Genomic DNA, 131,315 nt, shown 5'->3' on the forward strand with positions numbered 1-131,315 from the left:
TAAATATCTTTCATTAGATTTATTCCTGGGTATTTGGGTTTTTTATGCTATTTTAAGTGGCATTTAACATTTTTTATATTCTACTTGTTTGTTGCTAGTATATAGAAACACTACTGAAATTTATATGACTTTATAGTCAGCCATCTTGCTAAGTTCTCTTATGATTTCTAATATTTTGTGGATTCTTTCAGAATTTCTATGATCACAATCTTGTCATCTATGAATAGAGATTATTTAACATCTTTCTGTGCAATCATTATAAAATTATTTATTTTCCAAGCCGTCTGTCAGTGGGTAGGATGTCTGCTCTAGTTTGAGTATAGGTAGTGAAAATGGACTTCCTGTCTTCTTTATAACATCAGTGGAAAATTTTCATTATTGAATACCTTTATTGAAATGTTCATATGTATTTTTCTTTAACATGTTAATGTGAATTACATTCATTGATATTCAAATGTTCTAAAAATAGCCAATGTGCATATGAAAAAAAATCTACATCAATATCAAGAACATTAAAATCACAATTCAGTACTAAATATCCCTACCAGAATGGTTAAAATTAGAAGGAATACTGCCCTGGCTTGTGTGGCTCAGTGGATTGAGTGCCAGCTTGTGAACCAAAGGGATGCTGGTTCGATTCCCAGTCAGGGCACATGCCTGCTTTGTGGTCCAGGCCCCCAGTCAGGGGCATGTGAGAGGCAACCACTATTGATGTTTATCTCCCTTTGCCCCTCCATTCCCCTCTAAAAATACATAAGTATTTTAAAAACTAAAAGAAATTCTAATATCGAGCATTGGTAAGGACATGGAACACTATATATTGCTATAGGGGATATAATTTGGTAAAACTACTCTAGAAAACTTTTGATACCATCAACTAACACTAGTTAAGCATCTACACTATTACCTAATAATTCTACTACTGGGTATATACTCAAGAGAAAAGAGTACTTATGTTCCTGTACAAGACTGTAGATTGAAGCATTATTAACATACCAAAAACTGGAAGTAACCCATGTTCTCCTCATAGCACAAAAATACTAAAAAGCAACGATTGAGAATGAACTACCATACCAGTACATAGTAGAAGAGTGGCTGGGTGCCTGATGCACCTAGGTGTCTTATCGTGAACCTTTTGGCAGTTGGGCCTCAATAGGGCATGCAGGAGGACACCACCCAGACAGTTTACAATGCCCTCAGTGGGCTCTAGGTCCTGTTTTCCTGCCTCAGAGCATTGGCAGAGGCAGATATTTTTACTGGTTGGGAAAGAATGCCCCTTTGTTTTCAGGGATTCACTTATAAATGAGGAGTTTGCTCAAGCCTCTGGGCAGTCTGTGAACTTCTAGTCAAGATGGTGACATAGGTAAATGCAATACCTGCCTCCTCCCACAACCACATGAAAATTACAACTAAACTACAAAACAACCATCATTCACACCTTCCTGAATCTGGTTGAATGGAAGTCCTACAACTAGGGGATTAAAGATGAATCCACATTGAGAGTGGTTAGGAAGGGTGGAGTTGTGGAACAGGCTGGTCTCACACCCCCACCCCATGTGGTGGATAAGAATTTACAGGGATATCTTGGTTGCAGAGGTTCTCTCTAAGGAGCAAGGGGTCCCAACCCTATATCAGGGTCCCCAGCCCAGGGTTCCACTGCCAAGAAAAGAGGTCACCATAACTTCTGACTATAAAATTCAGCAGGGATCAGGCTCAGAGAGATAGAAGGCATGAAGAGCCCCAGGAAATTCCTCTTTAAGGGTCTACACACAGACTTACTAGGACTCACCTCCTTGATGCCTTTCAAGCTGGGGCAGCAGCTTGAAAGTCATCAGAGACAGAGGAGGGAATGAATTGTCTGGCATCAGAGTGAAAGGTACGGGAAAACATCTTCCAGACAGATGTGCCGGCCATTGTTCCATTGATGAGCCCTTCTCCCACAGATCTGGCAGGAGGTGCCATATATGAGACTCCATTTACCTGGCTCACACTGTTTGCCCATCCCTGGTGATTACCTGAGGACCCACACCACCCAACTTTCAGGTTCACCCAAGTGGTTTCCAGTGGACTTTCCATACAAGTGGCCTTTCTTGGCTCATGCTTCAGACTTTCATAGAATCTCTCAAACAAGCACTATGTGACTTCACTGGGCCACATACCTCTTGTTTAAGGACCTCAGGCCCAGCAGCAGAAGCAGCTGGCCTATATTCACAGATTGCTCTCACCTGGGTACCTCCAAGCAGCGCACAAGTAACAGTGGTCAAAGTTCGTGGTCAGTGGTCACTGCCAGCCCTTGCAGCTGATCGGCCTGCGGTAAACCCCTCCCACTGATGTACCAACAGCAATGAAGACTCAACTACAAGGGGGTGGGTGTACATACTCATACAGGGGGTGCACCTTGAGTGCCTAGCTTGGGTGATCAAGGGGACTGGGCCACTGGACCCTAGAGAACACCTATATTAGGGAGGCTGCCAAAATGAGGAGACAAAGAAATAGGTCCAAAATCAAAGAACAAAACAAAACTCTAGAAAAAAAAATAAACAAAATGGAGACAACTCCAGAAAGAACTAAACAAAATGGAGACAAGCACTCTACTAGATGCAGAGTTCAAATCACTGGTTATAAGGTTGCTCAGTGAACTTAGGGGAAGAATAAATGAACTTAGTGAGAACTTCAACAAAGCAACAGGAAACATAAAAACAGGTAGAAACCATGAAAAAGAAACAGAAGTCAAGAATACATCAGCTGAAATGAAGAATACATTACAATGAATCAACAGTGGAGTAGATGAAGTTGAAGATCAAATCAGAGATTTGGAAGGTAAGGAAGCAGAAACACCCAATCATAACAGCAAAATAAAAGAATTTTTAATAATGAGGATCGTGTAAAGAGCCCCTGGGAGAACTTCAAGCATACCAACATTTGCATCATGGTGGTGCTGAAAGGATAAGAGAGCAAGAAATTGAAACCTATCGAAAAAATAATGATAAAAAACTTCCCTAATTTTGTGAAGGGAACAAATACACAAGTACAGAAAGTACAGAGTTCCAAACAAGATGAGCCCAAGAGGTTCACACCAGGGCATATCAACTTTAAAACACAAAAGATGAAAAACAGAGAATCTTTTTTTTAATTAAAATCAAGGCTTTACTTTTTTAAGTATATTTTATTGATTATGCTAGTACAGTTGTCACATTTTTCTCCCCTTTATTCCCCTCTGACCTGCCACCCCCCTTCCCACCAGCAATTCCCCCCCATCTCTCCCCCCCCAACCCACTTAGTTCATGTCCATGGGTCGTACATATAAGTTCTTTGGCTTCTCCATTCCCTATACTATTCTTAACCTCCCCCTATCTATTTTGTGCCTACCATTTATGATTCTTATTCCCTGTATCTTTTCCCCCATTCTCCTCACTTCCCCTGCCTGCTGATAATCCTCCATGTGATCTCCATTTCTGTGATTCTGTTCCTGTTCTAGTTGTTTGCTTAGTTTGCTTTTTGTTTTTGTTTTCGGTTAATTTGTTGATAATTGTGAGTTTTTTGTCATTTTACTATTCAATTTTGATCTTCTTTTCTTAGACAAGTCCCTTTAACATTTCATATAATAAGGGCATGGTGATGGTGAACTCCTTTAACTTTACCTTATGTGGGAGGCACTTTACCTACCCTTCCATTCTAAATGATAGCTTTGCTGGATAGAGTAATCTTGGATGTAGGTCCTTGCCTTTCACGACTTGGAATACTTCTTTCCATCCCTTTCTTGCCTGTAAGGATTCTTTGAAAAATCAGCTAATAGTCTTATGGGCACTCCTCTGTAGGTAACTGTCTCCTTCCTTCTTGCTATTTTTAAGATTCTCTCCTTACTTTTAATCTTGAGTAATGTAATTATGATGTGCCTTGGTGTGTTTCTTCTTGGGTCCAACTTCTTTGGGACTCTGAGCTTCCTGGACTTCCTGGGAGTCTATTTCCTTGGCCAGATTGGAGAAATTCTCCCTAATTATGTTTTCAAATAAGTTTTCAATTTCTTGCTCTCCCTCTTCTTCCAGCACCCCTATGATTCAGATGTTGGAATGTTTAAAGTTGTCCCAGAGGTTCCTAAGCCTTTCCTCATTTTTTTTTTCAATTTTCTTGTTTCTTCATGCTGTTGTGACTGAATGTTTATTTCTTCCTTCTGCTCCAAACCATTGATTTGAGTTCTGGTTTCCTTCCCTTCACCATTGGTTCCCAGTACATTTCTCTTCATTTCACTTTGCATAACCTTCACTTTTTCCTCTATTTTGTGACCATACTCAACTATTTCTGAACATCCTGATTACCAGTGTTTTGAACTCTGCATCTGATAGGGTGGCTATCTCTTCATGGCTTAGTTCCTTTTCTGGAGTTTTGAAGCTTTGGAGTTTTGTGGAGTTTTTCTGGACTTTCTTTCATTTGGGCTATATTATTTTGTCTAAGTACAGATGTTACAATGTAAGGGGCAAAGCCTTAGGTATTCGCCAGGATAGGGCAACCCACGTTGCTGCATTGTGGTGCTGTATGTGGGGGAGGGGCCAGAGAGGGAATAATGCTGCTTGGTTGACTCTCAGCTGGCTGTCACTTCCCCTACTACCCACAAGAAAATTGGACCTTTTGGGTGCTGATTCTGAGGTGGGTGGGTTTGTGTACATTCTAGGACCCTGTGGGTCTCTCCAACAAACTCCCATGAGGGTGAGGGTTTCTCCCACCACAACCCCCATAGGTCTTTATAGCCAGAGGTTTTGAGGCTTTTTTTTCCTGTGCTGGAACCCTGGGTTGTGCAGTCTGTCTCACTCCCCAGTTGTTCCTCCTGGCTTATCGGCATGCAAACGTGGCACCACCAGCCACAGCCTCACCTGTCTGGTCCTCCAGTCCCCACTCTTCTGGGTGTCCTCTCCAATCTGGCTGCCCATCTCCACCCCTCCTACCAGTCTGGATGAATGTTTCTTCAACTCCTTGGTTTTTGGACTTCCATACAGTTTGATTTTCTGGCAGTTCTGGTTATGTTTTTGTTTTTAAACTTGTAGTTGTCCTTTTGGTTGTGTGAGGAGGCAAAGTGTATCTACCTATGATTCCATCTTGACCAGAAGTCCAAAGAGAGAATCTTAAAAGCAGCAAGGGAAAAGCAGTTAGTTACCTACAAAGGAGCACCCATAATACTGTCAGCCAATTTCTCAACAGAAACTTGTAGACCAGAAAGGATTGGCAAGAAATTTTCAAAGTGAAGAAAAGAAAAAACCTACAATCAAGATTATTCTACTGGGGGGAGGGGAAGGTGGCGGCTTGGCTCTAGGCTGCGTGTTTCTCGGCTTCTGTGAAGAGGAGGGAAACTTGTGGTTCGGTGGAGAAGCGGAGCAAGTGGACTACGTTACCGAATAACTTTTGAAAGCAGGACATCAAAAATTATTGCAATCATTGAAAAACCAGACAGTAAGGAGACTGCTTCAGAACAAAAGGGATCTAGGGATCAGTGGAGGGACTAGGGGTGTGCAGTCCCCAGGCCCGGTGCTCCCGGGTCTGCCTCAGGGCTCCCGGGAGAGGGGAGTCGCTACTCCCTCCCCTGGATACGGGGGTTGAGCAACTCCAGAGGAGAGCGTGTTGCTTGAAGGCACAGATTGGCCAGTTGGACTGGGAGGGAATCGCCCAGGAACTATGAATACCCACCCAGAGACCTGGGAGAAGTGAGGGCCTCCAGCCGGCATGACCAGGGGCAGCCTGGAAGAGCGCCCGCACCCCTAACCCAGTGGAAGTGCGGATCGGTGGAGGACCCACAGCTGGGAGGGGCTTGGGCGTTTTCAGGTCTTGGGAGCCAGCAGTTCTGATCTGGGAAAGTGGGCATCCCATCAGGAATCTTGACTCATGCGCTGTGATCCTGGAAGGGACGGGTGCTTAGCGCCTTCCTATAGCCCGAATCTCAAAAGTTTGGTGGAAGGGCATGCCCTTTTACGACTCCCAGGGAGGGTGCAGTGAATCCCAAAACATCGCAGGTGCCTCCTGAGATCATAGAGCTGGAACCCTACAGGGACCCCGGAGTCCGGAAGAATGTGGCAGTGAGCTCTAGAGACCGAGTGTGCTCAGGAGTGCCCAGGGTTCCTGAGAGGCTTGCTGAAATCTGGCTGGGAAGAGAGAGAAGCATTTCAAAGGTCCCTCAGCCAGCTGAAGCCAGCAAGATCAGAAAAACTGGTTGGGCCAGTTAGAAACCAACAAGAGTTTTTTTTTTTTATTATTTTGTTTCATTTGGTTTTGTTTTGTTTTTGTGGCTGTTGTTGGATGATTGATTTTATCTTGTGTTTTAAGTGACATTTTATTTTTCAATTCTTACTATTTTTATATCTCACAATCCCTTATGTTTCTCTTCCATTCATCCTAATAATATTCTTTCCAATCCAAATTTATCTCTCCTGCACTCCATCTTCTGCTTTTCTTTCCTTTTTTTTATCTTGCAAGTTACCATAAATTTGTATTATCTTTTTCTCACCTTTCTGACATTTTTAACTTTAATAATATTTTGGTATTCTTTTTCTTTTTGTATAATCTTCTTTGCTTGGCTGGTTATACTGTCATTTGATAGGTTCCCCCTGGTATCTCAGTCACAGTGTGCTGATAATTTACTATCCTTCATCTATGTTCCATTAATGCACCTCTCAAGGTTCTATACTCTTTATTTTTGTTATCTAGATCTCATCGATTCTGCCACAAGACTGTCACTTTACTATTACTGTTAATAAGACCTAGTCCTTACAATTGTAAATACTACTCAATACCCCTACCTGATCTCAGCCCACTTTGCAATTTCCTGAACTATACTATTGTGGGGGTTGTCTCTATTCTTTTACACACTACTCCTATATACTAAATTTTAATCCAACCCTACCTTAGAATCTGACCTCCCACAGCCTCAAAGCTTTCTAGATCCAACTATCAATCCTCTCGTCCCCAATAAGAGTCTTACCCTCTTTCCATCCTTTCTAAAACGTGGATAGTGGGGTAGAGGATCACGGCTAACACTATTAGGAGCCAAAGGATAACCCAACTCTTCTCTACTGGCTGCTAATGTAAATATCATAGTACACTGTCTTGCTGTCTTAAACCATTTCACCTTACTCCTCCAACTGATCACAAAAAAAAAGTAGGGGGAAGCTGTGAACACCAGGATACACGAAGGAGATTGTACCACTGAATTCCACAAGTATTCTACAACAAAAGTTCACACCATAATTGCAGGGAACCAGAACAGATCAATTTAAGAAACAGAGGCTACAAGAAGAAACCCACGAACAATGAGAAAACAAAGAAACAACCCCCAATTGAAGGGAAACGAGGAAGCCTCAGGAAAAATGCTAAATGAAACAGAGGCAACTCCACTATCAGATAGTGAGTTCAAAACAATGATTATCAGGAAGTTCAATGAACTCATAATGAGCTATCAGAAATTAGAGGGAAACTACATCAATCTCACTGCAAACTATATAAACATGAAAAAAGGAAATAGAAACTCTCAACAAAGGCCAAGAGGAAATGAAGAATACAATCTCTGAAATGAAGAACACACCAGAAGGAATGAAAAGCAGGATTGATGAAGCAGAAGATCGGATTAGCGAGCTAGAGGACCAAGTAGAAAACAACATCCAGAAAGAGCAAGAAAAGGAAAAGAGGCTCAGAAAGAATGAAGAAGGATTAAGAGAAATGCAAGACAATATGAGACGTAATAATATCCATATAATAGGGATACCAGAAGGAGAAGAAGAACAAGGGATTGAAAACCTAGTTGAAAAAGTAATGAAGGAGAACTTCCCTAATTTGATGAGAGAAAAAGTCACACAAATCCAGGAAACACAGAGAGTCCCAATCAAGAGGAACCCAGGAGGCCCACCTCAAGACACATCATAATTAAAATGGCAAAATTTCAAGACAAAGAGAGAATCTTAAAGGCAGCAAGGGAGAAAAAGGAAGCAACATACAAGGGAGCCCCAATAAGGCTAACAGCTAACTTCTCAATGGAAACACTTCAAGCCAGGAGAGAATGGCAAGAAATACTCCAGGTAATGAGAACCAGAGGTCTGCAACCAAGGCTACTTTATCCAGCAAGGCTCTCAATCAAGATAGAAGACCAAATAAGAAGCTTCCCAGACAAAAGAAGTCTAAAAGAATACACCTCCACCAAACCAGCTCTGCAAGAGATTCTAAAGGGACTGCTTTAAGGAAGGGAAGGAAAAGAGAGACAGAGAGAGAGAGAGAAACACATGTACATAAAAGACAATGAATAAGTACCTATCAATAATAACCTTAAACGTAAATGGATTAAATGCTCCAATCAAAAGATATAGAATAGCTGAATGGATAAGAAAAAATGACCCACATATATGCTGTCTACAAAAGACCCACCTCAGGATAAAAGACCTACACAGGCTGAAAGTGAAGCGCTGGAAACAAATCTTCCAAGCAAATAAATGGACAGGAAAAAAAGCCGGGGTAGCAATACTCATAACAGACAAAATAGACTTCCAAAAAAGGTCCATAAAGAGAGACCCAGAAGGTCACTTCATAATACTCAAGGGAAGAATCCACCAAGAAGACATAAATATTATAAATATATATGCACCCAACATAGGAGCACCCAAATACATAAAGAAAATCTTAGAGGACTTCAAGAAAGATATGGACAGCAACACAATTATAGTGGGAGATTTTAACACCCCACTATCAAAAATGGACAGATCGTCCAAACAAAATATCAACAAAGATATTGTGGCATTGAACAATACCCTTGATGAAACGGACTTTACTGATATATACACAGAGCTCTCTATCCAAAAGAAGCTAAATATACATTCTTTTCAAATGTACACGAAACATTTTCAAAGATAGGCCACATGATAGGATACAAAACAAGCCTCAAGAATTTCAAGAAAATTGAAATCATACCAAGCATTTTCTCGGACCACAAGGGACTGAAGCTAGAAACCAACCCCAGGGAAAAAAAACCCAAAACACTCAAAATCATGGAGATTAAATAGCATGCTATTAAACGATGAATGGATCAAGAATGAAATTAGGGAAGAAATCAAAAGGTTTCTGGAAACAAATGAAAACAAACTCACAACAACCCAAAACTTATGGGACACTGCCAAGGCAGTCCTGAGAGGGAAGTTCATAGCGATACAGGCCCACCTAAAAAAGTTAGAAACATTCCAAACAAACAACCTAGCCCTATGTCTACAAGAACTCGAGGAACAACAACAGAGACAGCCTAGAGCAAGCAGAAGGAAGGAAATAACCAAGATCAGAGCAAACTTAAATGACATGGAGACTAAAAGCACAATTCTAAGGATCAATGAATCCAAGAGCTGGTTCTTTGAAAAGATAAACAAAATCGACAAGCCTTTAAGCAGACTCATCAAAAAAAAAAGAGAGAAGACCCAAATCAACACAATCAGAAATGAAAGAGGAGAGATTACAACAGATACCACAGAAATACAAAGGATTGTAAGAAATTACTACAAAGAACTGTATGCCAAAACATTTGAAAACCTAGGTGGAATGGACAAATTTCTAGAAAAATATAATGTTCCAAAACTCAATGAAAAAGAAGCAGAAAGCCTGAACAGACCAATAACAACAAAAGAAATGGAAGCAGTAATCAAAAAACTCCCAACACACAAAAGCCCTGGACCAGATGGTTTCACAGGAGAATTCTACAAAGCATTTAAGGAAGAGGTAACCCCTATCCTCCACAGACTATTCCAAAAAATCCAAAAAGATGGGAGTCTCCCAAACTCTTTTTATGAGGCCAACATCATCCTAATTCCAAAACCAGATAAAGACACAACAAAGAAAGAAAACTACAGGCCAATATCACTGATGAACATTGATGCTAAAATCCTCAACAAAATACTGGCAAACTGCATCCAACAATACATTAAAAAGATCATACACCATGACCAAGTGGGATTCATTCCAAGGATGCAAGGATGCTTCAATATTCACAAATCAGTAAATGTAATACATCACATAAACAGAAGCAAAGACAAAAACCACATGATCATATCAATTGATGCAGAAAAAGCATTTGATAAGGTACAGCACCCATTCATGATAAAAACACTCAGCAAAGTGGGAATAGAAGGAGCATTCCTTAACATAATAAAGGCCATATATGAGAGACCTACAGCCAACATCATTATCAATGGGCAAAAATTAAAATCTTTTCCACTAAGATCAGGAACAAGACAAGGCTGTCACTTTCACCACTTTCACCACTTCTATTCAATATAGTACTAGAATCTTTAGCCACAGCGATCAGACAAGAAAAAGAAATAAAAGGCATCCAAATCGGAAAGGAGGAAACAAAACTGTCACTGTTTGCAGATGACATGATAGTGTACATAGAAAATCCTATAGACTCCACCAAAAAACTGCTTGACCTAATAAATGAATTCAGCAAAACAGCGGGATGCAAAGTCAATATCCAGAAATCAAAGGCATTTCTGTACACCAGCAATGAAACAGCAGACGCAGAGATCAAAGAAAAAATCCCATTTGAAATAGCAAAAAGAAAAATAAAATATTTAGGAATAAACCTAACAAAATAGGTAAAAGACTTGTATTCAGAAAACTACATAACACTCAGGAAAGAAATCAAGGAAGACACAAACAAATGGAAACATATACCGTGTTCATGGGTTGGAAGAATTAGTATCATCAAAATGTCCATATTACCCAAAGCAATTTACAGATTAAATGCAATGCCTATTAAAGTACCAATGGCATATTTCACAGACATAGAACAAACACTTCAAAAATTTATATGGAATCATAAACGACTCTGAATAGCTGCTGCAATTTTGAGAAAGAAGAGTAAAGTAGGAGGGATCACAATATCCGACACCAAACTATACTACAAGGCCACTGTAATCAAAACAGCCTGGTACTGGCATAAAAACAGGCACATAGACCAATGGAACAGAACAGAGAGCCCAGAAATAAGCCCAAGTCTCTATGGTCAATTAATATTTGACAAAGAGGAAGCAACAGAAAATGGAGTAAAAATAGCCTCTTCAACAAATGGTGTTGGGAGAACTGGACAGCCACATGCAAAAAAAATGAAACTTGAACACCAACTTACACCATATACAAAAATAAATTCAAGGTGGATAAAAGACTTAAATATAAAATGTGACACCATTAAAGTCCTAGAGGAGAACGTAGGTAGGAAAATCCCAGATATTTCACGAAGAAACTTTTTTACTGACTTGTCCCCTATAGCAAGGGACATGAAAGAATAAACAAATGGAACTTCATCAAAATTAAAAGCTTCTGCACAGCTAAAGAAAACACTATCAAAATTAAAAGAGAACCAACTGTATGGGAATACATATTTGCCAATGATATCTCAGACAAGGGTTTAATCTCCAAAATATATAAAGAACTTACATGACTGCACTCTAAGAAGACAAGGAATCCAATTAAAAAGTGGGCAAAGGACTTGAACAGACACTTCTCCAAGGAGGACATACAGAAAATCCAAAGACACATGAAATGATGTTCAATATCGCTAGCTATCCGAGAGATGCAAATTAAAACCACAATGAGATACCACTTCACACCAGTCAGAATGGTCATCATAAACAAAGCAACAAACAACAAGTGTTGGAGAGGTTGTGGAGAAAAGGGGTCCCTAGTGCACTGTTGGTGGGACTGCAGACTGGTACAACCACTATGGAAAGCAGTATGGAACTTCCTCAGAAAACTAAAAATGGATCTGCCTTTTGACCCTGCGATTCCACTGCTGGGATTCTATCCTAAGAACACTAAAACACCAATCCAAAAGAACCTGTGCATCCCAATGTTAATAGCAGCACAATTTACAATAGCTAGATACTGGAAGCAAAGCTAGATACTGGAAGCAACCAAGATGCCCATCAGTAAATGAATGGATCAAAAAACTATGGTACATTTACACAATGGAATTCTATGCAGCAGAAAGAAAGAAGGAGCTCCTACCCTTTGCAACAGCGTGGATGGAGCTGGAAAACATTATGCTAAGTGAAACAAGCCAGGCAGTGAAAGACAAATACCATATCATCTCACCTTTAACAGGAACCTAAACAACAAAACAAAGAAGCAAGCAAAATATAACCAAAGACACTGAAATAGGGGACAGGCTGACAGTGACCACAGAGGAGAGTAGAGGGAATTTCAGGGGACATTGGGAAGGGTTCACGGGAACAAACTTAAAAGACACATGGTCAAAAACTATGGGGAGGGTGGTAATGGGAGGGAAGTGGGAAGGGGTGGGAGGGGGGCCTGGACTGGGAGTAAAAAGGAGAAAACTGTATTTGAACAATGATTAAAATAAAATTTAAAAAAAATTATTCTACCCAGCAAAGCATCATGTAGAATGAAAAGACACACAAAGAGCTTCCCAGACATGAAGAAGCTAAAGGAGTTCATCACTCCAAGCCATCATATTAAAAGTGAAAGAATCTTCTTTAAGAAGTAAAAAAAGATAAAAAAATATATACATATGAAAAATGGTAATAAGTAGATATCTATCATTAAATGAATCTAAAAAATAAAACAAATCAACATGCAGAATGAGGATAAACTCAGATACACAAAACATTTTGAAGCTTGCCAGATGGGAGGGGTGTTGGAAGAATGCATAAAAAAGGTGAATGGATTAGGAGTACAAATTGCTTGTTATAGAATAGTCATGTGGATGTAAAGTATAGCCTAGGGAATATAGTTAATAATATTGTAATAACTAAGTAAAGTGTCAGATGGGTACTAGATATATTAGGATGATCACTAGTAAGTCATATAATGTCCAGTCACTAGGGTGACACTTGAAACTAATATACTAATACATGTCAATTGTATTTTTAAAAATGTTTTAATAATTAAAAGAATAATGAATACCAGTACATAAAACATGATGAGTTAAAGAAGCCAGACAGAATACAGACTGATTGATTCCATTTATATAGAGTTAAAACAAAAAAAAACAAAAAACCCTACTCTCAGTGGCATCAGAGATTTATCTGGCATCAGTGATTTATTTGGGAAAGGCCATAATGGAAGCTCTGTGGATACAAGACTGTTACATAGCTTGACTTGGGTGGTAATTGTGCCATTGTGTTCAGATGTAAAATTTTATCAAGTCATACACCTAAGAATTATGCACTTTATGCTTCAGTAAAATAAGGGGGGGTATTTAAAATAAAAATATCAACAATTTGAATTTTTTTTAAATCATGACCTTTACAAAGCAAAAGAATTTTAAATACTGAAAAGTAAATCTGATGCAGTATTGCAAAATGTATACATTGAGGATTATAAAGCATTGATGAAATTAAAGAACACTTAAACAAATGGAGAGGCACTCTATGATCATGAGTGCAAAGACCAACTCATGTTGGTTCTTCCTAAATTTGTCTATAGATTCAACATGATCCCAAGCAAAATTGTAAGTTTTTTTCCCTATTTAGAAGTTGAAGAAACCTGATCCTGAAATTCAAATGAAATGCTAAAGACTTAGAACAGCCCAATAAACTTGGAAACATAATGAAGTTTGATAATTAACAATACCTGATTTTAACACATCAACATTCTGTATTGGCACAAAAGATATTAAATCAATAGAACAGAATGGAATCCATAAATATACCTATACAAATATGGACACTGATTTTGAACAAAGGCCCAAAGGTAATTTAGGGTAGAAAGGATAGTCTTTTTAGACTTTTCAATTGAAAAAAAAAATAGTCTTTTCAACAAATTGGATATACAAAAGCAAGAAAGTGAAATTCAATACATACCTTGCACCACCTACAAAAATTAACTTAAAATGAATCTTGGACCTAAAGGTAAGACTCAGAACTATAAAACTTCTAGAAGAAAGAGAATTGTTGTGAACTTGGATTTAGCAGAGATTTCAGACATGACACCAAAAGCTATGTCTTCTTGATCCATAAAAGAAGTTGATAAATTAGATTTTACCAAAATTAAAAAGTTTCTGCACTTTGAAAATATTCAAAAATCCTATATCTGATGAAGAGCTTGTGTAACAGAGTAAAATGCTTGGTCTTTCTGACTCCATCTTGTTCATGCCTGCATTACTCCTGTGGCCTTCAGGCTAATAGCTCCTGGTTTAAACATGCTAATCAGCAGAGGAATTCTGCTTAGGACTTGAGTTTTGACAAAATAGCCCTCCTATTTTCCCTCTTAAAAGAAGCCTAAAGTCTGCTTTCTTAATATGGATTTGGGGATTAGGTCTCCCGTCTTCTTGGTTGGCATCTTCTTGACCAATAAACCTGTCCTTACTCTAAACTGATAATCTGAGTTTTGATCTTTTCATTTTTTTAATATATTTTATTGATTATGCTATTACAGTTGTCCCATTTCCCCCCTTCTCTTCCCCCCCCCCTGTCCCCCCCTCCCACCCACATTTCCCCCCTTTAGTTCATGTCCATGTGTCATACTTATGAGTTCTTTAGTTTCTACATTTCCCGTACTATTCTTGCCCTCCCCCTATCTATTTTCAACCTACATTCTATGCTACTTATTCTCTATACCTTTTCCCCTTCTCTCCTCCTCCCACCCCCCTGCTGCTAACCCTCCATGTGCCCTCCATTTCTGTGGTTCTGTTCCTGTTCTAATTGTTTACTTAGTTTTTTTTGGTTTTGCTTTAGGTGTGGTTGTTAATAATTTGTGAGTTTGCTGTCCTTTTACTATACATGTCTTTTCTTTATCTTCTTTTCTTAGATAAGTCCCTTTAGCATTTCATAAAATAAGGGCTTGGTGATGATGAACTCCTTTAACTTGACCTTATCTGACAAGCACTTTTTCTGCCCTTCCATTCTAAATGAGAGCTTTGCTGGATAGAGCAATCTGGGATGTAGGTCCTTGTCTTTCATGACTTGGAATATTTCTTTCCAGCCCCTTCTTGCCTGTAAGGTCTCTTTGGAGGAATCAGCTGACAGTCTGATGGGAACTCCTTTGTAGGTTACTGTCCCCTTATCTCTTGCTGCTTCTAGGATTCTCTCCTTCGTTTTTACCTTGGCTAATGTAATTATGATGTGCCTTGGTGTGTTTCTTCTTGGGTCCAACTTCTTTGGGGCTCTCTGAGCTTCTTGGATTTCTTGGAAGACTGTTCCCTTTGCCAGATTGGGGAAGTTCTCCTTTACTATTTGTTCAAATACGTGCTCAATTTGTTGTTTTTCCCCTTCTGATTCTGGTACCCTTATAATTCGGATATTGGAACGTTTAAGGGTGTCTTGGATGCTCTTAATCTTTTCCTCAATTTTTTGAATTCTTATTTCATCATGCTTTCCTGCTTGGTTGATTCTATCTTCCTTCTGGTCCACTGTATTGTTTTGAGACTCATATTCCTTCCTTTCACTATTGGCTCTCCTCTGCATGTCTTCCTGCATCTCTTTTATGGTAACCTGCATTCTTTCATCTAAATTGTGCCCAAAATCAACCAGTTCCGTGAGCTTTCTGATCACCAGTGTTTTGAACTGTGCATCTGATAGATTGGCTATTTCTTGGTCGCTCAAAAGGATGAGTCCTGGGGGACTGATCTGCTCTGTTGAAAACATATTTTTCCCGTCTCTCCTTTTTTTTTTTTTTTCCTGGTCTGGTTGCTCTTGTTACGGTGGGGGGCGGAGCCTTAGGTGCTCACCTGGGCTGGGCACCCCAGTCGCTAGATTGTGACGTTATGTGTGGGGGTGGGGCGGGAGAGGGAGCGGGATGGGAGAAAACAATGGCAATAGTTCCGTTCTCCTGGACTCAGACCCTTGTCTGGGCTTCCGGGCCGCGAGTTCTGCCCTGGTCCACATTCGCTACCCCTCTGGGTCTGCCAGCCGCAGCTTGTGTACTCAGGGATCATCGCTGCGTTCTTGTGCCCCGGATGGCTGTGCGCTGATTTCGCGCCAGAATTTCCCCGACCTCCGCGCACCGCCGACCCGAGCCAGCCCCGCGCCCGTCCGACTCATCTTCTCCTACCAGTCCGGATGAACGAGTCTACTTCAACTTCTTGGCTGCCCGACTTCCATTCAGATAAATCCTCTGCCGGATCTGGGTGTTATTCTGATTGTAAATTATTGTTGTAAATTATTGTTTTTCTAATCTTGGTTGTACGAGGAGGTACGGTACGTCCATCTATTCCTCCATCTTGCCGGAAGAGCGAGTTTTGACCTTTTCAAGTTTCAGGCACATGATTTAGGATCAGTAACACTTATATCCAGGATATATAGATTTCTCAAAACTGATAAGAAGACAGCAGAATTAAAATACGCAAAAAATTTTTAAAACAATCTTTCCATCTAAGAAGATACATGGATCACAAAAAAAGGTGTTCCAACTCTTTAGTCATTAGGAAAATGCAAATTTAAAACACAATGCAATATCAGTGCACATCATTAAAATGGCTAAAATATAAAAGACTGATGACGTTGAAGAGAACGTGGAGCAAACTGTAAGACTCATACACTGCTGGTGGGAATGCAAAATGATACAACATCATATGACACAGACAGAAAAACTCCTAGGTATTTGTCCAAGAGATGTGAAAATACATGCACATACAAAGAAGTGTATAGAAATATTTATAGCAGATTTAATGGTAATAGCTGAAAACTAGAAACAACCCAAATGTCATCAACAGGTGCAGAGGGAAATATACTGTAGTATACCCTTGTAATGGAATGTGACACAGCAATAAAAGGAATGATACACACTACAACATGGAATGAATATAAAAATAATTAAAAGTAAATAAGCCAGACAAGTACAGTACATAATATTTGATTCCATTTACATAAAATTCTAGAAAATGCGAAGTAATATTATAGTGACAGAAAGCAGATCAGTGGTTGTCTGAGGGGTGAAATGGGCCAAAAGCAGGGAAGAACATCAAGAAGGCAGTGGTTACAAGGAGGCACATGGAAACCTTTGGGGTAAGGTTAACCAAACATATGGATAAGTTCACTGCTTGATTATGGTGATGAGTTCATGAGTTTATACCCTTCAAATATGTACAGTTTATTATATATCAATTATAGCTTTATGAAAACAGTTTAAAACCAAGTTCAGAGCTGCATTGAAGAATTGATAATCAGGCCTGACCAGTTAGCTCAGTTGGTTAGACCATCATCGCAATACACTAAGGTTACGGGTTTAATCCCCAGTCAGGGAACATACAAGAATCAACCAATGAATGCAGCAGTAAGTGGCAGTACGAATTGATATCTCTCTCTCTCTCTCTCTCTCTCTCTCTCTCTCTCTCTCTCAAAAACTCAATAAATAAAAACATTTCAAAAAAGAATTGGTAATCATCAGCATACAGATAGTAGCAACATGAGAACATAGGCATGAAAATAGGAAAGAAGAACATGTAGTATAGTCATATTTAATAACTATTGAATACCTACTCTGTATAGATATTATGCTTGGGACTGAGAGTACTAAAATGACTACAATATTTCCTCTTCATAATCTAGTGTTGGTGTGACACATGTCAGCAGGCAATTAGTGTCATATGTGCCCAAATAGGAGAAATTAAAGAGCTCCATGACAGCAGTGGCAAGGTTTTAAGGGCTCAGAGAAAGCTCTCAGGGGAAATAATGTCTAAGCTGAGGCCTGAAGAACAGGTAGGAGCTAGCCAAACAGAGTAAGATGATCTGTGCCAAGCAGAGTGACAGCAAACTCAGAGGTCTGGAAAGGAGAAGGAACACAAAGAGTTGGGAATTATAGCTTCAGGGCTATTTGCATAAACTGCTTCAAACCCTCTATCTAATTTGGTATTCTAATTTTGTGTTTTTCTGAAATAAGGGCCCCTTACCTACTCAACCACCAAATTGTGTAAATTCAGGCCCCACAAAATCTGGATTTGTTCTTACATAGGAGATTGGTCCTTCTTTTCGGCAGCACAGAATCTAAGCCCCCTTCTATGTTTGGGAGAATTCCCTACATCTAAGTTCCCATTGTGGCAACTCCCTATATAGAAGCTGAAATGCAAACAGTTGAGAAGCTGAATTTGCTTTCTCAACTTTTCTTGGAGTTAAAGGCCTGGATACTTGACCTAGGCTCTACCAATCACATTAAATTAGTAGCTAGTTGATACAATGCATAAAAAAGGACCTTGGTTAATACTCTGTAGATGAAGTTATATCAAAATAAAATTTCTATAGCAGTAGAGACAGTGGTACAAAACTCAGGATTTAATGCTTGGGAACAGTGGCTACAATTTCCTCATCTGACCAGCTGTGCAGTATAGTTTTGCAAGTTGTTCCTAGCTATGTGACTTAGATTGACCTTGATTCTCTAGTCCTTCTTGTCTATTCTGTGAGTGGCACAATATTCTTCTAATAAAATCTTTTATGCTGAAAACCAGAATCCATCACTGTTGCTAATGACCAAGAAACCCAAACTGATAATCTGGTATTTGGAACTGGAATACTACAAAATAGACCCTAGAATGTATAAAAAGCTAGGTAGAAGAGGCAGAATGGAGGGCACTGAGGACACAGTGCTGGGAAAGTGGGGATTCTGAGTCAGGACATCAAACGTACACCATCAAAGAAGTATATTCTGACCCTCGCTGGTGTGGCTTAGTTGGAGTGTCATCCCATAACCAAACGGTTGCAGGTTCCATTCCCATTCAGGGCACATACCCAGGTTGCAGGTTCATTCCCCAGTTGGGGCATGTATGAGAAAGCAACCAATTGATGTTCTCTCACCAGAGCTCACACTAGATGTGGCTGTGAAGACAAGCACTAGGGAGGCACAGCTGATTTGATAAAGAGGACTGCATATCACCTTGATGAGCCTAGTCTTGAATTATAGTTGGCTGATCTCCCTTTGGAAAGAGTGTGTTTCCTGTAGGTATGAACATTTTTGAAGGTGATGTATAAGAAGAAACATGTGTATAAGGTGACAGTGGGCTGTACCATTCCACCTTTATTCCTTCCTATGGGACCCCAATTTTATTTAGCTGTCCATCTTCCCAATACATGACTAAATCCGTAATCCTGCTTCTTGACCAGTAATTGGTTTAAGGGGAATATGACAAATCTAGCAAATAAGATGTGAAGAGATGACTGCTCAGGATGTTCTGGGAAAGGTCTTCTTACTGATAATGGAAACATACATGGAACTACAGCAGCTATCTTGCAACCATGGCAAGAGTCATCACGGCAACTAAAGCGAAATCTTGAGGATGGTAAAGCAGAGAAATGGAAGAAATCTCATTGTTTAGTATTGCCACTGAACTCCTGAATTAACCAACCTGGAAAACTCCTAATTCCAGATTCCTTGTTTTGTACTATTTAATAATTTTGAATTGGGTTTTGTTTCTCCCAATTTAAAGAATCCTAATCCTGACAGTGTGATTTAGAGAGTAAAATTTGAAGATAAGACTGGTAGGATCAAGAAGAGGTGACACCATGCAGGGCCACAACACTATCTGAGGACAGTAAGGAACCACTGAAGGACCTGACATAATTAAACTGGCACTACTGTAGCATTAAGGAGAACAGACTGGAAGTGGACAAAGTGAAGCAAAGAGAATGAGAAGCACAGTGACCAGAGATAAAACCTGAGGGAACTCCAACTTTTGAGAAAGTCTCTGGAGAAACTCAAGAGGAACACTGAGAAGTTATTATAAAGGCAGGAGAAGGACATGAACTAGTTGGGCACTAAAGTGAAAGCAATAGAGAGTTTAAAGGAAGAGTGAGTTATAAAAAGTTATTAAATGCTGGAGAGGTCAAGGAAGAGAAGGATGGAGATCTGGCCATATGGAAATTGATTACTATTTAGTGACCTTTGCAAAAGTAATTTCAGGGTAATAATGAGGGCAAATGCAATACTAAAGAGGGTTAAAGAATGAATAGAAAGTAAGGAAAGCAGCAGGTTCATAGGTTAAGGACAGTGACAGTCACATCACAGGTGCTTCTCTTTAACAAATACATGTTGAATTAATGATTTGATGTACAAAGGCCAAGTACTGAGTGAGAGCTATGCCTCTATTCAGTTGTTTAGTATGATGAGATTATATTAGTGGATACACAGCTAGAGAGAGTTCTGGGGGAGGAAAAAGTTTAAAGGAGAAAAGCATGCAATTTAATATTAGTTTTATATGACATGGGAGCCTTCATAAAGAAATGAAGACTCAAAGAAATTGTTAAGCATGAGTGTTTTCATACTAGGTTTAATGAAGAGTGAAAGTTGTTGAAAAAAAACAATAGAACAAAAGGGCATGAGCAAAGGGCAGTGGACTCGGAAATCAGCAAGGCCTGTTCATTCCAATCCTCAGCATTCTCCATCTTTAGAGGTAAGAATGCTCCTCTTAAAATCATATTTTGGCAGAGTATTAACTGACATGAGAAATGACTAAGTGGCTCTGGCTGGTGTGGCTCAGTGGATTGAGCGCTGGCCCGTGAACCAAAGGGTTGCCACTTTGATTCCCAGGCAAGGCACATGCCTGGGTTATGGGCTAGGTCCCCAGTTGGGGACACAGGAGAGGCAACCACACATTGATGTTTCTCTCCCTCTCTTTCTCCTTCCTTTCTCTAAAAATAAATGAATAAAATAAATAAAATACAAAGAAAATGAATAAGTGAAAGTAACTTCTGGATAGGGAGGTATAAAATTGAGATTTCAATTTTCTAATATTTTCTGTTTCTCTTACTCTATTCTATTCTGCTAACCAATTAACTGATATAATTTATAATTAGAAATTTGTTTTTAAAATTAGGTTTGATATTATCACTAAAAACATTTTATTATTTTCTAACTTTTGAGAGTGCTGTGATCCATTGTGTGATGTCTGGAAACTGCATTTGGTGTGGTAGAAAGGAAAAATGAGAGGATGACAATCTTGCAATTCTGACTAATGGGATCTGTTATGTTAACATTTACCAACCACTGTAAATACTAGAAACATTTTCTGTATACTTGTTCTTATGAAACATTTGCTTGAAAACACAAACATTGAAATTTTACATGATTTATTTAATAATAAACCATTTAAGGTACAAAATGTTTAGAGGATTCCAAAATTTAAATTTTGTTTAAATACAAATTCACTATGTAATATGAAAACTTATAACATTAGATCTCTAAACAAAATGATTTTTTCATCTACAAAAAATTTCTTTCGTATACTAGAAAATTTGCAGAAAACAATTTTTGTGTGAAATTAAATGTACATTATTTACAGCTGAAAAAGTCATCTAAAAATTATTTCAGACACTTGGATATATATGTATATTATCTTTGTATGTAATCTCCCCCACTCCCAATTAAAAAAAGATCCAAAATATAAAGCAACTATGCTTTTATAGCAACTTTTATACTCAAACAGTAGCCCAGGGCTTGAATGCTTCTGGGCCTTTGAAAAGAGTCTTTCAGAACAGCAGTTTATCATTTAGCACTCAATAACCTAAGTTTACTAATAGACGACAGTGCACAAGGGCCTGAAGAGTTAATGAACAAAGTATTTAGGAAGAATTCAGTTTTATAACAATGTTACAAATAATAGAAGAATGAATTTTGTATGGCCACTTACTTTTCTGCAATATTTTAGCTATACTTACATTAGGTAATTGGCTGATAATGTTTTAATTGATACAATTTTAAAATATAAGAGTTGGAATCATAAAATTTAGAACTAGAAAGAAAACTGATGATCATCTTCTCTAATCCAAATGCATTCCTTCTTTCATGAGAGAAATAAAGCCAAAAAGAACAAGTAGCTTGCCCAAGGTTACAAAACTAGTCAGTGGGAGAGCCACTTTTAGGTTCTTTTTATACCATCCTGCTTCTGAAAAAGGTTCAGCCACACCATGGGCACATTGCAATTTTTAATGTTATATTTTACATATTCATAGTTCAATATACAATGCAACCAACGGAAAGTCAATCTAGTGAAACCATAATTTTAACAAAGCATAAAATAGGTATCTAGCATTTGAAAGAGTAAAGACTTAACACAAGTGGAATGAAAATAGTTCCTATATAAATTTCCTGTTATCTTCTATGTAAGTACTGTATTTACAAAAACAATAAGAAAAGATAGTACAATGTAAATTTAAAAAGAACTTTAAAATGCTTATGATATAGCACAACTGAAAAAATCTCAAAAGAATGTCTTCATAGTATAAAATGCCTGTTGCATTCTGAAACATTTGGCAAACAAAGAAAAACAGTTTGGTTTTCCTCTCTCATCTAACAAAGTCAAAATTAACTCTATTCTTTTTAACAACTACAAAATTAGGAACATCTTTAGAAATTGTCTTAGAATCAGATAGTTTGCATTCAATTGGAAATGTTCAATTAAAAAAACAATCATCCATAATTCTTTGGTTATTTCAATTAAAAAGAGTTGCGTTCCAGCAGTTCATTTTGTTTTATAGCTACCTGAGAGGTAAATCCACTGGAATTGGAAACCACCATCACGTAAGGCTGTGGCTGTTGTTCAGTTTTCTCAGTGTCTTCTTTCAAATTATCTTCAACCTCCTTTTTCTCTACATCCTGTGTAAGAGTTTTTGTTTCTTGAGCTTTGATAACTGAAGTGATTACAGTGCCTGGTGGGTGGGCAACCAGTTGTGAACTGCGAGGAGAAAAGGTCACCACAGGTGTAGTAGCACTGAAGGATGAAGATGAAGCAACACTGACGGTTCCATTGCAAATGGACGGCACATTGCTAGTGAGAACCTGCTGTACATGAGCAGGGCTCAAGACAATTGAAGGAGGAGAACCTGACTTCTGAGACTGTAACATGACATTTTCTTTCAGCACTGTCATGGTTGTGATTGTGGAATGGCTTGTAAATAAACTTCTGAGACCCAGCACCTGACGATGGATCTGTGCTGGCTATAACTGTTGTGATTGGCACTGTCTGGAGTGTTACTGTGTGCACATGCTGATTCCCAGGAGACACGACCACTGGAACCTGGGCTGGAGCCTGTATAGTCCTATTGAGATTCGGAAATAAATTTCAGAAAATTAACATAGTCCATATCATTTAAAACTTCAACATTGACAAGTCATTTTGCCAAAATACAAGTTATATATTTCAAATGCTATGTTGTATAATTTCAACACAACAAAACAAACATCATGCCGGGCCCTGTAGTAAACACTGTGCATACAGAAATGTCCAAAACAAAACTGTCAGGCTGTTAACTATGATAGTATCTGGTTTAAAAAAGTCTGTACAAAGTACCACATTAACACAAATGGGGAAGCAATTTTGTTGGGGAAGGAGGGAGATATCAAAATGTTTAGCATGAAAGTTATATATGAGCTGCTTAAAAGAAAATTAGGAATTTTAAAACAAATGTAGTGAATCACTCTCAGTACCATATTTTGCCGTGTAAAATGCACACTTTTTGCCCCAATTTTTGAGGGAAAAATAAGGATAAGCATTTTACATAGGTAGTACTAATTTGTTACTGGTATATAAATTTTCTTGTATCTGTTCTTGTGTTTTGTAATTATTTGTTACATAAAATTTGTTGTACCATAGGTTCAAAAATAAATGCTAAAATTCCTTTATAGTACAAAAACCAACCATCTAAATATAAATTAATAAAAATTGGATTAAAACCTTAAAATGAAAGATTTTTTTTTCCTGAAAGTTTGGGCCAAAAACATGGGTGTGCATTGTACATGGCAAAATACGGCACTTTAGTATTTGAGGGATAATGACATTGACATGCTCATCCACAATTATCAAACTTCATATAATTATAATTGCATCAACTTGTTTTTCTATATAGAGGAAAAAATGTTTGATTGACTTAAAAAAAAAACACCTCAGCCTTAAATTCATGGGACAGAATTATCAGAAGAACTTTAACAGTTCAGTTCCTATCATATTACATAACAAGTCATGAATATAATTACCTTGTGAGGTTCTTTATGCTGGCAGAGAGAGGAAAAAACAAAGACCAGCTTTGGTAAAATAAATAGAGGTGTGTTTTAGCAGTTTTCTCAGCTCAGATAATTGTGAAAATTTTAATCATAAAGCTACAATTTAATACAAACTCTTTTAACATAAAATCCATTTTATTTAATGCTGTTAATCTCACTTATTGAGTAAAGAGGTACATAAATGATAGAGTCAATCAAAAGTTTGAAAGTTTTAAAAGTTTGAAGCTGCGAAATTTATAGTTACATCCATTGTTAATAAAAAACAAATATAGTTGAAAAAACTCAGCATCTGGATCTCAATTGTGTTTCCTCTGAATTGTGTAAAGCTGTTTTATACAAAAGATAAATTATTGTTACTTCAAATGGTTAACAGCTAAATTACTCCCCATAAACCAAGTGTTAACTATTGCCAGATTATTACAAGATAAATTTTAGTCAATTACAGTTACAGTGGCCTGTCATATGTGTAAGAAATGAAACTGTGGAGGAGAAAACAAATGTGGTATGTAGAAAGATTGAAAAAAAGACCAATGTAAATCAGAAGTTCAAAGGAAATGGCAAGACACATGATGGTGACTTAGAGCTCACCTATTCATGCAAGATACTGATTCCCAAGTTCAGATTGCCACCAAAGTCACCATTGTGAAGATCAGTCTACAGGAGAATATTAGCAGGTCTTGTGAAGGACAGCATTTGAAGAGATTTTAAGTCAGAGAGTAAAGATATAATAGGTGGGAGGGTGTGGCTAAGAATAAAGGTTGGATATACTAGTATTATCATGCAGGCAGGGATGAAATGGAAGGATATAGAATAACTTTGGGAGCTTAGGGAGCTTTCCAAAATACACTGTGCCTCCCTTCTCCCCCTGCCCACTTAGATCAGGATATTTTGTGTGGAATCTGAGCCTGGGTTTGGTACCTGAGCCTATAGCTAGATACCATTTTTTTTTTTAATAAAAAAGATCCAAGGACTTCCCATGCCAAGAGTTCATGTACATGTGCATATAGATAAAATAGTATTTGGCATACAGTAAGCATACAGATTATCTCTATAATTATGTATAACCTTACAGCTCTGGAAGTACTATTATCCCCATTTTACATGTGGAAAAAATAATGCACAAAGTTGAACAGTTTGCATAGGCAACCAGTTAGATAAAATGCCATCCAACTGCAGAGCCTATGTGCTTAACCATTACAACACACTGTTATTTCCTAAGTTTTCGAGTAACTTCAGCTATAGATGAATATTTACTATTATATCTTTAAGCTGTAAATACCTACAAATCTTTAATACACTCCTCTTCCCATCCTCTTTCCTTCTCTTATTTGTGACACAAGCAATAAAGTGCTTGGAAATTTTCCATATTGCTAATTAGAGCTAACACTATAGACTTTGTTCAAATTAGGAAAAAATGTTCCTTTATTGAAATACCTGACTGTCATCTGCCATGAAATATATCCTTATATGGGATGTAAATAAACTGGTTTATTTAGGCAAATTCTAAAACAATTTTTACTAATAAAAAATTCAAGGATTCAAGGATAAAATATTATGCAACCTTTTCCCAACCACAGGAATTTTTAATATTTTTCTTATTTAACAATTAAGCTTCCAGTTGCATCTGGTGAAATTATACTATATAAAAAAGGTTATGTTATAGTTAACCACTTTTAAAAATTTCCTGCCCTGCCTGGTAATTCCCTGCCTGGCTGGTAGCTCAGTGGATTGAGCTAAGGTTAGGAACCAAATGGTGGCCAATTCAATTCCCAATCAGGGCACATGCCTGGATCAGAGGCCAAGTCCCCAGTGTGGGGGCCACGTGAGAGGCAATCACACACTGGTGTTTCTCTCACTCTCTTTCTCCCTCCCTTTCCCTCTATCTAAAAATAAATAAATAAAACCTTAAAAATATCTCCTAAGCTTCTTGTAACCAGCTGGTAAAATACTGGTATTTTAAAATTCCTCTTTCTGAAGCTAAGAAAGATATACAACATAGTTAGGCATTGTGTAATGACAGGGATATATTCTGAGAAATACATTGTTATTTGATGTTGTCATGCGAATGAACATCATAGAGTGCGTTTACATAAATCAGCCATTTTCAAATGACGTGCCACAAGAATTTTTAAAACATGCAATATCTGATTAGTTAGTCAGGGGCACCAATCTCTTTTCCTTTAGATTATCAAATAATAAAATGACAACAGCCAATACAACAATAACTGACCAGTGTGAATGCCCTGTTTTGTGAACCATACATACATGTCATATAATCGAGTTGCACTATATAGGTCATGTGGCTGCATCTAATCTGGTAATTCTTGGTATCAGAAATCCTTACATACAAGTATAGGTACCTGATATTTTCAAAAGTCACTCTGGAGCAAAAGGGGTATGTAAGTATTTATTATTTTATTTGTTGTAAGTCAGTCAAAATGATACCTATTTTTGTCAGATCAGAAAAAAATATACTTTTTGGTATGCCACAGAATTTTAGTAATTAGTTTATATGTGTTATGAGATAGAAAAGGTTGAAAATTGCTGACATTAATCTAGGCAAGGCCTACCACATACCTAGGGTATATAGTATAGCCTATTCTTCCCAGGCTGCAAACCTGTATAGCATATTACTATACTGAATACTATAGGCAGCTGACACAATGGTAAGTATTTGTGTATCTAAACACAGGAAGGCACAGTAAAAATATGGTATAAAAGATAAAATAGTAGACCTGGATAGGGCACTTACCATGAGTGGAACTTACAGGACTGAAAGTTGCTCTGGGTGAGTCAGTAAGTGGTGAGATAATGCGAAGGCCTAGGACATCACTACACACTAGATTACTGCATACTACTGTAGGCTTTATAAACACTGTCCCACAAACCTTTCCACTATTTCTTTCCAACAGTGTCAGAAATAGAACATTGAAAATATCAATGTGCTCCATTAACAGAGATGTAGGCTGAAATGATTGTAAATACTGAAGAGAAACTTGCTGGGTAAGGCATAGATCACTATAATAGTGACTGTCAGGAGGGAATAAAAGGTGGCCTGAAGATCAGTAGGAACAAGAAGTCAAGGATGAGAGATAAAGGAACACAGGGGATTGTCATGGCAATGTGGTTTTGGCTATTGAATGTTGGAGCAGTGGTCAGATTAAGAAACTGTGTGGTAGTCATTAAAAAAAAAAAAAAAAAAAGAGGTTGGCCCTGGCCAGTGTGGCTCAGTTGGTTGGAGCATCATCCCATAAACAGAAAGGTTGTGGGTTTGATTCCCAGTCAGGGCATAAGCCTGGGTTGTGGGTTGGTCCCCAGTTGGGGCACATACAAGAAGCAACTGATAGATGTTTCTCTCTCATATCGATGTTTCTCTCCCTCAGACGAGGATAAAAAAAATGTTGTTTAACATGGAAAGGGTTTAGAACAGAGGACTCAATATTTTGACTGAAAATTTGTTTTTGGTTCTATGACCCTACCTGGCACAAAGGACTCTTTCTGTCATTGAATTGATGGAAGAAATAAAACCTATTTATACTTTTCATCATTACAACCTGAAAACATTTCCAAGGCACAAATAGATTCCACACTATCACAGATAACTTTTACTAAAGTGGCAGTGACACTTAATACTTGTTAAGGTAGCTCCTATGGACCTGTGTCCTTATACAGGACCTTAGGTCCTTAATAAAGAATTTACAGCAATACACTCTGAAGATGATCAAGCTAGATTTGAGAAGGTTGTAACACCTTTTGAATATGTAACAACTGGAGGGACAGGCTTTCTGTGTTGAAAAAGGTCAGTGTCTGACTGGAATGTAATCTATAGGCTCAAAATTGAGGTACTCTGAGTAAGTGGGAATCTATTGCCAAGCCCCACAAGTATTGTTCCCTTCAAGAGAAAAAAAAATTCCTCGTGAACCATATATCCTTCCATTTCTTACAGGAAATTCAGCCCCACACCATTGTATATGGGTTCCATCACTGGCAGAAATGTCATTATGTAGGGCAGGACTGTGTAACAGTTTTGTTGAGTATCTACTCAGTTGTCAGGAAGTGTCTTTTGGTTGTTATAACTTTCTGTAAGGTTATTATCTTTATTTTGTAGATGAGGAAACAGACTCAGAGTAGTTAATTAATATAATTCAATGTCACATTTAATAACGCACAAGGCTCCATTAAACTGCTTTTAAGGTAATTTATACATTATACATTTTTAGAGGCTAATCTTAGTGCTTAAATAAATATTAAAGAAGTTGTGCTAGGTAGGTATATGAACTTCCAAGTTTATCATAGGGCAATTTTAGAAATATATTTTACCAGAGGTTTATTTTTGTTATTTCTTTGAATAACATGAAGCCAGAGTCAAAATTATATTTGTAAAACCACTTCACATATAGCAAAATCCATTAAGAAAAGCTTAATTGATTTCAACATAAATACATGCAATTATGTGAGATAAAAATAAATGAGCAAAAAAAATTGAGAAAATAAAAGACATGTCACTACTTCATTGTAAATAACCGATATAATTCATGCGATTTATGTGAATCAACAGGCAGTATGGCAAATCATTAAGCCACTGCTTTGCACTAAACTGCGTGCATTAAAACGCTATCTCCACCACTTACTAGAGGTGATCAGCCTCCTTGGCCTCCCCTTGCCTCAGTTTCCTCATCTGTAAAATAGGAATAATGTTATCTACACCTCATTGAGCATGAGGATTTTATATATTAATATATGTAAAATGTATGAAATAGTGTTTTAACAGTGTCAGCTTATACATTAATTTAAGTCATGTATGACTTAACTTATAACTACAGAAAAATCTTTAAAAGGTCTTTGATTTTTATTAATAAGTAGTCATAAAGTCAATAAAGATATAGCCAAATTATTTTTTAATTTTCTTTGAAGTGATAAAATAGTTATTTAGGATGTTATTTAGATGTTAGTTATAACATCTCTATTCTTAAAAGTTGAAGATTGAAATCTTTAGGGGATGAAATGCCATAATGACGTCAACTTACTTGACAAATTGCCAAACAGAAAAAAGGGCATAAATAAATACATAGTGAGAAAACAAATTAGGAAAAAGCTATCAATTAAAACCTAGGTGGATGCTCTAAGAAGACAAGCAACCCAATTAAAAAATGGGTAAAGGACCTGAACAGACACTTCTCCAAGGAGGACATACAGAGGATCCAGAGACACATGAAAAGATGCTCAGTTTGCTAGCTATCAGAGACATGCAAATTAAAACCACAGTGAGATACCACTTTACACTGGTCAGAATGGCCATCATAAACAAAGCAACAAACAGCAAGTGTTGGAGAGGATGTGGAGAAAAGGAAACACTAGTGCACTGTTGATGGGATTGCAGTCTGGTACAATCACTATGGAAAACAGTATGGACTTTCCTCAGAAAACTAAAAATGGATCTGTCTTTTGACCCAGAAATTCCACTACTAGGATTATATCCTAAGAACCTTGAAACATCAATCCAAAAGAACCTATGCACCTCAATGTTCATAGCAGCACAATTTACAATAGCCAAGTGTTGAAAGCAACCTAGGTGCCCATCAGTAAATGAATGTGTCAAAAAACTATGGTACATTTACACAATGGAATTCTATGCAGCAGAAAGAAAGAAGGAGCTCCTATCCTTTTCGACAGCATGGATGCAACTGGAAAGCACTATGCTAAGTGAAATAAGCCAGGCGGTGAAAGACAAATACCATATGATCTCAGCTTTAACAGGAACCTAAACAACACAACAAACAAGCAAGCAAAATATAACCAAATACACTGAAAGAGAAAACAGGTTGACAGTGACTGGAGGGGAGAGGGGAGGGAATTTCAGGGGAAAAGGGGAAGGGTTTACAGGAACAAGTATAAAAAACACATGGACAAAAACAAGGGGGGGTGGAAATGGGAGGGAGGTGGGGAGGGCTGGGGGTGGGCTGGGATGGGAATAAAAGGCAGAAAACTGTACTTGAACAACAATTAAAATAAAATCATTATAATAAAGGAATTGTATTATAAGTGAAAAAAATAAAACCTAGGTGGATGGTAAGTAGGTATTCATTGCACTATTTCAATGTTTCCAGATTTAAAAATTTTTCATAATAAAAAGCTACGGTAATTAAAATGCAAATTAAAAAAGAAATAAAATAAATTAATCTAATGAAAAACTAATAATGTTAAAATTTCAGAGTTATGTACAATTTGCTTGAAACTTATTTAACACTTTTACTTTCCTTCTACATAATAGAAAGAAACAACATAATAGCAAAACCTGAATAATTATATTCAGCAGCTGTCAAGTGTTCAAAGAGTGTTGCTATTATTCCTTAACTCCTGCCTTGCCACAGCTAATAATTTCAGGGAATAAAATGTATTCGATTAAAGCTTTGACTGCTTTGAAATAAGATTTGGGGGTAGAAAAAATATATACAAACAGATAATAGAAGGGTGTTTTTAAAAATAAAAAGAATGTAGCCCTGGGTGGCGTAGCTCAATGGATTGAGCTCAGGCTGCGAACCAAAGTATCACAGGTTCAATTCCCAGTCAGGGCACATGCCTGGGTTGCAGGCCACGGCCCCCAGCAACCACACATTGATGTTTCTCTCTCTCTCTCTCTCTCTCTCTTTCTCCCTCCCTTCCCTCTCTAAAAATAAATAAATACAATCTTAAAAAAAAAAATAAAAAGAAAAAGAATGATTAAGAATGTATTCAAATACATACATATCTACATACAAATATAGAATAATTTCTACAATAAGAAAATGTTTTACAATTTAAAAAATTTAAATTTTTATTACTTCATTCTATAAGTAGTCCACTTAGAGAACTCATTGCTCTATGAGAAGATTAAAGAATGAATATATATACTCCTTTAAAATAAATTCTATAAATATGGAGATGTTATATGCCAAATAACATGTTAGGTGCTAGGAAAAGGACAATGAATAATATCTGGCTCCTACAGATTTAAATATATAGGAGGAGGCGGGCATTAAAGTAAACTGAAACACCTAGTCTACGCACTAGACTGAGGTAAAGGCAAGCAGTCAGCTTCATCAGGGGAGCAAGGGAAGAATTACGAGCATAGGGTTAGAGCTAGCAGCTGAGGCCACAGAAATTGGACTGCACTCTGTGAGCAACACAGATCTAACAAAAACTAGAAGAATGTAACATAACAAAGCTATGAGTAGTACTAATATACAGGTTGGACTAAAGAGGAAAATTAGTAGAAGCAGGCAGAGTCTACAGAACTCTGAGACCTTGAAGTGAAAATTCTGAAAGGCACACCAAAGATAATTAACAATATTGTCATGTTCAGTACTGAGTTTTAATGAGAAACTGACATTCAGAGTAATAAAGTATCCAATATAATATCACAAATTACTACCTTTCAGAAATAGAGGGATATGGTTTTTTATGAGGGGATTATTCTCAAGGTCTATAAGGGAAACTTTGATTACAGATGCTAAAAAAAACACTGAATGACTCCAAGAAGAGGGTTCCAGTGATTAGCTGTGGACATTGTATGTTTCTTATCAATACAAATACATATGATAAGATGACAAGGAGCCTAGAAAACAATGGAAGGAACCATATACTTCCAATTATACAACCAGTCATCACATGCAACCAATAGGATCTGAAGGAAAATAAAACATTAAAAGGAAATAGAGAGAGAGCTAAATAAGTACTTCTTTAATGTCAGCTAAAGATGTATAATCCCTGTCCCTTATCTGAAAATGTGATCTTTACATTCCTTGCAAGTCCACTAAAGATCTTAAAAGAATTCAATATTCACAATGTCAAGGTTTAAATGGACTGTACAAGAAAGATTGAACCAAGTCTATCTTAATTCTAGGTAATATTTGCTTACTTTGAGATCAACTGAACAAAAATCCAGCATTTATGTTCTGGAATATACAAATATAAGACTGGAGTTGATTATTTTCATTAATAATGAAAGAATCATTTTTATTAGATTTGGAAGGGCTTCTATATTTATCATAATTCATGTTCTAAAAATTCATGACAGTAGAAACAGGAAAATGGAACGGTGCAAACATGTATCTAATTTTCTCCCTCTTTCCCTTCTCCCCATTCTAAATCAGCCAAAACCAGTCTCAATTTTCTGCAAAAGATCACTCTAAAACAGATAGGGTTTTTTTGGTCAATCTGTTGTTTCATATATCTTTCCTGAGGCTATGAAGCAAATTTGATTTGATTAAGCCAACTTCTACCCTCTGAAAGCCTGAAAAAGAATGACATTAGATTCTTGGCCTCTATCCCTGTTTGAACTTTCGAAATAACTGTTCCATAATAGGATTTTCCCAAGAAATAATGTTTTTTTCTTGGAACTTAATGTATTCCAAAAGGTCATAATATGTCCATTGTTGTTGAATTTTTATAGATTCTGACTTTGAAAAAAATCTAAAACCATTCTCTGGGTTTTCTATATGTGGATCCCTCATTGTATGGATCAATCCAATTATAAAAAGGTATAATGCATTAGACTTAAACTGATAGAATAACATCAAATAATGTCAAAGTATAAAAATAAAGGAAATAGTGATACAATCATAAGTCTGATATAATGTATAATATATTGTATAATACATTGTATTATATCAATGTGTAATATATTGATGTCGAAATGATCTGTTGAATAAAAGTTCTAGCTTGGAATCTTTATCATTTTTATTTTCACTCTGAATCTTGACCCACTTAACAAAAACTGGCTCTGGTCAGGTATGTTACATAATAATACACATTGATAAACTTTAGTTTTCTCACCTAATACTCTGAACAGAAGAATTTAATGTTTCATCCTGCACACAGCTGATGAGGGCTGCTTCTCCTTCTGGGACAGTGTGTACTGGCTGTACTACATGCACAGTCCTGAGGAGCTGGGTGGGATATGGAGACTGTGCAGCCTGCACTGTCCTCAAAACTTCTGACGGCTGAGTGACTTCCACAGGATCTTTGCTTTTTGTAGCTTTACAATGCCCTGGTTTTAGAACTGTAGTGGCTCCCCCTTTTATCCCTGGACTTGAAGATACTCTTGATCGGCCTCCTTGGTTCCTGCTTGAAGTGGTTGTTGCAGACAGTGACGGATCTGAAGACTCTATGCTGGAACTTGGATCCTCGTCATCTATATAAATAAGATCTTTTGGCATTTCCTTAAACTGATACACCAAGCGCTGACCTTCTACTTTGGCCAGAATACCCCTTTGGTAATAGTACCTATTCAAAACAGACAATTTCATCAATATTTTCTTTACTTAAACAAATTAAAACAATATTCATCAAAAAAAATTCCTAACAGTGAACTAAAGTTTGAAGGTGGAAAAAAAAGTGAGAAAAGACATTCTAAACAAAGGGAAGTTATTTTATGTAAGATAGAGCAATGAAAACATTATTTTCTAAGTATATGTAAAACACACATTTACTTACAGATAGAGCAAAGTCCTTATTACTGACTAAATCTAAAACCAATTCTTATTAGGGGATTATTGATAAAGTATATGGATTATTCTAGCCTTCATTTTTCTTTCTTCCTCTACCCTTCTGCTAATTTACTGGAATAATCAAATCTAGTACCAACCTCAAGAAACTATTTCCCTTCCACAGCTTCCTATAACATCCCTACCAGTTTAAATTTGATTCTGTGAACCTAATTCAGTTTTCTAATTAAAATTTAATGTACAAATAGAAGAGATTCAAATTTTGCCAGTAATTTTAATTAAATTAGTTACCAAAAAGTGTAAGTTAAAAAAAAACTGTAACTAAATACATAGTTCTAGTTTAATAAGGTTATCAAGTTACCACATCATTGCTTTTTCTAATAAATCTTTCTCAAATACATTCATATATTGACATGATCATAGAAAAACTAAATGTGAGTTGAAAAATAAAATGATACTCTAGTTGAAAATGTCTAATATTATCCTCAAAGTAATAATTTATTACAACATAAGATATTACATATCACACCTGAGATTTATTTTTAAAATTGCACCCCTTACTAAGTACCCGCATCACCACTACTTGTACTTTGTGCTACATTTAAGCTTCATGGCTCAAAACATATAAGGCCCTTGGTCAGTTTGCAATACCTAATGATACCTTAACATTTTCCAATCCCTTTGTAAATAAAATATCTGTTGTTTGCAGGAAGATCTTTTTTGGAAGGCAAACATTTTCTGGATTGAAATAAGATTTCAATTTAAATGCACACTCATTTCTATAAGTAGTGGGGTTTTAGCACTTCAATAAATAAAATTCACCATTTTTTAAATTTCTTAACTTTTTAGAAATTATCTATATTTTAATGTTTAGGAAATAATATTCTTAACACAATGAACTACAAAAACTTCACATACCTGAGAGCTCTTCCCATGGTCTCATAATTCATATCAGGTTTGTTTTTGTGCTTCCCCCACAACTTGGATACTGCTTTAGAATCTACCAACTTAAAAATGCCCTTTTCTCGCTGGGTCCATTTGATATATTTAGGACAAGTAGCTTTGTCCTGGAGGAGTGCCAGTAAAAACTCCCAAAGATAAATTGTGTTTCCTGAAACAAAAGCAGTTTCTTTTAAACTGACCAAAATTTCATTTGAAAGAACACAATAAAACACAACTAAAAGTCTTATAAGTTCCATTTATAGTTATACAAAAATATCACAGAATTCAGTTAGTATTGATAATACAATAGTTATAATTTTTAGGGTCTAATACAGATTTTTTATTAGTCCCACATAAGATATCTCAACAGAGCAATCTTGCTAATTAGATTTGAGATGACTTAGGGAGAAAACAATTTGAGGCGATTTTCCCCCCACTTCATTAAGAACCATTACAAAAAGAAACAGTGAAAAAGGCTTGTACAAAATCTTCCAATAGTTGTTCTCTTTATATTAGAGGCAGTTGATTAGCATAACAATTTTCTTCAGATTTGGGCAGCAGTTATTAAAATACTAGAACCCCAACACAATGTAATATAATGTCTATAAACTGAAAACCTAACCTAGCTGAACTCTTCCAAGAGACTCATTATTAAATGAATGAATGGATTATTTTAACAGATGAATGAAAATCTTTTGAATGAATTTCTTGGCCTACATTATTACCATGCTCTTTATGGAAAGTGACAACTTATCTTATTAGCATGTGGCAGCAGTAAGATTCATTTTAAATATATCAAGAAAGCTGGTGGTTTCTGCTTACAATATAAAGACATTTTAAAGCAACCTGAATGTTATTTGACCTATAAGTATTATAGGAAAATCACAGTAGTACTTACCCTTCCCATCTTTGTTTTTCTTCTTCACAGATATGTTTGGTGTAGTGGCTGGGGAATCTGGTCGTGGTGGTTTAGTTTTTCTTCCTGAAAGAAAAACAGCTCTGCATATATATTTGCCCTCAAAAGTGTGAAAGTGTGCACAATTTAGCTATTAATAATTGCTATTTTGTCCTTTATCCTAAATTTCAAGTGTCAGACATTTTATACTAGGATTATATATATATTGGTCTCCTTAAGTGCTATTTACTAAAAGGAAAATGTTCATTTCAGTAAAAATTTAACATTGATGTAGGTTAGATCACAAATACTCTGACAATGATATTTTGGCTCATTTGTAAACATGTAGTTAAGTTTGAAACACTGCAGCTCGTCTTTGAGTTGACAACACTGACAGTGCTTTCTTAAAATTCAGGGGAATATTCCTGATTCTGATAAAATTTGAGCTAAAAAAATATGCCATATAGGTATGTCTGCTATTGGTTATGTAAGTTTTTTAAGGTAGGAAAAGTGAATTTTTATCTTTATTCTCTTCTAAATATATCTCTGCACAGTTAGTTCTCAAATACTGAAAACTTCCCCCAAATCTAGAAATATAAAAAATAAATGAGGCAAAAACTTTGGTGAACCACAGTCAGTTTTCATTTTACTGTATATTTTAAAACATCTATTATTTATTTATTTCTGTTTACAACAAACAAACTTTATGATTATCCTTCATCCAACCTCTAAACAAGTCCATCCCAACACTGTTAAATTGTGTTTTGTGTAGCCTTACTCTGGATCAACTAATTATCCTAAAGCCTCGTAATCTTCTTTTGCCACTTCCCTTTAACAACAATTTGTTGGCATTGCTGCCTGTGATTAGGTAGAAATAATCATGTTGTCCAAACAGATTACCATTTAGTATGTGAGAAACAACGAATACTAAGCATGACTGGATACTTGAGTTACTACCTCTTACTCCAACATTCTCAAGGCTGACTCTCTCACAGGTGAACAAGAGTCAGAGAGAAGAGGGTCAAAAATGTCACTCTTCAGGTCCCTCTTAAGACTACCAATGTATAAATGTGTAACCTTGTCAGCCAGGTTCCACTTTCATCACTGCAGACATCTACAGAAAACCCATTCATGAGGCAGTTTCTTCGGGCTGATTGTGTTAATGATAACAAGTATCAGAAGACAAGAATTCAGTTAGCTCCTATCCCTCCTAACCACTCATTTTATGCTTTCTATTGATATTTACCTGTTTTTTCCAAATAGATACTATTTTCTTTATCCCACTGTTTTCCTCCCCTAGTTTTAGTCATGACAGACACTACCAGTAGCCTTCCCAATATCCAGCCTTTCCATCACTTTCCTTACCACTCAGGGTGGCAATATACACAGCTTTATATGAATTATATTGTAGCTTAGTTTGGTATACATTTTTTTTTCTTTTATTGATTCTAGAGAAAGGGGAAAGGGGGGCAAGGGGGAGAGAAACATCAATGTGAGACAGAAACGCCAATGGACTGCCACTTGCACACACCCCAAATGGGGACCGAACCTGCAACCCAGGCATGTGCCCTGACCAGCAATCAACAGGAAATCCTTGGGTCTACAAGACAATGCTCCAACCATCTGAGCCACACCAGCTGGGGCAATATAAAATTTTTAATTGACACTTATTTCTTGTCAGTACTTTGAAGATACCAGCCTCTACTGGGACACTCTAAGCTGCCAATTTAATAATCAATTCTCTTTAAGTAACATACTAGTTTCTCCCTTGTTTGTTTGTTCTTTTTGGGGGGAGCGGGGCTGAGACTGTATTTGGTGTTTTGCATTTTTACTACAGAAAATTTAGACAAGAGTCTATTTATTTTAGTTACACTACTCAGTATTCACCATGTTAAGACTAACATTATTATGGAATATTCTCAGTCATTACCTTTGAATATTGTCTTTTCTTTATTCTATATAGTCTCTCTTCCTGGAGCTTTGAGTAAATGGAGACCTTTTCTTTTTTAATTTTTTTTTATTGATTGATTTTAGAAAGAGAGAGGAAGGGGGAAGAGGGAGGGGGAAGGGTAGGAAAGGGAAGAGAGAGACAGACAGACAGACAGACAGAGACATCAATTTATTGTTATACTTATTTATGCATTCATTGATTGGTTGATTCTTGTATGTGCCCTGACCAGGTATCAAACCTACAACTTTGGCATATCAGGATGATTCTCTAACCATCTGAACTACCAGACATGGGCTAAATGGAAGCCTTTTCACTCAATCCTCACATCTCTAACTCTTTAGTGTTTGTTTATTCTATATCAGATCTTTATTGGAGCTTAATGATTCTTTCTTCAGTAGTGACTACTCTTCTGTTTAACCCATATATTATGCATTCTATTTGGTTCCTTATCATATCAGTCTTTCACCATTAAGTAGAATGCTTACTTTATACTTTTTAAAAACAGCTTTTTTGAGGTTCAACTGCTGTACAATAAACTGCACATGTTTAAAGTTGGAAATTTGATAAGTTCTGACATATATACATATCTGCAAAACCATCACTGCATTCAAGATAATTAACATATTCTTCACCTTCAAGAATACACTGTGCCCTTTCATATTATTTATCTCTTACCTTTCCCTACCCTACCAATTCATATGTAACCAACCATTCATACATTTTCATTTTTAATTTTAATTTTTTAAATTAAATTTATTAGGATAACATTGGTTAATAACATTAAATAAGTTTCAGGTGTACAATTCTATAACACATCTCCATATTGCATTGTGTGCTCACCACCCAAAGTCTAGTCTCTTTCTGTCACCATATGTTTGACATCCTTTTGCCCTCTTCATCCTTCTACCACTCTTCTCTCCCTCTAGTAACCACCATACTATTGTCTGTGTCTGAGTTTGCTTGTTTGCTTGGTTTATTTGTTGCTTTTTACTTTATATCCTATATATGAGTGAAATCATACAGATCTTGTCCTTTTCCATCTGACATTTCACTTAGCATGATACTCTCAAGATCTATCCATGTTGTCACAAATGGCCACATTCATCATTTTTAAATGGCTAAGTAGTATTCCATTGTATAAATGGACCACTTCTTCTTTATCCAATCATCTGTCAAAGAACACATAGGTTATCTCCATATCTTGGCTACTGTGAATAACGTTGCAATGAACATAGGGGTACATATATTTTTATGAATAAATGTTTTCACATTTTTGAGTAGATATGCAAAACAGGAATTGCTGGTCATATGGTAGCTCTATTCTTAATTTTTGAGGAATCTTACTATTTTCCATAGTTGCTGTACCAATTTACATTTCCACAAGCAGGACACTTGGGTTCCTTTTTCTCCACATTATTCAACACTTGTTATCTCGTGTCTTTCTGATGATAGCCATTCTAATAGGTGAGAGGTGGTATTGCACTGGGTTTTGATTTACATTTTCCTGATGACTAGTGATGCTGAGCATTTTTTCATGTACCTGTTGGCCATCTGTACATTGTCTTTAGAAAACTGTCTACTCAGGTCCTCTTTCCATTTTTTAATTAGATTTGTGGGGCTTTTTTTTTTTGCTATTGAATTGTTTGAATTACTTACATAGCTTGGCTATTAATTTCTTTTTTCCCGCTAAATAAAGAGCTGCTTCTTCTTTTTTTAAATTTTATTTATTTATTTTAGACAGAGGGGAAGGGAGGAAGAAAGAGGGAGTGAAACATTACTATGTGGTTGCTTCTCACACGACCCTACTGGGCACCTGACTTGGTCAGCAACCCAGGCATGTGCTCTGACTGGGAATCAAACTGGTGACCCTTTGGTTCACAGGCTGGCCCTCAATCCACTGAGCCACACCAGCCAGGGCTATTAATTCCTTTTTAGATATATGATTTGCAAATATTTTCTACCATTCCATAGGTTGCCTTTTCATTTTGTTGTTTATTTTGATGTGCAGAAATTTTTAGTTTAATGTAGTATCACATATTTATTTTTGCTTCTTCTGATTGTGCTTTTATGTCATATCCAAAAAATTGTTGCCTAGCAGCTTCTATTATTCTATCTTGACTAGAAAAGGAAGTACTACCTGGCATTTTTTAAGTCTTATTCTTTGACAATGTTTTTTGTTTGCTTGAATAATTGCAAACACACTCATTGAACATACCTATTTGATAATTCTGTTATCTGAAGTTTTGGAGAATTAACCCTAGGATTTTCTATGTCTGCTGCTTCTCATTCAAGAAGTGGCTTCCTCATATAGTCTGTAATATTGAAATGTGAGTTCACCTTCAACAGGGTTTTATTTGAGGAAATCCCATTCAGCCTTGTTTAAATGCATGATTTGTCAGAACAATTTTACAAGAACTTCTGCCTCATGTCCCAGTGTTATTGCTAGCCTGGGCTTTCCTTCATGTAAATTACTTGTTTGGGAATTCCTAAAGACGGTGACAGTTTAAAATCTAGTTGTAAACCTAGGTTAAGGCTAGTATAAGATTATGAATTTCCAAAGGAAGAATTTCTCTACTCAGAGTTGCAGCTAAGAAATACAAGCTTCATGATATCTGTCTGTGCCAATGGACAATTGTTTTTCTCCTGAGGTAATAGCCTTTCAAGGACCCCAAATATATGCTGAAGTCTTTGTCCAATACCCCCTATTGCATTGGACCAAGTCTTAAGCATCTGCCTCTACAAGAGCAATAAAATCCAAAGCAGCCTGAATAGCAAGACCGACACATCCTTCACAGCCCTTCAGAACTGCTGCAGTTTCAGCTCATTCATACTGTTTTCATTTTCCTCTTCATTTTTGACTCTTGGAGTTTCTCCTACTTTTACATGAAGTTAGGTTACTTGGTGGCTGGGGGTGATGCCATTAACCAAGATATTAAACTCAAAATATTAAACAAGCTGGAGTAGAATCAGAATGCAATACAATGGAAAGAGTGTTAAACTTTAAAATGTAAGAATGGTCCTAATTTGTGAAAAGTTGAAAATTCCCTTTAATACATTCTAACATTTTCCTATTCAATTACTTACTTGCTGATGTCAACTCATATTTTTCCCACTAGAATATTATATTGGAATCTATATCTATGCCTGTGGTTTTCAGACTATATCCTATGGGAAGAAGCTGACCTGCTCCTATCCCCAAGCTCTTTCTAAGTATGGATAAAAGAGTTTAGATAAAAGACTGTGGCTTTAAAAAGTTGTAAAATATCTTTTCTGTAAGATCAAATATTTTAAACATGTAAATAATTGAACTTTTTACAAAAGAAATCTAATACGAAGGAATACCTCTTATGTTTTGTGTCCTCAATTTCTTATATAAGTTTTAAGTGATACAGAAATATTCTTAAATAAAATTTATGTTTAGATTCCACATCAATACTTGATTTTTTTTTCCTAAACAAATTAACTACCCACCTTTCTTTCTCTTAGGTTGTTCTGGTGAGGAGGCTCCCGGTGAGTGTACATCTTGAACCTGCTGAGTTTCCATCACTTCAGGAATCCCATCTAATGTGACGGATACATGCGTGATTGGGGTAACAACAATGTCATCTTCAGATGAACTAAAAATATTATTATCTAATGGAAATAAAATTGACTAATCATCAACTTTGTATTATAAATCAAAATTATTTCATAAAGGAATTTCCTGTTTCTAGGAAGAATAAAGTAGAAATAAAATCTTGAAATTTGGCCCTTGCTTTTTATTTCCTCTGCCCCAAATCAGATACCCTAGTCCAGGCTTGACTGAATTATTTCAATGTCTCCCTTAGTTAACTTCCTATCTTCCTTCTCTCTTCTCCATTCTTCACATTGCTGCTAAGTGATTCTCTGAAAACTAAGTCTGATCTGACCATACTCTTCTTCTCCATAAAAACTTTCCACCTGAAAATTAAAAAGAAAAGGAAAATGGACATATCTTTCCATAGTTTATAGGACAGAAAAGATAAGAACAACCCAAACTCCCCAGCATGCCATGTGAAGCTTCCACAGTCTGGATCAAATCTACCTTCCAATCTTATCTCCACTCAGCTATACCAAAGCATGTTTGCATACAACACTTCATTCTTTTTTACAGATCTGTATCTTTGGCTCAATTCTTTTCTTGTACTTTGAACACCCTTTCCTGGCTCCTCTACCCATTTAAAGTTTATTTGTCATTTATAGCCCAGGTCAAAACACTCCTTCCATAAAGCCTATCTCTCATGCTGTCCGCTAAAGTACTCTCTCTCCTCCCAGAAAACATTGTTGTCTCTCTAATGAATGTCCCTCAAAAATGACTTTCATTTTTGTTTTTTACAATTATTTATATAAATAACTGTTTTCAATATTTAATTATAAGACTGAGGAAAGAGGTTGTATCCATTCACTTGTATAATACCATTGTCTAATGCACTGGTGTGTAGAGAAAATATTCCATAAATATCATGAATTGATTTAGTATTAATTAATTTTTAGTTTAACTACTTTCTTGTTAGAAAAGCCCAAAGGAGAACATGGATTTAAAAGCAGATAAGAATGTCTGTGGCCGGATGAGAAGCCTGCCCACATGCTGTGGCAGTTCTTTGGAGAACTTCGTGGGATGAAAGTGGTACAATAAAATGGGGCTGATAGAGAGCTTGACTGAGAAAACAGATTTATAGGAACCTCCTTACTGAGACCTTGGCAACCGGAGTTTGAAGTTTCATCATTCCCCTTGGACCCTTGCTAATGTCTGTATCATCAGTCACCCCTGACCTCAAATCCCTTAGTTTCCCCCTTCCCTTGAAATAAAAGAAGCCTGAATTTTGTACTTTCTCAAGGTGGTTCTTTAGGACACTAGTCCTCATCTTCTCAGCTCACTGGTTTTCCAAATAAAGTTGCTTTCCTTGCCCCCTCTGCTTGCCCTCCCCCCAACAATAAATAAAAGCAGACTAAATGGGGTAGTGAATTTTATGCCATGAAGTGCTAGAAAATTTTTAAATGGGTGTTTCCCATTCACTGATGAAGATCTACAGAAATCACTAAGTAATAATAGTTTGGGCCCCAAGTACCCTAATCCTTCTACCAATAAGGTTAAGAGAAGAAATTCTGCATAATCTGCCCTTTGACAACTATATAAATTACTTTTTTATTCCTAAAGGTCTCATTCCCCAATTTTTTTTAAAAAAGTCTTGTTTAATTGAACACTTTTGCAAAGGTTCATCAAATAGTAATACTCTTGGAAGAAAAAGAAGTATAAAATATGGTCTCGTGTCTCTTTATATTTACAATTTAATAGAGAGAGACGGCAAGAATAATTGTCAAAGTATATAAACATGAACAATCATTGACACATAACTACTCACTTATTCGTTTTTCATCTAGCATAGAGCCAGGAGAATCCATATTGAGGAGTGCCTCAGCAGCCTCGATAGTTTCAATTGTTTCATCTTCATTATGACAGGAAGCTTCAACTATAATATATTAAAAAAAAAACAGAATTAGTATAAAATGACTGGGTTGATTTTGTTAGGTCCCTTTCAGCTCTAACACTGATCCTAACACTCTTGGAAAGAACTAGGGTCTCTGTTAATTTCTGACTCTTCTTCCGTTCCTCTATAGCTGGTGAATTGCTACCACCTCCAAAAATATTTAGTTATAGTCATATTATTAGAATCTAAACACCTTTTGTTAATTCTGTTGCCATTATTTTCTAGTATGTACTGTAGAACACTAATTCTCCTACTATGGACTGTGCCTTGTCTAAGTTTTTTTCTTAATGTTTAAAACACACTAAAATGTAAATAAATGTTTAAAAATGTTTTAATAGCACAGCCCTGACCAGTGAGGCTTAGTTGGTTAGGTGTCATCTCACAGACTGAAAGGTCACTGGTTAGATATCCAGTTAGAGAACATTCCTGGGTTTAGGGCTCAGTCTCCAGCAGGGTGCATATGAAAGACAACCAATTAATTCTTCTCTCTTGCACCAATATTTCTCTCCCCTTTCTTTCTCCCTTCCCTTCTCTCTAAAAATATATAAATAAAATCTTAAACACCATTTTTTTAATAGCACAACCTTTTTTCAAATAAAACTTTATGTGGGCTCTGGCTGGTGTGGTTCAGTGGACTGAGTGCTGGCTTGCGAACCAAAGGGTCAACAGCCTGATTCCCAGTCAGGGCACATACCTGGGTGGTGGGTCAGGTTCCAGGTCAGGGAAACACATGAGAGGCAACCTCACATTGATGTTTCTCTCCCTCTCTTTCTCCCTCCCTTCCCCTCTCTCTAAAAGTAAATAAATAAAATCTTTTTTAAAAAACCCTATGTGGAACTCCAACATATAAGTGGATGAAAGTGGTATTTTATCATTATACATTTATTTTATAGGTTCAAATTTATATCAAACGGTATGAGATAAGTCAATGATAAAAATGAAAGTGTTTTGATGAACATGAAAATTTGAAATCAGGTGTTATAGATAACAGGTACACATGCCCTGTGTTGTACACACAGGTACAACAAGGGCAGATGCCTGGGTTGCAGGCCAGGTTCCCAATACAGGGCGTGTAAGGGGCAACCTCACATTGATGTTTCTCTCCCTCTCTTTCTCCTTCCCCGCCCCTCCCCTCTCTCTAAAAATACATAAATTTTTAAAAAGGAGAGGGAGGAGGGAGAAGAAACATGAGAAAAGCAAATCTGGTTTTCAAGACATGTTTGATTTCTGGACCCATTCCTTACCAGTTCTGCTTTCCAGGAAGGGAGGAAGGAACCTGTCTGTACCTCGCTATCTTCAAGTCTAAGCCTAAGAGAATGACACACTGGAAGGAAGAAGAAATTCCTTCTCTTAAAGATCTAAGATCTGATTTCCTTCCTTTGAAGACTAATATCTTCCCTGATGACTAAAACTGGGAAGACCCTTGTGTGCAACCTACAGAGAGTGTAGCCTTCCCCTAAGGCATTGAGAATTCAGAATAATCTGCAAAAATGTCACTAGCTGCCCAACAGATAAATGCACAATGGTGGTCACTCTGTTAGACAAAACCTATACATCACAGTCAGCAATGAATAGAAACCTCTAACTTGATTAATTTAATTCTTTTATCCATAAGGGAGAAACAAATTTAGACTTAACAAAAAACTTCCACTGGGTTTCTGCAAATAAAAAATACGAATACATCTCTATATAAAAACATGCTTTATAAAAAATAAATGAACCAAGGGTTGTTCAGCCAATGTTACCAATGGGGGTTCAGTCACTTAGTGTGTGACCTTAGGCAAATCATTTAATTTTACCTCTCTAATTTCAGTTTTCTTTTTCTGTTGTGAGAATTAATTGAGACAATGTATTTTTAATCAATTATGTTAATATGATACACTGAGAAGGAGACAATGCCATTTTGATGATATCCTTGCATTCCAATCATGAGAAACATATCACACATAATTGAAAAGACATTTTATACTATCTAACCAGTACTCCTCTAAACTGTCAAGGTTATGAGAGACAAGATAAGAAAAAGGAACAGGCACAGGCTGGAAGAGACTAAGAAGAAATAACAACTAAATGCAACCAACATGAGATTCCAGATATGATCCTGGAACAGAAAAAGGACATTAGTATGAAATGGGTGAAACCTACACATAAGGTCTAGGGTTTAGCTAATAGTATTGTGACTAATGTTAATTTTCTGTTGTTTTCAATTTAAGATGATTTAAATAATCTTTGCTTCCAAATAACTTATTTTCTCAAATACTTCTAACATCTCTGCATGTACATGTATAACAAGAGTGTGTGCACTGACTTCTAAAACTGATGAAAACAGCACTACCACTATACCTCATACTTACATCACAGAGTAAACTTTTCAAGTTTGAAATATCCTCCTACTTCTGACTGACAAGAAAAAGAATCTTCTTTAAACCTCAGTACCTTATCCTACATTTGCATCATTGCTTCGTGTTTTGCTTTAAGCAATGGCAGTAAAAAACAAACAAACAAATAAAACTTTCCTATCTTTTCCCCTACCAACAAATTCTCATTGCCATCAGGAATGTAGAGCTAAGTATATAAAAAATGCTCAGAGAAGACTTGATGAATTGAGTTGGTTTGGTTCCTCTTGTAAGCCTCCTTATTTTGTCACATTCTTCTCAATATATTTAGGAAAGAAGAAGGGGAGGTCAGAAATAACTATGAAACATAGGCAGATGAGATAGAAAATGAAATTTCCTTCTCCCTACAAGGCTGGCTCTAACCTCTGCAGGTAATAGAGTCATTTAACATCAAGTTAGGGATTTTATATGCCCCCAAAATTACAGGGCTAGGACATTGCCTAAAACAAGGCTGAAGTAAAGTGCTGCTGGAGGCACACACACCTGTAAGGGTTATGTTTTCATCATCATCATCTATGATCTCTTCTTCAGCGACATCCAGGGAGCTCTCAGTAATCATGTCATTGGGTTCTTCCACACAGGCTAGACCCGCATAACTATTGAGAATATCAGCACCAGGGACATGTTCCACTATTACAGCAGGAAAAATAGCTGGATCACCAAGCTGGGAGAGATGAGGGAAAAAAGAATTGACAAAATTAATTTTTGTTAGATATAACCAAAAATTATTTTATACTAAACATCAATATAATTTTTATACCATCAGCTACTTATACCTTGACAATCTTTCTAGGTTGAAGTGATTATATATCTATTAAGATAACAAACTTTCATTATTAATCTTGAGTCTTAACAACCAAGTTTTCACTTAAAAATTCTATAAAAGTACACTTATAAACCACATTAAATTTACTAATATATATATTTTTTAAGATTTTGTTTATTTAATTTTAGAGAGAGGGGAAGGGAGAGAGAAAGTGAAACATCAATGTGTGGTTGCCTCTCACTCGCTCCCTACTGGAGACCTGGCTTGCAACCCAGGCATGTGCCCTAACTGGGAATCAAACTGGCAACCCTTTGGCTCGCAGTCTGGCACTCAATCCACTGAGCTAAACCAGCCAGGTATATTTACTAATAACTTTAATGCATGAGAAATTGCATACAAATTTATGATTAAATACAATCTCAACAAAAGTTTGACAGAAAAATATCTATGAGTTTAAATAAGTATTGCACTGTCACTTGGCACACAAGCTGTGTTTAACAACAACTTTTGACTCAAATGGGAAAATTGACTTTCATTTTCTTTCTAATAATGAGATCTCAGAATTTTAGAACTGAAAGGACCCTTAAAGTATAATCTAGTCCAGCCGCCTCATTTGACAGATCAGGAAACTGACCCAGAGAGGTTCTGAACAACCTGCTGAAAAATCAGCTAACTTCATGAAAGGAATTCAATGTTAAGAGTAAAAAGCATATAAAAATTTTTTTGAATGTATCAATATAATGTATACATGGATCATAATACTAAGTAATAATGAGGGCTGTCTACAACAGAATTACTTTTCAAATATAGTAAAAATGTTTTGATACTTATCAACCCCTTTTATATTGCTCTACTTAGCATTTGTAATGGTATTATTCATTTGGTACACTTTCATTTAACATTTCTCTGTAAATCATCATCCCTCAAGTGACTGATATGAAATAAACAGCAATGCAAAAAAAGGAAAAATCAGTTAGTGACTAATCTCATTAACTTACTATGCCCTTTTAAAAAAATTTCAGACTTAAAAAGATTGTAGAAGTAGTACAAATAATTCCCCTACAAACTTCATCCATAATCCTGTAATTTTAACACATAATCATGTCTATCATTCTTTCTATATTATTATTTCTACACCTATATTTTTTTCTGATTTATTTGAAAGAGGTAGACATATAGGTTCTTTAAAATTAAATACTTCAGTGTGTTTCCTGAAAACATCAATATTATCTAATATAAAGATAGCACAATGATCACAACAAGAAAAGTAATAATGATATAGTACTATCATTTAATCCAGGGGTCCCCAACCCCTGGCTGGCCTGTTAAGGAACCAGGCTGCACAGCAGGAGGTGAGCAGCAAGAGAGCCACCCAGTGAGCACACTTTCATCTGTATTTACAGCCGCTCCCCATTGCTCACGTTACTGCCTGAGCTCTGCCTCCTGTCAGATCAGCAGCAGCATTAGATTCTTATAGGAGCACAAACCCTACTGTGAACTGCACATGCAAGGAATGTAGGTTGCACGCTCCTTATGAGAATCTAATGCCTGATGACCTGAGGTGGAACTGAGGCAGTGATGCTAGCACTGGGGAGCAGCAAATACAGATTATCATTAGCAGAGAGGTTTGACTGTACCAAGAGCATAATAAATCAACAGCTTGCATATCAAAACTCTACCAGTGAGTGGCAAGTGACTATCTGGTGGCAGGCTTAGAGTGGCAAGTGAGTTGATGTATTTCAGTTGAACAGCTGCATCTGGTGGCAAGCTTTGACAGAATCTGACACTTACTTTAGTCCCGTGTGGCCTGCTCATTATTTTATTTACCACTTCCATCCAATTCTCTTTCCCCACACTGCCCACTTGTCTCAGTCAGTTTTGGTAAGACCAAGTACTGACCCTAGCATGTGATGAGTTGTATAATTATTTCATTATATATTATAATGTAACAATAGAAATAAAGTTCACAATAAATGTAATACACTTGAACCATCCCAAAACCAATTGGCCCCCAAACCTGCTCTGCCTAGGTCCCTGGAAAAACTGTCTTCCAGTCCCTGGTGCCAAAAAGGTTGGGGACCACTGATTCAATCTATAGACCTTATGCAAATTTCTGCAATTGTCTCATTAATGTCCTTTTTAAAAAAAAAAAAATTTGGTTCAGGATCCAGTTCGATCATAGGCTTCATCATGTTTCTTTATGACAACTCTTTTAATCTGGTACAATTTCTTAGCCCTTAATTTAGAGTGGCTTTTCAGTTTTTCTTTGCCTTTCATGCTCTTGAGACTTTTGAAGAAAATGGGTAATTTGTTTTGTAAAATGTCTCCCAATTTTGGTCTGTATGATAATGACAACTCATGGTTAGATTCAGTTTGCATTTCTGGCAAGAATACCAAGGAAATAATGTTGTGTCCTTTCAAACACATCATATCAGGAGGTGTAAAACTATTTGACCCATTACTAGTGATATTAACTTTGATCACTTAGAGTGATATCTACCAGATTTATCCATTATAAAGTTACTATTTCTCCCTTTCTTTTTTAAGAACTTTTTATTGATTATGCTATTTTCTTCCCTTTATCCCCCTCCTCTCTGTACCCTCCCATCACCCTCAAGCATCCCCCCCGCCCTAGTTCATGTCCATGGGTTGTACATATAAGTTCTCTGACTTCTCCATTTCCTATACTATTATTAACCTCCCCCTGTCTATTTTATATCTTCCTATTATGCTTCTTATTCCCTGTACCTTTTATCCCCATTCTCCCACTTCCCTTCCCTATGCATAACCCTCCATGTGATCTCCATTTCTGTGATTCTGTTCCTGTTCTAGTTGTTTGCTTAGTTTGTTGTTTTGTTTTGTTTTTAGGTTCAGCTGTTGATAGTTGTAAGTTTGGTGTCATTTTACTGTTCATAGTTTTTGATCTTCTATTTCTTAGATAAGTTCCTTTAACATTTCATATAATAAGGGCTTGGTGATGATGAACTCTTTTAACTTGACTTTATCTAGGAAGCACTGTACCTGCCCTTCCCTAAATGATAGCTTTGCTGGGTAGAGCAATCTTGGATGTAGGTCCTTGCCTTTCATGGCTTCACATACTTCTTTCCAGCCCCTTCTTGCCTGTAAGATTTCTTTTGAGAAATCAGCTGAGAGTCTTATGGGCACTCCTTTGTAGGTAACTATCTCCTTTCCTCTTGCTGCTTTTAAGATTCTTTCCTTATCTTTAATCTTGGGTAATTTAATTATGATGTGCCTTGGTGTGTTCCTCCTTAGGTCCAATTTCTTTGAGAATCTCTGGGCTTCCTGGATTTCCAGGAAGTCTATTTCCTTTGCCAGATTGGGGCAGTTTTCCTTCATTATTTGTTCAAATAAGTGTTCAACTTCTTGCTCTTGTTCTTCTCTTTCTGGCATTCCTATGATTTGGATGTTGGAGTGTTTGGAGTTGTCCCAGAGGTTCCTAAGCCTCTCCTCATTTTTTTGGAATTCTTGTTTCTTCATTCTGTTCCAGTTGGATGTTTATTTTTTTCTTTTGTTCCAAATTGTTGATTTGAGTTCCAGTTTCCTTCCCTTCACTTTTAATTCCCTGTATATTTTGCTTTATTTCACTTTGTGTAGTCTTCATTTCCCTCTTCATTTGGTGACTGAGCTCAATCAGTTCTGTGAGCATCCTGATTACCAGTGTTTTGAACTCTGCATCAGATTCCCCTTTGTCCTTTAGTATCTTATGGGAAGATAGCTCAAGACTATTTAACTATGAGGATATGTTTAACATATCCTCATAACCTATTAGCTCAAGACTATGTAACTATCCTGTTTCTTAAAACATATCCTCATAACCTATTAGCTCAAGGCTACATAACTATCCTATTTCTTAAAACATATCCTTATAACCTATTATCTTAAATGTAAGAAAAAGTTACTGCCCATACATAGTAATTTCAGGTACTTTGTTATTTTCCTTGAGTAAGTCTGCTGCATTAAAAAAGCTATTTATGATTTCATTATATAACTAAGCAGCCTCAATTTTTAAAAATATGTTTGTAGCACTGAACACTGAGGTTAACTATTACTTCTGTCATAATAATTTCATTAAATAGTTAAATACGTAATTATTGGAGGTACTAAACAGATACCATTGGTGCTTTCTTGAATGCTGTGCTCTAAAATCTACAATTAATAACCTTTAAACATATTTGGATTACTTTATTTAAAAGTGTTTCTTCTTATTTCAGAAAAGAGGAAGTTATTCAGAAGTAAACTGGCTCTCAAAAATCCTAGGTTTTAAACAGAAAGTAGAAGTCTCAAACATTACACTATAAAACACACACAGGAAAATATATAAAGTGGCCAAAGCATAGTTGAATCTGGCCTTTCCTTTCTCTTTTTTTGAAGATGAATACTACAATCTAACCTAGTGTGAACAACATGCAGTTGTTAACACATTTCTCTTATTCTCTCCTACAAGTTCAAGTTAAGCTCCTAGTATTCTAACAAGGCTGAACATAGAATTCAGTTGATTTTTACATGACTTCATTTTTTTACCTCAAAACCCCATGTACTGGGTAAGAATAAGGCTCACCATCTATATCCACTAGCAGAAGAGAAATTAGGTTAAGAAATTTGCCCAGGGTCCCCCACTAAGTTAGAGGCACATCAATGCAATTCACAGGAGCAGTCCTCACCCAAATGAAACCAGAGTGTTCCCTCTTATCCAAATCTGTTTGGCTCCTGAAATTTGGGTAGTAAATGTTAAGAATGTGGTTATTACAAGGGACATCTCCAAAATTTTATTTGAATCTATATAGTTTCAAATAATTAGATATACTTGTTATTACTTTCTTCCTTATTCTACTCTATTAATCTGTAAGTGAACTGGAAGAATTGACTATTCTCCAGAATTTGCAGGTCTCAGGAACACCTCGTCAGATACCACCATAATCAATGCTAGCTGCTTGTACTCCAGTATTTGTCCCTCCCAAGAGGCAGCACTGTTACCAGTTTTTAATTCCCTAACAAAGAAATCTATGTATAATCAACCATTTTCTAATTTGCTTTAACACTCATTTTTTAATTTCAGTTCAAAGATTTTTAAGCTATTTAAATAAAAATGCCAAACACAAAAATACAGAGAAAAATTATTTTCCTTTGAAGTAAAAGCTTAGTTAAGAATAAAAAGGGTCACATGATTCTGAGATTTAGATACATATGGTAAAAAACAAAGACTATGAACCAGGAGACCTAGAGCCTTCTCTAATCCTACTGTTGTGACCTTATTTTCCTCACTTTAAAGTTAAGAAGGGCATCAGCTGATCCTGGAAAGGCACTTCCAGGTTTTCTCTTGTTAATATGTATTTTAAAGGCATGGATCTTAAGTTTACAACATTACAGTAGAAGAGATATTCATTCTTTGGACTAAATGGAGTGGGGGAGGGAGTAGCATGCACACTAGACACATATCTGCTCTGCTACTGCTATTAGCTAATAGCAAATATTTATCAGCACTTAATATATGCCAGGGATTCTGCTCATTGCTTTACATGGATCACCACCTTACTTAATCATCATAAAATCCTACAAGGGAGATATATGGGATTATCTATTTTTTATATGGGAAATAATTTGTCCCAAGTCATATAGTTAGTAAGTGGCAGAACATTAACTTAAATCAACTCCAGGCTCCATGTTCTTTACCTGTATAATACTATAGTCAGCATTAAACACAATTGGTTTTGTTGGCATATTTACTTGGCTCTGTTTAGGAAAACAGAATAGATAGGAAGTGTGTTGAGGTATGACTTTCAATATTATTTTTTGCAGGGTTCTCCAATCTGAATCTACTGCAAACTATCTTGTGGGCATAGCCATTTCCTCTTGGGCCCCAGGGACTTCCTAGGATCATTTGCAATTTAGCCATACTATCTTCTAAAATACTTGCTCCTCTTATGAAAAGCATTGGTCATCCTTTTCTAGTCCACTGAAATAAAAGATATATATTCAAAATTGTTCATCTCTAATTTCTCAAGGGTGCTAACAATTCATACACAAGAAACAGATCAACTCTTGAATCTTAGGTAGCAGATCTGAATCTGTATATACAAAATAGAGCTGACCCTTGAACATTGGTTTGAACTGCACAGGTCCACTTATATGTGGGGTTTTTTTTCAATAAATATACAGTTGTCCCTCCATTTCCCCAGGCTTCACATCCATGGATTCAAGAACTGCAGATCGAGAGCAGTCAAATACAATATTTTCAATACATGGCTGGGAATCTGCCTATGTTATGAGCCAACTTAAGTTATACATGTTTTTTTTTTACCTAACCCCTTAACCCCCCATGGAGGTCGACACCCCCAAGCCCCCAGGTTGTTCAAGGGTCACCTGTACATATAGGAAACTCCTCTCAGATAACTTGAAAGAATCTCCCCTCTATTACCATAAATGGAAGAAAAATACACACTCCAGAAACTCCAGGTGTTAATCTGGGTTCATAATAAATTCCTGCCTTTTAAACTGATTGACTAACAACTGGCTAAAGACTGAATCAGGAACCTAAGAACTTCATAACCACACATTCTAAAATTCCTTATAGAGAAATGGTTCTCAACCTCTTAAACAAAGGCATGGTAAAATTTCATACGCTGGATTTTCCTATATTTAAACTTTAAAAATAAATGAAATATTGGGACTTGCATTAATTCGTTAGGGCAGCTATAACAAGGTACCACAGAGTAGGTGCCTTAAGCAACAAAAATTTATTGTCTCGTAATTTTAGAGGCTATAAGTATGAAATTAAAGTGTTGACATGATTGGTTCCTTCTGAGGGCTATGAGGGAAGGCGCTGTTCCAGTCTTCATTTTCACATGGTATTCTCCCTGTATGTGTCTGTGTCCAAACTTTCTCTTTTTGTATGCACACAAATCACACTGGATTAGGGGCCCACTCTACTCCAGTATAACCTCATCTTAACTAATCACACCCACAATGACCCCATTAGCAAATAAGATCACATTCTGAGATATTAGGTGTTAGGATTTCAACATATGAATCTGGAGGTGGGGTGAGGTGAGGAGAGGCAATTGAACCCATAACAGGATTCATAATTTAACTTTCATTTGACAACTGGTTTTCTTCAACTTAAATAACTTCTGCAGTTTATAGAAATAAAGATATATATGTTCTTATTAGTACAGTTGCCACTCCATATCTGTAGGTTCCATATTTGTGGATTCAACCAATTACAGATGGGATATACCATGGGAAATGTTATGCTGTTGCTGATGTGTACTATGCAGTAAGACCTGTAACGGTTGCATCACTACTGAACACATACAGGCTTTCCCCCCTAAACAGTACAGTATAACAACCATTCACATAGAATTTGCATCTCACTAGATATTATAAGCAATCTAGTAATGATTAGCATTAGAGAGGATATGCATAGGTTATATGCAGATATTATGGCATTTTGTATAAGAGACTTGAGCATTCTTGGATTTTGGTATATGTGGGGGGGGCAGTGGGTAGGTTTCTGGAATCAATCCCCAGTGATACTGAGGGAAGACTATATTTCTAGATTGGACTATATTTCTAGATTGGACTATATTTCTAGATGGTATAATAACTTTGACATTAGACATTATTTCTTCAAGTTTCTGTGTTGATGATTATACCAAACCTTATCCATACACCTCGGTTTTTTCTATATCATTTCAACCAGACCCCTTTCCAAGATTTATTTAAAAGAAGAACTTCAGCAAGGTCAGAGGTATTCATAAAATGGCCACATTCCTAATACTTAACAATAAAATCTGTTACCTTCTTTTAAGACATGAAGGTGTTAACACATCATTGATTCCCTAAGAAAAATACTGCATTTTATTTGGCTAGCTACTTTAAAAAAATATTTATCCAAACATCTCTAAATAATCTCTCCTCATTGAAAAAAAAAGTCATATTAAGTATTTTCTCTCTATTACTTTCTATTTCAATCAGGGAATCTCAGTATACTCCACCAGTGGTTATCAACCTTTACTATATACTGGGAAACATCCAAAAATATCAATACCTGACCCTACATGGGATCAAGTAAATCAGAGTATCTGGGGATGTTTGTTATTGGGCCTGTTGTAAAAGCTCTTAGGTAAATCCAGTATGTATGCAGTGTTCAGAACCACTGCTTTAAAGAATTACAAGATTCAAAACTGCATTTTCTAAATTGAGTCAACCCCGTTTATGCTAGTGTCTAAGATACTAGTATAATCCCCCACAAAATCCCAAAGTTATTATACCATGAAATTTCTGACTGTCTGGCACTTGCAGATTATTTTTCCATCTGTTTTTGAAATAGGACCAAAATACATTGCAAATGATGGGTGGGAACAGAAAGACTTTTTTGGTATTAAAATCTGTCAAAGATCAGAGTTTTCAAAGCCTCAATTTCTATAGCCAAATTAAACTGTAGTGATAAACTGACCTTCAACTGTTTTATAACTTTATCGAAGGTCTTAACGGCTTCAGAAAGAAAAATACACATACCAGTTTCCCTTCCTGTTAATTTCAGGCAAATTTAGGACAAGAGTTGAAAACTAAATTTTAACAATTTTTAAAGCAATAATAAAGATCAAACCAATTTTTAGCAGGAAACAGAGACAGTTCCCCAAATTTCAACATTGTTCACTATATAGCTGACATGTGGTATGGCTGATGACATATGTGGCAATATCATTAAGTTAAAAAGAGAAGGAAAGTGACCAATTTGTAAACAGTACAATATGTTACTACCCTGACTACACTTGCTTGCTTCCTCAACATATCACTTTTCAAGGCCTTAAACTATAGATCATTACTGCAACTCTATTAAACTATAGGTCATTACTCCAACTCTATTAAATAAGTTTATTTAATAGATTTTTGGATATAAAAAGCAAGACTACATTCAAATAACATGTTTGCCAAGCTTCTCTAACAGAGATGATTCTGGCATGCAGTTGTGAAACATCCTGCCTGACAAGGTCCTTTATGAAATAGCTTAAAATGAAACAGCTATCAAATGTTTTCCTGAAAGAAGACTAGGTTAAGAACAGTCTAAAAATTTCCCCAATGTATATATTCCCTTTTTAAGAAACGTGCAAAATGAGCATACTTTCAAGTGGTTAATACTATCTTTTTGCCTCAAGAAAAGGCAATACCAAAAGTGGCATAGGGGCCTTACTTGTCCCATAATTTTCAATAGCTGTCCCCAATCCAAGGCCACCTAATTAACATGCAAACTAAACAGACTTGCTATAAAAACACATCTCTGAAATGAATTCCTGTGTCCTCTCTTCCAATCATAATGCTGTCCTGAAGCCTCATCAGAAGATGACAGTTTGAAATGACTTCCTTCACCTTTGATTTTAAAAACAAAAACCCAATACCTTACTCTATCAGGACAATCTGACCACATTTACCATGGAGCAAATGCACTAGAAATACACATAGTGAAAACAGAATATAACAATAAGTGCTCAGACTCTAGGATAAAAATGATCTTTAAAATAGGCTAGAATGCATCATTCATCCTCTGGGTGTTTGAAAGGAAAATTATTCAGCTTCTCTAAGCTTTAGTTTTCATTTCTATCTACAATAAGAACAACACTATCTCTACCACTATTGTTAAGAATTAAATGATGTAAATTTATCATTTTTGTATGGTACGGCATATTGTAAGCATTCAGTAAAATATTTTGAGACCAAAGTCCTTAACATTTGATTTAGATAGAAATAAACACTTAGAATTTGGCTTACTACCTATATGCAGATATCATCATATCATATATCTTAAATACAAATAATGTTATAAGTAAATTATATTTCAATAAATGTGCGTGTAGGAACTTGGCTTACTACAATTTTGTATTAGCAGGCACAGTTTTTGTTCTTGTTGTATTTTTAATGACAATAGTTTTTTTCAGAAAAAAGGTAAACAAAACCATCTACTCTCAGCAACAACCATTTAGTTTCAATTAAAACCGAAAGCTGGATACCAATGTATTTTCACTTTGTGCAAATTTATCAAACAATACACTTGTGATTTATATGTATTTTTGTATTTATGCTATACATAAGTAAAAAGTTTAAAAAGCAGAAGGTCCATCTGATGGGAGAAACAGAATTTCAAAATGTCTCCAATTCACTATTCTATAGCTCCTTCCGCTGTGAGCATTGTTCTGGGGGCAGAGATGAAAGGAGAGCTGTTGAGGGGATGAAACTGAAACCAGATCAAATACTGCGTGCGATGGTACTCCTTCATTCACTCATATACATCATAATAAAAATTTTTAAAATCTCTAGACACAGCACATCTAGCTGGATGTACACACACAATATTAGGGTGGCCACTGAACAAAATGAACCAACATTAATATCCTTTGAATAAGTTCCTATGATATATTTTTAAAATTATTTTTGAAAATTAATATATGAACATATTTATATTCCAAGATATACAACATTATTGTCCCCTTTCCAAATAGTTCCCCTCCCCAATAGCTACCACTGTAACCAATTTCCAAAGTACATTTTAAATGATTTCAAAATTGATGTATTACATAAAACAAGCCAGGACTGCACAACAGATCTCCAATGCTCAATGCAAAGTTTTAATGAGATATTACCTCACACCCATTGGAATGACTATCATCAATAAATCAACAAATAACAAGTGTTGGTGAGGATGTGGAGAAAAGGGAACCCTGGTACACTGCTGGTGGGAATGCAGACTGGTGCAGCCACTGTGGAAAGCAGTATGGAGTTACCTCAAAAAATTAAAGATGAAACTGTCATATGACCCACCAATTCCACTTCTGAGAATATATCCTAGAATCCCAAAATACCAATTCAAAAAAATATATGCACCCTTATGTTCACTGCAGCGTTACTTACAGTAGCCAAGCTATGAAAGCAGACCAAGTATCCTCCGTAGATAAGTGGATAAGAAAAGCTGTGGCAGCCCTCACTGGTGTGGCTCAGTGGATTAAGTGCTACCCTGCGAACCAAAGGGTCACTGGTTCAATTCCCAGGCAGGGCACAAGCCTGGGTAGAGGGCCAGGTCCCTGGCAGGGGGGTGTGTGAGAGGCAACCACACATCGATGTTTCTCTCCCTTTCTCCCTCCTTCCCCTCTCTAAAAGTAAATAAAATCTTTTTTAAAAAGCTGTGGCATATTTACATAATGGAATACTACTTGGTTGTAACAAAGAAGGAAATCTTACCCTTTGCAACAGCATGAATCGACCTGGAAAGCATAACAGTAACTGAAATAAGCCAGTCAGAGAAAGACCAATACCATCTGACCTCATATGGGTTGTACATATAAGTTCTTTGGCTTCTCTGTTCCCTATACCATTCTTAATCTTTTCCCATCTATTTTATGCATACCAATTATGCTTTTTATTCCTTGTACCTTCCCTACCCTATTTTTCCCCTCCCCCACCCCACTGAAACCTGCCATGTTATCGCCATTTCTCTGGTTCTGTCACTGTTCTAGTTGTTTGCTTAGTTTTTGTTTTTTAGGTTCAGTTGTTGGTAGTTGTGAGTCTGTTAACATTTTACTGTTCACAGTTTTTTATCTTCTTCTATTTCTTAGATAAGTTCCTTTAACATTTCATAAAATAAGGGCTTGGTGATGATGAACTCCTTGAGCTTGACCTTATCTGGGAAGTACTGTATTTGCCCTTCCATTCTAAATGATAGTTTTGCTGGATAGAATAATCTTGGATGTAGATCCTTGTCTTTCATGACTTGGAATACTTCTTTCTAGTCCCTTCTTGACTGTAAGATTTCTTTTGAGAAATCAGCTGAGAGTCTTATGGGCACTCCTTTATAAGTTACTGCCTCCTTTCCTCTTGCTGCTTTTAAGATTCTTTCCTTATCTTTAATCTTGGGTAATTTAATTATGATGTGCCTTGGTGTGTTCCTCCTTAGGTCCAATTTCTTTGAGAATCTCTGGGCTTCCTGGATTTCCAGGAAGTCTATTTCCTTTGCCAGATTGGGGCAGTTTTCCTTCATTATTTGTTCAAATAAGTGTTCAACTTCTTGCTCTTGTTCTTCTCTTTCTGGCATTCCTATGATTTGGATGTTGGAGTGTTTGGAGTTGTCCCAGAGGTTCCTAAGCCTCTCCTCATGTTTTTTGAATTTTTGTTTCTTCATTCTTTTCCAGTTGGATGTTTATTTTGTTCCAACTCATTAATTTGAGTCCCGGTTTCCTTCCTTTCACTGTTGGTTCCCTGTATATTTTGCTTTATTTCACTTTGGGTAGTGTTCATTTCTTCCTTCATTTGGTGACTGAGCTCAATCAGTTCTGTGAGCATCCTGATTACCAGTGTTTTGAACTCTGCACCAGACAGGTTGTGTATCTCCTTGTTGCTCAGCTCTTTTTTGGAGTTTTGATGTGTTCTTTCATTTGGGCCATATTCCTTTGTCTCGGTGCACCTGTTATGCTGTAAGGCAGCAGGGCCCCAGGTATTCACCAGGGCAGGCAGCCCTCTTTTCTGTGTTGTAGTGCTGTCTGTGCGGGAGGGGTCAGAGAGGGAACAATGCTGCTTGCTGGCTCTGCTCTGGCCCCACTTTCCAAAGAACTCTGTCCTATGAGATGGGGAGTTTCTCCCACTGTGGCAACTGCTGCAGTAGTTTACAACTAGCTCTGAGTCTTTAGTTTCCCATTCAGCCAGGTCTGCCTTGCATGCATGGTCTTCCCTGCATCCTCTCCACTCAGCTGCCCATCTCTCCTTTCCACCCCTCCTAACCAGCCTGGGTGAATGTTTTATTTCCTGGTTGTCAGAATTCCATGCAGTTTGATTTTCTGGCACTTTCTGTTGTTTATTGTTTTTATATTGGTTGTTATCCTTCTTTTGGTTGTGGGAAGAAGCAAAATGTTTCTACCTATGCCTCCATCTTGGCTGGAACTACAGAATACTTATGTTGATTAACTTCAATTCTTTTTATGGGAACTCATCCCTTCTATTCTTCTTCTTCTTCTTCTTCTTCTTTTTCTTTTTTTTTTTAATGAAAAGCAACCCTGGCTGGTGTGGCTCAGTGGATTGAGTGCTGGCCTGTGAACCAAAAGTTTGCTGGTTTGATTCCCAGTCAGGGTCCATGCCTGGGTTGCTGGCCAGGCCCCCAGTTGTGGGCATAAAAGAGGCAACCAGTCCATGTATCTCTTGCATATCAATGTTTGTTTCTCTCCCTCTCTTTCTCTTTCCTTTCCCCTCTCTCTAAAAATAAATAAATAAAAATATTTTTTAAAAAGCGAAAAGTAATTTTAGCAGTTATTAAAAAAATCTATATAGCTGCAATACATATTGCCAAATACATTGGTCTAACTTATAAAACACACTTTTCCTGCATAAAAAGTAGTACATGAATATAATTTTAAAACATTTTAACATGCAAATATATTTAACAGAAAGGAAAAAGTCCTACTTACCCTATTCATAATCACTATAAACAACAACTTAACATTCTTCCAGATTCTCCTTATCCTTCAAGATTCCTCCTATCTCATATCTCTCCTAGCATAATGGTTAAGAGTTTGGGCTTTCTTGAGTCAGACTCTCCATTCCAATATAGGTGCTGTCACTTCACAGTTGTGTTTAAGAGCAACATTTTATTCCTTCATTCATGCTTTCTGAGATTCCTCTCCATAAAGGCTTTCCTTATTCATAAAATCTGGATAATGAAAATTGTCATACTATACAGGGTTATTGTGATAATCAAATGAGTGAGAAAATGCTTTGCATCCACAAGACCTAAGCATAGGTAAGAGACAATAAATATCAGCTGCTCCATTTGAACAAAACATCTTCAGATTAACCTATTGTTTATGTGTGTAACCCCGTTTTGCCAGGGTTTTGCATCAGTGTTATGTTGGCTTTGTAAAAATGAATTAGGAAACTTCTCTCTCTGAACTGAAACTATTTAAATGATTCATTGTAATTTAAAATAAGTCACCCATGGAACCCTGGGCCTATCAGTTTTATGCAAGTGGCAATTTTTTCCCTGACAATTTCCTTAGGTAGTATTGTTGTTACTAGTGCATTTTCATTTTCAACACAGCACCAAATACTGATTGCTACCATCCCCAAATTTTAAGAAATACTTCAATGCAGAACCTCAAGGAATATATCAAATACCTACACAATTCTGCATCATCTCTTAATAGAAATATAAATGAACAAATCAAGTACAGTCAAGAAAATTAATGAAGAAATAAACACCTAATATGACAAATTATGAACTAATAGATAATCTAAAAGAATGTTATCAAATCAGAACTGGAATCCAAGAAACTTTAGTAAATAACCTAGATTATTTTGAACAATACTCCAGATGTCTTTGTAACCCTGCCCTAGGAATCTGTTACAGAACTCTAACAGTAGTTCTTCTACTTAGCCAGCAATAAATGAGATAATATTCTATAACAGAAAATGGGAAGAAGACTTCTGGTCAAGATGGTGGTATAGATAAATGCACTACTCATATCCTCCTACAACCATGTTAAAATCACAACTGCAATACAGAACAACCATCATTGAGATTTGCTTGAAACCTAGGTGTACATAAGTCCTACAATTAGGGAATTAAAGAATAATACATTGACTCTGGTAGAAGGGATGGAAATGTGGATCAGGCTGGACCCATACCCAAGTGTAATGAATAAAAACCAGGCAGGCTATCTTATTCCACAGGTCCCTCTGAGGATTGGGGGTCCCAGTCCCACACCAGGTCACCCAACCCTGGGTTCTGGTGTCAAAAAGAGAAGTCCTCACAACTTCTGACTGTAAAAATCAGCAGGGATTGTGGCTGAGATAGAAGAGGGCTTCTGGGGTCCCAGGCAGTTCTTCTTAAAGGGCTTATGCAGATTAACAGAGACTCACTCCCTCTCAACTCTAGCACTGGGGCAGCAGCTCACAAGGCACCAGGAACACATGAGGAGGGACTATACTGTCTGGCATTGATGTGATAACTAGGGGAAGCAGCTTTCTGCCAAACAAATGTGCTGGTAGAGGCCATTGTTCCTTTTCTGAGCACGCCAAACAACAAAGCCAGTAAGTGGGGCCGTATCTGAACATCAACCTGGCTCACACTATTTGCCCTACCCTGGTGATTCCAAGACCCTGCCCCAACCAGCCTTGTCAGTGGCTTTTCCATACAAATGGTGTGTCTTGGCTCATCATAGAGACTTTCCTAAAATCTCTCAAACAAGGAGCATCTTGTCACATTGTGCTCTGTACCTCGCAATAAATGGCCCCAGGCCTGGCACTAGCAACAGCCTGCCTTGGTGTGTAGCCTGGACTCACCTGAACACCTCCAAGCCCAGCACATCTATCTAGCAGCCATCTGCAGATTGCTTTGTAGTTCATGCTGAGTGACCCCAGGTAGGGCATAAGTAGCAAGTGACCTTGGACTGCAACTCTGGGGAGGCCTGGGAGGCCTTGGAGCCAGTGCACCTTGTAGACAGCTTCAGACCACGTCAAAGCACCACCCAGTCACATCTACAAGCAACATACTCAAGAGGTGAACTCAGCAGAGATCAGGGCACTGCTGATCTAAGTCTTGCTCTGAGGAGTGGGACCCTGCACAGCTGATCCTCTATGGTGGTCGGTGGGCATGACCAGTCCTTGCAGCTGACAGGCCTGGGGGTACTTTTCTCCCATTGACAAGCCAATAGCAATCTAAGCTCAACTACAATAGGAGGGTATACACAGCCCACATGGTGGGGTGTACTTCGAGTGCCCGGCTCAGGTGATAGGGGAGGCTGTGCCATTGGACCCTATAGGATACCTACTACATAAGACCACTTTACCAAGACTGGGAGACATAGCAGCTCTACCTAATACACAGAAATAAACACACAAGGGTTGCCAAAGAAACATGGCCCAAATGAAAGAGCAGAACCAAACTTTAGAAAAAAGAACTAAATACAATGGAGATAAGCAGTCTACTAGCTATAGAGTTCAAAACACTGGTTATAAGGATGCTCAATGAACTTAGTGAGAACTTCAACAGCATAAAAAAGGGCCAGTCAGAAATGAAAATATAAACTAACTGAAATGAAGAATAATTTATAGGAAATCAAGAGTACAGCAGAGAATCAAATGAATCTCAGATAAAGCTGAGAATCAAATCTATGATATGGAATATAAGGATACAGAAGACACCCAATCAGAACAGCAGAAGGAAAAAAAATGCAAGAAAATAAAGACAGTGTAAGGAGCCTCTGGGACAATTTCAAGAGTTGCAACCCCCTCCCAACATTTGCATCATGCGGGGGTTGGAAGGAGAAGAGAGAGAACAAGAAATTGGAAACCAATTTGAAAAAACAATGACAGAAAATTTCCCTAAGCAGATGAAGAACGCAGACATACAAGTCCAGGATGTGCAGAGTCTTCCCCCCAAAAAGAGGCAACCAAAGAGACCACATCAAGACACATTGTAATTAAAATGCAAAAGTTAAAGACAGAGAAACTCTTAAAAGCAGCAGAAGAAAAGAAGTTAGTTACCTAAAAGGGAGCTTCCATAAGACTGTCAATTATAATTGAAAAATAAAAAATGAAATAAATAAAAAAGAGAAAGTGAAAAGACAATCCATACAATTGGAGAAAACATTTGAAAATCACATAGCTGATAAGAGATGAATGTTCAGAGTAGATGATTTTAAAATGGGAAAAAGATTTAAAATAGACATGTTCAAAAGGCCAATAAGGTTGTGAAAAGATGCTCAACATCATTAGTCATTAGGGAAATCAAAACCATGATGACATACCAGTTCATACCCACTAGGATGGCTAAAATAAAAAACACAGGCAATAACAAATGTTGGTGAGGTTGTAGAGAGACTGGAACCCTCATACCTTGCTGACAGAATTGTAAAACTGTATATATGCTTTGAAAAATAGCCTGGCAGTTCTTCAAAAGGTTGAACATAGAGTTACCAGGGGACCCAGCAATTCTACTCCTAGGTGTTCAACAAGAGAATTAAAAATATGACCATACAAAAAGTTGTATATGCATATTTATAGCAGTATTATTCATAAAAGCCAAGAGGAGGAAACATCCCAAATGTCCATTAATGGATGACTGGATAAACAAAATGTGGTACATCCATGCAATGGAATATTATTTAGTCATGAAAAGAAATGAAGTACTGATAATATGCCACAACATGGATGAGCCTTCAAAATATCACACTAAGTGAAAGAAGCCAGACACAAAAGGACACATATTATATAATCCATTTATATAAAATGTTCAGAATAGGCAAATCTATAGAGACAGTACATCAGTATTTACCAGTGACGCAGAAGAGAAGAATGAGAAGTGATTACTACAGGGTAAAGGGTTTCCTTTTGGAGTAATTAAATGTCTTAAAATTAGATAGTGGTGATAGTTGTGTAACCCTATGAATTATTCTAAAAACCACTGAACAGTACACTTTTAAAAGAGTAAATTTTATAGTGTGTGAATTATATGTCAATAAAGCTATTATTATGTGAATTTTATGTCAATAATGCTATTAAAAATAAAGAAAATGGGAAGAATACTATATCACAGGGTGATTTGGAAGAATCAAAGTATGTGGAGAAGGCTGAAAACTACAAAGGGCTCTACAAAATGTTAGGCAGTGTTATTTTTACACTTAAGACTAGAGCAGGTAGAATTTTCTTGGCACAGAGGTTAATATCTAAAGGACACTATCAATATGCTTCTATCAGCCCCCTCATTTCCCAATGACTCTCTATCTTCAATATGCTAGGGTTTTATGGATTATGTACCATCAATAAATATCATGATGTAGATAAATATTATGTTACAGCCAGTGGCTTAGTACATATAAGACAAAATGATTCAAATCTCTGGTAATTAACATAATCAAAGTACTTCATTAGTCTAATTAAAAGGAAACTCATTAAAATGCTGTGTAGAGTGTCCTCCAGTCTCTCTCTTTGAGAGTTCTTTAATATAATACAGAACAAAATAAAGTTAAAATAATATTCCTAATGTGGTAGTGGTGGTGATGATGATGAAGGTAGCTACTGTGTACTAAGTACTATGTACTAAGTACTTCATATGATTTGTCCCAGTTAATCCCCATCACATTATGCTGTTTTGTTGACATTGGTCAACCAGCTAGAAGAGGCAGATCGCCTGCACCCAGGCAATCTGACTCCAGAGTCCAGAAGCATAACCTCTACAATAGACTACAAGTACAGATGCTGCAGATAACTATAGTCGTACTAAAAGTTTTATCTTACTTAAAAGCTTGGGTTTAAAGTATATTACGTTTGGATACTGTATGAGAACTATGGCTGAAAAAATGTTTTATTTCTGTTGGCTCCAGTGAAGATAAGTGTTTCTGAGGAAGCCTAGCTTCTCTTTTGCACAGCACCATGAAAAATAGAAAGGTCTTAGAGAAATGATCTGTTCTCCAGAATTCCTCAAGATAATATCTGAAATTCCATTGTAAACTCCTGAGGAATTGATTTAGTTAAATCTAATCCCAGTTTAGGTCTTTCATGTGACTGGCTTTTAGTCTTTGCCCAGATTTTCCTTTTTTCAGCAAGGATAAATTATAACTTGGCCCTGAATCTCAAAAAGTAAAATAGTCACTGAAAACAATCTTAGTTTTGTTATTAGAGTGCCTCCTTTAAAAGTTCAACATATTGATGGGTTGTGTGTGTGTGTCTGGCTAACTGTGAACAGAATCAATTGTGAGATAAAAAGAAAATTGAGTAAATTTTGAAAGGTATACTTTTAGCCATATTTAAATGTTTACTTACAAACTAGATAACATCACAGCAGTCACTACTAGTTTGATAAATGTTTTTAAACATGCAGATTCTATATATAAATATTTTACTAAAATCATAATTAAAGAGGCAATTCCTACTTCTAAAAAATGAACTTTTGACAAGAATCTTATATGTTATGTATGAATCACTGAATAAAATAAGGCAGGGCATTCTTGAATAGAAGCAGTTTAGCTATAACAAAGCCTCTTCCACAATAGAAAAATCATACTAGTTAGCTGATTAGAAGCAATGACAGAAATTAGAATCATTCAAAAAAAATCTAACGACTCCAAGTCAATCTACATCAAAACAAACAACATGTTATATAATGTTAAAGGAAAGTGCTCCCCCACAGAATGAATCTGCCAGATTTTTTAAAAATTTTATTTTAATCATTGTTCAAGTACAGTTTTCTGCACTTTACTCCCATTCCAGCCGACCCATGAATCTGCCAGATTTTAAAAATCCTGAGTGACAAGTTTATTGGCTTAGTCTAGAACCAAGCCAGTCATTCTCAAATAGATTGAAAAAGAAAAAAAAAACAGAAAACAGGAAAAAAAAAAGCCAAATGATTTTGTTTAACTAATATCCCAGTCATAAAATTTGCTGTCATTACTGCACATATCCAAAACAATTGAGTAACTAACAAGAAATATCAATTTTCAGAATTCAATATTATGTTAAAGTTGTAGGCAGTTAATCTGGATGCACACAAATCAATAACTAAAAAAAATCTCCCAGGTTAATCTTTAATACCAAAGTATTCCTAAATGTACTTAAATGTTGAGGCAGGAAAGGGGGTGGGGAGTTACCAGTTACTTGAACTTCCTAGTAGCTGCTTTCTTAAACATAAATGGAAGTTTTTCCTAGGTGTTCTTGTGTAGTTTTATGGCCCGTACCAAGAAGTGCAATGGGAGAAGTGCACATCATACAAAACTGTAAAATACAACAAATCTTTAAATTGTCACCTAAAATATCTCCTCTTAGGAAAGGAAAATTCTCTAATCCCCACAACACCCAGGCAGCTTCTCTGGGCCTGTCTCATATCTTTAGGACTCAGTGTTACATTAGGGGGGAACAGAGGAAACATGTTAAGCTCATAAATGTATTACCAGTCACTATATTATACTTCTTTTCAAAAAAGAGAACTGCCCTAATATTAAGAATTTTGGCCACTGTGTTAAAAAAAAACATCCTGTCTGTATACTAACTTACTTAATATTAAGTCTATTAGATTTATGAACATTACTGAAGGCATCACTTGTAAAATTTACACTCTAACAAACCATTAACAATCAGTTTTCCTTTTACTTCACTAAATCAAAGGACATTATTTCATCAACATTCCCTAAATAGTGTTGAAGGTAACCATGGTTTAAAAAAAATATCAGTAACACAGTACTACTATCTGTTTATAGAATGATTTGTAATTTATGTGCTATGTGTTAAGTGAAATGGAAAGGAGGCAAAATTTTTAAAATCACATAGCTAAACTGAGATGCATCAAAGACTAATTTTCTATCCCCAGCAAGGCTGCTCCAGGTAATTGAATACTTTCTGGGAAAACAGAGGTTGCTAATTTTACCCCCAACAAAGAATTCACCAACACAACAGCATCTTGGGAAAAGATACACAGAATGGATAAACACAAATATTGATTCCTTTCTCTCAGCTTCACTTTTTTCTTCTGTAAAATGAGAATTAGAGTACCTACCTCATAAGACCATTGGGAGAATGTAATAGGCAAATCCTTGTAAAGCATATAGCATAACGTGCAGGACAAAATCGTCAGTAAACACTAGTTACTAAAATTCATCTCTGAATATTTCTGGAGCCCATCTAGTCCATTTCCTACCTCCATACAATGATCTCATCCATATTCTTTTTTTTAATTTTTGTTCAAGTACAGGTGTCTCCATTTGCACCCTACCACGCCCTCCTGCCCCACCCATCCCCACCTCCCACCCTTGAACCCATCCCCTTTGGCTTTGTCCATGTGTCCATTATACAAGTTCCTTGATGGTCCTTTCCCTGTTATCCCCTCTTATCTCTCTTCCCCGTCCTCTCTGATTGCTATTCTTTTTAAGATGTTGTCCCAGGGTCTCTGTGTGATGGGTAGGCGACATTAAAGGAAGATCCTGCAAAAGTGAGTAATAAAAAGTTCCTACTACTCCCCTCACCAATTCTTCCTTCATAATAACCATCAGCTTCTTTGCTGTCAATAGTTGGCAGGGACATGAGCCAAGACAAACACTAGGCAATTGGTAAGGCTGTCCCTATTCATAACCTAAAGAGGGCCTTAAGCCCTATGCAAAGTCAGACTTTCCCCAAAGAAAATCAGGCTTGTATTGGGGGCTCTATGTCACAACTCCTTTAATGAAGGCTTTTCCAGATATACAGAAAAGAAACAAGTGACTTATGTATGTAGTTTTACAGATGGCCAAACTTTTAATGGATTTGATAAACCTGATCTTCCAAGATTAAAAAAGGAACAGGAACAGGGAGATTGGTACATGTAACTTAGAACTGTATGTATATAACAGAGAAATCATTATGTCTATGTACAGGTTAGTAGCATTATTCCAACTTCCTGCTGAACAAGTTACACACAGAGCACTACCCATTCATTCCGTTTACTCTAACTTTGACCCTTGACCTAACAGAATTTTACCATTCCAGCTGAAAAATGGCAGCTTGGTGTGATCTATATTCTTATGTATATTTTCTCAGTCTACAGAATACAACCTCATTCTCAAAATTCAACCAGGTCAAAAATTTCTTCAGCAATTTGAAGGAGTCACCTAAGAAAAGGAAAATTCTATATGGAGGTTAGTTTTTCTGATTTTTGTTTTAGAAAGACAATTTAAACTTACAACATAGTAGACAGAAAAATAAACACATCTGTATGCCTACCAACCAGATTTAATAAATGTGATCACTGTCATTTAATGGATTTTACTTATTTACAATTTCAATGACAACATTTAAAAATTGTCTTGAGGTAGTATGTATATTTAAAAAATTAATATAAATTTTAAGATATACATACTCCATGAATATTTGTTTCTGGTCTTGGAACTATAGTGATATGGCCACACTGTCCATGCACTAAGTAAGAATGTGGACAAATAGCTCCCAGAAAAACATATACTGTAGTCAAGAAGGCTGTGGGCCACAGCATCACCTCTCATCATTCAAAGGTTTTCTGATATGATAAGGGCCATAACTGAGCATATATATATACCCCACTTCATCTTACCAAAAGGAATAAGAGGAAGAAGAAAAATCTTTAAGAGGACTCAACCAATAAATGTATTATAAATGATGTTAAATATTTTGGGAGATATTAGAGAGGAAGAGGCATTCCCCTTCTTCAGGTAATTTAGTACTTATCTTTGGAAATTAGTAACATATATAGATAAAAATTTAACATTGGCAAATGTGTGACACTGACAATAAGTGATATGTAACCAACCAGATAAAGTTGTTAATTCCTGAAAGGATGATTTTAGGATAAATTTCTGTAATAAGTAGGTTTTGTCCTAAGATCTTCAGAGATGATTAGAACTTAAACAGGTGACAGGTATGAATGTGGGAGATCAAACAATGGAAAATAGTAAAGTATTTGGAAAAATTATACAGTAGGCTAGCAAAATTAATGAAATACAAAAAGAGTGTGAGACAGTCACACTATGAAAAGATTTTAAGCATAAGTTAAGGTGTCTATGCTGATTATACAATCAATAGGAATCCATCAAAAATTTTGATACATTGTACTGTTCTAGAACACTTCTTAACCTGCCAAATAAACTTGATCTTCCTTCAGATTCAATTCAAATTTAACATCCAGGGTAAAGCTTTACCTAAGTTGCAATGCAGTCAAAAGCTCCATTCTCTGTATCCACAGCACTCTGAGTGTACCTCTGTTACACTGAGTAGTGATTCTTTTTTTTATTATTAAATATATTTTACTAATTATGCTATTACAGATACCCCATTTCCTCCATTATTCCCTTCTGTCCTGCATACCCCCTCTCATCTACATTCCCCCCCTTTAGTTCATGTCCATGGGTCATATATATAAGTCCTTTGGCTTCTATATTTCTTATACTATTCTTCACCTCCCCCTATGTATTTTCTACCTACCATTTATACTACTTGTTCTCTGTATCTTTTCCCCCTTTCTCTCCCTCCCACTCCTCCGCTGATAACCCTCCATGTGATCTCTATTTCTGTGATTCTGTTTCTGTTCTAGTTGTTTGCTTAGTTTGTTTTTGTTTTAGGTGTGGTTGTTAATAACTCTGAGTTTGTTGTCATTTTACTGTTCATATTTTTTATCATCTTTTTCTTAGATACATCCCTTTAACATTTCAATAATAAGGGCTTGGTGATGGTGAACTCCTTTAACTTGATCTTATCTGGGAAGCATTTTATCTGCCCTCCCATTTTAAATGAAAGCTTTGCTGGATAGAGCAATCTTGGATGTAGGTCCTTGCCTTTCATGACCTGAAATATTTCTTTCTAGCCCCTCCTTGCCTATAAGATTTCTTTTGAGAAATCAGCTGACAGTCTGATGGGCACTCCTTTGTAGGTTACTGTCTCCTTTTCTCTCCCTGCTTTTAAGATTCTCTCCTTACTTTTAGTCTTGGGTAATGTAATTATGATGTGTCTTGGTGTATTCCTCCTTGGGTCCAACTTCTCTGGGACTCTCTGAGCTTCCTGGACTTCCTAGAATCTATTTCCTTTGCCATATTGGGGAAGTTCTCCTTCATTATTTGTTCAAATAAGTGTTCAATTTCCTGCTCTTCCTCTTCTCCTTCTGGTATCCCTATGATTCAGATGTGGGAACATTTAAAGTTGTCCCAAAGGTTCCCAAGCCTCTCCTCATTGTTTTGTATTCTTTTTTCTTCATTCTCTTCTGGTTGAATGTTTCTTTCTTCCTTCTGGTTCACACTGTTGATTTAAATCCCAGTTTCCTTCCCATCACTGTTGGTTCCCTGTACATTTTCCTTTATTTTACTTAGCATAGCCTTCATTTTTTCATCTAATTTGTGATCATATTCAACTAATTCTATGAGCATCTTGATTACCAGTGTTTTAAACTGTGCATCTGATAAGTTGGCTATCTCTTCATTGCTTAGTTGTATTTTTTCTGGAGCTTTGATCTGTTCTTTCACTTGGGCCTTTTTTTTTGGGGGGGGGTATCATCCATGCCTGCAAGGGGTGGAGCCTTAGGTGTTCACCAGGGTGGGGCAACTCACGTTGCTGTGTTGTGGCACTGTATGTGGGGGAAGGGTGTCAGAGGGAATAGTGCAGCTTGCTGTGCTCTCTGCCAGTTTTCAGTCACTTTCTCCACTACCCACAATCAAATTGTGCCCTTCTGGTGCTGATTCCCAGGTGGGTGGGCTTGTGTACATTCTAGGTCTCCATTGGTCTCTCCAATGAACTCTCTTGTGAGGCTGGGAGTTTTTCCCGATGCCGCCTCAACCCCCACAGGTGTTTTCAGAGTTTGAGGCTTTATTTCTCCACATTGAAACTCTGGGTTGAGCCATCTGTCTCACTCCCCAGTTGTTCCCCCTGGTTTATCTGCACAGGAATGTGGGACTACCCAGTCCATAACCTGCTACCTTGCCAGGTCCACCAGCTGCAGCTTTGCCCTCTAGCTGCCACCTTGCTGCGAGTCCTCTCCACCCAGCTGCCTGTCTCTGCCCCTCCTACCAGTCTGTTTGAATGTTTTTTCTTTAACTCCTTGGTTGTCAGACTTCCATTCAGTTTGATTTTCTGTCAGTTCTGATTGTTTTTTGTTTTTAAATTTGTTGATGTTCTCCTTTTGGTTGGCTGAGGAGGCACAGTGTGTCTAGCTATGCCTCCATCTTGGCCGCTGAGTAGTGATTCTTAAACGCTGCATGGGAATTACTGGGAGAGATTCTCCAAGACGGCGGCCTAGGTTACAACTGGCAAATGCAACACCTGCAGGCTGAATCCAGCCCTCCACCTTGTTTTATCCAGCCTGGTACCTTGTTTCTACCTGGCAGCAGTGCCAAGCTCCTTGCCCCTACTTAAGGAGTAGTTACACTTATACAGTCCTAAAATTACATTTGGCCCTTTGAAGGCAACCTCGAGGCTGATGTGGCCCCCAGTGAAAATGAGCTTGATACCCCTGGCCTAGGTAAACATGCCTCACCTTCTCGCACAACCACGTCAAAATTACAGCTAAACTACAGAAGAACTATCATGTAGAACTGTCAAAAACTGAGCTGAACAGAAGTCATACAGCTACAGAATTAAAGAAGAAACCACATCCACCCTGACTTGCAGGAGGAGCAAAAATGCAGAGACGTGAACCAGACTGGTCCCATACCCATGTGTAGTGGATAAAAATCAGGAGGGATATCTCCAGAGTGAGGAGTCCCAGCCCCACACCAGGCCCTCTACCAGGTTTCCAGTGCCAGGAAGATAAGTCCCTACAACTTCTGGACATAAAAAACAGTGGGGACTGAGTCTGTGGAATAAACTGCTGGATTTCCAAGCAGTTCCTTTTAAAGGGCCCTTGCACAGATTTACTCAGACTCACTCTTTCTGAGCTTAAGCACTGAGGAGACAGCTTGAAAGGCATCAGTGGCATACAAGGAGGAACTGAAGTGTCTGGCACCAGGGCTAGAGCCAGAGGGTAGCTTTCTCCCAGAAGGAAGTGCTGGCAGAGACCATGGTTCCTATTGTGAGCCCTCCCTGCACAAAGCCACAGAGCAGTGGGCACCATATCTGAGCCTCCATTAACCTGGATCCCACTGTCCCCCCACCCATGATTCTGAGGCTCTGCCCTATCCAACTTACAGGCCCACCTGAGCAGTTAACAGTAGCTTTTCCATATGAATGGCTTCTCTTGGCTCAAGCTTAAGATCTTCCTAAATTCTCTCAAAGGAGCAGCTGCTGGCCTCTATGAGCCACTGTACCTCTTGCTAAGGCCTGTACCTCCCAGGCCTGGCACTAGCAGCAGCTGGCATGTTTCATAACCTGGAAACACTTGGGCACCTCCAAGCCAAGCACAAGTAGCAGATCTACAAATCACTTTATACTTATGTCAAATGGTCTCAGATAGTACACAGATTGGAGCTGACCTTGATCTGCACCTTCTGAGAAACCCAAGAGTGAGCATACCCAGTGATGAGGTAGAGACCATGTTAGAGCACCACCACCCAACCACCTCCACAACTGACACACTCAAGGGGTGGACTCACAGTCACCAGAGCCCTGAGGAAGTAAGCCCTGATCTGTGGAGTGGGCACTGACCTCCATGGAGGGCAGAAGTTGGTAGTCAGTGGTCACAGCCAGTCCTTGCAGCTGACTGGCCTGGGTAAATCCCTCCCATTGACCTGCCAACAGCAACCAAGGTTCAACTACAAGAGAAGGGTGTACTCAGCCCACACAGAAGGCACACCTTGGGTGCCTAGCTTGGGAAATAGAGGAGGCTGTGCCATTGGACCCTACAGGACACTTATAGTAGGCCACACTACCAAGATATGATGTCAAAGCAGCTCTACCTAATACATAGAAACAAACACAAGTAGGACACCAAAATGAGGAGACAAAGAAACATGGCCCCAATGAAAGAACATATCAAATCTCCAGAAAAAGAGCTAAATGAAATGGAGATAAGCAACCTACAGATGCATAGTTCAAAACAGTCATTATAAGGATGCTCAAGGAACTTAGTGAGGACCTCAGCAGCATAAAAAAGACCCAGCTAGAAACAAAATATACACTAATTGAAATAAAGAACAATTTACAGGGGAAAAAAACAGTAGAATGAAGAGAATCAAATCAATGATTTGGAACATAAGGAAGCAAAAATAACCAACCAGAACAGCAAGAAGAAAAATAATCCAAAAATTCCGAGGGTAGTGTAAGGAACCTCTGGGACAATTTTAAGCATACCAACATTTGCATCATCAGGGTACTGGAAGGAGAAGAGAAAGAGCAAGAAATTGGAATCTATTTGGAAAAAATAATAAAAGGAAACTTCCCTAATTTGGTAATGAGAATAAATGTGCAAGTCCAGGAAGCACAGAGAATCCTAAAAAAGATGGATGCAAAGAGGCCCACATCAAGACACATCATAATTAAAATGCCAAAGGTTAAAGATAAAGACAGGATCTTAAAAGCAGTAAGTTATCTACAAAGGAGTTCCCGTAAGACTGTAGGCAGATTTCTCAAAAGAAAATCTGTAGGCTAGAAGGGATTGGCAAGAAATATTCAAACTCATGAAAAGCAAGGACCCACAACCAAGACTGCTCTATCCAGCAAAGCTATCATTTAGCATCGAAGGGCAGAAAAAGAGCTTCCCAACAAGAAAAAGCTAAAGGAGTTCATCATCACCAAACCATTATTATATGAGTTGTTAAAGGGACTTACTTAAGAAAAAGAAGATCAAAACTACGAACAGTAAAATGGCAATAAATGCATATCCATCAGTTGAATCTAAAAAAAAAAAAAACTAAGCAAACAGAACAGAAACAAACACTTAGATACAAAGAATGTTTTAATGGTTGCCAAAGGAAAGGCAGGTGTGGGGCAATGGGTGAAAAGGTGAAGGGATTAAGAAGTACAAATTGGTAGGTACAGAATAGTCATGGGGATGTACAGTATAAGAAAGGGAGTAGCCAAAGGACTCATATGGCTGACCCACAGACATGAACAATGTTGTGGGGATTGCCTGAGGCAGCATTGGGTGCTAGGTGGAGTGTCAAAGGTAGAGAAAATGGGATGACTGTAATAGCATTATCAATGAAATATAATTTTAAAAAAAAGAATTACCAGGCAGCTTGTTAAAAAACAAAACAAAAACATGGCATTGTTTATGCTTTTGCCCCCTGGAATCAGTGGTCAGAGCAAGCCAATTCATACCTTTAGAAAGAATGTCATAAGACCACCTACTTGTATTATAAGATTCTCTAAAAGTATTTGTTTCTTTCCCAAGCATGTCATTAAGGTTTTCACTAGTGAGCTAAGTATATTAAACATAAATATGATTTTCTAAGTTCTACTTAGAACCAATAACTGAAAAAAACATAATATAATGTATCAAAGTTATAAAAAGCATTAAACAACAAGCTGTTTTTCATTAAATTAAATTCTGGGATATTTGAGCATAGAGTCAAGTTTCCTTCTCTCTAGAACTCTTATCCACAGCCTTCAGCTTTCTTATTCTCTTACACTCACCAGGCAAATACACCTGTTTAATAAGGTCAAACTGAGGAAACTTCAAGTAAGAGTTCACTGCAATTCAACACTGACAGTGTTGCTCTCCCACAGAAGTACCTTCCTAATTCTCAGGTACAAATATTCCCAGTCTGTAACAGACAGCAAAAAACAAACAAAAGTGGTTTGTCAACACCAACAATGTTGATTATTTCCTTTTCAAACTCCCAGACCCCAAATCCTGCCCAAAGGATTTCTTCCAAGCAATTTTGAAAAGAGTATAAATTGACATAAAGGAAAATGATCAAGATGGTAGCACCCAGACATTAATGGTGTCAGTTTCCTTAGACAACTACAGTTATAACCACAGACCATACTGAAAACAGGAAATATATTCTAATCTGTTCATACTTTCAAACAGTGATTTTATAAAGAACCAACCAATCAAAATAATATAGGACTATAAAGTAATACTTATGAGAACAGTGTGATACTAGCACAATACAAAAAGAATGAAAGGACATAGAATACACTAGCAAGTTCAAAACTGAAGTCTATACATACATTAATTTAGTATATAATAATGGTGGCAGTATTATTGTAAAAAGCACAGAACATTCAGTAGGGGGTGAAGGGCCAGAATCCTCATTTGTGGGAGAAGAGAATAATCAGATCCTTATATATCATACTTTATACAAGTAGATTTCATCTGAACTGAGGAATTAAACATATAAAACATGCTAGAAGAAAACATAAAGGGAATATTTAATAATTTTAGGTAAGAAAAGCTTAGTAAACACCAAAAAGGTAAAATCAGACAGTGACACAATATCAGTCACAAAAAGAGAGTTAACCATTAACTGTACAATGAATTGGAAGACAATGATGCTGATGTAATAGTCATAATATATTAAAAAAAGCTACTGGGCAAAAGGATATTAATAAGTAATTTGTAAGAAATTCAAATGAAAAAGTTATAATTAACAATTCAACAACTTCACTGCTAATAGTCAAGGAAAGGCAAATTAAAACAGTGAAATGTAATTTTCGTCAGAAAAGACCAAAAAGAAAAGTGATGGTTTAGTGATGGTTCAGTGATCTATTAGTGATGGTTTAGGAAATACGGTAATGGTGGTAGTAGAAACTGATATAGCCTTTTTTAAGAATGACTTGATAGTATGTTTATGCTTTTAGCAAACTTAGTAAATTTACTTTTAGAAATCCTATAGAAATAATCATACAGGTGTGCAAAAATATAGTATTATAATTACACACACATGTATTGATAGTGCTCGGTAAATATTAGTTATGTACCAAACATGGTTCTAAGAGCTTTATATACATCAACTAATTTAATCCTCACAACAACCCTGTAATATTAAGTCTGTTATTGTCATCCTCATTTTGCAGATAAGAAAACCAAAGAACAGAAAGGATAAGAAACTTGCTCACGGTCACAGAGGTGAGACAAAGATTCAAACCCAGGTTACAACTCCAACATCTGAGCTCTTAATCACACCCAGACTAGAATGTTTATTTCAGTATTGTTTATAATAGCAAAATACTGTGAGACAGTAAAATATAAAATGATCCATCCATCAAGTGAAAAAAATGATAACATGAAGTATAAACAAACAAGTCCCAAAAAACAGTTTGGCAAACTTTCATTTGTACCTTAAAAACAACCTCTGGGTATAGATTTGTATGTAGGTGTATCATTCTTTTGTTTAGGCCTTTGTCTAAAAAAACCTAAACATCAAAGAGCCAATACTGGTATCTTTGGGGGGAAAATAGAATTAAGGAGTGAGGAGGAAGAGAGACTATCACTATTTATTTTACATAATATCATATGAGGTTAGTTCAGAAAAAGTCTAGCCATTGTTAATATAAGGAGAACAGTTTGTGTGGCATCCAATGTAACCTGGCAGCCAAGGTGAGTGGACTGGAATGGGCATGTGTGAACAATGATGACTTCACTGTACTAGAGAGTGGGGGCAATAGATAGATGTTGAGTGTGGCCGTGGCATTCAGAATGACTGAGTGAGTACAGCAACAAATCTGCATCAAATTTTGTGTTAAGCTTGAACATTCCTCCATAGAAACTATTCAGATAATTCAGTTTTTGGCAAAACATCAAATCACCTAGGTCATTCAGCCTCCCTACAGCCCAGACTTGGCACTCTGCAACTTTTCGCTTTTCCCAAAACTAAAATCACCTTTGAAAGGGAAGAGATTTCAAACTGTAGATGAGATTCAGGAAAATACGATGGGGCAGCTGATGGTGACTGGGAGAACTGGGTGAGGAGATCCCAAGGTGCCTACTCTGAAGGGGACTGAGGCATCATTGTTGTATGTACAATGTTTCTTGTAACCTTTATCTTCTTCAATAAATGTCTCTATTTTTCATGTTACAAGGATGGATACCTTCTGGATAGACCTCATATAAGGTGACTTCTATTATAATTGGCATGGCATTATTTTTAAATTAAAAACAAATTTAACAAGCAAACAAACAAGGAAGTGGAAGCACAGGTTAGATAAGGTGCTAATAAGACTGACACTATGGGATCTTACCCCCATATGAATCAGTTAGCTCTGCTATGCCATAGACTGAAGAACTCTAAACCTGGCCAATTGTTCCAAACATTTTGATGCTGATTATGATACAGTAAGATTGGCATATATTGTGGCACGAGTGTTCAACATCATTGATGAGAGTCAAACTTCTCGGATTCAAATGCAGCTCCACTACTTACTAGCTGTATGGTTTCAAGCAAGTCACTTAACCTCTCCATGTCTCAACTTCCTCATTGTAACATATGAATAATAACATTTGCCTCATATATTTAATATCTGTAAAGCCCTTATATAATACTTGCACAAAGCTAATATATATTCCTTTTGTTGGACAGAAATAAATAACTTGAAAAAAAAATACATGTATGTGCACATTTTGATGTTAAGCTAAGAGCACTATCTCCCTATTCAAACATATTAGTAACCTCTCCAAGATAAACTAAGTGCATCATACATAGTAAGGGTAAGTATTATTTTACAAAACTTTTTAAAGGCTATGTAGACACATGTATAAATACTGCACCATAATGTGAAATGTATTCCTCATGGTCAAAAGTATGACAAAGCCACTGCACTGGAGCATACCAGTGAGTAGCTTACAGCTTTGTCCTCTGCAGCCACATCCCGAGAACAAACCTCACCACATCAAGCCTGGGATCTTTCATCTAAAAGGGCTTCACAGTAAACACAGTTTTCAAACCTTAACATATACAGTAACGTCCTGCTTTAAAACAAATTCAAAACGCTTTCTCCTCCCTAAAATATCTTTTCTATTATCTCTAGATTAAATTCATATAACTATTAATATATTTTTAATTGGGACCAAGCAATCCTCCCCCTCAAAGTTTTTTGCATCCATACCCAAACCTCATCTTGATTTTAAGGCACCTTAATCCAAATTCTGATCTTCTGCAGGTTTATTTATCACTTTTTAAAAAATTCTGTCACTTCAATGGATGATACAAAGAGCTAAGAAATTATAATGCCCTGCCAAAAGTAAGAATCAATTTTATTACCTGCAGTAACTGTTTCTAGAATAAAAGCATAACATATTAAAATTGATCTATTAAAGACAGGTATTTGAAATTAGGCTTCTTTCAGTATATAAATCAACTATACTAGACATATTTTAAACCTACTGGTCCTCAAAATATTTTTCCCAGTACACTAAGTCTAACACACTATTTCTCCCACATCATGTCCCATATAACATCATTTAAATGAAGTAAATTACAAAGTCCAAAAAACCTTTCACCCACCCCTGTCCCAAAAAGGGGGGCTACAATTAACTGAGACCCTTTTCTTAGTATCTCTTGGACCCCTTAGTATCTCTTAGTATCCCTTTTTACATTCCAGAAACAGTAATTTGTACATCTTAATTCAATAAAGTATAAATTCAATAAAGCCAATTTAGAAATTCTTCAGTTCAATCCCCTCATTTAAAAATGATAAAATCCAGATCTGAAGAAATAAAATAACTTCCTCAGAGACACATGCTTTCGACTGAGATGATACATGATTATGGGACTGCTAACATCTTTTCATTAGCTTGAAAAAATAGCCTAGGACTATAAATATTAATTAATCACATACATTAAAACTATGTAACTGCAAGCAACTATTAAACTATCACACACTATTAAAAAATTTACATGTCTGTTAGTGTGTCTTCTAAAACTTTTCAAATAATTTCTTAAGGTATGTAAGTCTCATTTACAGAAAAACAAGCCTAACTCCAACAGTGTTACTTCCTTATTACAATATCACAGCTAAGGTAAGATTCTTCAACAAATTAGCAAGTACTTAAAACATAAGATACAATTACCTACAAAATTTTATTATCTAAATCTTTACATTAATAAAGTTTCTCCTACTGTCTTTTAAATTAAATTCTGATCTGAATGAAGAAATCATAATACATTTATGATGTATTAAAATCCAGTTTTTTTCTAGGTCTCATACCTGTTGTTCATCCTCCATGATGTTACTAGCAAATTCAAATACTAGGTCGTTCTGTTGGACAACAGCAGCCATAATAAAGCATTCCTCTTAGATCCACATGAGAAAAATTCCAAACAGGTTCAAGTATCAGGCAGCAGAATCCAGTGGCAATTTGTGTTAAAAACAAAACAAAATAACCCAGCTAAGTCTGTGAAGTTATTGTATACCCAGGTTTTCTTTAGGGAAGGTACTTCAAATTTTCTTGGTTTCTTTAGGGAAGATCTTCAAATTTTCTGGTACTATATTCAAACTGAGGCAATTTTTCTGACAATTTTCTTCTCTAGAACTTCTTTGCCTGAAAAAAACAAAAGCTTAAGTTAGTTACGAAAAAGCAATCCTACCCACTTAGAATATAACAACTGATATGGAGGGCAGTATCTCCAAAGTATTTTCATCAATGTTTTTAAACAAAATCAACAAAACTATGAACACAGGCTTTAAAAAAAAGCTAGATACATATTTTCTTTGAATATTTCTTTCCTGCTGAGATAAAAATCACCTCTCATTACTGAAAATGAAGCTATTCTCTCTTCCCTCCAGTTAAACTACTGTTAAAGTACTGAATATTTAAAAATGTACATCTAATTATCAAGGAATAACTAGGTTTGTAATTACAGTAAATGACATATTTTCTTCTTTCTACTAACCCAGTAAACCACATACATAGGAAATGCTACTCCACAAGTAATTTCATAATGTATATTTTGCTATAATAGAAACATTCAGACAGTATCCCTAATTAGCCCTAATATATAAGAATTTAAAAATCTAATACATTTAAAGCTTAGTAAGTACTATTTTATGAGCTTTTAAAAATAAGGAGGAATTAAAGCCCATTCTTTCTGTTCTTTAAAAAGGTTTCTGATAAGTAGAATGTTTTACCATGCTTAAGCCTGTCTTCAGTGGCTTCTTTTTTAATGCACTGAAATCTATCCTTATCTCTAGCACAGGCTTGCAAGCAACAGGAAGGAAACAGCACTTGACCACGTCATGGCAAATTAGAACATGCAAAGAACTGCACTTTACAATGGTAGAAAAACAGAAGCGCAACTCAAGAGTGAAAACAATTTCACAGTGGAGGGAGAAATGCTTAAAAAGTACCTTCCAAAGATGCTTGCCTATTTTTTAAAAAATTACCACTGTGATCAAAAGTAAAAGGAAAATTTTAATTTAGAAGTTTATCTTAATTTTATTAAATATTGTATCATATGGTTATGGCCATAAATGAGAATGAAAAGACGAAGATATAAAAATATATCACATTAAGTAATATCTAGTTCTTTGAAACAGCATTTATAATTTAATTTTAAAGAGACAAGTTCAGTAATGAAGCTGAGCTGGTAAATGAGTTTCCCTGAAAACTTAAATCTAGCTAGCATGTGCTAGTCAAATCATATACTGGGTTTCCTAATTTCAGCAAAGCCAATTCCCTATATATATTCTGTACACTAGGGGTAATCATGGATTACACCTTGATTTCCCTAACTATTGAAATAATATAAAGGTTAATAATTCAATTCAGGTGATATTTCTACTGACTAAATTCTAACCCAGCAGTTTCCCACACTCACCTATTCCACCCCTTTTAATGAGTTAACTGTAACATTGTGTATTTTTAGAACATTCAGGTAGTTTTTGAGCAATGCACCATATCTAAAGGGGAAAATAAAATGCTATGAATTGAACTGATCACAGAGATGTAAACATAGGACATACACTGACCTTAGACAAACATTACTTATCATCATCTTTCCTTTAATCACCCAACCCAATTCTTCTATACAGTTTGCTTCCTTATGGGCCTACACAAACCACAGTTATTTTTTGCCTCCCTTCTCAACTTGTTATTCTCATTCCAGGAATACTGGTTCTAATTCTCAGCACTCTTTCACATCTTTTCTGTTCTTCAATGTACAACTGAAGTACCATTTCTTTCACAAAGGTTCCTAACCTCCATGCCGTGACCTATATGGACCTTTGAAAATATAGCAATTACTGCCCATGCCTCAAAGTTAGCATTACTTGTACGTTGTCTCACATTTGAAAATTGTCCCCTAATCCAATTGAATAAATGTTTGAGTGTCTATTATTTGCAAAGCAATGTGCCAAGTATCAAGATAATTAGAGCAAAACCCTTCTGGATTTTCTGGGTAAGTAACCATTGCCTAAAATTTCTTCTGAATTGTACACCTGAAACCCACATACCTTAATTAAACAATGTACACAATAACTTTAATTAAAAATAAAAATAAATAGAAGTTCTTCTGTACCTATCAAAACTGTGTTGCCCATAGTGATAGTAAAAATAATTATATTAATGATATATTATTTTAAAAATCTATCATTACATATCTAAGCTATTTTTACATATATTCTTAATAAGCAATGACTGTAGTACTTTTGATAATGAGGAAACCATTATCCTAACACAAAAGTTTTCCTGTAAAAAGCTAAATTTCAAAAACTATTCAAAAATCTATTTGTTCACAAACACAAAGTGACACTGTATTAATATGAATGTGAACACATCTATGTAAAGTTAAGTTTCACTTTCTTTTCCACTACAATTGCGTACTTTTTCTTAGCAGCAATTATACACTGCTACTGTGCTTTAGTGATTTTTTCAAATCTCAAAAATAAGAACAAGTAATTTACATATAGCTTACAATGAAGAGCAATAATCCAAAACTAAAATGACTGCCCATTTTTACTAAGCCATTTGTTAGGATAGAGATACCTTTACTCTGGTATGTAGCTTTTGTTCATTTCTATACAGATGTTCATAAACTGAAAATGTGTCAGTAAAGAAAAGCGCTTGAACTCTCCTATTGGATTTAATTAGCCCTTTGACACTGTCTTTTTTTCACTTTCTCCATTTTGCTCTTCCTCTTCTCTGAATCAATATGTAACCTATGGCACCAAAAGTGGTTCTTGGGAAGAAATTTTCTCATTCCTGATCCAGTGTTATCACCTTTACATATTAGAGGTATTTAATAACAAAGCCCCTGTGTTTTAGATGAGTGTGAACATCTAGATTAATGATTCAATTATCATGAGTAAACCGAGGTCTGTGCCCCAAGGTCTCAAAGTCCAAAGGCACAAAAGAACTACAACTAGAATCCTCATCCTCTAAATTAGGACTCTGTGTATGACTACAGTATATAGCCTTGCCACTAAATATACCCAGTATTTATACTTACTAGTTTGGAACATAGATTTCAAAGTAAATATTATGTTAAATGGGGGAAAAACAAATCTCCATCTCTAATTCAGCTCTTGATCTCCAAATCACTATGCCGTTAGATAAATCCATCTCAGTGTCCCTCAAATTCAGTGTGTCTAAAACATGTCCAAAACTGAACTTACCATTTTATTCCTCAATGTTGTTCTTGTATGGACAAATGTGGGTACTCAGACTGAGGACAAAAAAAGACCTCTGCTTTATTCTAACAAATTATAAGGTCTTCAGTATATTTAAAATTGTTTAAATTTATTATTAGCTATATATTATTATTTGGGAACACTGTGCTGTGTTAATAGTTTTTAAACATATTTTATTTTCAAAGTGTCAGTCTTTAAAAAGTAGGAAAAATAAGTTAAAATAGTTCATTCAACACAAAGACATAAACAGTTAATATTTGCACAGTTAGAGAGTTCATCTAGTTGGGCATCTCCCAAATAATAAAAACTTCCCTACCAGGTTCTCATGTCTTTTAACTGGGTCGTGACCATATATACTTATTTTTCAAGGAGACATTCCAGAGGAATGCCTCAGCAATAAGATTCCTAGCTTCTTATCATCCAAATAAGCTCCAGACTTAAGGTAAAATAGTAAAGCAAGCAAAACAAGAGCACATGCTCTGGAGTCATACCACTTGGGTTTGAATATTCTGCATTGTGACCTTGGACAATTAACATAGTTTCAGTCTCCTCTTTCTGCAAAATAAGCGTGAGCCATAGTTTCCTCATTTTATAAAATGGGTATAATGAATAAGCCAAAATCTAGAGTTGTTATGAAGATGAGATACAAAAGGCATATGCAGAATGCCTGGCATATAAATGTTACTCAATTAAAAATTAGCTTCATTATAGTCTAAGTATAGTGCAAGAGATATGTAACAGGTGAATGCCAGGTAACTGATTATTCCTTAAAGTCCCACTTTCACACTCCCTGGGAGTTTCCTTTACCAGTTATTTGCCAGAATCCAACAAAGAACACCAGAGCCCATTACTAATATAAGCATATTCTATTCCAGTGCCTAAAAACTTGACAACTCTTGATAAATCCAGGTGCTTCAGAGCTAGTACCTCACCCTGTCTGGCAATCTTCTCTTTCACAGAGTTCCATTGTGTCTCTGTTCCAAACAAAATGAATGCACTGACTATAAACACAAAACCCTGAGCAAGCCACATTGGCTACTACAACCAATTAAAGTGGTTAATTTGTGTTTATTATAAAAGATTTCAGGTATTATAAAATCAAAATCAGTTTTTAATATTTCCAATGCTTTCTTTCTCAATCCTTGATTGAATGCAATTTAGATTTTCTTAAAAGGGTTTCAAACACAGGGTTTAAAAGCCTATTAATTCATAACTATATTAAAAAAATCACTGCTACCCCTTGGAAGCTACTAGGCCACCAACTTATGATACTCAATAGAAAATTTGATAAATAAAAAGAACCAATCAAACAGACAAAAAAGCAAAAGTGCTTTACTTTAGATAAGACAATTCTTGCCCAGAGAAGGTAAAATTCACTAGCTTAGAGCAACAGGATTGTTGAATGGCTACCTCTAATGAAGTATTCAGACAGTGTTTGTGTGTGTGTATAAATGAATATATTTACATATGTATATATTTATAGGGTTGGGAGTATCTAGAGAGCTGGAATTCTGTAGTAACCCCAGATGCCAAGTACCTTCTCAACATATCAACATACCTATTTTAAGAAAAGTAGGTATATTTGGAAAAAAATTACATTAAAAGAAATACAACAGAAATTAAAGACAATAGAATTAGAAAGTGAAAGAAGCTATTTAAGTAAGAAGAAAGCAATAAACCCATAAACTGTAATGATTGTAATTCTTATATAATAGACCATACTTAGGATTTTTAATTTGTTTTCTAAAATACTAGAATGCTTCATATTAGCTCCTAGAAGAAGTGAAAATAATAAATCAGTGGTGTCAAAATAAAATTCTGTACAATCTTCCAAGAGCCTGCCTATTCTAAAAGTATAAAGTCACACAATTTTGGATCTGAAAAAGATCAAACAATTACCAACGAAAATGCATTCATTGAACAGCTGATTAATTTGGGCTGGGGCACTCTTGACTTGTCTGAGGTTACACAGACAACTGATGGTAACAAATGCTAGAGAGAACCCAGGATCTACATTAATAGAACTTTGTTAGTATTTTCCTTTAGCAGAATATCTGGAAAAATAAGAAATTTACACAAATATCTATAGCAATGGTCTGTATACTAATTCATGTAACCTCTTGATGGCTGTTAAATCATTTTCAATCATATCTTTACCTGGAACAACAGAGGCAAGAGTTTATAAATTTTTCTATTATTGCCTTAAATCTTAAAATTTTACTCTTATTGTTCTTTCCCAAGCACTATCATATCATACCATCTTGCTTTACCTTTACTATGCTAAAAAGTGAAAAGGACATTATTAAGCCTTTTTATAAAGCTACCACAACTTAACTCATTAAAATACTTTAAATTTTTAGTTACATTTTTCTTGCTAGTCCTGGAAATACAATATTACTATGACTTACATTAAAAAATTTGTGGATATGGAAAAAAATAACCACACTAAAATCTATTTATAGTAAATAACCATGAGGCAGGAGATAGTCAGGAAGGAAGCTCCAGAGGCCCCCGCAGGGCTGAGGTAGAAAACCTCTATACATGACAAAGACCCCCTAAGACAGGTTTTTCCTGTTTACTGGGATTACTCTGAATCATAGAATGCGCCTGCGCACTACCCCTGATTCATTATAATATCATTATAATGAAATAACATCGTGGGACTCCCTTCTCCAGTAGCCAATCAAGAAAATCATAGGAAACCACACATGCGCAGTAGCTTTGAAATCCAACTCCTTGTACCTGCGCAGGAAAAGCCCGCCAAAGATGAGCAAGGGGGCTTCTGCCCTATAAGAATAGAATCCCCCAGCCCACGTGCCCCTCTTTTTCTCTGCTCAGAGCTGGCCCACTCCCGTGTCCTGTGGAGTGTACTATCACTTAATAAATCTTCCCTCTTTCTTTATGCTATAAACTTTGTGTGTTCGGTTCAATTCTTTGTCCTCGATCACTAAGAACCTGGTTACCTGTGCCCACCTGTGACAACCAGATTTCAGCTTCCCCAAACAAGGGTAGTTTCTTAGTTCCTACTAATAAAGAAAACAGACAAACAAACAAAGACACCAGTTGGAAAAAAAACCTCTTAAAACATAGCCCTCTCTAAATCATCTACTCCATACACAAAATAGAATGGGAAAAATACAAGTTAATGAATGTCACAAGAGAAACAATCATAACTTAATTCAAAAAGAAAATGTTTCCATACTCCAACCTTTAAATTTTTTAATATTCTAGTAATTTAAGAAAAATTTTTAAAAGTTTTAAAATATGTTCTTAGAATCCATGCAAGTACCATATGTATTACCACCAATATCTTTTAAGTAGTTACTCTGCTTTAGGCATCCTTCATTGTAAGTGGGGAGCATGGGGATGATAAAGGGAAGTGAAGTATCTAGAACTTTTTCAAAAGTAGTGCGAACAAAGCACAAACTGGTGTTTTTTTTTTAAATAGGAAGTCTCAGAATCAGGCTTCTGGTGACATATGCAAAACAGAAGTAGGCCTTGGAAACCTAAAAAAGTTCACCTTAGCTTCAATCATGTTAGAAAATAAAAACCCCCCAAAACCTCACAAAATTAATATGATCAGATGGAACAGGCTGACTGACTTCACTTTAGGCTTTCACCTTTAAGCTGACACCCAGATGAACAGTTTCAGGACTCTGAGGGCAGCCGGCAATTACTCACTACTCAAACCTGAAATTCCAGTTCTTTCACAGTGTTCTCCACTTTCCATCATTGGCCACTTGGCCCTACCTGGTGTCAGATTACACTCTGGCAGCATTTATAGCACCTTGCAAAACAGCCAAACAGATCACATACCTAGCTAGACCTGTCCATACCTGTGGTCTCAAGATTAACCCTTTTTTTGAGCATGTTCTGAAAACAAGAGAATTTAAAATCAAAGAAAAATATCCAACAGTAATCAAATACTGTTTTAACCTTGGTCATGAAAAAAGTTTGATTTCTTTTTCAAAAGGCTGAAGGTGATAATTATCAAAATGGTATTAATTAGTGCTTTTTATTTTGCAACTGTCTGAAGATACTTTCTTCTCTCTAGCATCATAGATTTGAACTGTGACAAAAATATACCTATCCAAAAACACAGATATGCTAAAAGGTGCTTATCAACAAAACCTGTTCAGGTAATTAAAAAATTTTCTCTCTATAACAAACAAGAATCAACTTGCAAGAAATTCTGTTTCACTTCTGTGGTTGTTTATTCTGCTTTTGAATATTTTCTTCTTAGAAGCTACGCTCTAGTGCAATGGTTCCCCCATCTGAGAACATAAGCAGATTCTCATCAACAGTCTTTCACTCTGGCCCAAATTGAAGGGGAAAATCTAGTGAGAGGTTCAATTCCCCCAGGAGATTTTGCTACATGACACCTCCTGCCACCTCCAACTCCCACATTACACAATACTCTTCTAGAAGAAACTGTATTCTGTCTTAAAAAGTTCTACTCTTTAAAAAGACACCATAAGCTGAAAACAAAATTTAAAGGTCATATAATAGCTTAATAGCCATGGACTGCATTAGTAGGTGATAGCTGTTCCATGTACTCAACTGATGGGTTCTTACAACCTTTACTCTAGCACCCTTACAATGGAGTTCTTCACCCTACAGGAAGAGTAATTTATCAAAAATGGTAATATGTCCAACTTAACTCCTCTACTTAAAACTAATCAATAGCTTCCACTATCTACAGGAAAAACTTTGAATCCATTAAGAGAGCTTAAGTGGTTCTTCATGATGTTGCAAAAGGGTTGAGAAAAGCATGACCAGTCAGATTTGTATAACAGGATATCTGAACACATAAACTGCAAAGGTGGACAGGAATCATCCACCAACAAAGCCTAAAAGTGTCACAATTTTAGTACTCTTCTCTTTCATCTCAAAAACAGGTATTCCAACATTTCTGTATTTTATAGTCCCTCATGGCCCACTCTCCCACCCCAGTATTAAAGAAGCCAAAGTCAGCCTGCCCCATTTCCTCCTTAAACCTTATATGTACTACTACCCTTTCTCAGGTTTCTGTCTGTGCTCATTGCCATGTTCATGTACTCTTGGATGATCATAATCTTTTACATCTGTGATCATAGGGTCCTCTTCCAAATCATAGGGGGACCAAACTTAAGGATATAAACTCCAGAGAAGCAAAACATTTTCACCTTTTCCCAAATTCCAATAAATTTGATGGACTTCGAAATTCCTTGTGCACAAAACTTTCTGGTTCCTGATGTGTGAGACTGACCTAATGTTTTCATAGTGTACCCCTTTTTCTTCTTTAAATAATAGAAAACAATTTTCAATACATTTTCAAACAATTTCTGGTGGTCCACGTGAAGATCCTTAAAATGGGTTTCTTCCTACAATTTTCTTCATAGATGTCTGGCACTCACCTAAGATTCTAAACTCAATGGCACCAAAAAATTAGAAGCAGCAAAACCACAATATGAGAGATGAAAAGAAGCAGTAGAAAGTATGAGCTCAGTATTGTAATTTATATACTTAAAATACAGATGTAATATTTATAAATTATACATGTTAAGTATATTTTCCTGTTGTACAAATTGTAGAAGTAAATTTTAAGTACTATTCATAATTAATAGGCAGATTTATAATACAGAACAGTTAAAATTTAGGACTTTCAGTTTTCATAATGTAATTTCTCAATCAATTTTTAAAATCATTTGAAATTTTAGTTACTATTAACTAAAAAGTATGTCAACAACCTCTCGCATTAGATTTTCTCTGATAGAAAAGTTTTATTACACTTATTTGATATATACCCAGAGCTAATAAAAAGATCTCTCTTTTGAAAATGGACACTTTTCCATTAGCAAAAGAAACTATGCTTCTATCGATTGACTTGGTGGTAAGAAGTTGATGAATATTTACTGAAATTCCCCCCTAACGTCAGTACTATGGTTAAAAAAAAAAAAAAAAAAAAAGGATAATGCATGAACTTGTTCCTGGGAAGCTTAAACTGTAGCTCAGGAAATAAGACCAAGAGAGAAAACTGAACACCAAAGATAGTATTTATTTAAATGCTAATAAAGCTGGCCGATCTTGCAGTATTTCAGAAGAGGATACAGTCAAATGGGTCAAGGAAATACTTCCCAGACAATGAAGGATATGAACTCAACCTTAAAGGAAAGTAGGATGTAGAGAGACTATAGGAAAAGGAAAATATAGTAGAATATAGAGTACAGAGTGTGTATGTGAGTTGTGTGTGCAGAGAATCAAAATTAACCAAAGTGAGTTTGGAGACAGTAGCTTGACAACAGCTGAGAGTTGATAATGGGAAATAGAAAATGTGGTTAAACAAGTAAAACCAAACTAAATTATGGAGAGCCTTCAAAGCCAGGCAGTGGAATTTAGGCTTGATTTGGAAAGAAGTAGAAAGTTCCTGGAAGTGTTCAAATAAGATTGCAATAACAAAGTGTGGTCCCTATGGTTCCAAAGCCCAGTGCAAGTCACATACCTGGGATCTGATGACTACCATCTAAAAATGATGAGAACAGCTTAAACAAAAATTCCACAGCTTGATTGTTACACTATAGCTTCCAGACACCAATGCGTAATCTGCCCTCCTTAAATTCTTCATTAATTATTTATAATAGAGATTGTTAACAATGGTTTTAAACTGCCCCAGGGTGTGGGAAAATTATTTAAAACAAACAAAAGTCACTTAACTAATTTAGTTTACTTCAAGATTTTGTTCTTCACCTATAGATTAGAAGAGCGGATAACAGGAAAATAAGATTTTCAAGAAGATATGATATTACCCTATTATCTTTCTTACAAGTTATTCAATTGAACATCAAAACTGCCCTATAAGCATTTGGATACTAGTGAAATTTTGAAGTACATGAACTAGTTGTATCTATAGATAACTGTATCTTGTCATTTAGTATTAAATATTTTGCATAGATAATGCTGATACAGTTACTCAATTAAAAAAAATGTGATATCCATGACAGACAAAAATTACTTAGTCACTTAGTAGACACTGCTATCACAAACATGCAAGGAATCTTTACTTTCTTCCAGGGTAATGTTTAAAAGATTTTATTTTATTTATTTATAGAGAGAGGGAGAAAGAGAGGGAGAGATATATCTCATACACCCCCAAGCTGGGACCTGGCCTGCAATTTAGGCATGTGCCCTGACATGAATGGAACCAGTGAACTTTTGGTTTGCAGGACAGCACTGAATCCACTGAGCTACACCAGCCAGGGCTCCAGGGTGATGTTCAGAAGACAGACAAAAACATCCAGTTGACCAATTAAGGCTTCGTTAAACCTGGCTCTTTATTAGAGGTATTTTCTACTTTATGGCTTACTCTTGGAAAATTTAAGAATTCAAAGTTGCCCTAGTAGATGTAACAGGCACATATTAGATTAAAAATACTTCAGCATAGAGACAAACCTAGGAATTGTACAACAGCACAATATGGTTAATTTATGTTATCATTCATTAGTAATACCTAATGTTTAGTAAGTGCTTTACAATTTACAAAGCAAAACATATATACTACTTTAACAACGACTGATGTTTTTGCAGATACAAAAAAACCCCCATGATATCCTTAAGGAGCTTAAGCAACTTAGAAAATAAATATGTAGAACAAAGTAAGAGCTACCATTTATGTGTGCCAAGCCCTATGCTAAGAAGTTTACTACATCTTTCATTTAATCTTCACATCAGTAATATTCACTTCACTTTATGTATATAAGTGATATAAGGATTAGATCGCCAACAAAATAAGGGCAGGGACTTTGTCACGGTCACCATCATACTTCCATATCTTACACAGATGGTCCATGATAAATATCTATCAAAGGAATACTTAGGGTGTTCAGAGAGAGTTTGGGCAAGTGTCTGACTTCAGCTCATGCTCATTCATCTATTCATCCATTCAACAAATACAGAGTACCTACAATATACTATACTCTATTCTAAGTGCTAGAAATACAGCAGTGAACCAAACACCAAAATTTCTACTTTTATGGGGCTTCTAATCTAGTGATCCTAATCAAAACATATGTTCCCCCTCAAAATATTCTGCATTAAAAATGTGGCAGTACAGGCTATCTTCCAACCTATGAATAAAAACTTCTGCCAGTCTCTTTCCATACCTCCCACAACTTCCCAAGCCCCAACAATTGGACACAGAAATGTGGCCTCTCCTACTGTAATGGAGCTTAAGAGTTGTGGGAGAAATGTTTTACCTTTCAGACAATTTGTAAGTACATAAAGAGAGGGGAAGGAAAAATCTGGGGGAAAATAGATTGAGCTAAATCCAAAGGCAGACTTCTTGCAGGCAAAGCTGATTCAGGCAGAGGTGCCCAACCCACAGCTCGCAGGCCGCACATGGCCCAGGATCGCTATGAATGCAATCTGACACAAAATCATAAATTTACTTAAAATCTTTTTTTTGCTAGTCAGTTTTTGTTAGTGTTTGTGTATTTAATGTGTGGCCCAAGACAACTCTTCTTCTAGTGTGGCCCAGAGACGCCAAAAGGTTGGACACTTCTGAGTCCTAGAGGTAATCTCAGGGCCCCTATTTCACTTGCATTTTTAATTTGAGTTTGAAATTATTGAAATTTAATAACAATAAAATATATTGGGATTTTAAAAATCCCCTTTACAAATAAACACTTCAAGGAAAAGAGAAAATTATTACCATATTGTCTTTTCCTATATACTAGAAGACCTTCAGAAATCTTATCAGTACTATCTATATTCTTTTATTTATTTAGCACTCACTCACTAGGGGCCTGTCTGCCACATAAGAAAGACAAGGGGCTCAAACACCTTCCCTATGGGCAATCACATTCTACCAGCTACAAATGCTAACCACAATAATGTACATAATACAGCAGAAGTGGGTATAAAGCATATTCTCCCATGTTATTCAGTAATTATTTAAGTATGGCCTATCTCTCAGGATTATAAACTACTTGAGCACAAAAGACATAACTTTTTCTATATGTTCATTATTAACTAATATAATTTAAAAGATTATTAAGACTATATTGTGTTGAAAGTCAAATAAGGTCATATGATCAAAGGATATTTACTTTTGTTAAAAAATTATTTATTGAAATTCTTGATTAAAAGGGTTAAAGACTAGTGTTTTAGCATTTTATAAAATTTTACATGATGTGATGTACTCACTTGCCAGGCTAGCTGGTGGTAGGCTATACTTCACTGACTATCCTGAGAGTGATAACATATGTATTTTCTGATTCAAACACAGTAATACAGCAACACCAAAAAACAAATGGTACAAAACCAGAGAGCCCCACATGTAAAACAGCACTCAAAAACCCTATGAACTATTTTCCGCATGTCCAGCCTAAATCAGGTTTTAATAAACAAAAGAACTACTCAAAGTTGCTTCTTCTGAAATTCCTTAAAAATGAAATTCATATAACTTTATAATTTTTCCTTCAATCTTTAAAAAAGCAGATTTAAATCCTTAGATTTGGCTTCTTTTTCTTTCAATCATTTAAATTTGAATTTTAGAAATAAGATAGTAACCTATACCAATTTTCAGCTGAAAAAACTATCAGTATATGAACTTTTTAAACACATACCAAGAATAGGGAGGTCTAACCATCAGTCCTACATGCAAAAAAATCTTGCTCTGTTGATAGTAAGACTGCAATCCACAACCCCAAATCACGGAGGCGCATAAGACTTAGAGACAAGAACAGAGAATAATATGGGGAGAAGCAAAGTGTTAAATGGAATCATTCCCTCTATTCAGTGAGGGAATCAGAACTTCAATGAATACCTAGACATTTCCATCAGATTAATCTAGAGACAAAAGCAAAAGATTTTCGATGCTTAGCAATTTAAGAAACTAAAGTAGTCTTAGCTACATTTTTTTTAGTGGACCAATATACAATCACTACTTTTAACTAGGGTGGAAACACTAATAACTTCACTAAGATACTTGATTTCTATAAGTAGCAAAAAACAAATAGTGCAGAAGCATGAGAGAAATCACAAAGAAATTATTTCTTACAATTAAACCATAAAGAAATACTGTAGAAAAGAGCCACATTACAGTTATTTAATCAGCTTGTTGATTTTAGCATGAAGAAAAGAAATTCAGTCATGTATTTATTTATCCAACGTATTCATAAAATCTATTATATGCTAGGTACTGGGTATACAAAAGTAAAGTAGTTCACTGACTAAAGGAAAAGATATGTAAACAGATTATGCACAATGTAAATAAATAAGTCAATCAAGTGATGAGGGAGTAGAGAGAAAGAAAGAAATACTTGTGAGAACCTGAGGAAACCTCTTAAAAAAGTAACATGTGGGCCATTTCTTTAGGGATAAGTAACATCTATTTTTTCAAAGTGAAGAGAATGTGAGTGGAAGAGGTGGTGGACATTCCAGGTAGAAGGAACAAAGGTAAACTTAAAAGCTTAAATCACTCTATAATTAGTGAAATAGCAATTTAATGAAAAACTCTCTCCTACCTCCCAGCCAAAACAACACAAGACCTAGCATCAGAAGACCTGCATTCAAATCCTAGTTCTACCATTTACTAATTATATTTTCTTGGATAAGTCAACCTCTATGACTTCCTTTCATCGTAAAGTTGAAATGCTTTAAAACTATTCAAGAATCTTGATACACCCAAATACAAAAATAAATAAATGCTCAGAATATTAAAATTTCAAGATCAAAATATTAGCTTATCATTTCATATTCAATGTATACCATATATACAAACAACCAATCTTTTATGGCCTATAAAATTTTCGCAAAATTAAATGCTTTGAATTATGCAAAAGTTATATTTTCTGTAACACATTAAACTGTTATCTATACATCCAATAGAACACAAAACAAGCCTCCAACATACCCAAAATCAACAAGTGACAAAAGTTTAATGAAACAAGCCATATACTTAACTGGTCTCCCTAATGGGACATTAAAGCAGCAACTGTACATCTGTGTCTCTGTTCCTCTCATCGTGGTTTAACTGACAGGAAGCAGAGAACAAGATATGGCATAAAAACATCAAGTATTTCCTGCCTTCTCTGCTACATCTTTATGTCTTGTTTTATAAATAGACCAATAGTTTATGTGAAAACATATCAAAATATGGTTATCAGAAATACAACATACAAATGATGAAGCGTATTTATGAAAACAGCAAATAAAAAGGTATTTTGAGGTTGGATTCCAAGTTCATTCTGTGCACAAAGAGTCATTATAGTTTAATGAAGAAGTGTACTTAGTATTAAATACCTTACAAATTAAAACTTAAAAATCATAATGGCTGAGTAAAAATAATCAAATGCCTGAACAACAGAATAATCTCTCAGACTATTTTATCCAATTAGTTAAATGAGTAACACTTCCCCACCTAGATATATGAATCTGTCCAGAAAAAGTCCTCCAGCCATCGTTAATATAATAAGAACAATTTATGCAGCATCAATGTAACCTGGCAGCCAAGAAGAGTGGACAGGATTGTCCTTCATTATACTAGTCAGTGGGGGCAGTAGACACCTACTGAGTGAGTACACACACTAAGAGGCTGTGGCATTCAAAATGACTAAGCAAGTAAAGCAATGAACCTGCATTAAAATTTATTTTTATAATTTCATTTTTATTAGTTATTAGTCACTAATACACAAATAAAATGTATATGTACAAATAAAATGTATGTGTTGCTATCAAATATTTAATGTTTTTATCTCCACTTTCTTAATTTAATCTTTATTATATTTTTCCCATTACCATTTAATCCCCTTTTACCACTCTCCCCCAGCAATCACCACACTGTTGTGTATGTCCATGAGTCCTTTTTCCTCAATCCTCCCACCCCCTACCCACCCCACTAGCTGTCATCTGCTCTCCATCTATCAGTCTGTTTCTGTTTTGCTTGCTAATTCAGTTTGTTCTTTAGATTTATGAGTGGTATTTGTTTTTCTCTGACTGGCTTATTTCACTTAGCATAATATTCTCCAGGTCCATTCATACTGTAGCAAAGGGTAAAATTTTCTCCTTTTTAACAGCCAGGTAGAATTCCATTCTGTAAATGTCCCATAGTTGTTTTATCTGCTCATCTATTAATGGACATTTGGGCTGCTTCCATATCTTGGCAACCATATATAATGATGCAAAGAACATAGGGATGGTTATGTTCTTTCAAATATGTGTTTTGAGTTCCTTCAGATATATTCCTAGAAATGTGATTGCTGGGTCAAAGGCTGATCAGTTTTTAGTTTTCTGAGGTATCTCCATACTGCTTTCCACAGTGGCTGCACCAGTCTGTATTCCCGCTAACAATGCAAAAGGGTTTCCCTTTCTCCACATCCTTGCCAGCACTTCTTTGTTGATTTATTGATGATAGTCTTTCTGACAGGTATGAGATCTTCAGCAGCTCACTGTGGTTATAATTTGTTTCTTTTTTAATATATTTTATTGATTGTGCCATTACAGTTGTCCCATTTTCCCACTTGATTCACCTCCAACCTGCACACTCCCTCCCGCCGCACTCTCGCCACACTCTCGCCGCACTCTCGCCCCCTAGTTCACTTCCATGGATTGTACATAAGTTTTTTGGCTTCTCCATTTCATATACTATTCTTAACCTCCCCCTGTCTATTCTGTACCTACCATTTATGTTTTTTATTCTCTGCACCTTTTTCCCCATTCCCCCAGCCCCTTCCCTGTTGAAAACTCTCCATGTGATCTCCATTTCTGTGATTCTGTTCCTGTTCTAGTTGTTTGCTTAGTTCGTTGTTTTTTTAGATTCAGTTGTTGACAGTTATGAGTTTGTTGTCATTTTACTCTTTGTATTTTTGATCTTCTTTTTCTTAGATAAGTCCCTTTAACATTTCATATAATAAGGGCTTGGTGATGATGAACTCCTTGAACTTGACCTTATCTGGGAAGCACTGTATCTGCCCTTCCATTCTAAATGATAGCTTTGCTGGATAGAGTAATCTTGGATGTAGGTCCTTGCCTTTCATGACTTCAAATACTTCTTTCCAGCCCCTTCTTGCCTGTAGGATTTCTTTTGAGAAATCAGCTGACAGTCTTATGGGAACTCTTTGGAAGATAACTGTCTCCTTTCCTCTTGCTGCTTTTAAGATTCTCTCCTTCTCTTTAATCTTGGATGATGTAAATATGATGTACCTTGGTGTGTGCTTCCTTGGGTCCAACTTCTGTGGGACTCTCTGAGCTTCCTGGACTTCTTGGAAGTCCAGATTGGGGAAGTTCTCCTTCATTATTTGTTCAAATAAGTTTTCAGTTTCTTGCTGTTCTTTTTCCCTTCTGGCACCCCTATGATTCAGATGTTGGAAATTGAAAGTTGTTCCAGAGGTTCCTAAAATTCTCCTCATTTTTTTGAATTCTTGTTTCTTCATTCTGTTCTGGTTGAATGTTTTTTCTTACTTCTGGTCTGAACTCTTGGTTTGAGTCCCAGTTTCCTTCTCATCACTGTTGGTTCCCTGTACATTTTTCTTTATTTGACTTTTCATAGCCTTCACTTTTTCCTTTGTTTTGTGACCATACTCAACCAATTCTGTGAGCATCCTGATTACTGGTGTTTTATACTGTGCATCTGATAGGTTGGCTATCTCTTCATCAGTTACTTGTATTTCTTCTGGAGCTCGATCTATTCTTTCATTTGGGACATTTTTTTTGTCTCAGTGCACCTGTTACATAGTAAGGGATGGAGCCTTAGGTATTTGCCAGGGCAGGGCAACCCAGGTTGCAGCACTATATGTGGGGGAGGGGTCAGAGAGGGAAGAATGATGATTGTTCAGCTCTCTGCCAACTTTTCAGTCACTTTTGCAGCTACCCACAAGCAAATTGGGTACTTCTGGTGCTGATTCCTGGGTGGGTGGGTTTGTGTACATTCTAGGACCCTGTGATTATCTCCAACAAACTCCCCTGTGAGACTGGGAGTTTCTCTCTCTGCCTCAACTCCCATAGATTTTTTCAGTCAGAGGTTTTGAGGCTTTATTTCCCCATGCTGGAATCTTGGCTTGCATGGTCTGTCTCACTCCCAGATGTTCCTCCTTGTTTATCTGCATGTAAATGTGGGACCACTCATTGTCCCAGCTGCTGCCTCGCCTGGTCCACGAGCCACCACCTTGCTATGAGTCTTCTCTGCTCTGGATGCCTGTTGCCACCCCTCCTACCAGTCTGGATGAATGTTTCTTCTTTAACACCTTGGTTGTCAGACTTCCATACAGTTCAATTTTCTGTCAATTTTGATTTTTTGTTTTTAAATTTGTTGTTGTCCTTCTTTTGGTTGTGCAAGGAGGCACAGTGTATCTACCTACACCTCCATCTTGGCCAGAAGTCTGTGGTTTAAATTTGAGTTTCTCTGATTAGCGATGTTGAACATCTTCTCATATGTCTGTTGGCCTTCAGTATGTCCGTTTTGGAGAATTATCTATTCAGGTACTTTGCCCATTTTTTAATTGGGTTTTGCTTTTTGGTGTTGAGTTTTGTAAGTTCTTTATAAATTTTGGATATCAACCCCTTATCAGATGTATCAGTGAATATATTCTCCCATTCTATGGGTTGCCTTTTTATTTTGTTGATGATTTACTTTGCTGTGCAAAAACTCTTTAGTCTGGTGTAGTCCCATTTGTTTATTTTTTCTTGTTTCCTTTGCCCGCAGATATATATCCAATAAAAAATTGCTACAAGCTATGTCCAAGATTTTGCTGCCTATGTTTTCTTCTAGGGTTTTTATGGTTTCAGTCTAACAGTTAACTCCGATCCATTTTTAATTTATTCTTGTGTGTGGTGTAAGAAGATGGTCTAATTTCATTTTTCTGCACATATCTATACAATTTTCCCAACACCATTTATTGAACAAGCTATCTTTAGCCCATTGCATGTGCTTGCTTCCTCTGTCGAATGTTAATCGACTATGAAGGTGTGGGTTTATTTCTGGGCTCTCTATTCTGTTTCATCGATCTATCCGCATCAAATTTTGGGTAAGCTTGAACATTCCTCCATGGAAACTATATGGATGATTCACAAGGTCGCAGCTATGGCCAACTGGTGATTGGCAGCTTCATCACAATCACACACATCACCTCCTGTGCAATTTTTTGGCAAAACATGAAATCATGCAGGTGACTCAGCCTCCTTACAGCCCAGATTTGGTGCCCTGTCACTTCTGGCTTTTCCCAAAACTAAAATCACCTTTGAAAGGGAAGAGATTTCAGATTGTATATGAGATTCAGAAAAATACAATGGGGCAGCTGATAGCTATTGGAAGAACTTGGTGAGGACCCAAGGCACCTACTTTGAAGAGGATTGAGGCATCATTATCCTATGTACAATGTTTCTTGTATCCTGTATCTTCTTCAATAAATATCTCTATTTTCCATAGTTGTGGCTGGATACTTTCTGGACAGGCCTCTGGCGACCCCCTCTCAAACCCTGCCCTGACCTCTGAAAAAAGATAAGTACCACAAAAAAATAAATAAATAAAAAGCCTTCAACCAGCTGGCTCAAAACAAAGCAGAATGGAGAGCTCACCTCTTTGATCTTTAGTTATTTTCTTTTTTTTACCACAGCTTGTCAGCACTCTTCTGATTATAATTTGTGTCCTTGACCAAACTACATCTCTACTCTGTTGCACATTTCCTTATATATCCCAAACATATTTATTCATTTATGTTCAACTTTCAACTAAACACAAATAAAAAAAACCTCTATATTTCAGAAAGTCATGTGATATAATGTACAGCATGGCTATACTATGGCTAATGTACATGGCTATAGTTAATAACTACCATAGTGAATTTTTAGGATTGCTATGAGAGTAAATCTTAAAAATTCTCATCACAAGAAAAAACTACTTTAGCTTTGTAGGGTGACAGATGGTAACTAGACTTATTGTGATGATCACTTCCAGTATTACAAATATCAAACTTTTAGGCTGTATACCTGAAACTAATATAATGTTATGTGTCAATTATACTTAAATCAAAAATAAAAATTTAAAACTTTTTAATTAAAAATTTTTAAAAGATCAATTCTTATTGTGATATGTCATTTTAAGCAAACTTCCAATAACAACTAAAACAGAGGTGCTCATTTTTCATCATGCTTAGCTGCCTCCCAAACTAATAATTTTTAAGAATCACCTTCATTCACCAATCATATGCCTTATATTCATTCTACAAAAACTTGAAAACAATGAGCCCACATTCTCCATTCATACTGGTTAATTCTTACCTAGGCTGTAAGCTCCCCCAAGTATAATTTTACCAGGCTTTAGTGCTATTCCTCTCTTAGTCAATATTAAAAAATGGATCAATACTTTACAACATATAAGCCTATCTTCATCCTCCTGTGACTTCCCTTTGCTAAACAGTGCTTAAGGTACACCTAATAATCAGTTTTAAGCATGGCACCATGCTCATAAAATAACTTTTCTTAAAAAAAAACTTTATTGATTTTTAGAGAGAGGGAAGGGAGGGAGAAAGAAGGCAGAGAAACACCAATCTGTTGTTCCCTGTGGTACACACCCAGACAAAGACCAAACCCACAACTAGGCATGTGCCTTGACCAGGAATCGAACTGGAGACTTTCTCCTTTGTGGGACGACACCCAACTAACTGACCCACACTGGTCAGGGAGGTAACTTTTCTTAAATGAACAGACTGGAAAACAATTTCATTTTTACCCAGTGTTTTTCAGTGGAAGGGTTTAGTTTATTGCTTTCAAGAGTGTAAGAGTTACTATTTCTGGTGCCTGCACAGCATATCTTTAGTATACTTCTTTCTGCTCATACTTGTAAATATATTACTTCAATTGTTCCAAATCCCTAGGAATAAGTGTTCCTGAACCCTGAGGAAAGTACCCATTTTCCTTCCACATTAGATGCCTTCCTACTGCCCCTGGCTCCAATGATTGAATTACTCTAAAAGATGAGAAATCTCAGAGAGCTACAGAGAATCTGTGTCCAGCACCTTCTCAACAATCAAATATGCTAACAATAGTGTGCAACTATTTTATTCTACCAAGGCCAGATAAGTACTACATCTTCATTTCAATTTATTCCCAAGACTAACAGGTTGTAAATTATCTCTAACAACACACTAATTTGTCTCTCATCCATCCAAGGATCAAATATAACATCCAGTTTATTTTATTTTCAAATTATTTATTTATTTATTTTTAGAGAGAGGGGAAGGGAGGGAGAAAAACATGGATGTGAGAAACATCAACTGCTTGCCTCTAGTATGTGCCCCAACCTGGGACCAAACTCACAACCTAGGCATGTGCCCTGAGAGAGAATGGAATTGGCAACCCTTTGATTTGCAACATGACACTCAACCAACTGACACATCATCAAGGCCTAACGTTCAGTTTAGAAAGTTCACATACAACATTTTGATTAAAGTCATTAATACAACAAATCATCTGTTTCTAAATAAAAGCGGTTGCAAACTGTCTTTCAAAATAACTCATAAAATTAATTTCAGTTAATTACTCTAATTTAAATCTAAAATCTTCACATTATATTTCTTTATGCTTTAATGCATAAGTATGTATGTTTTGCATGGTATATATTTTTTAAGACTTTATTTTTAGCGAGGGGGGACAGGAGGAACAAGGAGGAAGAGAAACATCAAATGGTTGCCTTTCACACACTCTCAGCCTGGGACCTGGCCTGCAACTCAGGCATGTGTCCTGACTGGGAATTGAACTGGCGACCTTTCAGTTCGCAAGCCAACGCTCAATCCACTGAGCCACACCAGCCAGGGCTGCATAGTATATTTGAAACTTTATATAAATAGTATCATACTGTATATGTTCTTCTGGGATACTTTAATGAGTTTCTTTAAGACATAAAATTTTAAATAAATACAAAGTTCATTTGGAAAGAAAGTAAACAATACACATTATCTAGAACTTAGTGCTTGGAAAATATTACTAAAGTCATGATTATTAGGCTTCCATTATAAAAAGAGAAATATCTAAGATGCACAAAATGGACTTCTGGTCAATATGGCAAAGTTGGTAAACACTGTGTTTACCTCATCTCACAATGACAACAAAATTACAAGTAAGCCATAGAACACCCATCATCGAGAACCTGAAGTCTAGCTGAACAGAAGTCCTACAACTAAGGATATACAGAAGAAGCCATGTGGAGATTGGTAGGAGGTAGGGGGCCATTTCTCCCACACCCACATGGGGGTATTAAAAATCTGGAAAAATATCTTGCCTCTGGAGGTCCTGCCTGCAGAGATTTCCCCTGAAGAGTGATGGGTCCCAGCCCTACACCAAGCTCCACAGCCCAGGGTTACAGTGAAGGAAGGGAAACTCCCCATAATTTCTGGCTGTGAAAACTAGCTGGGATTGCAGCTGAATGAGACAGAAGGCTTCTAGAGTCCCAGGCATTCCTCTTAAAGGGCCCTCAATGGATTTATTTGCTAATCAACTCACTCCCTCCAAGTTCTAGCACCAGGGCAGCAGATGAAAAAGCATCAGGGATATATAAGGAGGAACTGGCCTGTCTAGAGTCAGAGTGAGGTCTGGGGGGCAGCTTTCTCCTAGACAGAAGTGTTGGCAGATTCCATTATTCCTTGTTGAACCCTTCTACCAACCAAGTGGCAGGCCCAGACAGGTGACAAATCTGAATCTCTATTAACCTGGCTTACACTATTGGCCCCACTCTACTGATTCCCTGACACCTTGCCCCCAAAACTTGCACACCCATCCAAGTTGGTTCCACCAGGGTTTTTTTAAAGATTTTATTTATTTATTTTTAGAGAGGGAAGGAAGGGAGAGAGAGAGAGAGAGAGAGAGAGAAACATCAATGTGCGGTTGCTGGGGGTCATGGCCTGTAACCCAGGCGTGTACCCTGACTAGGAATCGAACCTGCGACACTTATTCCAGCAGCTTTTAAATACAAATGGGCAGTCTTGGTTCCTGGTATGAACTTTCCTAAAATCTCAAAAATTTACAGACCCCAAACGAGAGGCAACTCACCTCAGCATGTCCTGTACTTCTTGCTAAACAGCACTAAGCCCAGCATTAATGTTAGCCAGCCTCAGTTGACAGCTTAGCCCCTCCCAGGTACCTCTAAGACCAGCATAGGCAATGACCCTTTGCAAATCAGTTGTGGATAATAAAAGGTGGCCCTAGGCTAGGCACAGGCAGCAGCTGGTGCTGGCCTGCACCAGAGCTGCTCCTAAGAGGTTCCAGAACCAACACATACAGTGTCCAGTTTCAGACCACATGAGAGCATGACTCAATCACCTCTCATGAAGGAGACTAAGATGCAACTTTCTTCACTCGTCCTGAAATCACATTCATCCAACACCAGCCACATCCACGATGCTGCTGAAGTTAGACCCCAACGAGATTAAAATGACATGCCTGAGGTACACTGGTGGGGAAGTTGGTGCCACATCTGCCCTGGTCCCCAAGGACAGACCCCTAGGCCTATCTCTAAAAAAGGTTGGTGATGACACCACCAAAGCAACCAGTAAGTATAAGGGTCTGAGGATTACAGTGAAACTGACATTTCAGAACAGACAAGCCTAGATTGAGGTAATGCCTTCTGCCTCTGCTTTGATCAACATAGCACTTAAAAGAACCACCGTGAGACAGAAAGAAGCAAAAAAAAAAAAAAAATTAAGCACATTGGAAATATTTCTTTTGATGAGACTGTCAACACTGCCTGACAGATGTGACACCCAATCTTTAGTTAGAGAACCCTCTGGAACCATTAAAAAGATCCCAAAGACTGCCCAGTGTGTGGGCTGCAACATTGATGGCTGCCATCCTCAAGACATCATAGATGACATCAACAGTGGTGCAGCGCAATGCCTGGCTAGTTAAAAACTAAAGTAAAATATTTCAGTTAAAGATTATTTGACCACCAAAAAAACCCTACAAAACTTTTTAAAAATACAAACATATTTTAAAAATACAAGAAACAAAGAAGGACCCAGCAATTCCATTTTTGGGTATTTATTCAAAAAAACCCAAAACACTAATTTGAAAAGTCATATGCATCCATATGCTCATTTCAGCATTATTTAAATAGCCAAAAAATGAAAGTAATCTAAGTATCCACTGATAGTTAAGTTGATCATGAAGAAATGGTACAGATATACAATGGAATATTACTCAGACACATAAAGGAATGAAACCTTGCCATCTGCAACAACATGGATTGACCCAGAGAGTATTATGCTAAGTGAAATAAGTCAGAAAAAAAAGACAAATACTACATAGTTTCACTTACATGTGGATTATAAAAAACAAAATAAATGAACAAACAAACCAGAAACAAACTCATAGAAACAGAGAACATTTTTGATGACTGCCAGATGTAAGGGATGTTCGGGGGAATGGGTGGAAAGGAGGGAAGGAATTAAGATGTTCAAATGTCCAGTTATAAAAATAGTCACAGGGATGTAAGGTATAGCATAGGTAGGAGTTCCAGCCGAGATGGAGGAGTAGGTGGATATGATTTGCTTCCTTGCACAATCTAAAGAAGTATAACAAACAACTGAAAAACAAAAAACAATCAGAACTGCCACAAAATCAAACTGTGTGGAAGTCCAACAACCAAGGAGGAGTTAAAGAAGCATTCATTCAGACTAGTAGGAGGGGTGAAGATGGGAAGCTGGGGCAGAGAGGGCATACAACACAGGGTGGTCCCACATTTGTGTGCAGATAAGCCAGGAAGAACAACTGGGGAGCGAGACAAACCCCACAGCCCAGGGTTCCACATGGGAACATAAAGCCTGAAAACCTCTGACTATAAAAACCTGTGGGGGTTGTGGAGGGAAAACCTCCCAGTTTCACAGGAGAATCCACTGGAGAGGCCTGTGGGATATAGGATGTTCACAAGCCCACCCATCCAGGAATCAGCACTGAAACAGCACAATCTGCTTGCAGGAAGTAAAGGAAGTGATAGAAAATGGGACAAGAGCTGAGTAAGCTAGCAACTGGCATTGTTCCCTCTCTGACCCCTCACCCACATATAGCACCACAATGCAGCAACCTGGATTGCCCCACCCTGGCAAACACCTAAGGCTCTGTCCCTTACTATGTAACAGGTGCACTGAGACAAAGAAATATGGCCCAAATGAAAGAAAAGATCAAAACTCCAGAAAAACAACTAAGTGACAAGGAGAGAGACAACCTATCAGATGCAGAATTCAAAACATTGGTAGTCAGGATGCTCACAGAAATGATTGAGTTCAGTTACAAAATGAAGGAAAAAATTAAGGCTATACAAAGTGAAATAAAAAATATATACAGGGAACAACAGTGATGGGAAGGAAACTGGGACTCAAATCAATGATTTGAAACAAAAGGAAGAAATAAATATCCAATCAGAACAGAATAAAGAAACAAGAATTCAAAAAAATGAGGAGAGGCTTTGAAACCTCCGGGACAACTTTCAATGTTCCAACATCTGAATCATAGGGGTGCCAGAAGGGAAAAAGAACAGCAAGAAACTGAAAACTTATTTGAACAAATAATGAAGGAGAACTTCCCCAATCTGGACTTCCAAGAAGTCCAGGAAGCTCAGAGAGTCCCACAGAAGTTGGACCCAAGGAAGCACACACCAAGGTACATCATATTTACATCATCCAAGATTAAAGAGAAGGAGAGAATCTTAAAAGCAGCAAGAGGAAAGGAGACAGTTATCTTCCAAAGAGTTCCCATAAGACTGTCAGCTGATTTCTCAAAAGAAATCCTACAGGCAAGAAGGGGCTGGAAAGAAGTATTTGAAGTCATGAAAGGCAAGGACCTACATCCAAGATTACTCTATCCAGCAAAGCTATCATTTAGAATGGAAGGGCAGATACAGTGCTTCCCAGATAAGGTCAAGTTCAAGGAGTTCATCATCACCAAGCCCTTATTATATGAAATGTTAAAGGGACTTATCTAAGAAAAAGAAGATCAAAAATACAAAGAGTAAAATGACAACAAACTCATAACTGTCAACAACTGAATCTAAAAAAACAACGAACTAAGCAAACAACTAGAACAGGAACAGAATCACAGAAATGGAGATCACATGGAGAGTTTTCAACAGGGAAGGGGCTGGGGGAATGGGGGAAAAGGTGCAGAGAATAAAAAACATAAATGGTAGGTACAGAATAGACAAGGGGAGGTTAAGAATAGTATATGAAATGGAGAAGCCAAAGAACTTATATATATAACCCATGGACATGAACTAAGGTTGGAGAGAATGCTAAAGGGAAGGGGGTACAGGGTGGAGAGGGAAAAAGGGGAGAAAAAAGTGGGACAACTGTAATAGCATAATCAATAAAATATACTTAAAAATAATGTACAGTATAGGTAATATAATCAATAATATTGCAATAACTACATATGGTGGCAGATGGGTACTAGCCTTATTGGGGTGATCACTTCATAAGTTATATAAATGTCTAACCACTATGTTGTATACCCAAAGCTAATACAATATGTCAATTGTAACTGAAAAATAAAAAATAATTTAAAAAGTAGGATGTATAAAGCAGCCTATTTGCAGTGTTGCCTCTCAAAAACAAACAAACAAACAAACAAACAAACAAAATGCTGCCTTTCTTCAGAAGATACTTCATTTCAGAGATGCCATGTATGGAGATCTTAACAAGAAACCTGGGGGGCCTAACCCCAACAACCTCTTTCTAAGTTTCCTAAAGGGCACAGGCTCTATCATCACCACTGACACAGTGATGGTTTCATCAGCATGAGAATATTCTAAATTGCTGTAAGAAAATCTCTGGCTAAATTTGTTTTAAAACTCACTTCTTTAATTCACTCTGAAGCTAAATCATACACAGCAACGGAAAGTTCTCAAATTAAGGCTCTGGCTGGATAACTCGGTTAGCTGGAATACTGTCCTTATATGCCAAGGTTGTGGGTTCAATCCCTGGTCAAGGAACATGTAAGAATCAACCAAAGAATGCATGAATAAGTGGAACAACAAATCGATGTTTCTCTCTATGTTCCCCCCTCTCTCTAAAATCAATAATAAAATTTTAAGGAAGAAAAAGTTCTCCCAATTAAAAAGAATACAATAGGAGGAATGTGTAAATCAGAAAATGCCTAATGAGCCCTGACTGCTGAAAAGTCTAATAAGGAAGCAAGATAAAACACTGGTTACGTCAATAAATCCAATTAGTCTAATGGGGTATTAGCCACTTAAATTTATCAATATCAATCAATATATCAATTGTTTTATGATTTTTTTTGTTCTCAAATGTGTTTCTGAATGTTTGAATGGGGGATGATTCTAAAGACTAAACTAAATTATTTCTAGCAAACTATAGCTCCAACTTGTTAATAAATCTCAACCGGAGTTTACCCATCAGAAGTATGCCTAGAGCCATCTCATTAGTTATACGGGATAGACACACAGTCTTACATAACTTAGTTTTGAATCTACTGAATACATTTCACTGAAATAGTGAGCTAACATTTTTCACTGATATAGAGCCTATTCACCATTTTTCAAATCAACTTCATCAAATTAAACATTTCTCAGTTATTTACAAATGTGGGACAAAAATAAACTAACGTTTATATAGCAAAATTTATTATGAAATAGTTCAACCAAAGAGAGAGTATGTTCTCATACCTATCACCCAGCTTTACATTAATATTTTACCATATTTTGTTTCAGATTCTTAAGGAAAAAAAGTTATATATAGTTAAAGCCTCCTATATATCCCTCTGCAATCTCATTTTATCCCTCCTTTATTCTAAAATTGATGTTGCCCTTGTCTGTCCATATTTTTATACCTTTAATATATATGTGTCAATAACAGTATTGTTTTATGTACATAACTTGAACTATATTGTATCTATTTTTTATTGTTTTCATTAAAAATTGTGTTTGAAATAACTGAGTCATAGTTAAAAAGTGACACTCTAAACTGTTTAGTAGTCAAATATATTTATGTCTCCAACTTAATGTGAAATGCATCAATTGCCTATCTGTTTACAGCTCTGGAGGATTTTACCCCTCTGGACCATATACCATAGTAAAAGATGAGTGGGTAAAAAGGCATCAATAGCAGGCATCTGTTCCTAGGAAAGACAACGAAGAACTCTAAATCAACAATCCCCAACCTTTTTAACACCAGGGACTGGTTTCATGAAGACAATTTTTCCATAGACCAGGGTGGAGGGGGTGGTTTCGGGATGACTGAAGCACATTATATTTAAGTTCACCTCCTTCTGGGTGACCTGGTTAACCTCTGTGGCCCAGAGGTTAGGGAAATCTGCTCTAAATCATCTAACACTACCCATTCTCTCCATACTCTTTGTAAACTCTTCACATACCTCAATGTGATGACACTGCTCTAGAGAACTCTCACACTTAAGTTCCAGTAACAAACCAAGCACAGGAATGTTCTCAAACTGGAAACAATCTAATACCATCAACAAGCCATAATAAATACACTTTGGTATAGGTGGACAATGGAACACAACACTGCAATTAAAATAAATATCACAATGTTGAATGAAAGAAGCAAGTTACTATAGAATATATATAGTATGACTGCACTTAAATAAAGTTCAAAGGGGTAAAACTAAAATGAAAAGCTTATCACAAAAGCCAAGACAGTAGTTATTTTTAAGAATAAACAAACATGAGCAGGACTGGGGACTTCTCATTAATGTAATGAGCATGCTATATTTCTTAACCTAGGTTGTTGTGACATGGGTTAAACACATTAAACACTTTATAATTATATTTAAACTATACATGTTTTATATGTTTTCCTACATGTACATTTTCAGTTTTAAAGAAAAAAAGGATAATGAATTGTCCCATTATAATACTAAGCACCCATTTTGATAAAAATAACATGCACATAAACTAACAATTATAATTAATTAATTTAGAAATAGGGTAAAGGAGGGAGAAAGAAAGGGAGAGAAACATCAACGTGTGGTTGCCTCTCATGCGCCCTTCACCAGGGACCTGACCCATAACCCATTCATGTGCCCTTACTGGGAATTGAAACCAGTGACCTTTTGGTTCACAAATCCACACTCAATCCACTGAGCCACACCAGTAAGGGCTAAATTAACAATTATTAAGTCAACACCTCATTTTTATAGTTTTACTATAAAAATTTTTTAAAGATTCTATTTATTCATTTCTAGAGAGAGGGGAAGGGAAAGAGAAAGAGGGAGAGAAATATCAACACACATGAGAAACATCGATCGGTTGCCTCATGCATGCCCACAACCGGGGACCTAGCCAGCAACCCAGGCAAGTGCCATGACTGGAAATCAAACCAGTGACCTTTCAGTTCGCAGGATGGTATTCAACCCACTGAGCCACACCAGCCAGAACTTATTATAAAATTTTTGGTTTCATTGTTATAACACTGTTTTCTAAAACAAAGGAATAATGATGGGGGCAAAGGGGGAAAAATTGGGACAACTGAAATGGCATAATCAATAAAATGTGTTTTTAAAAAAACTGTGCCATTCAACTTTACACAAACACTATGACTGTAATATGATAAGGCATCTATCATATAGATAATGAACTTCAGATGGCTTTACATCATGCAAGATCATACTGGTTCCTGCTACACAGAAGAACTTCGAATATATAGGACAGAAGACAGGACGAGGATAGATCCAAGAAAACACAAATTTTATAAAATGAAAGAAGTACTCTAAATTTGCCTCTGGGCAGCAGGACTGAGAATGGGACTGGGTAGAGGAGGAATGTTGCTGATTTTCCCTATAGCCTCTTCTATTCTATTAGATTTTAAGCAATGTACATATATCACTTTGACAATTTTTTAAATCCTCACCTGAGGGTATGTTCATTGATTCTAGAGAGAGAAAAAGAAAGAAACATTGATTGGCCACCCTCCACACAAACCATGGCCAGGGATCAAACCCACAACCAAGAATTGAACCCACAACCAAGGTATGTGTCCTGACCCAGAATTGAAGCTCCAGCCTTTTGGTGTATGGAAAGAGGCTCCAACCCACTGAACCACCTGGCCAGGGCACTTTGAAAACTTTGTTTCAAAGTTTTAAAACTTTGAAAAACTTGTTAAATCAATCTTCATACAAACTCTAAAAGGATTTTCTTTTTTTTTTTCATGCTAACAATCAATCTCAGGCTACAAAATATGGAGTTAAGAAAGAGTTTAACAAGCTCTCTTCCCCCTCAGCAATTAAAGGACAAATGGAAAAAGGGTTCTGAAGTGAAATGAATAAAAGTGAAAATGAAAGTTTAGGAAAAATTTTCTGATGATGAATATGATATTAATTCAGGTATTAAAACTGGAAGAGAGGGAATTAAAATGTTTCTGCACAGAAATTTGTACAACCAAATTTCAGCTGCATAATTTCTCCCTCTCTGCCAACAAAACAAATAGCACGAGTTATTTTTTCCATAAAAAGTGGGATGTATAGACATTTGTAGTACAGATCAACAGTCATTTTTAATATAGTATACAGACTACTGAATAAGACACAAAGATAAAAGTGACACAAAAAATTTTCTCTTTAGTAGGTTCTCCATACTAAAGGGAGAAAAAGATTGCTCCAATAGCTGAAAATTGTTTTAACCATTTGAGTTGACCCGGTGGCATTACTAATTTAATATTCATCATTTATATGAAGCAAAAGAGCAAAATAATCTGGTGGAAATATAACTGATGAAAGCAATACTTATTTTCAGACCATTCAACTGATGGGACTCTTCTTCCCATCTATTCAAGAGTCTATGAACATCTATGTCTCATTAGATGGGATGTAATGCAAGACAAAATCCATAAATATACAATCAGTGATGTAATTAAATGTCGAAAGAAACCTCAAAAATTATATCCAAGCATCACATTGGGAAAAATATTGGTCCCTCAAAGACTCAAACAATTACAAATAATAATAGTGTATTTTCCCAGAGAGGTTTTCAAAGACTGTAAATGCTATCATAAATCAGGAAGGGAATATGTTTTTTCCTAGAACCTCAGGGATAAGGGAACAGAGAGAGAGACACCATAAAGCACCAAATAGAACTTACAGGAAAATAAACTAACATTGGGAGAGCAATGGTTCACTGAGAGATACAGAGCGGGCCAATTACACTGGAAAAATAAAAATAATTAGTTTCATTATATATTGTGGTCAATATGGCAGTGGGTTGGGGAGTCGAAGGGGGAAAGCAGAATTAGAGAAGAGGAAAGAAGGAAAGCCACAAAGTTGAAAGATACAGCCCAGCAAAAAATGGAAGAGAATGGGACAATAGATAGGGAGAGGAGGATAAATTAAGTCCTAATATTGATAATAAACTACTGCAGTCACTTTTCTTACTTACTATGGGCTGTGGGCTTCAATTACAGGGTGGGCAAAAGTAGATTTACAGTTGTTCATATGGAAAAATATATACTACAGGACTAAATAATAATACAAGTATAAACTCTGTTATTCGAACTCACAACTATAAACCTACTTTTGCCCACTCCTATATTGTTGCTTAAAAATTCATACATTATAATGCTAAATAACTGATTAATCGCTCCTCCTAAATCTGTCAAATCTTTTTCTGAAAGTGTGGTGTATAAGCACCTATATCACAAACATCTTACTAACAATGCAGATTGAAAAATCAAATGTTAGGTCTAATGAATCAGAATTTCCTGGGTTGAAGCCAGTTGATTTTTACACCAAAGCCTGGAAATTATTGCTTTAAAATGTATACTACCAGGTAGGTGTTATTTTTTTCTTTGAATGGTTACAATGAGGAGACACCAGACAAGAGATTAAGCTGAGGACCACATACCTTTTAAAGATTTGCCACTCCTAACAATATAGCAGGACCTGCCTAACTGAGTAGTCAAGGGTTTAATGCAACAAATAATAGTCGACTCATATATATTTTGTAGTTTGTCAAAGGTTGAAAAAGAGAAATAGAAGAAAACATCTCTAATCTCAAGAGCTTAATGTTCTTTTCCTTGTTGATGAAGACAATCTTCTTAACGTAGGCAAATGCACATTCGTCTATACTCGTAATTCCTAAAGATCCATAAACTTTTCTGTTTTAAGTCTCAATCATAATTCACCTCTAGGCAGTCTGAACCTGAATTTAACTTCTTAGTGGTTTGGTTCCATTCTTTACTTACTTCACCTATGTTATCAAGCTGTTTTTCCCAGTAAGAATCTAAGTTTGTAAGGATAGAACCCAATGTTTTCTATTTTCTAGCTTTTTGTTCCCCGTTTGTTGCTTAAAACAATGATAACTACGTTGTGGAAAATCTGATACTGAACTGGAATAGGAGTCTCAGAAATTTAGGCGATTCCACAGTCATATGCAAAGTAATTTTTTAAAAATCCAAATTTCAGACCCAAAGAAAGGAAGATCTAAAATAAATGTCAATCACCCCAATAAAACAAGAAAAATTAATAAACAAAGATTTTGTATTTCTCAGAAGATCCTAAAAGTGCCCAGTAGGTAAACTCTCAAAAAAAGAGAAAAGATATGACAGAATGAGATTACTAGTTATGCGGAAGTTAAATTCAAGCTATTATGTTATAGCTTAGAAACATCCATATTTTGTATATTCACATCCAAAGTTTTATACATACCCCACCATATACACACTGTAATACAACGAGGCATCATATTAAACAGTATTTGCCCTCCTAAAAGAATGAGGTAAAATTAAAGCAAAAATAAACCTGTCTTTTTATTTACACACTTAAAGTAAATTCCCAATTTGTTATATTTTCACCTTTGCTAGGCCCATCATAAACAAGCAATGTCAAAAACGATGCTTCAACTATGAAAAACTTCTAACAGGGTAAAAAACTGTTGTAGAAATTTTTAAAAATGTATCATCTCTCTGAGGAAAAAGAAAACTAAATTGAACACATTTTTAAAATCCTTGGTTAATTCATTTGGTTGTATGTTATCACCAAAATTATCAGCAAGCAATTTAGCTAAGGTTTTATTTACTCTTAAGTAAATACAGACCCTTTCAAACAAAGCATCACTTGTTGGAGTGGACTAGCATGAGTAGCTCCAGGCTGGAAGCCCTGCCATTAAGCAAGGCACAACCTTGAGCAAGTCACAGGACCTTTGGGGGCTCTTCCTTCATTTATAAAAGTGAAGCAGTCTTTTTAGTGCTAAAGTTGTGTAAATTGGTAATTCTAAGTTTAAGTCTGATGACTCAGTTTAAACTTAAATCCAACCTTATCAAAGGAGAAGAGTGGGAAGGAGACTACCTAGTAAGTCTTAAAGGCCTTTCCTTTCTTCTGTGCTTTCTTTTCCCTCCCTTCTCCTTGAAGCCCCACCTCAGTCTTCTCCACATAAAAAGAAACTAAAACATATGAGTACTATATTTTATTTAAACTCTACTAGTATCTTGATTTTAGGAAACTAAATTCTTCTACTCTCTTTAATAAATAAAATCTTAATTATTTGCTTATGTGTGTGCCCCTTGATTTTTCTCATATGGGTCCCTTGCTTTTAAAAACTCAAAAAAAATTTTTAAGGCACAAAAGTTTCATTAGATTTTTCATGCAGATCAGATTAGAAGTAAATATAGCCTTTGCTTACTCAAAGGCTGAACAAATTGGCAATACTGAAACAAAGATGATAGCTAATGGCTAAGAGTAAAATGTCTGCTGTGCATATCTTATAAGACCACAAAGTTGATCTGTTAATATCAACAATCCTTTCAAAATATTAAAGAAATAATAATTGACTGGCTTTCTATCTTCCCTTTCGTTCTGGCAGGCCTTCAAGCACTTAGAAAGTGAGTAACAGCAAATTCCTGAAGAGCTGGCTAAATATCATCATAGTCAATAATAAATGACTTGGGAAGTTTTATTTATAAAAACTTTATTCATAATCACTACATATTCTAATTTTACTTTCAAATTTTGGTTCCATAAATAATTTTCATAACTAAAATACTACTATATCCAGCTTCTCAGAGTACCTAGAACTTCAAAGCACACCAGAATGTACAATTGCCAAAGTCTCATAATTTCAATGATAAATATTTCAGGAAAAGACTGGACAGTGTTTTCTATTATAAAAGGTATTACTTGTTAAAATACAAAACAAGCACATGTTAAAATACAAAATGAGCACATATTAAGAACAGAAAAAAAGGCCAATACTCTTTACTTTTTTTTTTTTTTTACACAAAATGAAATACTGTTTTCTCTTAGAATCTAGTTATGCTTCTAAGGCTGTTACTCAGAACAAGTTTTCAGTGTGAATTATAGAACTTTATTATTTTTTTCTAAAAGTAAATGAATCATTCTAGTCTTTCTTCCTCTTTATGTCACTTTTACTTGTTATCTAAATAAGCCTTCATTTTACTTAAACTTCCATTTCAAAATTCAATGTTCAGTATCATTTCATTAACTTAAGAGAAAGAAAAAAAGGATAGAACAGTCAAGGAGCAACACCTATAACTGAGTTGTCCCAAAACCTCCCCTAAACTAAAATGCCAAAACGAAACCATTGCTTCTGAATTTTTTTCTTAACATGAATATCACACATGAATAGTACAGTTTATTGAACTGTAACTTCTGGCTACCCTGAAAATACAATTACGTTTTTTTAATTAAAACTTGACTCAGTTTGCCTTGCAATATAAAAAAAGAAAGAAAAATTTCCTTTATTCCCAAGTCACTCAGGAAAAAAAACATTACACAAAACATAAAAAATGCTTTACCAAGAAGATCTAAAACTTTCCAGTATTTGAATGCTTTGTTTTCCCTAGTAGTTAAAAAGTACAGTCAGGCATGTGACTGACTACATTTTCTCAGAGTTAGAGAACACATTCAGCCATGTTCTTCGACAGGTAAGAACCACCCTCCATTCACCAGCTCAGGAAACAGCCAGAAGCAAACACCCAAAATCGTAACATTACCTTCAAATATTCTCATTATCTTTAAATATTGTCCTTTGGGCTTGAAAATAAAAAAGCAATCCGGCAAGTTTTATGCTGTTAAAATGGCTCCTGTAGATTGGGGAAGTGGTGTCTGTGCTTCAGCTTATGAGTCATACATGAAACTAAGTGTTTCTAAGGGAGGCACGCCCATGTTGCTGTGGACCCAATTATTCTGCTAGGTCAAACATGCAAATCTACAGGTAAAAACCGGGAGAGGTATAGAAAAAGGAGCAAGGTAGAGCCTAGGAGCAAGATTTACCTTGATTAAACCATTACTCAGCTCATATTAATTACCATATTAAAATTAATAATAAAATATAATCAGAATCTACAAGAAGGCAAAATTAAAAACTGTATGTTGTATTTTTTAAATCTTAATTTTTAAAAGTAATTTTAATGTATCAAGTAAATAAAACAAAGGGAAAAAGCATGGGAGAGAATGGAAGGAAGATAGCAAACTTTCTAGCTTTTAATGTAAGTAACAATGAACTGGTGAATTTAACCTGGCTACTCATTAACCTTTATATGAAAGGGGTATATTACTATGTACTCTGGAACAGCTAGCAAACTGCAATATCAGATGCAGATTTATAAGTACACTAAATAGATATCCACTAGAAAATTCAAAGTTCAGTGGAAAAATAAGTGAGAATTAATCTGGTTTATACTAAAAAATAATACCAAACTTGGGGTTAGAAAGGAACTAAAGTTTAATGTAACAAAATTATTTTAAACAGAACTGCAAGCTTGTTAAAACCCTATTTTAAAATAATTATAAATGCAATCATGGTTCATAGCTCTACTACTTCCAAGACATGGCCACAATTTTCTATACCTTACAAACATAAATGAAAGCTTACTATGTGTTGGACTGTACCATACACATCTAGCCTAAGGGTGCCAACAAAAGGTGTGGCCAGTGAAGTTTTGCTCTCTAAGCCACCATATATCTGATAAGGTACCCATGCAGCTGAAACATTACCACATTACTTACCCTACCCCCATGTGTGAATATCTATTAGTTTATCCTAAGAGCTTAAAGTGATCAAAATAGCTTGAAAACTAATGCCTTCCAAAAGCACTTTAAATGATGAAGTGCAAGTCACTAGCTAGCCTTCATCCTAATATTTTATAAAAAGTAAGTGGAACTTGGCTAGATGTTCTCCCCTTAGTTAATTACTTGGAAATAATTATTCTGCCTTACAAGACGCACAGCTGGGAGGACAAGCTGTCACTGACTTAGGAACTGTACAAACTGCTACAAAATGTAATGACAATAAACCAAGTTGCTGCCCATTAAGTACCTATTTATTCCATTCCACTGGACATTGCTTGATTTGTTTATCTTGTTATTAAAATAATCCCCGTGGTTAAATAAATTATTAATAAAAATTATGCTAAAAAGGAAAACATATCACTTTTCTATTGCCAAGTGCCATATTTTGTTTAATTTAGCTCATTTATCCAGAATGACTATTCAATACCCAAACTCAAAGAAAAAGGTCTTCTGAGCAGTCACAGGAAATGCTTCCTGGAAAACCCAAGTCGTTTCCCAGAGCTGAAACTTATTTTAGACAATATCCATATAAGCCTAGTAATTTGATTATCTTTTAGCTAATTAAAAACTACAAAAAGTGAGAGAGAGAGAGAGAATAGGGAATGTGTGATGTCAAAAGAAACAAGTGACAAAGCTGATAATGAGAGGAAAAAATTAAAAACTACAAAACTACTGTATAAATACATATAATGTAAAAAGTACTGAGATCTGAAGCTACCCTATAAGGTCAACACATTCTACATTCTCCAAAAGTATATCACCATACAGATGAGTGCCTCAAAGTCAGCATTATCATGATAAAGGTTTTTAAAAAACAAAATGAATGACTTAGTGTGAAATTTTTTATGAATCATGGGTACATAAAAGGATAAGCTTCTGCTACTGAGAAAATCCATTTATATAAAACTGATTACTTGATAATGACAGGTATTTGGACTGTAATTTAAAAGAAGTGTTTTTGGCCACACACATATAGAAGGGAAGTAAGAGACACAAAATGCAAATAATTACCCCTCTTCAACAGCAACAAGTTATCTTAGCTATTGCTAAAGAGATGATTCCAGAGTTGCTATTATAATACATTGCCCCTTTGACCAGGAGCACACCATATTAGTACCATTTTACCACCCACAGGAACTGAATCCTGGTTGTACTTACAGTCCCAAGAAATCAATCCACACAGGGGAAAGAAAAAAAAAAAGGCAAAACAGCACAGGTTCTAGAACTAATCTACTTGAGTTCAAATCCCAGCTCTGCCACCTATTAGTTGTATAACCCTGGGTGATTACATAACAATCCTGTGCCTTAACTTCTTTATCTGTAATTTAGGCTAACAGTACCCAAAGGATTATCGGGAGAATTAAAATCAGTCCATTTTCTATAAAAAACTTAAACTCAAAAATAAGAAAACAAATCAATTTTTTAAAACAGTCAAATCACTGAACAGAAGAGATACAGACAGGGAATAAGCACAGAAAAGATCACCATTATTACTCAATCAGGAAATACAAATTAAAGTCACAATACCACTATATATCATTAGAATAGCTTTTAAAAACAGTGCTGGTGAGCATATGGAGCAAAAACAACCCTCATATATTGTTTGTGGGAATGCAAAATGGTACAGCCTATTTGGAAAACAGTTTGGCAGTTTCTTATAAAGCTAAACATATACTTATTATATAATAATCCAGAAGTCCCACTACTAGATATTTACTCTTGAGAAATGAAGATATATGTCTATTAGGAAAAAATAAACTTCTACACAAATATTTATAGCAGTTTTACGCCTAACCACCTAATACTGAAAACTCACATGTCCATCTACTGGTGAATGGCTAAGCACATTGTCTTCTATCCATACAATGGAATGCTATCAGTAGTAAAACGGTATGAACTTTTGAAGTGCTGATAAATGCTACAACATGTATGAATCTAAACATATCAGGCTGAGTGAAATAAGTGAGACTCAAAATATATACTCTATGATTCCATTTATATGACTTTCTGGAAAAGGCCAAACAAAAAAGACAGAAACCCTATCAGTGGTTGCCCTGGGCTAGAAATGAGGGAAGGGGATTGACTACAAAAGAGAACAAGGGAACTATTAGGGGAATAGAAATGTTCTTTATGGTGATTATGGTATTGGTTATGTGGATTCTGAGAAAGAAGATACCTAATAAGAAAGACTTTCTAGTCCTGGCTGGTATGGCTCAGTGGATTGAGCACTGCCCTGCAAACCAAAACAAGTCACTGGTTCAGGTCCCAGTCAGGGCACATGCCTGGGTTGTAGGCCAGATCCCTGGTTGTGGGATGTGTGAAAGGCAACTGATTAATCTCATTCTCCCTCTCTTCCCCTCTTTGTAAAAGTAAATAAATCTTTTAAAAAATGGGGGGTGGGTTGCTGTGGTGGACTACTGGTGGCTAACCTGACTTTTTTTTTTAAAACAGCCAAGCAGGCATTTCTACACAGGGACCTCTAACGCAAACTGCACTTCAGGGAGATACCTGACCAAACTACCTGCCTCTGAACTGACCTCCCTGCACTTTATTTGTGTCATGTGTCATCTGAGCCAACCCTTATAAAGGAGTTCCTGGAATCCTATTTCAACCAATAGGACTGAGGCTTTCCCCACCCAATTGGGGCTGTGCGGCTATAGTCTCCCATCAACATCTTCACCAACCAATCAGAGGAGCTCCATTCTGGCCAATCAGGAAAGTGCCTTTTTGGACCAATCAAACTGCAAGGATTTGTAGTCCTTGTTGGCATGAGGACAGCCCAATCAGGGGCTGGGGCAGGGACTTCTGTCTATATAAGCCAGCTCCTCAGAAGCTCTGTAAGTACACTTTCCCCTTTCCACCAAGGAATGAACTGGGTTTCCTGGCTGAGCAGAAACACTGAAGATGTGCTGTGGGAGCAGAGAGCAGATCAGAACAGAGTGGAGCAGACCAGGGCTGACCAGCGCTGACCAGCGCAAACCAGTAAAGACCACAGCACAGTCATGTTATCACACGCTGTATCACAGTTGAACTGTTTTGCACTAAATAGTTTTCTTCTTCACCACATCCCAAACTGGGGACTCCTGTTGACCGCTGAATTGGCAATTGGCACCAACAACCATTGGTTAACACTTGTATGATCAATGTATGTTGTCAAAAACCACGGAACCATACACATAAATAGGGAAAATTCTACTATATGTGAACTATACCTCAATCAACCTGACGTTTTAAAAACATCCAGTTCATGTGTATAATGTGCTTAATATAGTACTGGGCACTTAGTAAGCGCTTCATAAACATTATCTGTTATTATTAGCATGCTTCATAGTAGAAGCAACTAGTATTAAATACTACAGATGACAAGCTTTAAACTCCCACATAAATAAAATGTGACAACTTAAAACTTATGTACTGTGGGTTCTTTTATTTCTAAAATTTGATATATATCAAATCACTATATATACCTTAAGTTGGTATGGCTGGCATGGCTGCATTACAAAGCTGGCATGGCTGTATTGGGTAATTTTCATTATTTATATTTGAATTAGCTGAGAAAAACTAGGTGGATTGAATGAATTTATTAAATGCCCACTAAAGTTAAGACACTATTTCTTTCTTTCTTGAAAACAGAACTTACAGAAAGAATTTACTGTGTCAGCCAGGACTGATTTCTTCCTATGAATTATTACTGCTTATCGTTGAACTCAAATTTGAAATTTTAGTACATGAAAATATAGAGTAGTCTAATTTCCATATTTAAGGAACCTGGGCATAAAAACGGCTTGGTTTGCCCTGGCTGGTGTAGCTCAGTGGATTGCGTGTGGGTTGTAAACCAAAGGGTCGTGGGTTTGAATCTCAGTCAGGGCACATGCCTGGGTTACAGACCAGGTCCCCAGTAGGGGCACAGGAGAGGCAACCACACATTGATATCTCTCCCCTTCCCCTCTCTCTAAAAATAAATACCCGTATTTTTAGGATTATAAGACATACCCCCCCCCCCGCCAAATTTGGGAGGAATAATGGTTGTTAATGCTGCTGTTGAGTTCTGTTTACATTTACATTGGTAAAATATTATGTTATTTATGTTATTAAATATTTTACATTTTTTGCTTCAAATTTTTTTTCTCTGTTTTCCTCCTCTAAAACCTAGGTGTGTCTTATGGTCCAAAAAAATACAGTAAATAAAATCTTTTAAAAAAAACGGCATGGTTTGACTCTGACCACAGGTCAGGAACTAACATGCTATCACTACCAGAGATGAAAGAAGATCAAACCATTAAAATGATAAATGACCCAAATTAATATTTCTACTGTTTAAAAATAAAAATAAAATTTAAAAGACCGAGATTTACTGTTATAAATCTTTCAGTGAGACAGAACTAATTTTGTTCATGCTAATACCTCTCAAAGTATGAATCCAGATTCTGAGCAATGTGTAGCATTTCCAAATGTGACCTTAATGTAAAACATAGTTAATCCTCTATTATCTATTACTAGCTTTATTAAACCAAGGCCTCCTTCCTGCTTCTGCACAGGTTATTACGACCCATCCACAAGGAAGGTCCTCCTGGACAAGTGTCTGTGTGTTTTAAAAAGCATACCACCTGGCTGGCGTAGCTCAGTGGATTGAGCACGAGATGCAAACCAAAGGATCACAGGTTCAATTCCCAGCCAGGGCACATCCTGGGTTGCAGGCCATGGCCCCCAGCAACAGCACATTGATGTTTCTCTCTCTCTCTCTTTCTCCCTCCCTTCCCTCTCTAAAAATAAATAAATAAGTCTTTTTTTAAAAAAAGCATACCAAAGGCAAAATGGCCCAAGGCTCTGTATGGTTTTGTTCACTATTGTGTTCCTACCACTAAGACAGGGCCCCAACACATAGCAGAAACTCAGAGACGAGATTGAGTAACTTATCTAAAACATTTCACTGAGGGTAAATTCTAGCATTTCAGGACTTTACCACATTGAAATATTTTTAAAAAACATGATTTGACCCATGATTTGATATAACTGAACTCATGTAATTAACTGTTACAAGATTCTACTATCATGTTATTTGAGGCATGTTATTCTTTCCACTCTTGTGAAAAATAACCAAGAATTGATTGTACAATTATATTGTTTATGTTGCTCCCAGGTAATATGCTAATTGTAATCTCAAATTGTTTCATATAGGCATATTTTATCCTATAATTAAATTTTAAATTCAATATTAAAGACAATATATCTTCTACTTCAGTGGATTGTAACCAAGGATGCACCTCTGAATTATATAAAGTGTTTTTTAAGATACATGCCTAACCTCAAAACAGATTCAGTAGTGTGGGTAGAGCTCAAGCTTGTAAGAATCACTGCTCTGTTGCTCTGTACCCCTAGTACATAATGTAGTTTGTGCTCCTCACACAGCAGCCACTCAAAAAGATACTCGTCACTTTACTATTCAGTAATCTTTAATTATGGAGAGGAAAACCGAAACTCCTCCTTTGCTATTCTTCAGGCAAAAGCCTCATATCATATGAATATAATAATGTCACAACATCCTAACTATCCCTTACCCTCCCACCAACTGCCTATTTTCAATTCACCTTTCACTCTGCTATCAAAGAACTCTTCCTTAAAGAACAACTCTGTGAATGATCTGATTATCATCCATGGCTGAAAAACAAATCGATTCCCTAGAGGTAAAAAATTTAAAGCTAGAGTTTTTATGGTTTCTCCAATGCTTTCACAGTACGACCTCAATTTAACTATTTTCCAGCCCTATCTTCCCCACTCTTTACCTCTCCCCACTATCTATCTTTGCTTCCTTCTCTCTTTTACACACACACACACACACACACACACACACACTCCAGCCTTCTGATATCTTCTGGATTGCTCCGTTTCTATTTGTTTGCCTTCCCTAAATTTGGAAAGCATTTATTTCCTACCCTATCCCTTCTCTCTGCCTACTGGTCCATCTTCAGTCTCAATTCAAATGTGTTCTCTGCACGAAGGCTTCCCTCAACAGCCCCATTTTAGAGGGACAGTCTGTAGAAAGAAGTGACTTGACCAATGTCAAGTTAATGACTAATTTAATGTAATCCTAGGTGCTCATTCATTTAGATATTTCCTGAGCACCTACTATGTGTCAGGCACTATTCTAGGCCCTTACTGTACAGCAGTCAAGAAAAGAGGTACATTGATAAACTATCTCTACCCACAATAATGCCTATAAGCTAGCAAGGGAGAGAGACAAACATTATAAAATATATGTTAATTATGTAAAAGATATAAACAAAATATATAGTATGCTAGTGATAAGGACAAAGAAGAGAAAAAAATAAATTAACAAATAGGAGAACATAACATTTTAAATAAACCAAGCAGGGAAGACTTACTTTTGCCAAGTTACTTTTGGGTAAATACCTCTGGTTATGTAGATATATCTAAGGAAGAACATTCCAGGCAGAATGAAGCCTGTGCAAACACTCTAAAAGGGAGTTTCCCTGATATGATGTTCAAGGAAAGTGTCCAGACAAGTGTAGTTCAAGAAGAGAAAATGAGGAGGAGAGTAGTAACAGGAGCAGAAGAGTACTAAAACTAATACAGAATGCCTGTTTACAGATTTTGATTGGAGAGTTTTGAGTATATAATAAGTCATAAGATTTGCCTTGAAAGTCTTATGAAAACAGACAACATAGGGGCAAGGATGAGAGCAAGAAGATAATGCAATAACCCAGAAAAGATAATAATAATTCAGACAAAGGAGGCAACAGAGGAGAAAGACATAATTAAATTATGGACTTTTTTTTTTTAAATAGGAATATAACCAAGGAGATTTTTGAATGGATGGAAAATGCATTGCATGGGAAAGAAAGGCTTCACAACTCCATTTTTGGCAACTGGAAGGCTGTAATTGATAAAACTGAAGTAGGAAAGACTACATATAGCAATGGTTTGGGGTAGGAGAATATCACAAAGTTAGTTTTCAACACACTAAATTTTGGATGCTCATTGGCTATCCAAGTTCAGATGTCAAATTGGATATATTGTCCAACTGGATATACTGTTCAATTGGAGTTGAAGACAAAGTCTTAGGCCCAGAGTAGAGGTCTTGGCCAGACATATAAATTTGGGAGTCGTTTATATATATATATAAATATATATATATTTTATATATATTTAAATATATATATGATATTAAAGCTACAGATATAAAAAGTAACAATAAAAGACTCTTGGGACACTCAAATATTTAGAGGTAGTGGTGATGAGGTAGAACAAGCAAAGAAGGCAGAAAAAACATATTCAGAAATGCAACAGAAAAGTAGGGTGAATCTGGTATTACCCTGGAATTTGAGTAAAAAGTGTTTCCAAGAGGGAATGAGGAACTGTGTCAAATGGTAACAAATCAAATAAGATGAAGTCTGAGAAATAAAATGACAGTTGAATTTAGCAACATGGCCATCACAACTGATTTTGAAAGAAGTTTTTCTTGATACTGTGAATATTTTTAAAAAAGAAGAGAAAAGAAACAATGGTAAAGGGATTAACCAAAGAACATTTATGCACAGCCTACATGGACAACTGGCTTGGGCAAGGGAGATGGTGGGGCTGGGAAGAGGTGAGGAAAAGGAGAAAAAGCAGGAACAACTGTAGCAGAATAAAAACTAAAAATTAAATTAAAAATAAATAAAAATATATTAATATATTAAAACAAACAAAACATCTGCTGGGAGAGAGTTTAAGAAAGAATGACAGGTGAGAAACTAAAGGTAGAAAGTAATCTTGTTGTGAAGGGGTCAAGAAAAGATTTGGGGGGAGGAGTAGTGAGGTGTGGTTATTGTTGTTTATGAAAAGCAGTGCCTTTTCTACTGCCCAAAACATACCATTTTGTACTGCACTTATTATGTACAAATCTGTGTCTAAATTAACAAACTGGTAACCCACCTGAGGGCAGAATTGTATCATGCAGCTTCTACATACAATTGTGACTACGAACAAATTACTTCAAACTACCACAGGATTTCCATTTCCTTTTTCGTAAAAATATTGGGAGAGTCTAGAGGTCTAGTAATTTTGAAGATCCACTTCAGTTCTGACTTTTTATGATTCTCTAATCTCTCTAAAACCTCTGAATAGTGCTTGAGGAATTGAGAACAAAAATCACATTAAGTCTAAGTTTTAAAAAGGTGTCTCCTCATCAAATATTTATATTGTTCATTGAGAGTAATACATAAAATTACCACATATTTAGAGTAACTTAAAATTTTAGAAAATCCTCAAAAATCCAATTATACTTTACTAGTGAAAGAAAAACCCACAACCAGCCCTCCAAAATCTAGAACTTACATTCTATAATTTTTTTTAAATCTTATGGCAGTCAGATATTTAAGCAAATGGTCTTTTAACACAAGTCCAAAAAAGTTCAACTTAAATACATCGAAGCTCTATGCTATTAAAAGAAAGAATCTTTTGCCATTACTAAAATTTAAGACAATATGATAGAAAGCAAGTCTCTTAGGTATATTCTTATCTGATACTTACTATTTATCTATAAAATAAATTAAACAAATTAAAGACCCCATTTACAAAGAGATTAAGAAAATGCTTAGTATTACAGCTCTAATTTTTATAATGGATGTACTCCATGTTAATTCATAATTGAAGGTGCACTGGTAATTTACTTGGCTTGACTTTTTGCTTTAGCCCTGAAGGCTAAAACTCAACAACATGAAATAAATACCATGCTCTTATTTTTGCTCTTTAATACAAAAAAGAGATAGATATAAATAGGGAAACTTAATATAAATAAAAATAGGGGAATTTTAGGATATATTAAAGAAACAAAAATTTCAATGTCTTTTCATTTACATTGCTGATCAAAACAGAGAAATGAAGAAAGTGATTAGCAACTAGTCACACTGTCCAATGGTTAAAAGTCCAATTGGCTTTAGATTGGGTGGCTCAGGTTTGAGTCCCAAGTCCACTATTAACCAGTTCTATGATACAGAATGCTGAGCTTCTGTTTCAACTTCTGTAAAAGGAATAATAACAATCCTTATTTCACAAAAAAATTCACTTAAACTGCTTACTATAGTGTAACCATAATGTGTTCTCAAACGCTTATCAAAAAAGTAAAGATAAGCCCTGGCTGGCGTAGCTCAGTGGATTGAGCGCGGGCTGCGAACCAAGCATCGCAGGTTCAATTCCCAGTCAGGGCACATGCCTGGGTTGCAGGCCATGGCCCCCAGCAACCACACATTGATGTTTCTCTCTCTCTCTCTTTCTCTCTCCCTTCCCTCTCTAAAATAATAAATAAAATCCTTTAAAAAAATTAAAGATAAACAAACATACTGGTAGTACATCCACAACAATAAAATGGGATGAACTATTAATAAACACAAGTTAGAAGACTCTCAAAAGCATTATGCTGAGTAAAAGAAGCCAGTGTCAAAAGGTCACATAGTATCCCTGGCTGGCGTAGCTCAGTGGATTGAGTATGGGCTGGGAACCAAAGTGTCCCAGGTTCGATTCCCAGCTAGGGTACATTCCTGGGTTGCAGGCCATAACCCCCAGCAACTGCACATTGATGTTTCTCTTCTCTCTCTCTCTCTCTCTCTCTCTCCCCCCCTTCCCTCCCTAAAAATAAATAAATAAAATCTTTTTAAAAAAAGAATTAAAAAAAAAAAGGTCACATACTATGATTCCATTTATACAATCTTCTCGAAGAGACAAAATTGTAATGATGAAGAAATGATCAGTGGTAGAAAGGATATGAAATAGGGGGAAGATGAGACTATATAGGGAGAAAACGAAGGACTTTTGGGGGGTGATGGAAGTGTTCTATATCCTGATTATGGTGGGGGCCACACAAATCTGTGTGTTAAAACTCAAAGAAAAATATACCCCAAAAGGGTCCATTTTACTTTATAATGATCATTTAAAAAATAAAACAATTTTTTAAAAAATTCCAATACCCACAAAACCCATTGTTCCAGTCCATAGCCATGAGGAAATATAGACAAAATCATATTGAGGGACATTCAACAAAATACCTCACCAGCACTCTTCACAGTGTCAAAGCCAAAAAAGACAAGGAAGCATCACAGATTTTGAGAGGATTAAGGAGACATGACAACTAAATGCAATGTAGTATATCCTGGACAGATCATGGAACAGAAAAGGGACATTAATGGAAAAACTATGAAAATCCTAATAAAGTCTATAGTTTAGTTAATAATATTGTACCAATGTTAATTTCTTAGTTTTCATCACTAAACTGTGATTATGTAAGATGTTAACACTAGTGGCAGCTGGGTGATGAATATACAAGAACTTTCTGTACTATATAATATTTATGCAATTCTTCTATAAGCCACAAATCATTCTGAAATAAGTTTTTAAAAAATTAAATGCCAGAATCCTTAAGAAAAATAAGGTTTGCAATAATGTCATAAACCACAAATTTCTTTTTTTCCTCTTTCAAAAACAAACCAATGCCATCCTGCATATTTTGATTATTTTAGTGTAAGTTTGATTACCTAGTTCAGGTTTTACCTACACAGATGATATATATTATCTGAAAGGGATAAACCAAGGTCTACAATAAATTATGACTTATTAGCCATGCTCGTTCTAATGTGTATGTTTATGACTTTAAAAATTCTGTCAACATTTGATTTCTCAATTAAAGAATGATGCCTTTCTTTAAAGATATTTCATACATTTTCTACCTCTTACTATTCTTTTTTTTTAAAACCGTTCAATAGCATACCAGCCCTCACAGAATAAATTCTAATAGAATATACTTTTGTACCTTGATTTTGGTCTAACTAACTAAAGCCTTGTGGGTCATACCACCTCCCACCACAGACCATACATACAATCCAGCTTTGTTGAACTTCCTGTTAGTTCAGGGCATGTCACACTTTCTCATTCCAGATTTGCTGGTCTTCCCCACCCAGTGAATCTCCTGCAAAGTCTTTCTGTCCTCCATTATTAAAAGAAGAACTGGTTTCTCCTTTGTGCTCCCACAATATTTTGTAAATGATCTAACAGATGTATGAATTACATGTTTACACATTCATACATCAATCTGTTCTACTTATGCATTCAATGGTTGATTCATTTTAATTTTTTAAAGTATATTTTATTGATTATGCTATTACAGTTGTTGCATTTTTTTCTCCCCTTTATTCACCTCTGCCCTATACTGCCCCTTCCCCTTCAGGATCCCTCCTTCTTAGTTCATGTCCATGGGTTGCACATGTAAATTGTTTGGCTTCTCCATTTCCCATACTGTTCTTAACCTCCCCCTGTCTATTTTGTACCTATTACTTATGCTTATTCCCTGTACCATTTTCCCCCATTCTCCCCCTGCTCCCTCCCCACTGATAACCCTCCATGTGATCTCCATTTCTGTGATTTTGTTCCTATTCTAGCTGTTCACTACGTTTGTTTGTTTGGTTTTGGTTCAGTTGTTGATAGTTGTGAGTTTGTTGTCATTTTAGTGTTCATATTTTTTTATCTTCTTTTTCTTAGCTAAGTCCCTTTAACATTTCATATAATAAGGGCTTGGTGATGATGAACTCCTTGAACTTCACCTTATCTGAGAAGCACTTTATCTGCCCTTCCATTCTAAATGAACACTTTGCTGGATAGAGCAATCTTGGATGTAGGTTCTTGCCTTTCATGACTTTGAATACTTCTCTCCAGCCCTTTCTTGCCTGTAAGGTCGCTTTTGAGAAATCAGCTGACAGTCTGATGGGAACTCCTTTGTAGGTGACTGTCCCCTTATCTCTTACTGCTTCTAGAATTCTCTCCTTCATTTTAATCTTGGGTAATGTAATTATGATGTGCCTTGGTGTGTTCTTCCTTGGGTCCAACTTCTTTGGGACTCTCTGAGCTTCTTGGATTTCCTGGAAGTCTATTTCTTTTGCCAGAATGGGGACGTTCTCCTTTATTATTTGTTCAAATAAGTTTTCCACTTGTTGCTCTTCCTCTTCTCTTTCTGGTACCCCTATAATTGGGATGTTGGAACATTTAAAGATGTCCTGGAGGTTCCTAAGCCTCTCCTCATATTTTTGAACTTGTGTTTCTTCATTCTTTTCTGTTTGGTTGTTTCTTTCTTCCTTCTGGTCCACTCCATTGATTTGAGTCCCAGTTTTTTTTCCCATCACTATTGGTTCCCTGTGCATTTTCCTTCATTTCACCTAGTGTAGCCTCCATTTTTTCATCTAATTTGCAACCAAAATTTATCAATTCTGTGAGCATCCTGATCACCAGTGCTTTGGACTATGCATCTGATAAGTTGGCTATCTCTTGGTCACTTAGATGTATTGGCTGTGAGGCTTTGACCTGTTCTTCCGTTTGAGCCATTTTTTTTTGTTGGGGGGGGGGTCTGGTCACACCTGGTATGTAGTGAGGGGCAGAGCCTTAGGTGTTCACCAGGGCAGGGCAACCCAGTTGCTGGGTTGTGACACTATATGTGGGGGTGGGGTACAAGAGGGAAAAATGGTGTTTGCTCCACTCTCATATTTCAGTCCCTTCTGTCACTTCCCACAAGCAAACTGACCCTTCTGGTGCTGGTTCCCGGGTAGGTGGGCTTGTATACATTCTAGGACCCTGTGGGTCTCTCCAATGAACTCTCCTGTGAGGCTGGGAGTCTCTCCCAGCACCTCAACCCCCACAAGTGTTTTCAATTGGTGCATTTAGGTGTTATTTCCTGGCACTGGGGCCCTGGGTTGCGTGGTCTGTCTTGCTCCCTGTTTTCACTTGGTTTATCTGCACTAGAATGTGTGTCCATGGTCAGCCAGCAGCCTTGTGCACCTCACTGGGTCTGCCCGTTGCCACCCCACATCCAGGGTCTGCCAGCTGCCACCTGTGCACCTGAGACCATCAACCACTGCTTTTTCCTGTCGAGACCACTCACCACAGGTCGCTGACTCTGCCCCTCTTACCGGTCTGGAGGAATGGTTGTTGGACTTCCATACAGTTCAATTTTCTGTCAGATCAGGAATTTTTTGTGTCTAAATTTTTGTTATACTTAATTTTGGTTGTGCAAGGAGGTACAGTGTGTCTGCTTATGCCACCATCTTGGCCGGATGTCTACCTCATGTTGGTTCAATCTTGAAAACATAAACAGAACCCTATAACCACTCAACTTCAATGTTATATCATGCTCCAAGCCAGTGTTATCTCTCACCTATATCACTACAGTCATCTAAGTAGCCTTTCTGCTTCTACTCTTCTCTTTCTACAATCTAGTTTCAAAGCCGCAGTCAAAAGTAATCTATTTAAGTAGATAAGTCAGGTCCTATCACCTTCCTACTTTAAAACCCTCCTATAACATCAAAATTACAACTAAACTATACAACAGCCATCACTCAGAACCATCAGAAATCATTCTGAATGGAAATCTAATAACTATGGAATTAAAGAAACCACATCCATCCAGAGTGGTAGGAGGGGAGGGGATGTGGAACAGGCTGGTTCTATATTCACATGTGGTAGATAAAAATTTGAGAGGGATATCTTGGGAGCAAGGACTCCCAGCCCAACACCAGCCTCCCCACCCCTGCCACCCCCCAGCCCAGTGTTCCAGTGCCAAGAAGATAAGGCTCCCTAATTTGGGGGTGCAAAAACCATCAGGAATTGAGTTGGTGGAAGAAACTGCTGGAATCCCAATCAGTTCCTCTAAAAGAACCCACACAGAATTACTCCAACTCACTTCGTCTGAGCTCCAGCATGGGGGTAGCAGCTTGAAAGGCAGCAGTGGCATATGAGGAGGAACTGAAGTATCTGGCATCAAGGTGAAAGCTGGAGGACAGCTTTCTCCCAGACACAAAGGCAGGCAGAGACAATTGTCCCTTTTCTGAACCCTGACCCTACAAAACCACAGAGCCAGGAGGCAGGTATCTGGGTAGCATACTGGAGACTCCATCAACATGGCTAACTATATTTTCCCCCACCCTGCAAACCCCCTAATGCTCCCACCCAATTTACAGGCCTATCCAAAGTGTTAACAGTGGCCTTTACATACAAATGGCTGATCTTGGCTCATGCTTCACAACTTCCTAAATCTCTTCAAACAAGCAACAGCCAGCTTCAGTGAGACCCCAGCCCCCATACCTCTTGCTAAGTGGCCACAGGCCCATCACTAGCAGCAACCATCCTAGATTCACAGCTTGGTGTCATCTGGGAACCTCCAAACCCAGCACAAGTAGCACCCATCAGCAGATTGCTTTATAGCTCATGCAGGGTGACCCCAGGTAGAACACAGGTGGGAGCTAACCTTGGGCTGCACCACAGGGGAAACCCCAGAGCCTGTGCACCCAGTGGACAGCTACAGACCAGGTCAGAGCACCACCACCCTGCCCCTGAACAGCTGATCCACCATGATGGGCAAAAGTTGGTTGTCAGTGGTCACAGTCAGTCCTTACAGCTGACTAGCCTAGGTAAATCCCCATATCGACCTGACAATAGCAACCAAGGCTCTACTACAAGAGGAGGATATACTCAGCCCACACAAAGGGTGCACCTTGAGTACCCAGCTTGGGTGATAGGGAAAGCTGTGCCATTGGACCCTCCAGGACACCTACTACATTAGATCACACTACCAAGACAGGGGGTCATAGCAGCTCTATCTAACACACAGAAACACAGGGAGGCTGCCAAAACAAAGAGACAAAGAAACATGGTTCAAATGAAAGATCAGAATTCCAGAAAAAGAAGTAAACAACATGGCAATAAGCAATCGCTCAGATGCAGGATTGAAGACACTGGTTATAAGTATGCTTGAGGAACTTAGTGAGGACCTCAAGAGCATAAAAAAGATCTAGTCAGAAACTAAGAATTCACTAATTGTTTAAATAAAGAACAATTTACAGGGAAACAATATAGTGGAAGAAGTTGAGAATCGAATCAATGATTTGGGACATAAGAAAGAAAAAAACAACCAATCAGAAGAACGAGAAGGAAAAGGAATCCCCAAAACAAGGATAGTATAAGCAGCCTCTGGGACAACTTCAAGCATTCATTTGCATGATAGGGGTGCCAGAAGGAGCAGGGAAAGAACAAGAAATTAGAAATCTATTTGAAAAAGTAATAAAAGAAAAGTTCCTTAATTTGGTGAAGAAAACAGACATGCACAGAGAGTCCCAAAGAAGACGGTTGCAAAGAAGCTCACTCCAAGACACATCACAATTAAAATGCCAAAGGTTAAAGATAAAGAGAGAATCTTAAAAGTAGCAAGTGAAAAGCAGTTAGTTATCTACAGGGGAGTTGCCATAAGACTGTGAGCTGATTTCTCAAAAGAAACTTCACAGGTTAGAAGGGATTTGCAAGAAATATTCAAAGTCATGAAAAGCCAGGACCTACAGCCAAGATTGCTCTACTCAGCAAAGGTACCATTTAGAATCAAAGGGCAATTAATGAGCTCCTCAGACAAGAAAAAAAGCTAAAGGAATTCACTATCACCAAACCTTTATTATATGAAATGTTAAAGGGGCTTATCTTCATTTAAGTAAATGAAGATAAAACTGTGAACAATAAAATAGTAATGAATACACATCTATCAACAAATGAATAAAAAAAAAACTAAGAAAACAAGTATAACAGGGAAAGAATCATGGATATGGAGAGCACTTTGATGGTCGCCAGATAGAAGGGAGCTTTGGGGAAATGGATGAAGAGGTTAGGGAATTAAGAAGTACAAATTGGTAGTTACAGATTAGCCATGGGGATGTAAAGTACAGTATAGGAAATGTAGTAATCAAAGAACCTACACACAGCCCACTGTCATAATGTTGTGGGGATTGCCTGAGGGAGTGGAGGGGGGAAAGCGGGAAAAATAGGACAAATGTAATAGCATAATCAATAAAATATAATAAAAATTAAAAAATAAAGCCTTCCAATTAAAAACAAAGATGGAGGCACAGGTAGAAACCCTTTGCTTCCTCACACAACCAAAAAGAGGATAACAACCAATCAAAAATCAATAAATAACCAAAGCACCACAAAATCAAATTGCATGGAACTCCGATCACCAAGGAATTAATGAAAAAAAGTCAACCAGAACAACCAGACCAGTAAACTCGGACTGTGCGGGCCAACTCAGAAAATCTGCAGCACAGGGCAGCCTTGGGATCGGGGCTGGCTGCCGGGGGAGCTGCAAGGGAGGGGTTGACTTAAGGGGACTCAGAGGTGGCTGTGGACTACAGCTGGGGTTGTTGCAGTGGGAGATACTCCCAGTCTCACACAAGGGTCCCGACAGAAAGTGAGCTAGGTACAAGCAGAGGAGCTGCACTGTTCCCTCTCTGTCCCCTCCCCCATAGGCAGCACCGCAGTACACAAAGAGAGTTGCCCTGCCCAGGTGAATACCTAAGGCCCTGCTCCTTACAACCTATCAGCTGCACCAGGACGAAGAAATATGGCCCAAATGAAACAACAGAGTATAACCTCAGAACTAAGCAATGAGGAGATCGCCAACCTATTTGAAGGAGAACTTAAAGCCCTGATAATCAAAATGCTCACAGAGATGATTGAGCTTGGTCAAAAAATGAAAAAACAAATAAAGGATACCCAAAGTGAAATAAAGCAGAATGTTCAGGGAACCAACAGTGACAGGAAGCAACAAAGCAACAATTTGGAACAAAAAGAAAAAATTAACATCCATCCAGAAGAAAATGAACAAACAAGAATTTGAAAAAGTGAAGGGACTCTTACGGGCCTCTGGGACAACCTGAAATGTTCCAATATTAGAATTATAGGGGTGCCAAAAGGAGAAGAACAATAGCAAGAAATTGAAAACTTATTTGAACAAATAATGAAGGAGAACTTCCCCAATCTGGCAAAGGAAATAAGACTTTCAGGAAGTCCAGGAAGCCCAGAGAGTCCCAAAGAAGTTGGACCCAAAGAGGACACACAAAAGCATATCATTAAGTTACCAAAGATTAAAGTTAAGGAAAGAATCCTAAAAGAAGCCAGAGAAAAGGAGACCGTTACCTACAAAGGTGTTCCCATTAGACTATCAGCAGATTTCTCAAAAGAAACCTTGCAGGCAAGAAAGGGCTAGAAAGAAGTATTCCAAGTCTTGAAAGGCAAGGACCTACATCCAAGATTACTCTTATCTAGCAAAGCTATCATTTAGAATGGAAGGGCAGATAAAGTGCTTCCCAAATAAGGTCAATTTAAAAGAGTTCATCATCACCCAGGCATTATTATATGAAATGTTAAAGGGGCTTATCTAAGAAAAAGAAGATCAAAACTATGAACAGTAAATTGACAACAAACTCACAACTATCAACAAATGAACCTAAAAGAAAAGAAAAACAACAAAAACAAAAACAAAAACTAAGCAAACAACCAGAACAGGAACAGAATTAGAGAAGTGGACATCACATGGGGAGGGAGAAGGGAGGAATGGGGGG

The 131,315-nt window shown here is 36.6% G+C and overlaps 1 protein-coding gene and 2 long non-coding RNA genes across 3 annotated transcripts; 1 reads left to right on the top strand and 2 right to left on the bottom strand.

The window, feature by feature from the left end:
• Positions 1-21,008: 21,008 nt before the first annotated feature.
• Positions 21,009-113,125, bottom strand: ELF1 (E74 like ETS transcription factor 1). Its single transcript, XM_028526511.2, is given in 11 exon segments — positions 21,009-22,820; positions 22,823-22,849; positions 22,852-22,991; positions 32,767-33,216; positions 34,356-34,548; positions 35,278-35,361; positions 40,697-40,858; positions 42,607-42,714; positions 45,612-45,792; positions 78,463-78,796; positions 112,821-113,125. Coding segments are annotated over 10 exon segments (1,848 nt in total). The 5' UTR covers positions 78,535-78,796; positions 112,821-113,125; the 3' UTR covers positions 21,009-22,389.
• On the bottom strand, positions 49,496-56,595 carry LOC118497345. The gene is made up of 3 exons (XR_004899873.1): positions 53,526-56,595; positions 49,693-53,476; positions 49,496-49,637 (listed from the first exon to the last, which is right to left on the bottom strand). It is a non-coding gene; the product is annotated as an uncharacterized LOC118497345 (long non-coding RNA).
• Positions 82,841-100,635, top strand: LOC118497346. Its single transcript, XR_004899874.1, has 3 exons — positions 82,841-82,852; positions 90,771-90,773; positions 100,376-100,635. It is a non-coding gene; the product is annotated as an uncharacterized LOC118497346 (long non-coding RNA).
• Positions 113,126-131,315: the final 18,190 nt, after the last annotated feature.

Source organism: Phyllostomus discolor, chromosome 11, assembly GCF_004126475.2.
Source record: "Phyllostomus discolor isolate MPI-MPIP mPhyDis1 chromosome 11, mPhyDis1.pri.v3, whole genome shotgun sequence".
NCBI classification, from domain to species: domain Eukaryota; kingdom Metazoa; phylum Chordata; class Mammalia; order Chiroptera; family Phyllostomidae; genus Phyllostomus; species Phyllostomus discolor.